Source organism: Peromyscus californicus, unplaced genomic scaffold (assembly GCF_007827085.1).
Source record: "Peromyscus californicus insignis strain IS unplaced genomic scaffold, ASM782708v3 Scaffold_2__1_contigs__length_46816999, whole genome shotgun sequence".
NCBI lineage: Eukaryota > Metazoa > Chordata > Mammalia > Rodentia > Cricetidae > Peromyscus > Peromyscus californicus.
The window spans coordinates 4,242,506-4,371,302 of NW_026294540.1; the positions used below are offsets into that span (position 1 = coordinate 4,242,506).

The 128,797-nt window shown below is 52.1% G+C and overlaps 2 protein-coding genes and 1 long non-coding RNA gene across 8 annotated transcripts; 1 reads left to right on the forward strand and 2 right to left on the reverse strand.

The window, feature by feature from the left end:
- The first annotated feature begins 2,600 nt into the window (after nucleotides 1–2,600).
- Acacb (acetyl-CoA carboxylase beta) lies at nucleotides 2,601–101,527 on the forward strand. Of its 6 annotated transcripts, none has more exons than XM_052755066.1 (53): nucleotides 2,601–4,168; nucleotides 21,559–21,691; nucleotides 25,764–25,902; nucleotides 26,850–26,959; nucleotides 27,116–27,197; nucleotides 27,985–28,083; nucleotides 30,627–30,736; nucleotides 30,855–30,965; nucleotides 33,928–34,137; nucleotides 34,376–34,546; nucleotides 38,619–38,780; nucleotides 41,485–41,648; nucleotides 43,300–43,450; nucleotides 43,530–43,633; nucleotides 44,683–44,764; nucleotides 46,072–46,217; nucleotides 47,722–47,872; nucleotides 50,439–50,573; nucleotides 53,182–53,328; nucleotides 54,220–54,408; nucleotides 55,163–55,225; nucleotides 56,206–56,306; nucleotides 57,106–57,194; nucleotides 57,295–57,419; nucleotides 60,842–60,955; nucleotides 61,085–61,198; nucleotides 61,728–61,817; nucleotides 64,725–64,843; nucleotides 65,069–65,206; nucleotides 65,460–65,559; nucleotides 65,648–65,755; nucleotides 68,803–68,859; nucleotides 69,085–69,126; nucleotides 70,675–70,890; nucleotides 71,955–72,110; nucleotides 72,723–72,926; nucleotides 73,744–73,899; nucleotides 76,338–76,460; nucleotides 76,684–76,953; nucleotides 79,109–79,206; nucleotides 80,240–80,360; nucleotides 81,541–81,651; nucleotides 82,782–82,925; nucleotides 83,666–83,786; nucleotides 84,915–85,011; nucleotides 86,731–86,827; nucleotides 87,656–87,791; nucleotides 88,574–88,751; nucleotides 89,191–89,303; nucleotides 90,590–90,744; nucleotides 91,308–91,478; nucleotides 91,603–91,739; nucleotides 97,986–101,527. In XM_052755066.1, exons 1-53 carry the CDS (start codon nucleotides 3,516–3,518, stop codon nucleotides 98,182–98,184), a joined length of 7,512 nt encoding a protein of 2,503 aa, XP_052611026.1. In that variant the 5' UTR covers nucleotides 2,601–3,515; the 3' UTR covers nucleotides 98,185–101,527. The 6 variants fall into 6 exon arrangements, with proteins under 6 accessions (XP_052611026.1, XP_052611027.1, XP_052611028.1 ...); XM_052755068.1 differs by lacking the exon at nucleotides 97,986–101,527 and adding an exon at nucleotides 92,307–92,856 and having other exon boundaries at nucleotides 2,603–4,168; XM_052755070.1 differs by lacking the exon at nucleotides 2,601–4,168 and adding an exon at nucleotides 10,831–11,110.
- Nucleotides 5,757–10,557, reverse strand: LOC128120850 (uncharacterized). The gene is made up of 3 exons (XR_008221962.1): nucleotides 10,425–10,557; nucleotides 8,893–8,971; nucleotides 5,757–7,915 (listed from the first exon to the last, which is right to left on the reverse strand). It is a non-coding gene; the product is annotated as an uncharacterized LOC128120850 (long non-coding RNA).
- An 81-nt stretch (nucleotides 101,528–101,608) lies between the features above and the next one.
- Foxn4 (forkhead box N4) lies at nucleotides 101,609–111,473 on the reverse strand. Its single transcript, XM_052755072.1, has 8 exons — nucleotides 111,244–111,473; nucleotides 109,373–109,497; nucleotides 109,155–109,274; nucleotides 108,788–108,915; nucleotides 108,191–108,287; nucleotides 106,935–107,142; nucleotides 104,682–105,074; nucleotides 101,609–103,812 (listed from the first exon to the last, which is right to left on the reverse strand). Exons 1-8 carry the CDS (start codon nucleotides 111,374–111,376, stop codon nucleotides 103,556–103,558), a joined length of 1,461 nt encoding a protein of 486 aa, XP_052611032.1. The 5' UTR covers nucleotides 111,377–111,473; the 3' UTR covers nucleotides 101,609–103,555.
- Nucleotides 111,474–128,797: the final 17,324 nt, after the last annotated feature.

Below are 128,797 nucleotides of genomic sequence, written 5' to 3' on the forward strand. Positions count from 1 at the left end.
CATGCATCACCACCGCCCAGCCCACCTGTTGTTTTTTGAGGCAGGGTCTCTCTGATATCTTCCATTGTGCTACCGCACCCGCATGTTTCTGAAAGACTCTCCGGGCTCCTCCCCCTCCCATCTCGATGCATGAGCGCTGGGATTACAGGCATGCCACCATGTCCAGCTTTTCATGTGGGCTCTGGGGATTGAACACAGATCTTCCGGCTTATATAGCAAGCATTTTTACTTGCTGAACCATCTCTCTGGTCCCATATTTTTTAGGATATTTCCTTCAGACAGTAATCATCTGCTCATCAGAGGGCGGGGCTGTGAGAGGAAGAGCTGAGGGTTGGAAATCAGGACATCCGAGTTCAGTCATCCCACACATGCCTGCTCAGCCCGCAGATATACTCTAGACCCCAGGGCCGGCTCTCTGTAGTTTTGTTGAGTGTCCATTCTAGTTGTGAACACCTGGGTCAGATGCCCTTGCCTTAGGTCAGGATGCAGTCCCTCCAGGACATGAGGACAGCAGTGACCATGAGCAGGAGGAAGAAGCTCGCCACAGCAGTAACACCGGGCGGTTTGTAGCCATCCTTGGCTCCTCAGCTGATTGTAGGAACCTCCACAGATACCAACCCTCCATGCAATGGTGTGTTTACCTGATGCCTTCACACAGCCCCCTGCATTCTCCAGTCTCTGGGTTACTTATAACCCCCATACGATGTAAATGTTACATAGAGCCGTTAGGCAGAACTGTGGAGAACAAAGACGCAAAAGTCAGTATGCAATACAGATCCAGTTTCTTACAAATGTTTTCAGGATGGTTGGTTAAATCTGCAGAGGAGTTTGTGGGTGCAGAGAGAGAACAATGTAGCTAAAGTCATTTACATAGCACACGTTATTTACATAGCATACGAGTCATTTACATAGCACACAAGTCATTTACATAGCACACAAGTCATTTACATAGCACACCAGTCATAGCACACCAGTCATTTACATAGCACACAAGTCATTTACATAGCACACAAGTCATTTACATAGCACACAAGTCATTTACATAGCACGGAAGTCACAGATCAGAGAAGTAATTTCAACAGCATTCAAGCCATTTACATAACACACAAGTAATTTACATAGCATAAGAGTCATCTACATAGCCGGGCGGTGGTGGCGCATGCCTTTAATCCCAGCACTCAGGAGGCAGAGGCAGGTGGATCTTTGTGAGTTCGAGGCCAGTCTGGTCTACAAAGCGAGTTCCAGGAAAGGCACAAAGCTACACAGAGAAACCCTGTCTTGAAAAACCAAAAAAAAAAAAAAAAGTCATCTACATAGCATACAAGTAATTACCAGATCACAGTGGTAATTATTTACATAGCACATAAGTCATTTACATAACACATAAGTAATTTACATATCATATGAGTAATTTACATAGCATACAAGTAATTTACATGGCATATAATCCACTCATGAAAAGAACAAATTAGCAAGGCTGGAGAGATGGCTCAGCAGTTAAGAGCACTTGCTGCTCTTGGAAAGAACCCAGATTCGGTTCCCAGCACCCATATGGTGGCTCGCAACTGACCTCCGAGGGCACCAGGTACACATACCGTGTACATACATACATGCAGGCAAAACACTCATCTACATAAAATAAATGCATCCTAAAACAAAAGAAAAAGAACAAGCCAGTGCTGTCAGTGTGTTCAGAATGCATGTCTTCACAGCCAGCATTAGAGCATCTTCCTTCCCCAAACACAGACGATGCACCTTTTCACTGTCATCCCCAACCCTCAGTAGCCACTAATCTTTCTGTCTGTATGGATTGGCCTAGTCTGGACATTTTGAAGAAGCAGAATTATAATCTGTGGTTTTTCATGATTGGTGTAAGGTTTTCAGATTCAGCCATGTTGCAGTGTGGATCACGGACGCTTCATTACTTTTCATGGCCAATTTAATGTTCCATTGTGTAGACGTACCACATTTTGTTTGTTCATCAGTTAAAAGATATTTGACTTGTTTTTGAAACAGGGTCTCAGTATGTATCCCTGGCTGGTCTGGAACTCAACAGAGATCCACCTGCCTCTGCCTCCTGAGTACTGGGATCATTTACACAGCACACGTTATTTACATAGCATACATAGTGTGTATGTAAATGACATAGCCACCATGCTGGGCCTTAAAGAATGTTTGAAGTGATTCCATGTGTTTGATGAAATAAATAATGCTTCTAGAACAAAGTCCTTTATGGCATATTACCTTCTTTAGTTCTTTCTCATGTGTGGCTTATGTTGAGCGTGTGTTGGTGTGTGATCTTAAAATATCTGAGACTCTAATTTATAAAGCACAGATATGCCCTTTTAAAAGATTTGTTTAATTTTTTTTTTAAAGATTTATTTATTATGTCTACAGTGTTCTGTCTGCACATATCCCTGCAAGCCAGAAGAGGGCACCAGATCTCATTACAGATGGTTGTGAGCCACCATGTGGTTGCTGGGAATTGAACTCAGGACCTTTGGAAGAACAAGCAGTGCTCTTAACCTCTGAGCCATCTCTCCAGCCCTTGTTTAATTTTTTTAAAGAAAGATTTGTTTTTTATTTTGTATTTCTTGAGACGATAATTATATCATTCCCCTTCTCTTTCCTCCCTCCAAACCCTTCCATAGACTCCTTCTTGCTGTCTTTCCAATTCATGGCCTTTTTATTATTGTTATTGTTGTTACATGCATACATGTATATGCATATATATCCCTAAATATGTAAGTACAACCTACTCAGACTATCTAATGTTACTTACATGCTTTCAGGGCTGAGCATTTGGTACTGGATAACCAATGGTGTGCTCTTTCCTGGGGAAGACTATTTCTGCTCTCAGCTTTCCTTAGTGGCCTGTAGTTCCTTGCAAAGGGTTGAGGCCTGGTGTCTCCCCCCTGACTGGTTTATTTGTATTCGTACGAATGTCTTGCCTGCAGGTATTATATGCCACGTGTGTGCCTGGTGCCCTCTGTGGTCAGAGGAAGGCATATGATCCCTTGAAACTGGAATTATAGAGAGTCGTGAGCTGCTGCATGGGTGTTGGGAATTGAACCTGGGTCCTCTGCAAGATCAGCCAGTGCTTTTAGTTTCTGCTGAGCCATCTCTCCAGCCCCAAGAATATATCTTTGAGGCCAAGGTTGAAAAGTCCAGGTTTAACGGGAATCTTCTTGTACCTCACCACTGGCAGGGGCAGACGGGAGCACTCCCCACTGCTGTGTTCTTTCTGATCGCCTCCCAGCACTGTTTAATTGGGGATCACACATGAACTTTGGGAGGACACCTTGGAGCCATAGCATATACCCACATCTAGGGGGTTAGCAGCATGCCCTGGGCCACAGAGCATGTTAGGAGCTGAGGTCAGAGGAGTACCTCATCTCTCTGCTTGGTGTTCCTCCAGTACAGGGACCCTAATACTCCTGCCCCACTCACTGCTGTGCGAGAGAAATCCGGTGGTCAGAACTGTAAACTCTCTCTTCTCTTGACAGGTTGTCTGAATGGTCTTGCTGCTCTTTCTAACCTGCCTGGTTTTCTCCTGCCTGACCTTTTCCTGGTTAAAAATCTGGCGGACGATGACAGACTCCAAGCCACTCACCAACAGTAAGGTGGAAGCAAGCCTCCTTTCAAGTGAGGAGTCCTCCCGGGCCTCAGACAGGTCAGAGGAGCCACTGCGGAAACATGGTGACCGCAGCTGTCCTTCGCAGACTCCTGACCGGGAGGAACCGGCCTCCCCCCGAGGTCCCAGAGATGCCAGTTGTCGGAGGAACTCCCTGCCACCCTCACATCAGAAGCCTCCGAGGAACTCACTGTCTTCAAACGACACCTGGCCCTCCCCAGAACTTCAAACCAACGGGACAGCGGCCCAAGGTCCAGAGGTCCCGGATACCAGCAGTCTGTCCTTCCCAGCCAGGCCTCCAGGACAGCGGGCCAAATCCCCCTCCAAAGAGGACAAGAAGCAGGCCCACATCAAGAGACAGCTGATGACCAACTTCATCCTGGGCTCCTTCGACGACAACTCCTCTGATGAGGACCCCAGTGCTGCCTCCTTCAGGGACTCTCCCCGGAAGAGCAGCAGGCCCAGCCTGGGCACCCTGTCCCTGGAGGCTGCACCAAACTCCAGCGACCCTGAGTCCCGCGCACCCACTATGAGGTAACGGACCTTCTCTTCACACTGGGAGTTGGGAGAGAACGTAGGGTGACATTTGCATCCTTGACGTGCAGTGGGATTGGCATCCTTCCCTAGCTCCTCCCTCTGTCTACCAACACCCAAGGGTCACTATGTGGAAGAGCAGAAGGAAAGGCCTGACTTCTTTGCTTCCTGTTCCCTCCTTTCAGAATCACTAATTGTGCTCCTGCTGTGTGCACCTGCTCTGTGTTATGCACCTGCTCTGTGCACCTGCTGCAGGCATCTGCTCTGTGCTGTGCACCTGCTGTGTACACCTGCTCTGCTCTGTGCACCTGCTCTGTGCACCTGCTGCAGGCATCTGCTCTGTGCTGTGCACCTGCTGTGTACACCTGCTCTGCTCTGTGCACCTGCTCTGTGCACCTGCTGCAGGCATCTGCTCTGTGCTGTGCACCTGCTGTGTACACCTGCTCTGCTCTGTGCACCTGCTCTGTGCACCTGCTGCAGGCATCTGCTCTGTGCTGTGCACCTGCTGTGTACACCTGCTCTGCTCTGTGCACCTGCTCTGTGCACCTGCTGCAGGCATCTGCTCTGTGCACAGGGCCCCAGGCCAGCAAAGTGGCTATCTGGAGCTCTCAGTCCAGCTGGGGAAGATGATCCTGTAGGTGACTAGTTACCAGCTAAAGAACCCCAGGTGAAGCTGGGTGGTGACACACACCTTTAATCCAGCACTCGGGAGGTAGAGGCAGCAGGGTGGATCTCTATGAGTTCAAGGCCAGCCTGGTCTACAAAGTGAGTTCCAGGACAGCCGAAGCTATACAGAGAAACCCTGTCTTGAAAAACAAAAAGAAGTCCATTGGTTCCGAGAAGTCCAAGAGCAGGAGCAGGCCCTGCCACCTACCCGGTGAGGGCCTTGCCTAGCACTGGGAGACAGGCCAGCTCAGGTCACACTTCCTCTTCTTTAAAGCCATTAATGCCATCATGGTGTGGGGGTCAGTCACATCCTCATGACCTCATCTGATCCTAACTCCCTAAGGTCCAGATATGAGTTCAGCAAATGAATCTGGAGCTTAAGTCCCCATCGTGAGAACTTTTGAGGGCCGGGGGATATACTCACACTGCAGCAGCTACTAGCTAGTCTCCCAAAATCTTGGGATACCCAGTTTCTGTAGAAGGAAACCCAGACTAGAGGTTTAGCTGATTATCTCGGCTTCTTTTTTTCCCCATTTCAAACCCAGCTAGCGAAGGCCTGGGTGTCTGCCCAGGGCTCTGCCCTTCTGTGAGAACCGTGGCAGAAATGACGTGTCTGTGGCCTTTTGTGGTTTCTGAACAAGCCCTTTGGCTCCAGCTCTGCTGCAGGCAGCCACTTCCCGGAAGGACTTCTTCCTGCCAGGCCGCAGTGGCAGGCGGAAGCCCCTCCTCTTCCTACTGCGTCCTCACCTTCCCAGAACCCTCCTCCTTTGGCTCCTTGCTCCTTCCACACTAAAGGCTCCTTTGTTCCCGCCAGGGCCGGCTGTCCCACAGTGGGGATTTGCACTCCTCTCTTCTTCTTTTGTTTTTTTGAGACAGGGATTCTCTCTGTAGCTCTGGCTGACCAGGAACTTGCTCTGCAGGCCTTGAACTCAGAGATCCACCTGCCTCTGCCTCCTGAGTTCTGGGATTACAGGCCTGTAAGGACCATGCCCAGCTTGGGACTTGCACTTTATATGGCAGACATGGGCTTTGAATTCTCTATCTTAGAATTCTCGGCGATATCCAGGAGGGACTGGCCTCCTCCTTTTCATCTTGTGATGAGTCCTGCTATCCGGCGCGCTCTGTCCCTGACCCACCTTTAAAGTCTCCAGCTCCTGGATTCTTTTCTGTCCTCTCTGTTTTGTTGCTTGCACAGCCTTAGTCATGCCTTTTATGTCTTCATCTGGTTTCTTGTGTGTCGCCTCTCTCCTGTGCTGGAAAGCAAGTCCCTGAGTACAGAGCCGGTCCTTCTTCACCGCCTCACCCGGCACTGGCTGAGAGTAGCCTTTGAGTATTTGCCAAATGCATGGACAAGATAAATCTGCATTCTGGGCCGGACGGTGGTGGTGCACACCTTTAATCCCAGTACTCAGGAGGCAGAGGCAGGCGAATCTCTGTGAGTTTGAGACCAGCCTGGTCTGTAGAGTGAGATCTAGGATATCCAGAACTACACAGAGAGACCCTGTCTCAAAACAAAACAAAAAAATCTGCGTTCTGGAGGCATGCAAAATACTTGGACAAATGTGGAAATCTATGAATGGATGGATGGATGGTTGGTGGATTGATGGATAGTTGGACAGATGAATGAATTGGATGGATGAGTAGATGGGTAGCTGGCTGGATGAATGGGTGGTTAGATGGATAGATGGATGGAAGATAGATTAGATATGTAGGTTAACAGCTGAATAGATGGATGGGTGGTGACTAGATAGATGAATGGGTGGATGGATGGATGGATGGATAGATGGATAGAGGGATGGATGAATAGGTTGATGGATATTGATGCTCTTTGTCCCTTTCCTGGACTTGGTCCTTGAGGGCTGAAATTCTCACATAACTCATAGAAACAGAGCCAGTAAGCACATCATGCTGTATGCCAAAACAGTTGCTCACAGTCTCTGAAAGGCAGGTCACAAACCCCGGATGCAGTGCGGCCCATCCTGTTGACTATGCACTTACAAACTTGGTGCACAGAGGGCCTGGGGTAAGAGACCGGGGTTCAAACCTGCCTCTGTTCTCCTAACAGGGACACACTGGTGTCGACTGCACGTGGTGGGGGTGGAGGGAGTGGGACAGGATGGGGTTCAGGGTCATGACATTGCAGTGCTGAGTATGAAGTTATGAAGGGAACTTTCTCATCAGTGGTGAATTGTGTATTACCTGCAGGCCTGCCCTTCCTGTTGCTGAAATATCAGTGTGATAACGTGGTGGGCACAACTTAGCCTTTCTAAAAAACACATTCCAAATCCCAAAGCACACTGGGCCCTGAGTTTCAAAGACAGGACTGTGTGCCGTGTGTCACGTGCTAGAACATGTCCTCAGCATAGGGCAGGCACAGCAAATGTTTGGATTTTATGCTGTACTTTGTGTGTGTGTGTGTGTGTGTGTGTGTGTTATATGTGTGATTGTGTGTGTAGTGTGTATGTTTTAGTGTGTGTGGTATGTATGTTAGTGTGTGTTGTGTAAGTGTGTGGTCAGGTGTGTAGTGTGTGTGTGTGGTTGTATGTGTAGTGTGCATGTATGGTTGTGTTGTATGTGCAATATGTGTGTGGTTGTGTGTGTGTGTGTGTGTGTGTGTGTGTGTGTGTGTGTGTGTGCCACAGAGTGTGTGTGGAGGTCAGAGAACAACTTTCTGGAGTCAGTTTTCCCTCTTCCTTGTGAGTCCTGAGGACTGAACTTGGGCTGTTCAAGGGTGACCTTGACCTTGACCACCTGATCGACCTCCCCCTCCCCCAGGTGCGGGGATCATAGGCCTGTGCCTCCATACACTGTTTACACAGTGCTGAGGATCGAGTCTGGGCTTCCTGTGTGCTGGGCAAACACTCGCAGCTGAGCTAGAGCATTACACCTTAGTTTTCCTTTGGTGAAAGCAAGTTATTTGATGGTTTTATAGATCAGAAAGTGCAGAGAAGAGACTCAGTCAAGGTCACATTGGAGGGGTAAGGACGGCCAAGTTTGTCAGCACACAGTGTTCCACGCCACAGCTAGCTTCTTGCCATCAGTCAATGTGCATGTGTCTTGTCGCTGACCAAGATTTTCCCTCTGCAATACCCAAAAGTTAAATTTAGCTGCTGATAGCCCAAGAGAAGGGCTTAAAAATGAGGTGGGAGCCGGGTGGTGGTGGCGCACGCCTTTAATCCCAGCACTCGGGAGGCAGAGCCAGGAGGATCTCTGTGAGTTCGAGGCCAGCCTGGGCTACCGAGTGAGTTCCAGGAAAGGCGCAAAGCTGCACAGAGAAACCCTGTCTCGAAAAATCCAAAAAAAAAAATAAATAAATAAAAATGAGGTGGGGCCACAGCTAGTTCATTCAAAAGAACAGCTGTTGGGGGAGGGGAGCGTCTCATGCCTATAATCCCAGCACTTGGGAGGTGAGGCAAGAAGGTCAGAGGTTCAAGGCCAGCCTCAGCTACTCGAGTCTTTTTATTTAGAGACAGGGTTTCTCTGTGTAGTTTTGGTGCCTGTCCTGGATCTCCCTCTGTAGACCAGGCTGGCCTTGAACTCACAGAGATCCACCTGGCTCTGCCTCCAGTGCTGGGATTAAAGGCGTGTGTCACCACCGCCTGGCTGAGACCCTGTTTTAGGGGGAAAAAGAAGCTAAAAGAAAAAAAAGGGAAAGAAAAGAAAAAGAGAAAGGCACACCCGCTGGTCTGTGTGCGGGCCGAGCAGTACGCCAGGGTGTGTAGTGTTCCTTCCTTCCTGTCTTATACAGGCAGAGGAAAATCAGCCAGGGTGCGGTGGTGCTGCCTGTAGTCTGGCCTCCTAGGATGGCTGAGGCCGGAGGATGGCCCAAACCCAAGGGTTTGTAGCCAACCTGGGCAGCAGAAGAAAAACCAAAATAGAACTTGACCCCGATGGTTTCTCAGACCTGCATGGTTCTGATGACCTTGTTGGTCTGGAGAAGTACAGCCCCGGCGATCAGCCGGGGTGCGATGCCTCTGGTTACTTCTCCACCTTAGGTCAGAGTTACGGGGCTCGGGAAGAGGACCACAGCTGTAACGTGCCAGTCCTACTAGCCATACCGAGAGTCCATGCTGTCAGTGTGTCCCTCGTCCCCGTGCTGAGATCAAACCCCTCTGCTGCACCATGACTTGCTCTCTCCTGTCAAAGAAAGAATTCAGACAAATCCACGTTAAGCTTGCTGCCGATATCCTCACGGTCTTCTGGCTGTGTGAACTGCTGTCCCCAGGTCTCGGGGGCCGGTTGCAGATGCCTTTCACACTGTTATCAGGGATGTTAGAAGAGCCACAGAACACTGCCGGAGTGTTGGGAGTTTGGAGTTAAAAACCTAGCTGACTGTCCGGAAGCTGCAGAGCCGGCAGGGAGGCTGTTTGGGGTGTCTTTGTTCCTTTATTTATTTATTTTTTATTTTTTGGTTTTTCGAGACAGGGTTTCTCTGTGTAGCTTTGCGCCTTTCCTGGAACTCGCTTTGGAGACCAGGCTGGCCTCGAACTCACAGAGATCCGCCTGCCTCTGCCTCCCGAGTGCTGGGATTAAAGGCGTGTGCCACCACCGCCCGGCTCTTTCTTCCTTTAAATTGAGTCAGTGAGAGGGGCTGGGGACTTCGGGGTACTGGTTTGAAACTTACAAAAAGAAAAACAAATCAACCCAATGTGGGCTTCTTTTCTTTTCCTTCCTTCCTTCCTTCTTTCCTTCCTTCCTTCCTGATTGATTGATTGATTGATTTATTATGTATAGTGTTCTGCCTGTCAGAAGAGGGCGCCAGATCTCATTTTAGATGGTTGTGAGCCACCACATGGTTACTGGGAATTGAACTCAGGACCTCTGGAAGAGCAGCCAGCGCTCTTAACCTCTGAGCCATCTCTCCAGCCCCTCTCCTCCTCCTCCTCGTCTTCCTCCTCCTCTTTTTCTTTTTTGAGATGAAGTTATAACCATGGAGGGGGGCTTCTAGAAAATCTAAATTGAGATTTTTGCTCACCCATTTTATTTTTCTTCAACTGTCTTAATTCAGGGCACACTGAACCTCTGACTCTGTATAACTGTGGCAAGGGTCCCTTCACAGGGCCGTTCACAGGTTCTCCTAGAAGGAGACCCTGGGCACAAAGCCCAGGACACAAGTGCCATCAGGTGTTACCACCAAGCTCCGCCCTCAGCCACCCTGGCCCAAGGTTCATTGCTGGGTTGTTACGCTGTGCTTCCCTTCTCTGGCCCACGCGTTCCTCATCTGTGAAGCCCAGGTGTGGTGGGGATGAGACAGGGAGCTCTCAGGCTTTCCCCTGTTCTGTTGATGCCTAATAGGGTCCCCGGTGGCTGTGAGATGGCTCTGAGGGTAAAAAACGCTTGCCACCAAGCCTGGTAACCCGAGTTCAGTCCCTAGGACCCACGTGCTGGAAGGCGACTCACACAGATTGTTTCCTGATCTCCACACTTGCTGAGGGGGGTCCACTCCCCGCCCATACATAAATAAATATAACTTTAAAAAAAAAAATCTTTAAAGCGAATGCTGGAACTCGCAGGGGCGGGGTTAGCAGGGCTGTAACGGGCACAGGGGCGACCGCCCTCTTCAGTTTCAGGATTTTCATCGGATCCCTACGGTGCATGTTCAATCTATAGGCTGCAGCGTAGAGGGTTGTGAAACCTCGGCCGCCACCTCTCTGGGGGCGCAGGGGAGGAAGAGGACAGACATCCTTGAGCTCTCCCGGTGGAGCTCAAGGTCAGGGGCAGGAGCAGGGACGGCCTGGGGAAAGGGAAGGCGGGGCCTGGGGAAAGGGGAGGCGGGGCCTGGGCGGGACAGGTCTCTGGGGGCGTGGCCTGGGCGTGGCCGGGAGCTGGATGGAGGTGAGGCCCTCGGGGGCGTGGCCTGGGCGTGGCTGGGTGGAGGCGAGGCCCTCGGGGGCGTGGCGTGGACGGGTCAGGGGCGTGGTCGGAGCGCCAGGGCATGGGCGGAGCCAAGCGGGAGGCGTGTGACCCTGGCAGGGCGTGGCCAGGCGGGGCTTTGCTCAGGCTTCCAAGAGTAGGGAGCAGTTCGGGATGGCCCGCGAGGCGCACTGTCCCGCTCGTTCCAGCAGTCGCGGGCTACGACCAGAGGCCCTCCGGGAGGACGCTTCGGCCTCCGGTGGCGACCTGGCGACCCTGCTGTGCCCTAGGAGCAGGGCTTGCTCCCAGGGATTAGGGGTTGCCAACTGCGCATCCCCGTGGGAGCCGGCTAGGATTGGCGGGTGGGCCGGGCACCATGAGCCCTGCCAAATGCAAGGTCTGTTTCCCTGAGCGCACAGGAAAGTAAGTAAGCCCGCGATTTTAATAACTGCTTTTGCAAACTCGTGCGCCCCTCCCAGGCCAGGTCCGCTGTCTGTACCGGAGCAACCTGGCTTCCCCCTCCTTCCTCCCAAAGAGATGCGAGTTTAGCTGGGACCGCTAGAGGATGGAGCCCGCCTCGCAAACTAGTGTGCTAGGTGAGCACTCAGTGATGTTGTTTGGAGAACGCTGCCCAGCACAAAAGTGCCTCGAGATTGATCCCTGGGTCGGCCCCCCCCCCCCCCCCGCCCCCGCGCGCCTTCGTCCCTTTGGCCTTGAGGAAGTGACATTTGTGGGAGGTAACACTGTTTGTATTTAAGGTCATTTTTCTGAGTATTCTGATTAGGCAGAGCTTCTAGCCCCACCTCCTCCACTGTGAATTTCCTTTCTCCCTTCATTTTTATTGTACGTTAAAACAGACACCAAAGGGATGCTGTGTTCGTTGCTGAGAATTCAGCCCTTTAGCCCGGAGTGTAGCACACATTTGTAATCCTGGCACTGCTGAGGCAGGAGGATGGAGTTTGAGGCCAGTTGGGGCTATATAAGGAAAACCAACACACATAAAACCCAAACAAATGTACAAACTTAGTAAATTATGGATAAACAAAAAGAAGAGTAAAGATATAATTCCACCGAGATCAACAGTAGGTAGTATACAAGTCTGTGCACATGGTTAATTTATAAAATGGAACCATACAGAATTTATTGTATTGTAACTCACTTTTAGTCTTTTCTTCAAGTGGGCTTAGCAATTTATGAGCTTATCTGTGTTTATCTGGCCTGAGAGCCATGGTTCTTATGTGTTCAAGCCTTTGAAAACAATAAGAGAACACCATTTACGTGAAAACTATGCAACATTAAAAGGCCAGCGTGCACAAATAAGGTTTTGTTGGCACACAGCTACACTCACTGGTTTCTGGAAAGCCTGTGGCACCACTTGTGGGCTTTGCTAGACGACCCGAGTGGCGGGACAGAGGCTGGATTAGAACACTTAAGTATCAACTAGCAGGGACTTGACTTGCCAACCTTTGCTTGTATGTACCACGCTTTTACTGGGTCCAGCGTGTTCCCGTAAATGGATGCACTTTAAAACGTGCCAGCCGTCACCATGTGCACGGAGAGTCAAGCTGTGTCTCCTCTTAGATGCAGCCCTGCCAGCCGCAGCCTGCAGCTGAGTCACTGTCTTCTTTGCTACTTTCTTGGGGTACATTAACCTGCTCCATCGGGATCCGCTGTGCACACCCCATGTGTAAAGCTTGCCTCTGCAAACAGGAAGGGGCATGGTTGTGTTTGGGAAGAACTCCCGGTCAGTCCAGTGGGTAGGCAAATGTCTGGTCAGGTCAGTCGCCTCCCCTTCTTTGTGGCTCTGCCTTCTGTCAATCATGTCTGAAAATACTGAGTTAAAAATTCTAGACATAGTTCATGTTTTAGGTTGTTGACTGCCCAGAGGAATGTGGTGGAATCTTGTGAAATCCCATCCGGGACACAAAGCATCCTTTTGTACAGTGTATCTGTTCAGTATATGCTACCCACACATTAGTTATTTTAGTGCTGCTCCTGGTTACCACATCAGCCATTATGTTACCATGCTTCTTCTGCTCAAGTAACCCTTACGACAATAGCCCCAAAGCAGGAGGGTAGAGATGCTGGAGATTTTATTACAGTACCTTGTTGCAATTAGTCTGTTTATTTAGAATTATTTATTCTGTTATTATTATCACTGTTATTTATTGTGAGTCTCCTTTGTTTTGTTTTGTTTTTCGAGACTGGGTTTCTCTGTGTAGCTTTGGAGCCTGTCCTGGAACTCGCTCTGTAGACCAGGCTGGCCTCAAACTCACAGAGATCCGCCTGCCTCTGCCTCCCAAGCTCAGATTAAAGGCCTGCACCACCATTTGGCAGGAGGGAAGTGCCTCCTTTGCCTTTTTATCTCTTTGCTTCCCTGTGGTGCTGGGATAGAACCCAGGGCCTCCGGCATGCTAGGCCAGGGCCCTGTCTCTGCTCCACAGTCCTGTTGTCCCCATTTTACACACAGGGAAACTGAGGCCTTGAGTGTGGTTTGAGCAAAGCAGGGACTCAACCCCAGGCTATTGCCCATAGGGTCCATTCCACGAGCCCTGAAGTTCTACCATGTTAAGAACTCAACTAAGAAAGCCTTTAGGAACCCCTGTGAGGTCCTGTAGCTGGCCATGTCTAAGCAAAGAGCCAAGAGAAGGACCCAGGACTGGGGTCCGTCACACCTTCCCAGGGCACAAGTGGTTCATGGAGCACTGGAGGTCACATCCCTCCACCTTCCTTGTCCTAATCTGTCTTCTCTGGAAAAAGCACCCACGTCGTTGAGTACACCTCACTCAGGCCACATAGTCTCCAGGGAATACATTCTTCCCTGGCCTGTAAAGGTGTCCACGTGAGAAGTGTAGTGGCTCGCTCCTGAAGCACATTTAGCGGTTTACTCTATTCCCCAAACAAGCTTGCTTCACATCAGCCCCAAAAGGTGAACTTGTAGGAACTTGGAACCTGTTGATGACAGTGTGGTAGCCCTGGGCGATGCACTGGTAAAAGATGGAGTTAGCAACCCCGTCCTGTGTGACCCCAAGCAGACTATTGAGCTTGAGTCGTACTTCTCTGTCACCAGAGTCCGTTCTAACAGCCTTGAGAGTTATCGAGGCCGCCTTGAGGGCTGGCCTGGTCCAGCATAGACATTCGTGTGGAGAACAGTAGGGGTTGGTTCAGTAGCATCAGGGACCTCACACTGTAGGTCTGGGCATCTGAAGCCAGGGCTCAGGCACGTATCCCAAATGCTGCCCAGGTTCCTTGGCCTGTGGAGGGATTGGAGTTCAGAGAATGAGATGTGGGTTAGAGTGGAGAAGGGTGGAATGGAATGGCATAGAACTGGGAGGGGGGGGGTAGAGAACTCTGCTTCAGTGTGGGGTCCTGCTGTTGGGTGTTTTTAACTCTTTGCTCTTTGGGGGGCCTGTCACCCAGCTCCCAAATTAATCACACACGGAGGCTTATTATTACTTATAAATGCCCGGCCTTAGCTTGGCTTATATGTAGCCAGCTTTTCCTAAATTATCCCATCTACCCTTTGTCTCTGGGCTTTTATTGTTCTCTATTTTTGTATATATTTTCTTTCCTTCTTATTCCCTGTCTGGCTTTGTGGCTGGTCCCCAGAGTCCTCATCTCCTTTTCTTGTTTCTTGATTTCTTTTTCTATTTATTTTCTCTGCCTGCTAGCCCCACCTATCCTTTCTCCTGCCTCACTATTGGCCGTTCAGCTCTTTCTCAGACCATCAGGTGTTTTAGACAGGCAAAGGAACACAGCTTCACAGAGTTGAACAAATGCAACATAAAAGAATGCAACACATCTTTGCATCATTAAGCAAATGTTCTACTGCATAAACGAATATAACACATCTTTAACTAAGATTCTACCACACGGCCCTCCCCCCTCTGGGTTGAGGTATGTGTTGTCATGGGGATTCTGTGCAGAACTGCCATTGCTTACATGAGAGCTCTAGCTATGGTCTGTCCACCGCTGCTTTTAGAATTTCACAGGAATTAGACAACTAGTTTCCCTGGGCCACCTACCTTCACCTCCTAGAGATAGGGTTCCTCTTAGGCCTCAGCACCCACTCCTTCCCTCTCCCTCCCTTCTTTTGATATTTTTGAGACATGATTTCACATAGCCCAGGCTGGCCTTGAACTCCCAAGGATACCTTAAACTCCTGCTCCCCCTGTATCTACTTTCTGAGAGTTGGGATTACAGGTGTGTGGTCAAGCATCAATACTAAAGCCTCCATGTCAGTCTAGCTCAGGGTTGGTGTGCTGTTTTCCTAAAAGACCAAAGAGTAACCACTTTTAGCTTTGTGACCATATAGCTTCTTACCATTTCTAGTGGCAGTAGCTACGCAGTTAAATGGGCCTGGCTGTGATTCAGTGAAGGACTCTGAAACAGGGTGTTTGTATAATTTGTTATATGTCACGACATAGAATTCTGTGGACATTTCCCACCAGCCACTTAAACCTGTTTAAGCCATTCATGGCAGATTGAGTTTGACTCAGGAACCATCTTTGCTCACCCTTGACCTGGTATCATTCCAGAAGGCATTGGGGAGGGTGTATGTCCTGAGAGATTCCCAAGGGTCGGGCTGGCAAGATGGCTCAGTAGTAAAGGCGCCGGCCACCAACCCTGACCTGAGTTTAATTCCTGGAATCTACGAAGTGAAAGGAGAGAACTGACTCCCAAATGCTGCCCTCTGACCTCTGCATACACACACTACTTCATGCAGCCCCCTCCAAATAAATTAATAAATGCATTTAATTAAAACTTTATTTTATTTCATAATTAATTTAATTTTACATATCAGCCACAGATTCCTATGTCCTCCCTCCTCCCGCCCTCCCCCCCAAACCACCCCCCCATTCCCACCTTCTCCTGGGGATTCAGCTCAACCTGGTAGATTCAGTCGAGGCAGGTCCAATTCCCTCTTCCCTTCACCCAGGCTGAGCAAAGTGTCCCAGCATAGGACCCAGGCTCCAAAAAGCCAGCTCATGCACTAAGGACAGGTCCCTAATTAAAACTTTTAAGGAGAAATCCCTAAAGGCCTATTTATCTGTAGCCTAGTTATCTCTAAGATTTGTTTTTATTTCTGTGTGTGTTTGTCTGTGTGTCTCTGTATATGCTTTGTGTGTGTGTGTGTGTGTGTGTGTGTGTGTGTGTGTGTGCCGTGTATGTCTGCGTCTGTATATGCCTTGTGTGTGTGTGAGTGTATGTGTGTACCCTCAGAGGCCAGAAGAGGGCGTCAGATCCTCAGAAACTGGAGTTACAGGTAGCTGTGAGGCACCTGATGTGGGTGCTGGGTTCTTTGAAGGAGCAGCAAGCTCTCTGCTCTGCTGAGCCATCTCTGTGGCTCCCAGGAGCCTAGTTTTAAGTTGTCTGTAAGAAAGTAAATTTAGCAGTTCCCCTGGCTCATGCCTCCTCCCCATGCTTCCATTACTGACAGCAGAAATGCTGGTAAAGACACAGCCTTCCCTCCTGCCATGTGGTGGTCTAGGTGCTGGTTCCGACCCGTCCTCTAGTGAAGACAAGAGAGGGTGAGGGATTTAAGTGTTGGAGAACACTGGGGCCCTGCACAGCCTTACCTGGGGGAGAGTTTACTTTATGGTGGCCCTGCTCATTCATTCCCAGACTCATTTGTTCTCTGGTTCTAGGATGGTGCCTACGGTCTAATGCATCATAGGCAAGAGTTCTACCGTTGAGTGGCATACCCACCTGCTTGGATGCTTTGTGTTTATTTAATTTATCTAAAAAGTTTTTGGAGAGAGGAAGTGTGTGTGTGTGTGTGTGTGTGTGTGTGTGTGTGTGTGCCACAGCACACCTGTGGTGGTCAGGACACCCTGCAGGAGTTGGTTCTCTCCTTCCATCTGTGGGTTGAAGGGTTCAGACTCAGGTTGGCAGGCTTGTGGCAAGTGCTTTTAACCTGCAGACCCACCTTGAATTAATTTGGTTGAGACAGAGACTTTCCATGTGGCCCAGGCTGGCATTGAATTCACAATCCTCCTGTCTCTGCCTCCCAGGTGCTGGGATTTCAGGTGTGCGTCGCCACTCCCTGCTTCAGATCTTCCGAATATTTCATTCTCTGAGAGGAGGCACACAACACCGGAGGGGTGTTGCAGGGACATGCGGGCAGTAGGCAGCTGATCCCTGAACAGAAAGTCACTCACTCAGGAGGATGGTTCTAGGCCAGTCAGGTTTCCCAGCTGGAGCTCTGATGGTGCTTGGGGCTGCCCTGTGCATTGTAGGGGGCTGAGCAACATCTCTGATTTCAACCTGTTAGGTACCACGCTCCCTGAGTCGTGACAACCAAGAAGGTATTGTCACATATCCCCCTGGGGAGCAGAAATGCTCTGCTCGACAGCTCCCATGCCCACACTCTTATTTCCAAGGTGATGCAGGATTTATCTTTGCACCCTAATCAATCTTTCCTGCCTCAATATTAAATTCTGAGGTTAGATAGGGTTGGATTACCCACCCAGCTCTGCTGCTGGTCAGCTGTGTGACTTGAGCCTCCCTGAACCTCTGTCTCCTTATTGAGAACAGACGTCAGCCTCTCATACACAGAGTGGTAAGAAGTCTTACCGCGAGAAGGTCCAGGCCATTGTACGCCCTTGACTACATTGATTTCCTCCCAGGACAGCACTGCCTGGCCTTGTACTCCAGCAGCTGGCTGGGCTGGCACCTCTGGTGTTGATTGCTACTCGAAGCCGTTTCCAAAGCCACCGTGGAACATTTCAGCCCTCACCCTTGTCCTTCTGTGTAAGGTCAGGGCTTAGCGTTGGGCCAGAGCACAGCACTTAGGAAGTTCTCCTTCAGTTGGCTCAAGTGCCAGGGGAAGGTCGTCTGTCTGGAGCCAGCATTGGTAGGCCTCCAGTATTGTCAAAAAAGAATCAAAATAACCCTGTGCCTGGAGATGGCGCCTGGAACAAGGCCACCCCTGCAGCCTTGCCTGTTTCCTTGATGGTATTCAGGGATGCTCACGGCCTGCCTGATGAAGGGATTCCGTCACCAGCCTAAAATCAAAGTGATGTCACAGATGGTTCTGGGCCTCAAATGGAGTTTTTCTTTATGTGGCGTTTCCATCGACTCACAGGAGCTGGAAGGTTTGTGTGTCTGTGGGAGGGGTCAGGCTTTCTGACGCAGGATGATGTCAGCCTGTCAGGGAAGGTCCAGGAGAATAGAGTTCAGATGGGGGCTTCATGGAGTGGGCTCAGTGAGTGCTTGCTGCTCCTGTTAGTTAAGGAGCAGGTGGACTGTGATTTTTCTGGTGTGGTTATTAATTCGGTGTGCACCACATGTCACACTGAGCCCTTTTCTTTCCCTCTGCTGATGATCTGGACAGCCTCTTTTTTTTTTTTTTTTTTTTTTTTTTGAAACAGGGTTTCTCTGTGTAGTTTTGGAGACTTTCCTGGAACTCACTCTGTAGCCCAGGCTGGCCTCGAACTCACAGAGATCCGCCTGCCTCTACCTCCCGAGTGCTGGGATTAAAGGCATGTGCCACCATCCCCTGGCTTTGGACAGCCTCTCTTAATCTTAGGTAAATGTGCAGCCCTACTGAATGAGGTGCGTGTTATTGTCCTCATGTCCCTGTGGGAAACCTGAGTGCTTCAAGGGACAGTGGAATGGCTATGGCTTTGGAAACAACAGATGTCATTCAGGAGAGGAGTGCTTGAAGCAGGAGCCACGACTGTCTTCACTGGGGTCAGCAGGCCATCGTGTGTCAAGGAACAGGATGCTCCAAGGAGAGGACATTTGGGTTGGGGACATGGCTCAGTCAGTATTGCAAGTTTGGGGACCTGGGTTTGATTCCCCCAAAGCCATTTAAAAATCAGTATCAAGGCTGGGAGGCAGAAGCGGGAGGATGTGTGGAATTTGCAGTCAGCCATTGCAGCCTAATTGGCGAGCTCCAGGTCAGTGGGAGACTGTCTCAGAGGAAGTGGACGGTGTTCTGGAGGATTGGCACCCAAGGCCCTCTACCGGCCTCCACATGCGTGTGCACACATACCCTGCACCCACAGGAGCACACATGAATACACATGCTCTATGAAAACCAAAAGAGAACATTCACGGACCCCCAAACAAACCCTGGGATGTTGAAAATGTAAGGGCCAAAATGAATAGTTTTGGTGCGGGGATGGTTAGGAGAGAAGAAGGCTGAGGACGTCGCCCAGAAGATAGAAGAAAATGAATCACCTCATGGGCTAGCTGCAGAACTTCAACAAAATATATAATGTGGTGGGCTAGCCTCTGAACTTCAACATCCAAACTTCAGAGTATAATAGGGAGGAATAAGACGTAAGGAGATAACTGGGCTGCGGTGGTGCACGCCTTTAATCCCAGCACTTGGGAAGCATAGCCAGGTGGATCTCTGTGAGTTCGAGGCCAGCCTGGTCTACAGAGTGAGTTCCAGGACAGGCTCCAAAACTACACAGAGAAACCCTGTCTCGAAAAACAAAAAACAAAAAATGAACAAACAAAAAAAAAAGAGGTAAGGAGATATTTGAAGATAGAGTCCAGTGTGTTAATTTTTGGTTTATAGAAGGTGGGCTTTGGGGGTCTCTCTCAGAGTCCTACCATAGCATGTGAGGCTCAGGTCCCATTCCTGGCACCGTGAAGAAACAAGACACCAGATAGAGAGGCCTGGCAAGTCCGCAGCCTGACTGACAGAAACAGAAGTGTTTGTGCACACCATGACACCATCAAATACAGGGGACAGAAGAACACGGAAGCTTCCAAATGTGGAAAAACAAGGCCACTGACCAAAGGTCAGAGATTAAAACCCACCAACCAAACAAAGAAACAAACAAACCAAACAGCAAGAAAAAACCACCCGGAGGCCCTGACACCACCACAGCCGAGGCTCCCCAGACTCCGGAGAAAGTTCTCCTTCCTACAGCTCAGCACAGATCAATGATGGGGTTGAGCCCAAGGGCAGAAGGAAAACAGTTGCCTGACATGCAAAGCAGCCGAACATTTACCCTCCCTTCCACAGCTTTCTTAGAAAGCTCCTTGAGAATTTCTTCCATGGGAACCATAGGGAACTGTAGACGGAAATGTCTCCTGTCCTGCCTTGCCCAGCAGCTGCTTATAAAATAATCGCTCAGAGGCTTATATTAATTATGAACTGTATGGCCTATGGCTTCAGCTTCTGGCTAGCTAGCTCTTTCATCATATATTAACCCATTCCTATTGATCTGTATGTTGCCACATGGCTGTGGTGTGACCGGTCTGCTGACATCTTGTTGCTCCTTTGGTGGCGGCGGCTCACGTCTCCCTCGACTCCACCCTTTTCCTCTCTGTATCTCTCTTGGATTTCCCACCTGGATGTAAGCTTTCTTGCCATAGGCCAACACAGCTTTATTTATTATCCAATGGGAGCCACACATGCTCACAGCATAAAAGAAAGACATCCCACAGCAGGAGACACCAGGGACAGCAGCAATGACCACAGCAGAGCATCCAACGTGTGGTCAGGACCCTGGTGGTGGTGATCAGGAAGCCAAGGGGACCTGGGAGTCGGGTGTGTGTGTGTGTGTCAGTGGGTCGATGATGTCATCATTGCGCACTGCTGTTAAACACACTGTCTTGTTGACCATGTGAAGCTATTAGTGGATACATGCCAGCAAAACAAGGGAGTGCTCCCAGAAAGAGGGAGCCCACTGGTCACCCCAAATTAGAATCTCACTCTGAGGAAAGGCAGAAGGAAGGACGGACATCCATGGTGCCAGTCGGGTGAACGAAGAGGCAAGCCTCCATGAGGGATGGCACTGAGGAGTTAGCCTCCTATCTGAGCATCTTTGAGGAGAGTGGGATGGACCAACAAGGAACACCAAGTGAAGGTTAAAAAAAAAACCTGCGCCAGGCGGTGGTGGTGCACACCTTTAATCCCAGCACTCCGGAGGCAGAGGTAGGTGGATCTCTGAGTTCGAGGCCAGTCTGGTCTACAGAGTGAGTTCCAGGATAGCCAGGGCTGCACAGAGAAACCCTGTCTGAAAAAAACGAGCAAAAACAACAACAAAAATCATCTGCTCCAGAAGAAAATAAAGAACAAATGACCGTGGTGTCTCCCTGCCCGCATCTATGAAACGAGCAGGCTGAACGAAGCATTGCTGTGCAGGAGACTGGAGAGGGGCCTGGACAGAGCAGCTGTGTGACGGCTAAGCCTCCTGTCTGGAGATGGGAAGGCCACAGGCGGCATCTCCGACGGACAGCTCAGGATAGTGTGTGTGTGTGTGTGTGTGTGTGTGTGTGTGTGTGTGTGTGTGTGTGCATATGCATATGCGCGCGCCAAATGATGCTGCTTCAGTCAGCAAACAGCCTCATATGTGATGATCAGTTGGTGGTGATCCTACCCCTGCTCTGTGGGGTGGCCCAGGCCTTGCAGGTCCCTGCTATTCATGAGGCTGATGCAGGAGGGTCTCAGTGCTGGGCTAGCGTGGGTTATATAGACACTGTTCCAAAAAAGAGATTGCAGACCTGTGATGTGGCTTTCCTAAGTCGGGTGAGCACGTGCTAGGTGTCCCCACAGTGTCAGCTAACTACACTTCACTCAGAAAGCATCTCTGCCACTCAGCAGCGGTGTCTGTATGTACAGGTGGTGTAGGACCTTGAAGATGTGCAACGCCAGAGTCACCAGCGATTTCCTTTCATGGGGTTACGGAGGAGTGAGGCAGGGGCCTCCGCGGTATTGTGATGTGCTTTATGTTTTAATTATATGTATTTGTTTAGTGTGTGTGTGTGTGTGTGTGTGTGTGCATCCTATACACACACACACACTCTCTCTGGACACTGGTTTTGCCCTCCTAGGCCCAGGCTCCAACCGTACCCTGGAGGCCCCAGGCTTCCTCTTTCATGGCTCCTGTCTTTCCCCTGCGCAGGCCCAGCATGTCTGGACTCCACCTGGTGAAGAGAGGCCGTGAACATAAAAAACTGGACCTGCACAGAGATTTCACCGTAGCGTCCCCAGCTGAGTTTGTCACCCGCTTTGGAGGCAATAGGGTCATCGAGAAGGTGAGTCCTGTGGGCTGCCGGGGTGGGGGGGGGTGGGGGGTGGGGGGTGGGGGGATGGGGGGTGGGGGGGTGGGGGGGGTGGGGGGGGTGGGGGGGGTGGGGGGTGGGGGGTGGGGGGTGGGGGGGGTGGGTAGGCTCCTTGCCTTGGTTGGAGGCTTCAGACTCTTCTTCACACTTCAGAGGGAGGGTAAGCCAACACTTGGGACACTTGCTTGAGTCTTGGGTACTTGACTTCGGGAACTTTTCATCCCTTCTCCCAAGCATGGGTGTATTACCCCATTCCTCAGAAGGGGAGACTGAGGCCCTGGGCTTGGTCAGGAGACGCCTGGGTGTTATATTGCGGGTGTGGGTTCACGTAAGTCCGTGGAATGAAGACCCAGAGGCACACACCTAAGGATGATTTTTAGCCTTTCCAGCTGCAGGGGTATCAGTCTCTCTGGACTGAGTCACTGTCCCTTAGCAAAGGGCCTTTTTATTGTTATCCAATTCACACCTTTTTTTAAAAGAGATTTATTTATTTATTATGTATACAGAGAAGGGTGCCAGATCTCATTACAGATGGTTGTGAGCCACCATGTGGTTGCTGGGAGTTGAACTCAGGACCTCTGGAAGAGCAGTTGGTGCTCTTAACCTCTGAGCCATCTCTGCAGCCCCCCCAATTTACACCTTAGCAAGTCAATTTCTGTATACCAAAACCTCTAATCTAAGCTCCCCAAAGAGACAGTGCCAAATGCAAATACTCCGTTAAGGGAATACTTCAGTTTTCCGGTTCTCCCCCAACCAAGTTTTGCATAGGCTTTGCACCTTTGGAAACTCTCAGACAAGATTCACACATTTCAAAGGGAAGGTACTGGAGACAAAAGGTAGCAGTCACAAAAGGCAGATTAGAGTTAGGTGCTAACACTCTGGAATCAAACCATCTGCAGCTCTGCAAGAGCTCTCTCTCTGCACCTGGGTGCTTTGGGGTGTGTGTGGCTGCTTCCTGGGCCGGTGGTAGGAAAAGCATAGACTCCTCGCCCGCACCCCCACCCCCTCTGAGATGAGCCTTCCTAGAGGACAAGAGACCATGCTCTATAGTGACATCATGGATGGGCTGCAGCAGAGTGAATGTTGCCATGTGTGATGTGTATCCATGACCCTAATTAGCCCTATCAGTTAAAACCAGGAGTCAGATACTGGGGTGATAACTTGAAAGATCAGAGAAGCAGAGCAGCAGCCACTAGAGGCTTCTTATCTCTATGAATCCTCAGACCCAATGGGGGCTGAGATTCTGTCTCCACCTGCCTTATATTCCTGTCTCCACCTCCTGATTGTGCTGGGATCCAAGGTGTGAGCCTCCCAAGTGCTGGGATCCAAGGTGTGAGCCTCCCAAGTTCTGGGATCCAAGGTGTGAGCCTCCCAAGTTCTGGGATCCAAGGTGTGAGCCTCCCAAGTTCTGGGATCCAAGGTGTGAGCCTCCCAAGTTCTGGGATCCAAGGTGTGAGCCTCCCAAGTACTGGGATCAAAGGTGTGAACCTCTCAAGTTCTGGGATCCAAGGTGTGAGCCTCCCAAGTACTGGGATCAAAAGTGTGAGCCTCCCAAGTGCTGGGATCAAAGGTGTGAGCCACCACCTGGCCTCTATGGTTAACTAGTGACTAGCTCTGCCCTCTGGTCTGCAGGCAAGCTTTATTTGTCAGAACACAAACAAAATGTCACATAACAGTGATGTTTCACCTGGTCCCTACTCCTCCTCCTCACAAAGCAGGTCCCTACCATATGGTTATTTCTGCGATGTCCATGACAAGCTATGATCCAGAGGTGGGACACTGGCTGTCCAAGGTTATAGCTTAGTAAGTGGAGCTGAGGTTCATCACTTTACAAATAAGGAGAGTGAGGTGCTGAGAGGAGAGATAGCTGAACCTAACTAGCTGGTTCCTCCATCTTGCTCCAAACACTCAGATCTAGAGTCTCTTGGGAAAGATCTAGAAATGGCATTTATTTTTTTTGAGACAGGGTTTTGTGTATCCCAGGTTGGCCTCAAACCCCAAGGATGAACTTGAACTTCTGATGATCCCACCTCCGCCTCCCAAGTGTGTGCCGAGATACCCAGTCTGTGCAGCACTGGCCATTGAACCCAGGCTCTGGGCATGCTCAGCAGCAGCCCTCTGCTCACTGATTTATACCCTCCATTCCTCACTTCTAGACACTGCATTTTGGACTCACTGGGAGACTTATTTTGCAGCCAGCCTCACTGTGGCTGGTGTTGCATTCTCAGAGCGTCAAAGCTAGCCTCGGGTAGCCTTCACCCAGAGCTCTTTCACTTTCAGACTTAGTAGCTGACAGCAGCCCTCAGTGCTGGAGTCTCATGGGAGTTGTCTGGGGATGAGAGCTAAAAGCTATGCCCCCCACGGGGCTCCCAGAGTGTGCCCTGTCCTACCACCCCCAGCCCTTCCCTCAGGACCGAGCCTTGCATTAGCAATGAGAAAGCCACAGCTCAGGTGTCCTCAGTCCTTCCTCGGTGATGTCCTCACAGGGTTAGCGGGCTGTGCAGCTGAGTCAGGAGCCTTGGCCAGTCACAGGTGTGAACTTACTGTAAGACAGATGCCATCACATCCCAAACCTCCGAGACGCTGGCCCTCAGCAGCATGGCTAGGACTGTATAGCGGTGGAAAAGAACACAGGATGGAATTGCTCCATGAGCCAGAGCTTGAGATCACAGACCCAATTGCTTTTTAAATTTTATATTATTTATTTATTTTGAGACAGGGTCTTATTATGTAGTCATGCTATCCATGACCTTGAAATTCTTCTCCTTCAGCTTCTAAACCATTGGGATTTTAGGCATATGACTGGATTCTGTCTTTTTTTTTTTTTTTTTTGAGACAGGGTCTCTCTGGGTTGCCCTATCTATCCTGGAACTCACTTTGTAGACCAAGCTGGCCTCAAACTCACAGAGGTCTGTCTACCTCTGCCTCCCGAGTGCTGGGATTAAAGGTGTGAATTATGCCTGGCTCAAGTGACTTACGTATTTTTATTTCATGTGTATGAGGGTTTAGTCTGCCTGCGTATGTGTATATGCACCATGTGTATGCAGTTTGCACAGAGACCAGAAGAGGGCAGTAGATCTCAAGGGACCTAGTTATATAAGAGCTGCCTCATGGGTGCTGAGAATTGAACCTGGGTCCTCTGAAAGAGCAGCCAGTGCCTTTAACCACTGAGACATCTCTCTAGGCCTGAGACATTCTAATTAATTAATTGTCCTTCTTTAGTGCTGGAGGATCAAACTTTGTTAGGTAAATGCTGTACCTCTGAGCTGTACCCTCAGCCCCATATATTATGTGTGTGTATGTATGGTTATTGTTAAAGGTTGTTTTTGTGGGACCATCATACACAGCTCTGCTTCCTCCCACATCACTCCCTCCCCTCCATCCCTGCCTTCAACTCTTCTTGTATCCCCCTCTCCCAAATTCATGACCTCTTCTTTAATTATTATTGTTTTACACACACACACACACACACACACACACACACGCATATAATTTATTTATTGAGACAGGATCTCATGATGTAGCCTTGACGAGCCTGGATCTTGCTCTGTAGACCAGGTTAGTCTTGAACTCACAGAGATCCTCCTGTCTCTGCCTTCTGAGTGCTGGGAGGATCATTTTTTAAAAACCAAATCTGAGCCTTACAGTTGGAGAGATCTGGATTTGAGCCCATGCTCCGACACTCTGGCCGTGTGACCCTGAGGAAGTATCTTAGCTCCTCTGAGTTTTAGTGTCTTTTTAGTCTCCAGATAGGGCAATGGTAAAACTCCCTTCCAAGGGCGGTTGTGAGGGTGAAATGAAACAGAGCAGGTGAGACACTCGTCACTGCAGCCTGGCGTGTACTGAGCACCCAGAGACGTCAGCGGGAATGACAGCAGGCCACCCAGGGCACCCTTGCCATCCCAGTCCGTCCTCCTGCCTACCCACCCGCTCCCTCCGTCCTCCCTGTGTGTGAGCACCAGCTGTGTGGGACCGTGTCGGGTGCTCTGGGTTCCCTGTGCAGGTGCCACTAAAGGTCCTGGCTCTTCCCTGGTGTCCCCGTCAGGTCCTCATCGCCAACAACGGCATCGCTGCGGTCAAGTGTATGCGCTCCATCCGCCGCTGGGCCTATGAGATGTTCCGTAACGAACGTGCCATCCGCTTTGTGGTCATGGTGACCCCTGAGGACCTTAAGGCCAATGCAGGTACCTGAACCCCAGGCCGTGGCCATCTCTGTCTGCCCTCCCCTCCGCCACCCTGCTCAGGCAGGTCCATCCTGGGCCCCAGAGCTGTAGGATCTCCTTCACTAGCTCATGGATGTTTTTGCTTTTGTTTTTGTTCTTTTTTGTTTTGATTTTGTTTTTGTTTTTGAGACAGCGTTTCTCTGTGTAGCCCTGGCTGTCCTGGAACTCGCTCTGTAGACCAGGCTGGCCTCGAACTCAGAGATCCTCCTGCCTCTGCCTCCTGAGTGCTGGGATTAAAGGTGTGCGTCACCACCACCCTGCTATGTTTATGCACTTTTATACACGATAGGAAAAAAAAAACTGTAGGTCTTGAGTACTTGCTTGGCGTTCATGAAGCCCTAGGCATGGTGTATATTCCTGCCATTCCAGTGCTTGGGAGGTGGAGGTGGGAAGCTCAGACGTTCAAAGTTCATTCTCAGCCTTATAGAGTTTGAGGCTAGCCTGGGCTACAAGAGACCCAGTCTTCAAACAAACAAATACCGTATTTAATGGCAGAGTGTTAAGACAAACCTTTAGTAGAAAGAACGCCCATCCTGACCTTTTCCCTTTAACTCTACTGCACAGCTATTGGAATAGAACTAAAATTCTTGGTTTTCTTCCCTTTTTTTTGTTTGTTTGTTTACTTGTTTGTTTTGAGACAGGGTTTCTCTGTGTAGTTTTGGTGCCTGCCCTGGATCTCGCTCTGTAGACCAGGCTGGCCTCAAACTCAGAGATCCGCCTGGCTCTGTCTCCCGAGTGCTGGGATTAAAAGCGTGCGCCACCACCGCCTGGCTGATTTTCTTCCGTTTTTTGTCCACATCATCCATGGTCGCCATGGGCTCTTCATGGGAAGAATGTGTCACACCTCGCTGTTCTGTGTATGACCTGTCTGTCCCCGGTTCTCCCCTCTCTCTCCGGTTTAACTGCAGAGTACATCAAAATGGCGGATCAGTACGTTCCCGTCCCAGGGGGGCCCAATAACAACAACTACGCCAACGTGGAGCTGATTGTAGACATTGCTAAGCGAATCCCTGTGCAGGTGATGGTTGGCAGCTCTCAAAGGTGGCCACAGGGGGTGGGGACGGTGATGCCCCTTGCTACAGTTCGTGATGGCCTGGTGGGACACAGCTGAGCGTTGGGTGCCGTGGCAGGCAGGGTCTTGCAGGATCTCTGTTCACCCTCTCTGTGTTTGCAGGCCGTGTGGGCTGGCTGGGGCCATGCGTCGGAAAACCCCAAACTTCCAGAGCTGCTGTGCAAGCATGAGATTGCTTTCCTAGGTAGCGTGTGCCCTCTGTCCGATGCGTGGGGGTTGGGTGGTGCCAGATCAGGGTCTCTGTCCCCGACTGTTCTTCACAGTGGAGATCGGTTGGCTTCCTTATGAAGGGCAGGGGTGGGAGGCCGTGAGTGAGTGGACCAGGCTATGGCAGCAGGACCCACTGCCTTGGTTATTGCAATGGGGTGATGCTGTGGCCAGCAATGCCCTCTGCTGGTGTTTCTGTTGGTGTTAAGGTACCAGCCAAGCTGGCCCAGGGCTCACATTTCTGAGAGGGCCATATCTCTGGGCTGCTTTTTTCAGGACCAAAGCCCCTTACTTTTTGTTAGATAAGATGATACTTTGTTTGATGGCATCTGTGGGTCTCAGGATTTTTGTTTGTGGATGTGTTGGTCATCTCTGTATGCACACAGGCAGTCCCTCTGTCCTCAGGACCCCCACAGACACCAATGCCCCTTCTATGAAAAGGCACGATCGTTACACACGCTATGTGTTGAGTTATCTCCAGGCTCCTTATAACCTGGTTCAGAGACCATGCTGGGTTCTATAATATTAATTAGGTAATCAAGACAAGGAAAAAAGTCTGTGCAAATTCAGTACAGATGCAATTAAAAATCTTTCCTGTCTGTGGTCATTGTATACTCCATGCTGGATTTGGAGTGGAGCAGAGCTGAGTGTCCCATCAAAGATAAAGAACTCGGTGAGGGATGCTGGCTGCACAAGACCGAGAGCTCACCAGCTCTGCCTCTCCGCGGCTGACCCTATTCTGCTGTCCTTTCCTGACCCTGCAGGTCCCCCCAGTGAGGCCATGTGGGCCCTGGGAGATAAGATCGCCTCCACCATCGTAGCCCAGACGTTGCAGATCCCAACCCTGCCCTGGAGCGGAAGCGGTAAGGGAGCCAGACCTGAAAAATTTTAGACCAGATAAGAATGTGACTTCACTGTAGCGGACTTAGAAAATGTGAGAGGTGTGAAAATGGGACACGCTTGTGGTGTCTCATGTCTGTAATCCCAGCACTGGGGAGGCTGGGGCTGCACACAGTTCAGGCCAGTCTGGGCTACAGTGTGAGGCCCTGGTTCAAAAACACCACCACACACACACACACACACACACACACCAACACACACACACCCCAACACACACCCCAACACACACACACACCCCCAACACACACCCCAACACACACACCAACACACACACACACACACCAACACACACACATCCCAACACACACACACCCCAACACACACCCCAACACACACACACACACACACACACCCCAACACACACACCAACACATACACACCCCAACACACACCCCAACACACACACACACCAACACACACCCCCCAACACACACCCCAACACATACACACCCCAACACACACACCAACACACACACACATACACACACACACCAACACACACACATACCAACACACATGTACACACACCAACGCACATGCACACACACACCAACACACACACTAGCACACATACATACACACACACAAGAAAAGGAAAACGAAGGCCGAGCCCTTCATGATCCAGGGTTGAGCACTAACTGGGTCTCTCTCAGCTGCTTTCTTTAAAAACCAGATGTGAGCTGCAGAGGTGGTTCAGCAAGTTTAAGCACTTGCTGCCCGAGCCTGACACCCCTGAGCTAGATCCCCAGAACCCCCAGAAAGCAGCACGTGATGGTGCACACTATAACCTCGGCAGGCCTGTGTGGAGTGGGAAATGGAGACAGAACCGTCTGGAAGCTCGAGGGCCAGCTAGCCTGGGGTGCACAGTGGCAGGAACAGTGGGAGAGGCCCTCCCTTGGGAAGGCGGGAAGAGAGAAACTTGACCTTTACAGGCAGTCTGTGGCATGTACCATATACACACCCACACTCACATTACATACAGACGCACAGACACAGACTTGCACACACACACATTCGCTTAGACACACACGGACACACACATATTCACACACAAACAGACAAAGCCATGCACACACTTCATATACGTAGAGACACACACAGACACAGACAGACATGCATACACACACAGATGCACACATACATCACATACATACAGACCCACAAACATGCGCACGCACACACAGTCACACACAGACAGGTACACACATTCACACAAACGAATAGTAAACAAAATTAAAAGCTAAAAAGATGTTAAATTGACTACTTTGTAATTTCTTTTGCAATCATGGCCATCTTTCTGTCCCAGTAAATAGACTTCCTGCCATTTAAGATGCCCGTGTGCTGTCACTTTTCTGTCTGTGGTCCTGGGACTGGAACCCATGGCCTTGCACACGTGACACACTCTGCTCCCAAGCTTCTCCCTGACTCTTTTGTGTTGGTTTTGAGATGATCTCTGGGTCTCTCAGGTTGTCCTAGAACTCATCATCATCCTCCTGCTTCAGCCTCCGAGTAGCTGGGGCCACAGGCGTGTGCCCCACACCTGGAGCCTGTGCCGGACTTTGTCGAGTGGGGCACACGCCTGTGCTGTGATTTACTGCAGATTTACAGCTTAGGCCATTTCTTCATTTGTTCTGCAATTTAAAAAATAGTCAAAGGAGAAGGGGGCTTTCACAGTCCTACAGCTAAATATATGTGATTTTAATCATCTTTGGGTAAAAGCCCCAAAGTAGAACTTCTAGGGCAGATTAAAAAAAAAAAAAAAGGAAAAACGTGTCAAGGTTTTCCTATTTCGTTCGACTTTTTTTCCCTCTAAAGACTGAAAATGTTCCAGTTTGGGAAATGTATTTGTTTACTCTTTGCCTGGTTTTGGATAGCAGTGATCCCTGAGAAAAAGAGTGATTCCCTAGGGTAGAGAGGGGGCGCTTTCTAGATTCCGGTTCATATTGCTCCGTGTGTTTCTTTTTAAAGATCTTAAAAATTATTATTTGTCTCTGTGTGTGTGTATGTGTGTATGTGTGTGTGTATGTGTATGTCTATGTACGCATGTGTGTATACATGTGTGTGGTGTGTGTGTGTATGGTGTGTGTGTATGTGTATGTCTATGTACACATGTGTGTATACATGTGTGTGGTGTGTGTGTGTATGGTGTGTGTGTATGTGTATGTCTATGTACGCATGTGTGTATACATGTGTGTGGTGTGTGTGTGTGTGTATGCATGTGGTGTGTGTATGTGTGCACCATGTGTGTGCGGTGCCTTCGGAGGCCAGAAGAGGCTGTCAGACCCTTTGGAGCTGGAGTTAGCGGCTGCTGTGGGCTGCCTGACTCGGGTGCTGGGAAGAGATCTTCTGGAAGAGCAGCGAGTGCTGCTGACCGCTGAACGCTCTCCATCCCTTGTATATGTTCCTTAAGCTTTGATTCCCATTCAGGATCCTGAAACGCGTAGGTGTGGCTGCTGGGCTGTGCTCCTGCGGTCCTCAGGAGAACACAACTCTTTGTCCCCCTCAGGTCTCACCGTGGAGTGGACGGAGGACAGCAGGCAGCAGGGTAAATGCATCAGCGTCCCAGAAGACGTCTATGAACGAGGCTGCGTGAAAGATGTGGAGGAAGGCTTGGAGGTAGCTGCCGAGTGCGCAGGGCCAGCGTGGTGACCGCGGGCCAGCGTGACACAGCCTTCCCTACACCCTGGTGTTGGACTTGTCCCATTTAAAGGGCCTGTTTGTCTTCTTCCCTCAGGCGGCAGAGAAAGTTGGGTTTCCACTGATGATCAAAGCCTCCGAAGGCGGCGGAGGAAAAGGCATCCGCAAGGCTGAGAGTGCGGAGGACTTCCCGATGCTCTTCAGACAAGTGCGTGCTCTCCCCTGCGCCCTTCCCTGCCTCTGCCTCAGTCCAGTCATTAGCAATACCCTCCTAAGTGGGGACAGCATGTGCAGGAGCTGGGTCTACAGAGCTGGTTTTTGTTGTTGGTTATTTAAGTGTTGTGTGTGAGTGTGAGCCTGTGAGTGTCAGGTTGAGGGAGTGTCAGAGTTGTCTGTCCTCCACATGTTCGTGACAGGTGCTCATATCGTTTTTGCTGCTGCACACGATAGGCTAGTTGGCCCGTGAGTTTCCAGAGGTGCCCCTGTCCCACCTCCTGTCTCTGTAGGTAGAAAGCTCACAGATACACACACTGCTATGTATTCGGGTTCTGGGGATTTGAACTCAGTTCTCCATACTACTGAGACATCCCCCCAGGGTACTCCCCTCCCACTTTCTCTCTCTCTCTGAGTGGTAGCGGTGCTGGGGTGGGAACCCAAGGGCTCACACTTCTAAACAAGCTCTCTCAGTGTGGCCACTGAGCCACACACCCACTTTGTGTGGTCCCTTGAAGCAAATGTTCACATCATGGCTCACAGAGGCCCGTGGCTCCTGCTGGCCTTTGCAGCATCCCTTCAGATGGGCGGAGGCTTGCCTTAGAGGGTCTCCGAAATGGTCACCTGTTTGCTTAGGGTATTTTGTAAATCTTACGGTTTGGGGTTTATGTTTTTAAGCGTCTGGATGTTCGGTTTCCGTGTGGGCGTGGCTCCTGTGTTTGTAGCTAGCCTCCTCCCTCTGTTAACCCCGCCTTTCATCACAGTGCGTTCAAGACTTATACTACCAGGCTGCAGGCATGTAGCAAAGTGTGTGTGTGTGTGTGTGTGTGTGTGTGTGTGTGTGTGTGTGTGTTGGCTTTTCTTTTTTTTTTTGTTTTTTGGTTTTTCGAGACAGGGTTTCTCTGTGTAGCTTTGCGCCTCTCCTGGAACTCACTTGGTAGCCTAGGCTGGCCTCGAACTCACAGAGATCCGCCTGGCTCTGCCTCCCAAGTGCTGGGATTAAAGGCGTGCGCCACCACCGCCCGGCTGTGTTGGCTTTTCTAGACAGAGTTTCTCTGTGTGGCGCTGGCTGTCCTGGAACTCGCTCTGTAGACCAGGCTGGCCTCGAACTCACAGAGATCTGCCTGCCTCTGCCTCCCGAGTGCTCGGGTTAAAGGCGTGTGCCACCATGCCTGGCAACAACACCCCTCTTGCTGGCAGAGTACCAGAGTGATTCAAGACACCACATGGGCATGTGGTGTGTGTGGCATGTGTGGCATGTGTGGTGTGTGTGTGTGTGTGGCATGTATGGTGTGTGTGGCATGTGTGTGTGTCTTCTGGTCTCTCTTACAAAGCCACCAGGATTCAACCAGAGGCTCTAGCCTGATGACCTTACACACTTCTGATCACCTCCAAAAGGCCTGACCCCCAGACGCCACAGTTGTATTAAATTTCCTTCCTACCCTTTTATTTCCTCACGTGGGGATTAAGCTCCAACGTTAGCCCTGGAGGGAAAACCACATTCTGACATATCAGTGACATAGAGTGTCACTCATGGTGGGGCATTTGCCTAGCAAGCACAAAACTCCTGGCTCCACCCCAGCCCTACCCACTCACCTACCAGCCCACACATTCCCACACTCACCCACCCACACCCACCTACACTCATACACACATACTCACCTACACTTACCACTCACACACACACACATACTCATACATACTCACACTCACCTACACCACCCACATTTGCCCACCCACACTCACACACACCCCATGATGTGGTATCACACACACCATGCCATGGTATTTGATGTACCTTGCTTTTTTTTTCCGTTCTGAATTATTTCTTCAATAGAGACCTTTGAAGAGCCAGCATGATGGTGCACACCTTTAACCAGGAGGCAGAGGCAGGTGCATCTCTGTGAATGCAGGACTAGCCTGGTCTACATAGTGAGTCTAAGGCTAGTTAGAGCTACAGTGAGACTCTGTCTCAGACAACAACAAAAGCCCTCTGGAGAAAGACTCAGTTAAGCCCGTACACTTCTCATGCCCTGACAAATATACTTTGAGAACCTGCTAGAAAGGGTTTCTTGTGGTCCTGCTCTCAGAGTGTGAGTGCCGTATCCTGATATCGGATTCACTGCCATGTTGTGTCTGCTGGGTAAGCAGCCTTAGGAAGAGCTTCTAGAAACTTTGAGCATCAGAGGGGATGGTTCCCATCTGCTCTTCCATCACCCAGGTTCCCCAGCCCAGAGGTGGATGTGGGGGTGTTTTGTCTAAAGAAATATTCTATATGTTATTGCATGTGCAGGGGAAAGGTAGCTTGCAACCCCACTCCTACCCCTCTGTGGATCGCTATTCGACAGATAAAGTTGCGTGTGTTTAAACTGTTCCGCGTGGTGTTCCGTCCTTCATATATTTGCTGGGGTGATTCTCAAAGATCCAGCACCTCACATGCTTATGTGTGCTTGGGAAGCATGCTTGAGACTCCTTTGAGCAGATTTCAAGTGCACAATACATTAATTATTACACCATGCCGTGTGCTACACCCCCAGAAAACTAAACTCAGGGAGTGGATTTTCATTGTTGTTTGTCTTGTGTTTTGCTGCGTAGCTGAGGCTAGTCTTGAATTCCCCATGTAGTTCAGGCTGGCCCTAAACTTTTGACAGCCTTCCTGCTTCAGCCTCTTGGGTCCTGAGGTTACAGGTACAGACCACCACGTTCCACTTCGTGTGACACCCTTAGTGTAGGATTGTTGGGGAAATGGTACCCTTTTAACAGCATTTGACTTAAAAACAATGAGAAAGGATAGCATGTGTCTGTTGGAGGAAAAAAGAAAGTGAGGAATGCGTAGTGGCTGGGAGGATCCCCTACCCATATCATTGCTATTCTTTAGTGTTTCCTTCTGAGAACTTGCAGAAGCTTCCAGAGCTGGAGTATCCCGGGATCAGCCATCACCTGTGCTTCCCCGACAGGTGCAGAGTGAGATCCCGGGCTCGCCTATCTTTCTCATGAAGCTGGCCCAGAATGCGAGGCACCTGGAGGTCCAGGTCCTGGCAGATCAGTATGGAAACGCCGTCTCGCTGTTTGGACGCGACTGCTCCATCCAGAGGCGGCACCAGAAGATTATCGAGGAGGCGCCAGCCACCATTGCCGCTCCAGCTGTGTTTGAGTTCATGGAACAGGTGCCTTTGCCAGACCTGGGCTTGGGGCAGCTCAGAAGAAACGGGTTATAGCGATGGTAGCTGCAAGGTGTGGATGTGGCAGGGAGCCCATCCCGGGGATCTCAGCATCGCACAGATGTGTTCATCACTGGTCAGGACTCCCAAGGGGCAGCTCCCCAGAGTGCACTTGGGGAGGGAATGGTGGCTGCCACTCACCCAAGAGCTGCTGGAAGCCCTTGGCTTCTGTCTGTCTCTGCAGTGTGCTGTCCTCCTGGCCAAGACCGTGGGTTACGTGAGTGCTGGGACGGTGGAATACCTCTACAGCCAGGACGGCAGCTTCCATTTCTTGGAGCTGAACCCACGCTTGCAAGTGGAGCATCCGTGCACTGAAATGATCGCAGATGTCAATCTGCCCGCCGCACAGTTGCAGGTGAGGAGGACCTGGGCGGATGGCTACTCGCCCACCTCTGCTTTTTACATAAAAGGAGGAAGATTTTCTTTTTCACTTGGCCTAGAGTCACACTGTTTCGTAGGGAGAATGATCCACCGGTCATGCTTTGGGCTTTGAAGGTTTTTTTTTTTTTTTTTAAGATTTATTTATTATGTATGCAGGGTTCTGTCTGCATGTACGCCTGCCTACACGCCAGAAGAGGGCGCCAGATCTCATTACAGATGGCTGTGAGCCACCATGTGGTTGCTGGGAGTTGAATTTAGGACCTCTGGAAGAGCAGCCAGTGCTCTTAACCGCCAAGCCATCTCTCCAATCCCTGAAGGGGTTTATTAAGTGTACAGCAAATGGGAGAGGGATAAAGCAGCGAGGAGCAGGGTGGTGGAAGGGGGTTAGATCAGTCACATGGGCCATCAGGCAGAACACACTGAGGAAGCCTGGGACCCAAACAATCTGCTGGAGCATTTGGCTAGGAGGGTCCTGGGCAGAACATCTCCTCCCAGCCGAGGCAGTTGGGAACAGTGTTAACACCAGTGTGAGCAGCAGCCCAGGCCTTTCTGTGTCACAGTGTGAGCAGCAGCCCAGGCCTTTCTGTGTCACAGTGTGAGCAGCAGCCCGGGCCTTTCTTCTGTGTCACAGTGTGAGCAGCAGCCCAGGCCTTTCTGTGTCACAGTGTGAACAGCAGCCCGGGCCTTTCTGTGTCACAGTGTGAGCAGCAGCTGAGGCCTTTCTGTGTCACAGTGTGAACAGCAGCCCGGGCCTTTCTGTGTCACAGTGTGAGCAGCAGCCCGGGCCTTTCTTCTGTGTCACAGTGTGAACAGCAGCCCGGGCCTTTCTGTGTCACAGTGTGAGCAGCAGCCCAGGCCTTTCTGTGTCACAGTGTGAGCAGCAGCCCAGGCCTTTCTTCTGTGTCACAGTGTGAGCAGCAGCCCAGGCCTTTCTTCTGTGTCACAGTGTGAGCAGCAGCCCAGGCCTTTCTGTGTCACAGTGTGAGCAGCAGCCCAGGCCTTTCTGTGTCACACTGTGAGCAGCAGCCCAGGCCTTTCTGTGTCACAGTGTGAGCAGCAGCCCAGGCCTTTCTGTGTCACAGTGTGAGCAGCAGCCCAGGCCTTTCTTCTGTGTCACAGTGTGAGCAGCAGCCCAGGCCTTTCTTCTGTGTCACAGTGTGAGCAGCAGCCCAGGCCTTTCTGTGTCACAGTGTGAGCAGCAGCCCAGGCCTTTCTGTGTCACAGTGTGAGCAGCAACTGATGCTCCTGCTTTGGGAAGGTGGCTGGCAATGACCGACCTCCCGACTGTGCTCAAAGACACTGATTTGCTTCCACTCTTTACTTTCCTCCTGTTCTCAAGGACATGGTGACCTCACTCTTGGATGTGGTGGTGACCTCACTCTTGGATGTGGTGGTGACCTCACTCTTGGATGTGGTGGTGACCTCACTCTTGGATGTGGTGGTGACCTCACTCTTGGATGTGGTGGTGACCTCACTCTTGGATGTGGTGGTGACCTCACTCTTGGATGTGGTGGTGACCTCACTCTTGGATGTGGTGGTGACCTCACTCTTGGATGTGGTGACCTCACTCTTGGATGTGGTGACCTCACTCTTGGATGTGGTGGTGACCTCACTCTTGGATGTGGTGGTGACCTCACTCTTGGATGTGGTGGTGATCTCACTCTTGGATGTGGTGACCTCACTCTTGGATGTGGTGACCTCACTCAAGCTGTTCTGTTTTCTATTCCCTTTTCACAGGGCCGGCTTTTCCCGGACAAGGGTTTGAGAAGACATTCTTTTTTTTTTTTTTTTTTTTTTTTGGTTTTTCGAGACAGGGTTTCTCTGTGTAGCTTTGCGCCTTTCCTGGAACTCACTTGGTAGTCCAGGCTGGCCTCGAACTCACAGAGATCCGCCTGGCTCTGCCTCCCGAGTGCTGGGATTAAAGGCGTGCGCCACCACCGCCCGGCTGAGAAGACATTCTTAGGATAGCATTAGGGGTGGTGACTGTCCCTCCAGAGCTGGCCTCTCAGTTAGCTTTAACAGCACATGGCAATTCATTGATGTAATGTATATTACACAAATTTTGAGAGCATGTGACCCACAGCTAAGGACTCCTTTGTTAATGAGAGTTCTTACATTTTTGGTTTTTTTTAATTTTTTTTATTTTTTTTTCCAGAGCTGAGGACCGAACCCAGGGCCTTGCACTTGCTAGGCAAGCGCTCTACCACTGAGCTAAATCCCCAACCCCTCTTACATTTTTAAAATCAATGCCTCTTCCCTCTGTTCTCCCCTCCTTCCCTGTTTATACATTGTTGTTTTTTGAAAGATTTTTTTTAAAAAAGCATTATTTATTTTTATTTGTGTGTATTTTCATGAGTTTATGTGCACCAACCACATGTGTACAGGTGCTCTTGGAGGCCTGAGGTCATCAGATCCTCTGGAGCTGGAGTTAGAAGCATCATGAGTCTCCTGATGTGGGTGCTGGGCATTTAGACAAAAAGGGGGAAATGTTGTAGAATATTATTTTAAGATGTGTTACATTTGTTTGTGCTATGGAACATTTGTTTAATCAGGGAAGGACTTCGTGATCACAGGGGCCATGATGGGGCCTTGAGATAGAAGAGTACAGTATGAGGGGACCTTGTGGGGGTATGGGGAAGAGGGAGGGGTAGGGGGAGGAAGAGAGAGAGAGGGGGAGGGAGGGGAGGAGGGGGAGAGAGACAGAGAGAGAGCCTTCCCTTGAAGAGATACCTTGTCTGCAGCCATGACACCTTGAATCTCCAAAGCTAAGCGTGTCTGGGCCTGGTTAGTGCAGAGTTTGTCCTGGCCTAGCCTACATGCCAAGGAGCCAGGTACTGGATAGGAACGTAAATTTATCACGAGGCTTTGGGGAGGGGCCGCAAGGCCCCAAAACAGCATAGTTTCTTACCTGAGTTGGAGGTGTGTGGCCTGACTTCTGAGAGACCGAGAGGCAGAGAGGGTTATGAAGCCACAGGATGGACTGAACCTTTGTGACCAGTCTCCCAATACTGCTGTATAAAGGCACAAGGTGTCTGGAACAATGTCACAATGTACTTGTTGCCCATGGGAAATACAGCATCGGGACAGTGTTTAATCGATACACTATCTATATTAAACGTTTCTAATTGTTCCAATAGTTCCTTTTTTTTTTTTTTTTTTTTTTTTTTTGACAGGGTTTCTCTGTGTAGTTTTGGTGCCTTTAGACCAGGCTGGCCTCGAACTCACAGAGATCCACCTGCCTCTGCCTCCTGAGTGCTGCTGGGATTAAAGGCCTGCACCACTGTGCCCAGCCCAATATGATGGCAGTTTTTATTTTGTTTTTACAAATGCTGACCAACTCAGATGTACATTCCCTTTCAGTGTTGTGTGTCCTCTTAAGTCTGGAACATTCCCTGGTCTTTTCCTTTTCATTCTTTTTGAGGGGTGCTGGTCATGGAACCCAGGGCCTCATGTGACCTTGGTGATTTTTTTGGAAGACATTGATTGATTTTTATGTGTGTGAATGCGAGCATGCCATGTCATGCCATGTCAGAGGATGTTTTATAGGCTCTCTCCTTCCACCAGGTGGGGTCTGGTATTGAACTCAGGTCGTTAGACTTGGCAGCAGTCACCTTTATCTGCTGAGCCGTCTCACCCGCCCGACATCAGTGCTGTTGAGCATTCAGGCTGAATGTCCCTCAGTTTGCATTTGCTTGATTATTTCTTCCTGGTTTGATTCACACTAGAATTTTTTTTTTTGTTTCGAGACAGGGTTTCTCTGTGTAGCTTTGCACCTTTCCTGGATCTCCCTCTGTAGACCAGGCTGGCCTCGAACTCACAGAGATCTGCCTGCCTCTGCCTCCCGAGTGCTGGGATTAAAGGCGTGTGCCGCCGCCGCCGCCGCCGCCGCCGCCGCCGCCGCCGCCGCCGCCGCCGCCGCCGCTTCTGTAGCTCCAAGAGGCTAGCCTCTGACTTAAGCACAGATTTGCTCCTGGAGTGATGTTGCCCTCCAGGTTTCAGGGTGGGATCCTAGCAGACTGACCTGTGGGATGGGTTTCTCCTTTTAGATCGCCATGGGCGTGCCCCTGCACCGGCTGAAGGACATACGACTTCTGTATGGCGAATCCCCCTGGGGAGTGACCCCCATTTCTTTTGAGACCCCTCTGAGCCCGCCCATTGCCCGAGGTCACGTCATTGCGGCCAGGATCACCAGTGAAAACCCGGATGAGGCAAGTGAGGGGCCCCTGTGTTTCCATTAACCGTAGACTCCCAGGGAAGAAGGGTGGGCCCCTGATCTTTGCCCTGGAGAGGGGGAGGGAGGGCACCAGCACCCAGGCTTCTCAGTATACACAAGAAGCTGAGTGTGGGAGCTACGTGTCATGGCTTTGGGTTTCAGGAAAGCCCTCACTCACATGACCTCACGGTGCGGGTATATATATTACGGCCTGCTGGGGTCAACAAAGCCCATTCCCGACTCTCCATCTCTCCATGCAGTTTTCATCTTTGGCGTGTGCAGCCAGATCTGGAGCCAAAGTTCTTGGATGTCTGGCTCTGTGTGCTTTTTGCTGTGGTCTAGTCTTTAGGGAGCCTGTGGGAGGTCCCCCTGGGGCTTGTTCTTACTGGGGTCTTGAAAGCGAATTGGCTGGCATAATTGCTTACACATCTTCTGGCTGCTCATTCTTCTGGGACTCACCAGTCTGCTCTGGTTTCATTGTTGTGTTTTACTTTATTTTTTATTTTTATTTATTAATTTTTTTGAGACAGGGTTTCTCTGTATAGACTTGGCTATTCTGTAGACCAGGCTGACCTCAAATTCACAAGAGATCTGTCTGCCTCTGCCTCCCAAGTGCTGGGATTAAAGGTGTGCACCACCACTGCCTGGCCCTTATTTTATTTTTTAATGAAAGATTTTTTGTTTATGTTTTATGACAGGGTTTTTCTATAACAGCCCTGGCTGTCCTGGATCTCACTCTGTAGCCCAAGCTGGCCTCAAACTCACAGAGATCTGCCTGATTTTGCTTCCTGAGTGCTGGGATTAAAGGCATGCACCACCATGCCCAGCGTCAAAGATATTTTTAATTGGGCACACTAGTGGGTTATCATTTGATGTTTCTATTCATGTCAATATACATCAGTGTTCAATGTTTAAATCATACTGTGTCTGAGGAACCTGGGGTGAGCCCCCATTTTTCTTGTTTGGATCTCTGTCTACAAACACCAGATGTGGTAGACAGCCGGGTGGGATGTTAGCCACACCCCCAGTACCACATCTTCACTTTTTTAAAAAGAAACTTTTTAATACTTATTTATTGTTTGTATGCATGGGAACCACAGTGAGCATGTGGAGGTCAGGGTGACTTGTGAAAGTCAGTTCTTTCCGTCTACCTGTGGAGTCTGGGCTTCGAACTCAAGTCATTATGCTTTGCCCTAACCTTCTTTACCCACTGAGCCATCTAGCAGGCCTTTCTTTTTACCTTCACATTTCTTTTCTGTTTCTTTTGTCTCTGCTTCCTGAGTGCTGGTCTTAAAGGCATGTACTCCCGTACCCAGCTCACTCAAAATTAAAAAACAATTATGTGTTTTTATTTATTGTGTATGAGTGTTTTTGCCTGAACGCATGTCTGTGCCCCATGTATGTGCCTGGTACCCGAGGAGGCCAGAAGAGGGCATCGCATCCCCTGAACTGGAGTCACACATGCTTACGAGCAGCCACGTTGGCACTGGGAACTGAATCCGGGTTCCCTGCAGGAGCAGCCAGAGCTTCTCACCACTGAGCTGCCTCTCCAGCCCCTTACCTAAACTGGGGTCATTGAAAATGTCCAGTGTCCCCAAGCTGAGTGGACCTCCTCCCAGGGCGGCTCTCACCGTGTTCAGCCTGTTCACACCGAGACATCCCAACCCCGACTCTTTGTCATTGCTCTTTTACATTTTCTTAAAAGATGTTTTGAGGAAGGTTTTCATGTAACCCAGGCTGGTGTCTAGTTCACTATGTAGCCAAGGTGATCTTGAACTCTTGATCTTCCTGTGATCTTCCTGTGCCACCTCCCACGTGTACCATTATGCCTGGCTCTTTTGCAGTCGTGTGTGTGTGTGTGTGTGTGTGTGTGTGTGTGTGTGTGTGTGGGTGTGTGTGTGTGTGTGTGTGCGCACATGCATGTGGAGGTCAGAGGACATCCTCTAGCATCATTCCTCAGGGGCCACTCACCTTTTTTTTTTTTTTTAATCAATCTATCTATCTATCTATCTATCTATCTATCTATCTATCTATCTATCTATCTATCTATCTATCTATCTATTTTGTCTTCAAGACAGAGTTTCTCCGTGTAGTTTTGGTGCCTGTCCTGAATCTCGCTTTGTAGACCAGGCTGGGCTCGAACTCACACAGATCCGCTTGGCTCTGCCTCCTGAGTGCTGGGATTAAAGGTGTACGCCACCACCACCCAGCCACCTTGTTTTTTTAAGACAGGGTCTCTCACTGGCTGGGAGCTCACAAGTTTGCTAAAGGCTAGGCTGAGCTGGCCAGTGAGCCCCAGGCATCTGCCTGTCTCTGCCCCACCAGTGCGGAGATCACGTGTGCATGATGCTTTTTTAATGTGAGTTGTGGGGATCAAACCCAGGCCCTCTTGCTTGCAAAGCCAGTGCTATTATGGAGTGGGTTATCTCCCTAACCAGGTGCTCGCCTGGACAGATTCACAGACACGCCCACAGATAGACACGCCCACAGACAAGTTCACAGATAGCCACGCCCACAGTTGTGGGTGTTGATTGTTGATGCCCCGCCCACAGATAGACACGCCCACAGCCATTGCCGGAGTTGTCTGTCTGTTGATGACCCTGAACTTTCGCTTGTGGTAGGCTTTCCCAGAACCAAATCACCACGAAGACACAATGTACTTGGAGTAACGCCTTCTTTTCTGTCTGTCTGGGCTCCAGGGTTTTAAGCCAAGCTCGGGGACAGTCCAGGAGCTGAACTTCCGCAGCAACAAGAACGTGTGGGGTTACTTCAGCGTGGCGGCTGCTGGAGGCTTGCACGAGTTCGCGGATTCGCAGTTCGGGCACTGCTTCTCCTGGGGCGAGAACCGTGAAGAGGCCATTTCGTCAGTATTTCCTGCTTGCTTCTCTTCCCTCTCTGCCTCTGTCTCCCCTTCCCTTCCTCCCTCCCTCTCTCCATCCCCGTCTCCCTCTTTTAAGAAACACTCAGAAATACTTGTATACAGGTCTGATCACCCGAGTTTGACCCTAGACCTCACAAGGCAGCTGATGTTCGAGAACAACGTCTCTTTGTTGGAGACTTGTGGATGGCAGAGAACTCACCAGGGCCACTGGGTCTTGAGCACGCAAGAGGTCTAGCCTCAAGGAGACACAAAGCTATTGAAAGGTGTCTCAGGGTGCCGAGGACTAGGCTCTGAGGAGGGCAGAGGCACCTTAGCATGTCAACCTCATAACTAATTCCATGTCCACACTGAGACTCGTTTCTTCTGGGGGTGTCCTGCTGCTCCCTGGTCCACCTCAAGCCCGTGACAGTGGCCTCTGTTCCCTGCCTAGTCAAATCCCGCCACAGTAGTTTCTTCAGACTGAGAAACTCATGTTAACCGAGGACTCCCCTGCTGCTCCTCTTTAAATCTTCCTGCCTTGACGTGGGCCCGGGAAGGTAAAACCCAGTTTGTGTTATAATTAAACATTCCCATGCAGGTAGTCACCCTCCAGAGTGACAAGAGCCCAGAGACATCAGGGACTGTTTCATTCAATAAAACATTAGACTCGGGGGCTGGAGAGATGGCTCAGTGGTTAAGAGCACTGGCTGTTCTTCCACAGGGCCTGGGTTCAGTTCCCGGCACCCACATGGCAGCTCACGGCTGTCCAGTTCCACGGTACCTGACAGCCTCACCAACATGCAGGCAAAACACCAATGCACATTAAAAAAATAAATAAAAAGCATTAGGCTGGCCTAATTGTTTAACCATGAATTAATTCAGTTCAGTTTGACAGCTGTGATGGTGGCACTCCTCCGTCAGCTTAGACTAATTCATTTTAATCACGTTCTGTGGCGAATTGAGGACTTTGGAGAGTATGGAGGGAGATTTGCGGCAAACCGGACTTAATTAACGGGAGGAGGTGGGCCCAGCGCGCTCCAGGTGAAAGCCCCCAGGCGAGTCTCGAACTGTGGTGCTGACTGCAGCAGACTCGGGAGGGAACTCCAGCCTTCGCAGCCGCCAGAGTCTGGGGGATGGGGGGGCGCGTGCCTCTGAGTCTGGGATTGGCTCTCTAGGAATCTGCTCACCCTAGTGCCTGTCCCAGAAACGTCCACTGCAGTCCCACAGCCTTGCAGCTTGCCAAGCTGCTGAGCCAGGGGCAGCAGACACCCCTGGGCAGAGCAGCCAGGAAACAGGCAGAAGTGGCTCTTCTGAGGACAGGAGATTAGGCCAAGGGGAGCCAGAGCCAGAGAGACACGCTCCTCTTTACATATCCAGACAATCGGTGATTAGACACTGGGAACTGCTTTACATGGAGCAAACCTCAAGTACTGCGGGCAGCAGGGTTACCCCCCCCCCCCCATTTTTCAGATGAGGTAACTGAGGCCCAGGTAGGTAAGTTACTCATGTGCGATCACCCAGCCAGTCCATGTGGAGCTGAGACTGAGCTTGGTCATCCCATCCAGAAGCTCTCAGGTGCCCCGAGAAACACATCATGGACATCCACAGCAAACATGGGGTGTGTGGAAACCAATCACGTCTCTTTCCCCTCCAGCAACATGGTGGTGGCTTTAAAGGAACTGTCCATTCGGGGTGACTTCCGGACCACTGTGGAATACCTCGTGAACCTTCTGGAGACCGAGAACTTCCAGAACAACGACATCGACACAGGGTGGCTGGACCACCTCATTGCTGAGCGGGTACAGGTAGGAAGCCGCGTTGCCTCCCCGGGGGTGGCTGAGATCCATGCTTCCGGCAGGTACCGAGACCTGGAGTCTTTCCTAGGCAGAGAAGCCGGACATCATGCTCGGGGTGGTGTGTGGGGCCTTGAACGTGGCAGATGCGATGTTCAGAACTTGCATGACGGATTTCTTGCACTCCTTGGAAAGGTAGGGCGGGCAGTTCTCTTGTTCCCTCCTGTGGTGTGTGGGCAGCGTGGAGGGCAGGGTGGGCTTTTTGTGGTGTTTGGAAATAGACTCATTAAGTAGCTCATGCTGGCATCCGAATTGGATCCTCCTGCCTCAGCCTCCCGGGCGCTGGGATTATACTTGTGTGCCACCATGCCAGGTGGGATGTGCTTTGAGGCTGCCTCTCCTTTGGGCTTGCCTTCGACATTCTGTATTGCCTGGAAGAGGCTGGGGCTGAGCCAGAGAGGTTTGTGGGTATGGAGGGTCCGTAGGGTGCAGTGAGGCCCGCAGGGCAACTTCTGCCTGGATCGTCGTTTGGGAGGACCGTCCTGTGTATTGCAGGGTGGCGGCAGAATCCGTGACTCCTGCCTACTACAGGCCAAGGCGGGCCCGTGCCCTGTGTGGCCCAGCAATAAGAACCAAGTGCCCTCTCTTGAGAAGAGCCATGACAAACGAACGGTGTACCCACAAAAAGTGTCAAAGAAAAAACAGTAGTGATTGCTCACTGCCTTTGAGTGACAGCATAATCACAGCCCACGTGCTAGAGGGTGGCAGACCCCCCCCCTCCACTTTCCCCCATTTATATTTTTGTGAGACAGTTTGGTGTGTATCCCAGGCTGACTTATCCTCCTGCCTTACCCTCCCCAGTGCCAGGTTAATAGACACATGCCACCACACCTGACTTCCATGTGGGACTTTCTCCTAGGAGAAGCCGTCATTAAGGTTTTGAAGTCATTTAAAAATGTCCCGTTCTTCAGTGGGTGCCAGTTCCGCTCTGGGATCTGTGTCCCACACCTTTAATCAGTCTCAGCTCGGTCTGGTTTGCTGGTGCCTATGAAGGGCTAAAAGCCAGCCCACTGACCGCTTGATGATGCTGGGGGTGGAGCCCAGTGTTGGGGGTGGAGCCCAGCCCTGCCATGAGTTCCGCTCCAGCCTTCTGGGGGGCCATGGCGGATGTCGCTGAACCCAAGGTGCGCTGTAGGGACCTCTGCTCCTCCCTGGACTGACGTCATATCCATCTTCTCCATCAGGGGTCAGGTCCTCCCGGCTGATTCTCTGCTGAACATTGTGGATGTTGAGTTGATTTATGGAGGCGTCAAGTACATCCTCAAGGTAAAGGCGCAGTCTCTGCGCGTCTCAGAAGTTCCTACCATTTTGAGCCTGACTTCTGTGAACCTGGAGTGGAGTCTTCATGTGGGGGTCTGAGCAGCGTGTCCCTCAGGGCTGTCTGTGGTTCGTGACTTTGAATTCTAAACACTCTGAGTTTAGGAGAGGAGAGCTGAGTGGTACCCAAAGAATGCTGAAACATATTTCTCACTATCTTTTATCACACACTTGTCTGTGTGTGACGTAACACCTGTGTGTATGTTGTGAAGGTATGATGGATAAGGGCCGGATTTGGGTTGATATTTCATTGCAATAGAAGTGAAGAGCCTGGGCCAGAGCCCAGTGTACACGCCTCCCTCCAGTGTCCCGGATCTCCTAAGCTATAGACCATATTCAGGAGTCTCTCTCCATTCCGGTTTTCATAGCAGAATGCATAGACCAGCGGGCTCGTAAACCACAGGAGACATTACTCCTATTTCTGAGGCCAGGACATCCAGGGTCAAGGCACGGGCCAATTCAGTATCTTCTGAGGGCCCGTTTCCTGGTTTCTAGAGGGGATCCTCTTTCGCTGTGTGTCTTCCTGTGGTGGAAGAGGGCAAGGGGGCTCTTTGGAGTTCCTTTAATAACTTTTAAATTGAATTTGTTTGTTCATTCATGTGTGTGTACATATGTATGTATGTACAGTGTGTGTGTGTGTATGAGAGTACAAGTGTGTGTGTATGTGCATATGTGTGTGTATGTGCATATGTGTGTGCATATGTATGTGTGTGTATGTGTGTGTGTGCATGTGCATATGTGTGTGTGTGTGCATGTGCATATGTGTGTGTGTGTCAAAGATAGCTTTCGGGAGTTGATTCTCTTCCCACCAGGTGGATCCCAGGGATCAAACTCAGCTTGTCAGGCTTGATGGCAGCTGCCATGACCTGCGTCATCTCCCGGCCCTGGGTCCCTTTTCTAAGGGTGCTAAGAAGGCTCCGCCCTCGTGACATGTGTACTTGAACCAGAGGCCCCACTTCCTACTAAGATCTCCTCTGAGGCTTGGTTTTGGCGTAGGAATGTGGGAGGCACATACAACTTAGGGCACTAGGTCCCTGACGAAGCCTCCATGGTCGCCTCAGCAGAGCACAAGCCCCAGTCCCCACCGGCCATAGTGACGCTTGGAAACTGAAATCCCGAGGAAACCCGGCTCAGCCCGGGATGGCTCCACAGGGCCTGTGTCTGCAGCCTGAAGCCATCTGTCCACAGCCAGGGCAGGAGTAGACTGCTAGCTCATGCTCACCGTAGGAGCCATGGGGGTTCTGATGTCCCCACAGGTGGCCCGGCAGTCCCTGACTGTGTTCGTTCTCATCATGAATGACTGCCACATCGAGATTGATGCCCACCGGCTGAACGATGGGGGGCTGCTCCTGTCCTACAATGGCAGCAGTTACACAACGTACATGAAGGAAGAAGTGGACAGGTGCGTGAGTACCGGGGCGCGGGCAGCGTGGGGGATGTGCAGCTTTCTCTGTAGGAGCTGAAAGGCAAAGCTGGCCTCTGCAGGCCTGAGGTTCTAGCTCAAGCCCGTTTGGGTTCATTCCGGGGCATTCGGAGAGAGTCCCCATCCTGGCTGGAGCTCCATGCACCTGGCAGGTGTTTGAGAGTAGGGATTCCCAGGCAGTTACCATTTCCAGTTACCAGAGGATGCAGGGCCAAACAGGACGTGACAACCTGCTCCATGGTCGGCAGGGTAAGTGAGGAGGTGCCAGCTGCCCTGGGTCTGAGCTACAGGGCCCACAGCCCTGGAGGATGAGCACAGGCTAGATACCCCATCCAACGGCTGGCCACTGAGCTACTGTGGGTGGTGTGCTAGGCTGGGGGTGAGGATGTAATCACTCCTGGGCTTCTAGCCTGTGGCAGAAGATGACACACTGGACAGACAGTGGCAGGAAGTGGCTAGCTTTGTGTCCTGAAGGGTCCTGGAAGCTCCAGGCATGGTGCGTTGCCCTGGGGGTCCAGATACTTCCAGCTCCCTTGTGCCTGACCATGCTGAGGTCACAGTGGCAGGGGAGGCCACTCAGACCCTGGCCAAAGAGATCAAAGTGTGGGGTGTGTAACATGTGTTAGAGTCCAGTCCTGGGAGTTGGGTAAGGGGGACTCCTTTCTCAGTCCCCAATATTTTAGAAGAAGGTAGCTTAGAATCGTACCTCAGCACCGCTTACTCTGCCTTCTGACTGTGTCCTGTCTGCTAAGAGTATTCAAGGTTCTTGTAAGCTCTGCCCAAAACCTGTCTTCCCCAGTTCAGTTGAAGGAAGGAGTTAGAATTAGTTAAGAGTTACTGAGCTGGGCGGTGGTGGCGCACACCTTTAATCCCAGCACTCGGGAGGCAGAGCCAGGCGGATCTCTGTGAGTTCGAGGCCTGCCTGGTCTACAGAGCGAGATCCAGGACAAGAACCAAAACTACACAGAGAAACCCTGTCTCGAAAAACAAAACAAAACAAACAAACAAACAAACAAACAAAATAGAGTTATTGAATAGTATTAATTGATTGATTTCCCTGTGCCAGGCTCTGGGGGGATTATGTCAGTAATAGAAATTAGTTTTTAGCCACAAGAAATAAAGGCCTGGTGCTGGAGAGAAGGCTTAGCAGTTAAGAGCACTGGCTGCTCTTCCAGAGGACCCGGGTTCAATCCATCACCCACATGGCAGCTCACAATTGTCTATGTAACTCCAGTTCCATGGAATCTAACACCCTCATACAGAAACACATGCGGGCAAGATATCAGTACACATAAAATAAAAATAAATCTTAATTTTTTTTCTAAATCTAAAAAAAAAAGAAAGAAAGAAAAAGAAATAAAGGCTCTAATGCCTCGCAGAGGGTGATGGAATGCCTGCCCTAGGAAAGGGAAATTACCCCGAAGTCTGGCTCTCTTGCTGGGCCTCATCCGTTTCCCACATCCCACTCTCCCCGGCCGCCTAGTTACCGGATCACTATTGGCAATAAGACGTGCGTGTTTGAGAAGGAGAATGACCCCACGGTCCTGAGAGCCCCCTCGGCTGGGAAGCTGACACAGTACACGGTGGAGGATGGAGACCACGTGGAAGCTGGGAGTAGCTACGCTGAGATGGAGGTGAGGGAGAGACAGCCCTGGGGCTGTGGGGCTGTGGCCCAGAAACCCCGCCCCTCGGTCATCAGGCCCCTAAACCCCGCCCCTCAGTCATCAGGCCCCGAAACCCCACCTCTCGGCCATCAGGCTCCCTAAACCCCGCCCCTAAGCCATCAGGCCCCGAAACCCCGCCCCTCGGTCACCAGGTTCCCCAAAACCCCGCCCCTCGGCCATCAGGCCCCTAAACTCCGCCCCTTGGCCATCAGGCTCCCTAAACCCCGCCCCTCAGTCATCAGGCCCCGAAACCCCGCCCCTCAGTCATCAGGCCCCCTAAGCCCCACCCCTTGGCCATCAGGCCCTGAAACCCCGCCCCTCGGCCATCAGGCCCCCGAAACCCCGCCCCTCGGCCATCAGGCCCCGAAACCCCGCCCCTCGGCCATCAGGCCCCCGAAACCCCGCCCCTCGGCCATCAGGCCTTGCCTCTGCCCTTGGCCTGGGAGGTTCAGCCTAAACCTGGGATATTCAAAGAATGTTTTTTGTTTTTTTGTTTTTTTTTGGTTTTTCGAGACAGGGTTTCTCTGTAGTTTTGCGCCTTTCCTGGAACTCTCTTTGGAGACCAGGCTGGCCTCGAACTCACAGAGATCCGCCTGCCTCTGCCTCCCGAGTGCTGGGATTAAAAGAATGTTTTAAAAGACAACTCCGATCGCACATGATCCTGGAAGGAGTAAGAACTGCTTAGTAATGGTGGTGACAGTGATTAAAACCACAAGCCAGAACTGACTGAGCACTGACGTCCCGTCCAGGGGTGTTGATCTGTGCACCTTCACTTTTGGTATTTATTTATTTTTACGGTGCCGAGGCTGGACCCTAAGCCCTAAAGCATACTAGGCAAGCGTTTTACTTTTATAACCTCAGTAAGTTCATGAAGTGGGCACACATGTGATTCCCGTGGTATGCATGAACAGATCAGCCTCAGGAAGGAGGGCTAAGGATGTTATTGCCTGAGGGCACACAGAGCCAAGCTGCAAGCCTGCCCTCCACTCTCTGCTGTGAGAACAGTGGGTGGCCCTTCAGGAGAACCGCCCTCCTGCACAGGCTGGACTCTCCACCTCAGTTACTCTCTGTGAGGGAGGGGACTTGCTCCCAGTTTACAGATGGAGACACCAAGGCTCAGAGACAGGAAGGCGGTTTTTGGAATCCACAGAGATGATGGAGGAGGTGAAACACTGAGCAGGAAGCAGCGTGGTGCCGTGGCCCACAGTTGGTGCCATGGCCTACAGTTGGTGTCATGGCCCACAGTTGGTGCCATGGCCACAGTGGGTGCCGTGGCCCTCAGTGGATTTCGTGGCCACGGTGGGTGCCGTGGCCACAGTGGGTTCCGTGGCCCTCAGTGGATTTCGTGGCCACAGTGGGTGCCGTGGTCACAGTGGGTGCCGTGGCCACAGATCTCAGGTCTTAGGCGTCTTCAGACACTGGGTTAGGCAAGTGAGTTACAGGGTGGATTTCAAGCGGGTGCTTCATTTTACAGCTCCCTCCCCCCTTCCCCAGAGGGCGCCATCAACCTTGGGCATGATGTTAAATGTTTGTTTTAGACAGCTGGCGGGGGTGGGGGGGTGGGGGGGTGGGGGGTGGGAAACCGAGAGCCCCGTGTTGTTCAGCAGTGGGATGCGTTCTGGGAAATGTGTCCTCGGACAACCTCTTTGCCACGTGGACATTGTAGAGTGTTTTTGCACAAACCTGGAAGGTGTCATTTAGTCACTTGAGGCGTTGATGTGACTTCTAGCGTGAGGTGCAAGAGGCTGCCGCCACCAACGGTGTCCCAGTGTTGTGTGAGTGCTGCGCTTTACCAGACAGGTAGCGGGACAGCCCATTCACACTCGCGTCACCACAAACAGTTTGGGCCTGACTGTAGTGTCATTAGGTGATCAGTCACTGGGCCAGCGTCCTCAGAGTCTTGTGGCACGCCATCATCTGTCACTGGCCGCCAGCGTCATTGCGATGTGCTTGAGTTTATACTCACCGCTGGAGGAATAGGATTCAACAGTTTCTGGTAGAGAGGGCCTCCTTTGAAAACAGTCAGAAGGGGACTGGAGGTGCAGCTCCGTGGCAGAGTGTTTGTCCAGCGTGCATGAAGCCCTCGGTTCCACCCCAGCACCACGAATCAAAAAAGGAGCAGCAGTTTCTGTGTCTGTGAAATGGGCGGCACATACACCCGCCTCCCTGGCTGGCCTTGTAGATGGAGATGGTTCTTGGATGGCACCCATGCCTGGTGCACAGCCCCGCCCCTGGTGCTCAGCCCGGACCCTGGTACCCAGGCCCGCCCCTGGTGCCCAGCCCCGACCCTGGTACCCAGGCCCGCCCCTGGTGCTCAGCCCCGCCCCTGGTGCCCAGCCCCGACCCTGGTACCCAGGCCCGCCGCTGGTGCTCAGCCCCGCCCCTGGTGCGCAGTCTGGAAGAGATGACAGGTTTCTCGTCTTGTGCTTGAGTGATACCCAGAGATTTGCTGTCACCTGCTCCACAGTCCCTAGTTTGGAGTGACTCTGGGTGCCAGCACCAGGGAACTCGGACCTGTTCTTCTTTCTGCACACAGGTGATGAAGATGATCATGGCCCTGACCGTGCAGGAGAGTGGCCGGGTGAGGTACATCAAGCGTCCAGGGGCCGTGCTGGAGGCCGGCTGCGTGGTGGCGAGGCTCGAACTCGATGACCCTTCCAAAGTGCACGCGGTATGTAACACGTGGTCCCCGCTGCTCTGGCTGGCCCAGAGGCTCCCTCTGTGTCACCCCGTTCAGAGGGAGCAGACGGGAGTCTCTCTGTTCCTGGGCCTGTCCAGGTCGTCTGTAGGCACACTCAGCCCTGGTGATAGTGCAACATGGAACCCCCCCTCCCCCCCGCAGCCACCCCTGTCTTCTCCAATCCTTTCACAGCCCTCCAATCCTGCCTGGAGCAAAGCCCAGGTTCTTCCCAGGACCCAAGGGCAGAGCTGCTCCCGGTGACCTTCACGGCTTTCCTTCTGTCCCTCTCTGCAGCTTCATGAGTGACACACGCCTCCTGCCTGGAGCCTGTTCCCTCTGGCTGGGAGGACCTGCCTCAGCTCGCTCTCACCCTTACAAGAGTGTGCTCATTTCTCACCCCAGCCCATGAAGCTGGCTTGTTTTTTTTTTTTCTTTCTTTCTTTTTTTTTTTTTTTTTTTTGAGACAGGGTTTCTCTGTGTAGCTTTGCGCCTCTCCTGGAACTCACAGAGATCCGCCTGGCTCTGCCTCCCGAGTGCTGGAATTAAAGGCGTGCGCCACCACCGCCCGGCTGTTTTTTTTTTTCTTTCAGTGCTGGGGGTGAACCCAAAGTCTTGGTCATGCTTGGCAAGTACTTCAGCATTGAGCTGCATCCCCAGCCCTTGGCTTTAAAAAATTAATTTATTAATTATTGCTGTTATTATTATTATTAGTTGTTGTTGTGTGTGTGTGTGCCATTGAGTGTGAGTAGAGGTCAAAGGACAACTTTGGGGAATTGGTTTTCTCCTACTGTGGTTCGGACTTGTATTTACCTGCTGAGCTATCTCACCACACACACACACACACACACACACACACACACACACACACACACACACACACACACACACACACATATGGTCCAGCTGTGTAGCCCAGGCTGGCCTTGGCTCACTATGTAACCCAGTCTGGGTTTGAATTCAAGGCCCTTCTGTCTCCACATCCCACGTTGTAGGTGTGTACCATCATGCCTGGCTCTGTGAACTATCTGGGACCACCTTTAAATTATTATTATTTTGTTCAGTTAATATGTGCTATATAAGCCAGATATTGTCTTTCATACAGCTTTAGATTTGCAGGATTACAGATCCTCTAAAGGGTTTTCATATTCCATGCACCCAGTTCCCCTATTATTAATTTGACTATATTTATTACTAATTATTACTCATGTCATTTCTATTCTGATCATAAGATCCGCTAGTCACAATGAACCACTACTGATGTGTTTAACATACATACTTTACTCAGATTCTAAGATTGTGTGAATATATATAACTTACTGTCTTTTCCTCTCTCTCTCTCCCCCCTCTGTGTGTGTGTGTGTGTGTGTGTGTGTGTGTGTGTGTGTGTGTGTGTGTCCCCACATGCTGGGGAGACAACACAGGGCTTCTTGTATGCCTGGCATCATCTACCATTCAGCTCCCCGCCCCAGTCCTGCCTTTGCCATTTTGAAATTGGCCAGAGTGTTAAGCATTGGTTGAGCAATCATCCCCTCTGCGCAGAACACTTACTTTCTTACAAAACTAAAACCCTGCTCATTACATGCCAACTTTCTACTCCCTCCTCGCCCAGCCCCTGGCAGCCACTAGTCTGCACTGTTCCCTGCGACCTGACTGCTCCAGGGTTTCTTGGATGGCAGGGATCATACAGTACTTGCCAGTTTGTTGATAGCTGATTTCATTTAGCATATAGCTCAGTGGTAGAGTGTGTGCGTAACATGTCCAAGGCCCTAGGTTCAAGTCCCAGGGCCACAGAAACAAACAAACAAACAAACAAATAAGTAAATGAGTAAATAAATTATAAAATATTGGGGCTGGAGAGATCACTCAGTGATTAATAACATTTGCTGCTCTTGCAGAGGACCTGGGTTTTGATTCCCAGCACCCATGTTGGGCAGCTCACAACTAATGCCTCTGGCCTCCATGGGCACCTGCATGCATGTCCACAATCCCCCCAACTCCCCAAATAGACACAACTAAAATAAATCTTATATTCAAAATAAATTTTAAAAAATTGGTGAATCGCATCAATTAAGTCAGGCATGGTGGCTCAGACCTGCAATCCCAGCACTCAGGAGGCTGAGGCATGAGAAATGTGAGTTGGAGGCTGGTCGGTGCTGTGTAATGAGACCCTGCCTCAAGACAGAGCAGGGCAGGGACCTACATAGAAAACCAAAAAAGAGAATAGGGGGGTAATCTTTATCAAAAGGAAAATCAGAATAAAAGTAGAGCCGCCTCTAAAATTGTTCGGAGTGTAAGTTGCCAAATTTGTGGCATTTGCAAAGGGGATGATTTGAAAAGCCTGGGCCCAGGCTTGAAGTTAGTAATGTTGGATTCCGAGGATGGCACATTTCTTGTTTTTTCTCAGGCTTCAGCAGAGTAGGTTAGTGGGCTTTGGGGTCAGTCTTCTGCCCTGGTCTGTCTGTGACCGGTCCTGTTTCTCAGAGACTCCATGTTCTGTCTGTGACCAGTCCTCGTGTCTCACAGGTTCCCTGGTCTGTCCGTGTCCTCATGTCTCACAAACTCCCTGTTCTGTCTGTGACCGGTCCTCCTGTCTCTCCAGGCACAGCCATTCACAGGAGAGCTCCCTGCCCAGCAGACCCTGCCCATCCTCGGGGAGAAGCTGCACCAGGTGTTCCACAGTGTCTTAGAAAATCTGACCAATGTCATGAGTGGCTACTGCCTGCCTGAGCCGATCTTCAGCGTAAAGGTAAGAGAGCCTGTAAGAGCTGGGTGGTGATGGCGCATGCCTTTAATCCCAGCACTCGGGAGGCAGAGCCAGGCAGATCTCAGGGAGGCCAGCCTGGTCTACAGAGCGAGATCCAGGATAGGCACCAAAACAACACAGAGAAACCCTGTCTTGAAAAACCAAAAAGAAAAAAATAATAAAAGCCTGTAAGACCCTGGTATGCACAGGGTCTTTGCCAAGCCAGGAGGGTTTCTTACCCGCTGAGTAGCTTTGGGTGACTTAAATGACCTCTCTGTTTTCATTTCAATTGTGAGTGGGGGAATAACCATTCTACCAGCTTGCTGTGGCTGTCTCTGGAAAAAAAAAAAAAAAAAAAAAAAAAGATAAAGAGGGAGAAGAGATTGCTCAGTGGCCCAGGGATTGAGAGCATGTGCTGCTCTTCCAGAGGACCCAAGTCCGGTGGGTTCCCAGCACCCACGTGGGGCAGCTCCAGGGGATCAAATGCCCTCTTCTGACCTCTTAGGGTACTAGTGTTCACTTCCACACTCCACACGCAGACTCAAACACAGTCACATAATTTTAAAGTAATAAAAATAAACTGAAAAAGAATATGCGTAAGGAAAGATCCTTGGACTCTACGTGGCGCTAATCAAGCGCCCCACAGACATTAGCTTGTCACGTGATCTTCTTTGTTTTCCCACGCCATGCTGGTGGTCTGTTACCCAGAGAGGGACATAGGGGCCTCTCTATGACTTGAGCAGCTCCACTCCAGGCTGCCCCAGAGGCTGCTGGGCCTAGATCTTCTGCACTGGAAGGTGTAGCCTGAGTGGGTTGAGTTGGGAGGGCGCCCGTGGCGGATAGAGATGCCCACACATATGTGACGTGGTGGCTGATGTCCTTGTCCCTCTGCAGCTGAAGGAGTGGGTCCAGAAGCTCATGATGACGCTCCGGCACCCAACCCTACCTCTCCTGGAGCTGCAGGAGATCATGACCAGTGTGGCAGGCCGCATCCCGGCCCCTGTGGAGAAGGCGGTCCGCAGGGTGATGGCCCAGTATGCCAGCAACATCACTTCCGTGTTGTGCCAGTTCCCCAGCCAACAGGTGTGTGCCCCAGCCGGCTCCGGCCAGCCACACCTATGCTCACTCCCTTATCCGACCTCTCCTAAGCTGGGCCAGCACCAAGTGTTGTTGGCCCGTGGTTCCTTCTAGCTTTTACTGTAGAACTCCAGCATTTCTTCCCAAGGGTCAGGCATTTTGATGTACACCCCAGTCCCCAGGCCTCACTCCAACAGCTCAGGTTCAGGGGGAAAGTCACAAGTGCAAACAGAACTAACTGCCTTAGCCCAGGCTGGCTCAAATCATTAGCTATAGAACCTTGTTCCTGGGTCACAGGTTTTAGCTGTGGGCCTCATGTGTCTTGGGAATGGAAACCATCAGTATATATATATGTCCCATTGGTATAAAAGTGTTCATTCTAGGCCGGGCGGTGGTGGTGCACGCCTTTAATCCCAGCACTCGGGAGGCAGAGGCAGGCGGATCTCTGAGTTCGAGGCCAGCCTGGACTACAGAGTGAGTTCCAGGAAAGGCGCAGCACTACACAGAGAAACCCTGTCTCGAAAAACCAAAAAAAAAAAAAAAAAAAGAAAAAAAAAGTGTTCATTCTCTCTGGCCTGCATAGCTTGCTTTTCCACTGTGGAGTTTGGGAAGGTCGTTTTCCCGTCAGCCTTCACCATTCCTCCCGGCTGCCCTTACCCATCATCCCCCACACACCTTTGTGGATTGAGAAGCTAAGTCAGGCCCTTCCCAGAGGTCAACAAACGCTAAAGGTTGAAACTGTGTGTTTTGTTTCTTGCAGTGCTGGGCCTCAGGCATGCTGGGCAAGCACTCCACCACTGAGCTACATCCCGAGCTCCTGAAGGTTGGAATGTTGTTCAGCCATGTCAGGAGTGGCGTTGGGATTCATGCTCCCACACGGATAAGCCTTATGCTAAGGGAAAGGAGCCGGGTCAAAAGACCACAGTGTCCGCAACAGGCGATCAGTGTAGAAAGGAAGTCGATTAGTGGCTGCCAGGGGAGGGTTGGGGGGAGGGGAGGAAAGTATAGCGGCACCTTGAGTGACTGGCTTCCCGCTGAGCGCATACCTCACAGCTGGAGGAGGATTGATACAAAAATATCAATCACAAAAGGCAGATTAAAGCTAGGTGCTAACACTCCTGGAATCAGACCACCTGCCTCTGCAGGAATTCCCCCCCCCACATCCCCCACTAGAACTAATGAGGCCTCACGGAGAGAAGGATGCATTTGGGACTTTCCCCCGAATTTTCTCGTTAATGCAAGCTTTAGTTTTAGTTTTCATTAAAAATCCCTTTATTGGGGGGCCTGTGAGATGGCTCAGCAGGTAGAGACTCTTGCCAAGTAAGCACAGAGATCTCAGTGGGATCCTCAGAACACACATAAGGGTAGAAGGAGACAACCAGTTTCACAGTTATCCCCTGACCTCCGCATGCACCATGGTGCATACATCCCCCACATACATCGTATACACACACCACAGTAATTTTAAAAGGAAACATGCCAATCACATGAACTTTAATATGAAGATGGAACCCTTCCTGTTCCTGCGCCCACACTTTTGCTGGACATTCCTTCCTCCTCTGAGTCCTGTCAGAGGGGGAGGGAGGCAACATTTTGTCCACTCATATCTTTGTGTGATTGTCGTCATTCTGAGCTCCTGGGTCCCCAGAGAGACACTGAAGGGGTGAACAGGGCTGTTATGAAGAGGCCAGGTGGCTTGGGTCTTTGAGTACAAGCAGTCTGGGGCCTCCCTGGGAGCCTGTGGTGGGTCCCTCATGATCACGTGGCTGGCAGTGTCCTGACCTGTGCTGTGTTCTTATCTAGATAGCCACCATCCTGGACTGCCATGCCGCCACCTTGCAGCGTAAGGCGGACCGTGAGGTCTTCTTCATGAACACGCAAAGTATCGTGCAGCTGGTCCAGAGGCAAGTGATTCCTGGGCCCTCCAGGGTCGTGAGCAGATGTGTGGAGCCCTGGCTTCCACTCCCAGCATAGGGAGGGAGGGGTGAAAAGGAAATCCATCCCCCATGTTTAGAAATATTATAGGAGAGTCAAAATGTAGAGGGATACCGCATTGAATGGTGTTTCAAAAAGGAAGGGAAATTTACAATAAGTATTTCGGCAAACATCTTCAAGTTCAACTTTTGAAAACATCTTTATGTGTTACATGGGTCATTGGAAATTTTTGTTTTGTGTTTAAAATCTGCTGAAATCGGCTTTCCTCTTTTAGTAGCTCAACTCTTTAAGGTTTCCCTTCTTTCTGGGCTTGTCTAGAGGCTTAGTCCTGGGGGCCGGCCCAGTCTGGACTCCGGTTTGATGAACAAGTCATAGATAGCTCCACTGACCTGCACAGCTGGCACTAAGAACCCACTCTATGTTCTGCTAGGCCTGGGGAGTTGGAGTGTGCCCCCCCTCCTCCCCACTCCCCCTCCTCCCTCCTTTCCCCCTCCTCCTCTTGCAATGCTGATTGTGCCAGGGCTTTGCACACATGGCTGGGGAAGCACTCTGCCCCTGAGCTACATCCCAGCTCTTGGTTTTCCGAGACGGGGTCTCTCTGTATAGTGCCACCCTCAAACTAGAAGTCCTTGTAGGAAGGTGCTCTTGCAGGCATGGGCCACCGTACCCGTGCTCCCCTTCTGAAAGCCATAATAGCTCTAGCTGAGACATCTAGGTGTCCAGGAGGTGGTGGGCACGGTGACCGTGGCTGCTTTCGGTTCCCCCCAGGTACCGCAGCGGGACCCGCGGCTACATGAAGGCTGTGGTGCTGGACCTCCTGCGGCGGTATCTGAGCGTGGAGCATCATTTTCAGCAAGGCAAGAGATGCCACCCACCCCTGGGGCCAGCCACAGGTTCTGGGCAGGGCAAGGGGGGAGTGCCAGCCTCACCCTCCTGGGTCTCTCGTCTCCCCCACAGCCCACTATGACAAGTGTGTGATCAACTTGAGGGAGCAGTTCAAGCCGGACATGAGCCAGGTGCTGGACTGCATCTTCTCACATGCACAGGTGGCCAAGAAGAACCAGCTGGTGATCATGCTGATAGTAAGATGAGGACCAGCGCCCCAGGCGGGGGCGGGGCGGGGCGGGACGGGGCGGGACGGGGGCGGTGTTTTCTCCCTCTCCCTCCTTCTCTTCCTCCTCTTCCTCCTCTTCCTCCTCCTTCTCTCCCTCCTCCTCTCTCTCCTCTTCTTTCCCCTGTTCTCAGTTCTGGCATGGAACCCGGGTCCTAGTCCTGCTAGGTAAAGTGCTCTGCCACGAAGCCACATCCCTAGAACAGTCCCCAACTATTTTCTAGAAAGGGCCGGAAGCAAAAGCGTAGACTGGCAGGTGGTTTAGTCTCTGACCTAACTGATTGACGTTGCCACTGTTTATGGTGTGACTTTATTTGTAACAACAGGCAGTGACACAGAGCACCTGCTCTGTACCAGACCCTCTTGGTGGCTTTGAACAAATATTAATTAGTTTTAAAGATCATATGCTAAATTCATTTGGTTATTATTGTTGTTGTTAATTTTGACGTTAGGGCTCCCTATGTGGCTCAGGCTGGTCTTGAACTCCTGGCTAAAGAGATTCTTCTACTTAACATTCCCAAGCAGTTGGGACTAGAGAAGTGCATCACCATATGCCATTATGACTAAGTTCTCTCCAACGCCAAGGGATGTGGATTGTTGTCACCGTCCTTTGGCAGACCGCAGAGAGGTAATTAGCAGTCTTTCACAACTGAAGACTTTCCCTGTGATAATTTGCTTTTTAAAGGAAAAGCAACCATACCAATATGGTAAAGTCCAGGCCTGGCGGTGGTGGTGCACACCTTTAATCCCAGCACTTGGGAGGCAGAGGCAGGCGAATCTTTGTGAGTTCGAGGCCAGCCTGGGATACAGCCTGAGTTCCAGGAAAGGCACAAAGCTACGCAGAGAAATCCTGTCTTGGAAAAACCAAAAACAAACAAACAAACAAACAAACAAACAAACAAATATGATAAAGTCCAGCAGTGAGGGGCTCAAGGTTGACACAAGAGCCTTCAGCACAGGGTCTCATTACTTGTACAGTTTTGAAGTTTTTCATAATTCATTTTGGGGTCGGGGGTTCCTCAAAGGACTGTAATATGTAGCTAGGACTGGAAACTTATGCCCAAAGAGATTCCGTTTGATCTGTGGGCTCAGGTCAGAGCTGGGTGTGGTGGTGGGCACTCTGAATTAAACTCCCTGTGAGTTTGAGGCCAGCCTGGTCTACATAGTGAGATCTAGGCCAGCCAGGGCTATTTGGTGAGTGAGAACTGTGTCTAGATAGATAGATAGATAGATAGATAGATAGATAGATAGATAGATAGATAGATGATAGATATAGATAGATATAGATAGATGATGGATGGATAGATAGATAGATAGATAGATAGATAGATAGATAGATAGACAGACAGATAGATGATGGATAGATAGATGATAGATAGATGATAGATAGATAGATAGACAGACAGATAGGCAGGCAGGCGGGCAGGCAGACAGGTCTGGTCTGTGGGTTATCCTGATGCTGCTGGCTCCTGTATGCATGTTGACTCTCCTGGGCATGAGTTCCCTACGTGCCTCAGAATCCAGCCTGGAGAGACCAGTGGGATGGCCCCTCCATGTTACAGTGACGGCACAATGAGATCCACGGTTCCTTCCAGCTTTTGATTCTTTTCGTTAGAAAATAAAGACTTTTCAGACCTAATGCAGTTTGGTGCTCAGGGAGCTGGATTAGTGACTTGGCCGACAGAGGCCACTTAAGAAGGAAAGGGTCACTGTGGCTCTCCTGAGCATACAGCACATCATGACGAGAAGTCTTGGCAGACACAAATGAATGTCGGCGCTCAGCTCACTTTCTTCTTTACGTTCAGTCCAAGGCTGCAGCAGGAAATGGTGCTGCCCACATTCAGGATGGGGTTCCCCCCCCAGTTAACCTCATGTAGATACTTCTTCACACACGGGCTCAGAGCTTTGTCTCCTAGTGGAGTCTAGATCCTGTCAGGATGGCAATATAGATCAACTTAAGTGTCGCCGTCACTTGCATCGGGGACTTCCCGATGGAGCGATGACCCCCCTCCCCCCGAATGAACTTCCGTTCCTGGTCTTGGTTCTCAGTGTTGTTCAGCGGTCATAGGATGTTAGTGACGAGGAAAACAGAACAGAGTGCTGTCATCAAAATTGTAGGGTCCCGGTTGCTTCTTAGACGTGAACAAGAAAGGAAAGGGTGTTTTGAGCTGTTGTGTGTGGAAGGCTGTGACCTGGTGTTTCAGTGCTCACATGTGCGCATGCATGCTTGAAGGCAGGAAGAGAGGCCGGAAGAGGGGCATCAGATCCCTTGGAACTGGAGTTACAGCTTATTGATGTGGATGCCAGGAACGCAACTCAGGTCCTCTGCAAGAACATTGAACGACCTTTACCACTGAGCCAGCTCTCCAGCCCGTACAAAGTACTCTTTGAATGCTGGACCTCTTAGAAAGCCTAGCTGCTGGACAGCGTCCGAGCTCTGTGCTCTCCTTGCAGGAAGGGGACAGCTGTCTGATCCTATTAGGACTTGAGAGGGAGACAGTGACAGGCTGTTCTTGGGGTTACAAGAGCAGCGAGCGCTTGTTTTGACCGGGACAAGGCATGCATATAGGTGAGAGGTGACTCAGCCCACTCTGTAGGTAGCAAGGTGTCTTAGAGGACAGTGTGGGCTGATGCGGGTGGTGGAGGCCAGTGGCTCAGCAAACCTGCTTCCTCCCACCCCAGCTCTGTCTCCAGTGGCTGTGTAGGGAGCCCCTCCTCTGAGCTGTCCTCCAAGCCCCTCTCAGAGTGAAGACACAAGGGGGAACACGGGGGGCCATGTGCACACAGCACAGCCTGCCGCAGACTAGCTCCTCGCTTGGCAGAAGGGATGCGCGCCTGGCCAGGGAGGTGGTTCAGTGGATAAACCTTGTTGTACATGTGTGAGGACCAGAGTTTGGACTCCCAGCAGCCACAGAAAAAGCCAGCAGATGTGGTGGCCCACTTGTGATCCCAGTGGAGACAGAGATAAGGGATCCCAAAGGCAAGCTTCCTAGGGGACCAGCCAATCAGTGAGTTCTGAATTCCAAGTTCAGGAGAGACCCTGACTCAGAAAATACAGTGGAGAGTAGTGGAAGGAGACATATGAGGTGGTCTGGTCTTCTTCCCACATACGTGTGTGCACATGTGCGTGCTCACCAACACACACTTACCACCCTCCTGCCCCCCCCCCCCACATGGTAAAGGGTTCTGCTGTGTTGCCTTTCCCATCAGATGTGAGGGTACATGAGTCAGCGAACGAACGTGTGAGTGAATGAGTGACGTATACCCGTGTTCAAAGCTGGCTGGATGTATCCAGAGAGTTGAGGTTAGACCCCCACCCGCGACCGGCCAAGTGCTGGCCGGATCCCCTTGGGTAAAGCAAAGCCAACCTGGGTTCTGTCGTTGTCCCTGAAGGACGAGCTCTGCGGCCCAGACCCTGCCCTGTCAGACGAGCTGACCTCCATCCTCAACGAGCTGACGCAGCTGAGCAGGGCCGAGCACTGCAAAGTGGCCCTCAGAGCCAGGCAGGTGGGTCTCAAAGCGTGTTGCCGTGTGTGTGTGTGTGTGTGTGTGTGTGTGTGTGTGTGTGTGTGTGTCCGTCCCTCTCACCTCCCAGCTTCTCTCCTCTCCGTCCTCTCTCCTCTCTCTTCCTTACAGGTCCTGATCGCCTCCCACCTCCCCTCCTATGAGCTGCGGCACAACCAGGTGGAATCCATCTTCCTGTCTGCCATCGACATGTACGGCCACCAGTTCTGCCCAGAAAACCTCAAGGTGAGTCTCTGGGACCGTGGGTTTTCCTTACCCTCAAGGACCCCCCCCCCCCCGTTCAGTGACATAAAGTTCAGGGTGGCTAGGATGGTCCCAGGGGACATCTGCACGCTCTGGGAGTTGCAGGCGTGGAAACCTGTTCACGGGCTGCACGGGGCAACAGGCTTGAGGCGTTCCTGACCAGTACAGGGTTTGAATTAAGGTGTTCTAGAACATTCCAGGAGGCATGGGCCCTTTGCGTGGGGGTCGGGGTGAGACACTTGGCCTCCTCTTCCCAGGCTCTTGCCTGGGCCCTGGCTTACTGTAAACTTCTAGGCACCCATCGGCATTTGCCCTGGGCACAGTCACCCCCCACCCTTGCACTGTCCCATCTCCCAAGGCTGTGTGCAAAGGAGTCAGTCCCCTGCGTTGGAAGACACTGACTGCAGTAGTGATTGAGACACAGCCCACTTGTGCCTCCTGCCCTCGCCCAGCTCCTGGGTCAGACCCGCTCATGTTCTGTTTGCTTTTTGGCCCCTTCTGTTTCCCGTAGAAATTAATACTTTCGGAAACAACTATATTCGACGTCCTGCCAACCTTCTTCTACCACGATAACAAGGTCGTCTGTATGGCGTCGCTGGAGGTACGCAGGAGCAGGCCGTCCAGAGTGTTTGCTGCCCGCCCGCCTGCACGGCCCGACCCTGAGCTGTGGCCCGACCCTGAGCTGTGGCCCGACCCTGAGCGGCACACCTTGCAAACGTGACTTTTTCTCTCCAGGGAAGGGGGTTACTATTCTCCTCTCACAGAGAAATAAACTGAGCTCAGAGCAGTGAGGTGACTTTCTCAAGGCCACATAGCCAGAGACAGCGTCAGGATTCACACTTTATCTGTCTGCTTGCAAAGTCCATGCCAGGAATACTGCCGTGCCCTGTGGCATCCCAGGCTCCTCCAGACAGGGCACAGCTCGATGCCACACCCCAGTGCCAAGCCAGAGGCACCTTGTCCAGACTTCTTACTCATGAGTATTCGGCATCTCGGAAAGACTTTGCTGCCTGGGGCAGGGAAGGGCTTCTCTGGTGGTGGAGCATCCGCTGGGCTCCCTGACCAGAGGTGTTCAGGTCCTCCCAGGAATGCCGCTTGCTTCTACCTCTGCAAATAGGAGGCTCGACTCCTGTCCTCAGACCCTTCCTTAACGCTGGACTGAGTCCGGTGACTGATAGTTTTATCTCACTCTTGACCCTCAAACTTGAAGTCTCCGCTCCCCATGAGCCCCCTACCTTTTCCTGCATCTTTTAGATTCCATGGATCACACCCCTGCACACACACACACACACACATACACATACACACATACACACACACACACACACACACACACACACACACACACCCCATGCCAGGTCTGCCATGGAGACTGATTTGTGCCTTTGAGCACGTGGCAGCCGCAGGGGACCCTGGGCTGGCAGTTGTCACTTTATAAGGAGTTCTTCTGAGGCCCCACTCTCAAGGCCAGCACACCCCATCAGACATGATTCTGACAAGTGTTAATTCCTACTTGTGTCTGTGAGGGCTTTTTCTAGGATATACCATTTAAAAACTTTTACTTAGTTAAATTAAAATTGTGTGTGCGTGTGTGAGAGAGAGTTTAAGAGTGTGCAGGTACCATGGGGACACTCATGGAGGTTAAAGGTCACCTGCTCAGGTGTGGTTCTCCCTTTCCACCTTGTCTTTTTTTAAGTAGATTTTTTTTTTTTTTTTTTTTCGAGACAGGGTTTCTCTGTGTAGCTTTGCGCCTTTCCTGGAACTCACTTGGTAGCCCAGGCTGGCCTCGAACTCACAGAGATCCACCTGGCTCTGCCTCCCGAGTGCTGGGATTAAAGACGTGCGCCACCACCACCCGGCTAAAGTAGATTTTTTAAAAATTTATTTATTCACTATGTATACAGTGGTCTGCCTGCATGCATGCCTGCAGGCCAGAAGAGGGCACCAGATCTCATTACAGATGGTTGTGAGCCACCATGTGGGTACTGGGAATTGAACTCAGGTCCTCTGGAAGAAAAGCCAGTGCTCTTAACCTCTGAGCCATTTCTCCAGCCCCCGCCTTGTCTTTTTGAGGCAGGGTCTCTCACTTCTGCCGCCAGGCTGTGTACTAGACTCTGAGCTTCTTCTGGCTGGGTCTCCTGTCTCTGCCTCCTTTCTCACTGTAGGGATGCTGGGGTGACAGATGTGGGCCACCACGTCTGGCTTTTTACACGGTGTCTGGAAGTCAAATTCAAGGGGTCGGGCCTGCACGGCATTTGTTTTTACCCAGTGAGCTGCCTCTGTGGCTCCAGGATGTACTTCCATATGTTCCGGTTCTGTACCAGGCACGTTGACTGAACGTGATTCAGCTTTTCCCTCGTGACTCAGGAGCACTGGGAATGTACAGTCTAGGTTCCGTCTCTTGACAGGACAGAGTTGTTTTGTTTTTAATCCCTAAATGGGTTGGGGTTCCCCAAGCACACTCCAGTTCAGTGATTTACAAGGGCACACAGGGACTCAGGCTATCATGGTCACAAGTATCGTGTGGCACACAGAATGGAAGGCAGACAGGAAGGGCGATGCTGATGGGACCAGGGCGGGTCTCCCGAGGTCTCCTCGGAGGGGGATCACAGAGAGTGATGACTTGTGTGCAGTGTAATACACCTGGGAGGCTCACGAGACACCAGGTGGTTTTAGCATCCGGGTTTTTTAATGGGGACTGGGCTCCGTCACCCTCTGCCTGGTGTGTGGTAACGTCAGAACTGTGAGGCTAAAAGCACGTGTCCGTTATGGAGCATCAAGGTGTTTAGGCCCCAGGAACTTTATTGAAGAAAAGTGGGAATCTGCCCTAAATCCGAGCTCCCGCAGCAGCCTCCCACGGACAGCACGGAGGCCCGCCGCCATGCTACCCACGGCTCTCTGATTCCCACCATTAGGTTGCAAAGGTCTAGGACTGCGTGGGCCAGTATGGCCGCCACTCAGTTGTGTTAGTGAGCGCTTGAAGTGTGGCTTGTCCGCGTTGAGCCTGTGTGCTGTATAAATTACACACCACTCCAGAGACTTAGTGTGCAAGAAAGGATGTAAGACACCCCAATACTTTATTACATTGATTGCATGTTGATATGAAAATTTCGGGGGTGTCTGGGGAAAGAAAATAAAGATTTTTTTTTCCTAAGTGGCTACTAGGAATTTAAAATTATGTGGCTCGTATTACATTTCTGTTGTTAGAGAGGTGTTGACAGGCTGTAGCCCATGGGCCGACTATGCCACTACTTACTTCTTTAAATAAAGTTTTATTAGAACACAGACAGACACTCACTTTTTCATGACGGCTTCCATGCCACAACAGCAGAATCTAGGACTGCGGCAGAAACGATGTCTCCCAAAGGCTGAAACGTTTGCTGTTAGTCTCTTGAGAAATCCCCCATCATGCAGCTTAGAGAGCCCGCAGAGGTCCTGTGCACACAGCCCTTCCCCGCTCAGAACCCGCTGGTCTCTGTGAATGCCCACTGTCCTTCTGCCCTGGCAGGTGTATGTGCGGAGAGGCTACATCGCCTACGAGTTGAACAGCCTACAGCACCGGGAGCTCCCAGATGGCACCTGCGTGGTGGAGTTCCAGTTCATGCTGCCATCCTCCCACCCCAACCGGTATGGAGTGGTTTCTCCTCGTCTACTCCTTATCCCCAGGAGTCTGATGCGACCCCTCAGCACCTGCCCCTGACTGCAGTCTCCCCTTGTAGTCCCCATTTCAGACCCCACCTAGGGAAGGCTCTTATCCTGCTCCGGCTTCCCAAAGCGTCCCACACAAGAAGAGCTCTGGGCCCGAGCCGGCGGCGGCAGCTGCCTCAGCCTCTGTCTCTTGTCACCCTGCAGGATGGCCATGCCCATCAGCATCTCCAACCCCGACCTGCTCAGGCACAGTACAGAACTCTTCATGGACAGTGGCTTCTCCCCACTGTGCCAGCGCATGGGGGCCATGGTCGCCTTCAGGAGATTTGAAGAGTTCACCAGGTATGGTGGAGGAGCTGCATGGCCTTCCCTGACCCCCAGCCATTCATTCATGAACACTTGGGGCTCCCAGAGACCCAGGCACAGCAGTTAAGAATTACAGACCCCTTAGGGAGTGATGGGAAAGATTGGTCTGTGGTCCTAAGGGGCGTGGCAAGATAGGAGCCCAAGTTCTGGCATGCAGCTGTACCGCAAGGACCGACCACATCCTTCTGAGGCAGGAGTCCCTCAGCTCTCCTCTGTCCCACACCCCCAGGAACTTTGATGAAGTTATCTCCTGCTTTGCCAACGTGCCGACAGACACCCCCCTCTTCAGTAAGGCCCGCACCTCCCTGTACTCTGAGGACGATGGCAAGGTAAGCCCAGTGGATAGTGTGCGGCAGTGGGGAGGGGCGGGCTGTGGCCCCGCCCTCTGGCCCCCAGCCCTCGGTTTTTCTCTTACAGAGCCTTCGAGAGGAGCCCATCCACATCCTGAATGTGGCCATCCAGTGTGCCGACCACCTGGAGGACGAGGCGCTGGTGCCGATTTTCCGTACCTTTGTGCAGTCCAAGGTATTCCCAGAGGACAGGCTGTCGTCCCCTGCTCTGTGTTGCTATCACAAAATACCTGAGGCTGGGAAGAAAGTAAAAAGGTTATGGGGGGGCGAGAGAGAAGGCTCAGCAGTTAAGAGCTCTTATTCTTACAGAGGACTCAGGTTCGATTCCCCGCACCCACATGACAGCTCACAACCGTCCATAGCCCTGTGGTACACAGATATACACAGGAGCATAACACTCATGTACGTGAAATAAATCAAATCCTTTTTTTTTTCTTTAAAGCTTGTGTAACCCACAGTTCTGGAGGCTATACCAGCAACTGTGTCTGGTTCTCACCACAGCCCCGCTGCCTCACATGCAAGAGCAGGAGGGGGCGGCACTTGCTCTTGGTATAACCACCCCCTCACTGAACTGACCCTTCCTGTGAGACCATTGACCCCCTCCAAGGGTGTTGTCTCCAGGACCCAGTGACATCACTTAGAGGCGACACCTCCTCATGCCTTTCACACTGCAAGGGACTAAGCCTGTCAGTGTCCGTGATACCAGAGGAACAGGTTTCCACGGTAACCATGGAGGTGACAGGTTCCTTCAGGAGGAGGGCTGGGCATGGTGGGGGGGTGCTGAGCCCCCGAGGTGGGCTGGGGGAGTTTCGGAGGCACAGACCGCTCTAACTCTGCTAGTCCTTGTAACCAGTGCCCTGTGCAGAGGTAGCTGAATGTATGGACCTCAGCGTCTTCAGCGGTGATGCAGGAAGAGAGCCTCTCTCTCTCTCTCCCAGGATGATTTAGTGATTAAGTGACCAAGGTTACACACACTTGCCTAGTTAGAAGCAGAGATAAGAAATCGTTTGAGGGAAATGGGAACTTTTGGTGTGGTCACAGGTATGTGCAAGCCTGTGGCGGCTATCCCTTGCAGATGTCCTCAGGCAGGGCCGGCCGCTGTGTCTGCTCAAGACTTAGAGCTACAGACAGGGGTGAGCAGAGTGGTGGGTAGGGCACTGCCAGGCGGGCGGGAGTTCATCACTGTGTGACCTCAGGCCGGTTACTCCCCTCTGAGCCTCGGTTTCTTTATCTGTGAAATGAGATGCCGAGATTCCGCCAGCCAGACTGTCTGAACATCAGTCCTCGACCCTCCTGACTTGGTCTAACCTCATGTCAGGAGTTCCAGCTGTTGACCTTCCATCTGTCTGTCCGTATACATGTGTCCTTACTACACTGTCCCTGTAGGAAGGACCTCTCCCCTCCACTGGGCTAGGCGCCCTTCAGGGGACGCTTCTTGGTGCTTTCAGAGAAAGAATGCCAGGTGCTGAGTTCCGTTAACCGGGGACGTTGTTTTTGTGGACGTGTTTAGCCTTTATCTCTTTCATCAGCTGTTAAGGTTGTTCACTGAAGGAAACATTTCAAATGCAGACACATCTGAGCAGGTTTATTTATTTATTTGCCATTATTTATGTGTTTGTGGAGGTCAGAGGACAACGTGTGTGAGTTGTTTCTCTTCTTCCACCATGTGAGCCCTGGGGATCAAACCTACATTGTCAGGTTTGGATGCAAGTGCCTTTACCTGCTGAGCTCCGAAAGCAGGTTTAAAACAAACCCACAGCCCCCTCCACCAGGCAGGGTGAGAGGATCTTATCTCCACTCCTCCACTAATCTCTTCCTGACCCAGGTGACAGTGCTCCTGGGCTTTCAGCTGATGCCCCACTATGTGAAGGGACCTCTGAACTGGGGGCTACTTTGCCTGACCCCTGGCCACATCAAATGCAGCTCAGCAGTTCTTGGGGTTCTTATCTAGGGAGGGTGGTAAGGAGAGGTGGGAGGCTCATCTCTGCAAGGATGGGCAGTAAGGAATCCCACAGTGTATCATGGGTTCAGTATGGAGAGGAGCCACTCCAGGGGGCTTGGCATGATAGCAGAGCGATTATGTGTTAGGTTTGATGCACTGGAGAGATACAGGCTAGAAGGGTCTGTGCCTAGCGAGGTGGGCGTGTGTACATTTTTATTATTGAGACTTTTTGCATTAAGCATGTCTGTACACATTCTCATATATTCATTTCAACTCATGCTCCCACATCCACGTGCATTCACTCATGTGCTCTCACATCCACGTGCATTCAGAGGGAGTTAGATCCCCTAGAACTGTAGTTAAAGGTGGTTGTGGGTGGCCCTGTGGGTGCTGGAAATTGAACCTGGGTCCTCTGGAAGAGCAGCCAGTGCTCTTAGCTGCCAAGAGTCCTGGGATTAAAGGCATGTGCCCCCGCTGCCCAGCCTGTATATTGTCTTACTTGCTCCATTTGGGGAGCAGCTGGGAGCAATTCTGTACTTCTTTTATATAATGTTTATTTATTTATATAATTATTATATAATTATTTTATATAATGTTTGTTTAATTAGATCTAAAGAACTATATATCGTGTGTAGATATAGCTTGAAGAATTTTCGCTCTGCTGGTCAGCAATCAGAGCAGAAGTGGATGCTCCTGGTTTCCCAGAAGACAGTGTGGCTGTGTCCTGACGGAGTTCCATCTGCTCTTGGATTTTCCGTACATAGGTCGCAGTCCACATTCTTGCACACATCTCCTAACTTGTAGTGCATACAGCATTTTGCTTCGTTAAGCTATAGGTCACCTAGTGTATAACACAACCTTTGAAAGTGTATAATTCAGACTGAGGATGTAGCTCAATGGTAGAGCTCTTGTCTGGCAAACTACAGGTGCTAGGTTCAAATCCCATTACTACAAAAAAGAAAAAAAAATCACAAAATGTACAATTTGATGGTTTTTAAGAATGCTCACCGAGTTGCATGGCCTTGGTACTACTGTCAGCTTTAGAGGACAGCCTCTCTGAAAATCAGAACCCAAAGCCCTCTCAGAGCCTTCTTCCCAGTCCAGGCTGACCATTGCTGTAGACTTGCTCATTCTGAGTGTTCCCTGCTAGGCGGTCTTTTGACTGGCTCTTTGCATTTAGTATGCTTGTGGGGTTCATCCACATAGCAGCATGCATCAGGACTCCAGGCCTTTACTGACCAAATAATATTCCACTGTATCTGTGATTTTTTTTAATGCAGAAACACATCCTTGTGGATTATGGACTCCGAAGAATCACATTCCTTATTGCCCAAGAGGTTAGTCCCAAACCTCAGTTCATTGTCTTCTCTGTTTTCCAAATCCAGGTATTTGATATTTAATCTCTAGGGTGAGGGTAGAAGCAATTAGTTTCTAGAAAAATCTTTCCGGATGACTCATTCTGGAAGTAGACTGAATCGTCTTTAATAATCACAAAATAGGCAGAGGAGGGGTTCAGAGTCTTGCTTGACTTAACCGCCTCTTACACGGATTTCTTTTTGCAGAGAGAATTCCCCAAGTTCTTCACATTCAGAGCGAGAGACGAGGTATGAGTGAAATGTTGACACTGTCCCCCATGGGCATCCTTCACACCCCAGCCCTGCAGGCATGCTCAGAGCCTGAGGTGTGGACCCTCACATTTCCCTGGATCTACACCGCCAGCAGGAGCTGCGTCTCCTGCAGTGAGCTCTGACACAGGACTCCCACTCACTTGACAAGATTTGAGTTTGGTGCTGTTCCCAGCTGCCTGCTTTATATATAAATATTGGAGCACAGCTACAACCGTTTGATTAGATATCACCCGTGGTTGTCACACTGTCACCAAGTCTGTTACGGTTCATCACCCTAAGACATGTGGTACCCGGGCCTTTTGGAGTCCTATCTAGAGCAGGTGGTGTCACTCCCGGCACAGATTCAAGAGCCCAGCAAAACTCAGCATTTTGCGTTTTGATTGATTCAGGCTCTGCTTCACTCAGTTAAACAGCATCCTTTTGTGGGGGATGTAGGGGAGTGTAGCTAAAGTTTTCCTGCCTGGCCCACGGTCAGGGCAAATCTCTCTCACCTGCCAGTCCCACAGCCGCTCAAACCCGACCAAGTAAACACAGAGACTTATATTGGTTACAAACTGTATGGCCGTACCAGGCTTCTTGCTAACTGTTCTTACAGCTTAAATTAATCCATTTCCATTAATCTATACCTTGCCACATGGCTCGTGGCTTACCGGCATCTTCACATGCTGTTTCTCATCGTGGCGGCTAGCAGTGTCTCTCTGACTCAGCGTTCCACTTCCCAGCTTCATTCTCCTCCTTGTCCTGCCTATTCTTCCTGCCTGGCCACTGGCCAATCAGTGATTTATTTATTGACCAATCAGCAACACACTTGACATACAGACCATCCCACAGGAGGGGAGACTTCTCAGTTTCTCTCTAGTTCAGTTTCCAAAACTGCCAGTTGATTTTTTTGGGAGACTTATTTCTATAAAGAAGTCTGTGTTCAGAAGTTTCTTTCTTTCTTTCTTTTTTTTTTTAATTTTTTTATTTATTTATAGAGTGCACATATCCCTGCAGGTCAGAAGAGGGTTCCAGATCTCATTACAGATGTTTGTGAGCCACCATATGGTTGCTGGGAATTGAACTCAGGACCTTTGGAAGAGCAAGCAGTGCTCTTAACCTCTGAGCCATCTCTCCAGCCCCCTTTGTTTGGTTTTTCAAGACAGGGTTTCTCTGTGTAGCTTTGTGCCTTTCCTGGCACTCGCTTTGTAGCCCAGGCTGGCCTCGAACTCACAGAGATCTGCCTGCCTCTGCCTCCCGAGTGCTGGGACTAAAGGCGTGCACCACCACCGCCCGGCCCGTGTTCAGAAGTTGAAGACAGATAGCAGCCAGGCTCTGGAATGTCCTGGGGACAAGCAGGGTGCACCCAGGAGTCGGTCTTAGAATGCTTGTGACCTCTAAATCTTTTGAGCCTCGGAGGTTGCTCATGATGAGGTTTTACAGTGAATGGGTCATTTCTGAGTACCAGGGGTGGGCAGCATGGAGCCTGTTCAGGCGTGTCCTCGCAGAGTCAAATGAACTGTCCTCTCTCTGGCCGGCCTACAGTTTGCAGAGGACCGGATTTATCGCCACTTGGAGCCCGCCCTGGCTTTCCAGCTGGAGCTGAGCCGGATGCGGAACTTTGACTTGACCGCTGTGCCCTGTGCCAACCACAAGATGCACCTTTACCTGGGTGCCGCCAAAGTGAGGGAAGGTCTGGAGGTGACCGACCACAGGTTCTTCATCCGCGCCATCATCCGGCACTCGGACCTGATCACCAAGGTAAGGTGGCATGGGGTGGCTCCACCCGGCTCTGAGCTCCTTCCTCGTGCTCTGGCCTCCTCTTCCCCAAGTCCGCACCTGGGCTGCTTGCTGGGGATCGGGAGGTGTGCTCAGCTTCTAGGGCCCTGCTTGCTGGGGATCAGGAGGTGTGCTCAGCACATAGGCCCTGCTTGCTGGGGATTGGGAGGTGTGCTCAGCTTCTAGGGCCCTGCTTGCTGGGGATCAGAAAGTGTTCTCAGCACATAGGCCCTGCCATCAGAGACACCCCAGCCAGGGGCACTTCAGTCAGATTCTTGTGTTTTGTGATGTTTTCTGTGTGAGAAGAGAGCTGAAGGGATGGGAAGATACCGGTGTGTTCAGGGAATTTCTTGTTTGCAGATTGACCACGGGTGATCACATTGTGAAAATTCAAATACCGTTACAAATCATTTTAAAGTCAGGTGAAGGGGAGGGGAGATGGATGGTTCAATAGATAAAGCACTCGCCATGGCAGCCTGGGGAACGGGGTTCAGAGCCCAGAGCTCTGATGTTTCAGGGTGTTTTACTTGTGGACCATGCTCTATGTGAACAAAGACCCGTTCATGATGCCTTCCATTTCTTTACACGCCCATGGACACACTGTGCAGGTGTGTGTGTGTGTGTGGGTGATTTTAAAAAATCAAATCTGCCACTGATGGATTTTAAAAAACAATTTTAAAAATTATATTTACACATATATTTATTGGGGGCGGGAGTATCGCGGCACGTGTGTGGAGGTCAGAGGACAGCTTGAGGGAGTCAGTTCTCTCCTTCTACTGTGTGGGTTCTAGAGATCAGACCCAGGTCATCAGGGCTCGGCGGCAAGCACCTTTGTCTGCTGAGCTGTCTCCCAAGCATTCCCTGATGCCACAGCCCCGGATGTCAGAGCATCAGGGAGCAGAAGACAACAGGCTGACTAGGACACGCAGCCTCAGTTTCTTCTTGCCCTCTGCATCCGCCCAGACGCACCAGCAGGTGGGGAACGTGGGCTTCCTACCAGCCAGGCGCAGGCCCCGTGCCTGAGGCTGGCCTCACTCCTTTGGCAGGAAGCCTCCTTCGAGTACCTGCAGAACGAGGGTGAGCGACTACTCCTGGAAGCCATGGATGAGCTGGAGGTGGCGTTCAACAACACCAGCGTGCGCACCGACTGCAACCACATCTTCCTCAACTTCGTGCCTACTGTCATCATGGACCCGCTCAAGGTTGGTACGCTGGGGCTCTCCCGGGCTCTAGGTGCATTTTCCCATGGTTCTGCATGCCACACTGCTTTGGGGTTGTGTCTCCTGGCCCTCCAGCCCTGAGGTTCTGGATGAAGAGAATAAACCGCCCGTCAGCCCAGATAGGATCGGACATGTTCAGCTGGAAGGCCTGGCATAGCTTATGTCCTCTCCAGGCTCCGCCGGGCAGGATGAGAGCCTGAGGTCTGAGGCTGGGGCATCGTGTGCAGGCCGGTTCTGCAGTAGGTAGACCTTGGCGGTGCTGATTCAGGGACCAGAGAAGACTTCAGTATCTATAGGGCTCACAGAACCCGTGAGGACCCATGCTGACGCCCTGGCCTGACGAGTTCACACAGTCCAGAAGAAAGCTTGTGCATGGGCCTGAGAGACACATAAAGATGGGGTGACACATGAAGATGAGTTTCATTAATCGTCACCCCATCACCGGGGCATGTAGCTCAGTGGTAGAGCATCTGCCTGGAATACACCAGGCCCTGGATTCCAGCCTCATCGGTTGTTAGCAGTTAATAGTTGGGGGCCAGGCTCCACTGCCTTGGCGTGCGGGGTAGGCTCTGACGGCGCTGCGTTTCTCGGCAGATTGAGGAGTCGGTGCGGGACATGGTCATGCGCTACGGCAGCCGGCTGTGGAAGCTCCGCGTGCTGCAGGCGGAGGTCAAGATCAACATCCGCCAGACGACCACGGGCAGCGCTATCCCCATCCGCCTGTTCATCACCAACGAGTCCGGCTACTACCTGGACATCAGCGTCTACAAAGAAGTGACCGACTCCAGATCCGGAAATGTAAGGGTGGGCCGCCACAGTGTCTCGAGTCTCAGTAGGTGCTGCTGCCTGGACGTCAAGACGTGGGTTGAAGCCACCGTGGTGGCCCTTGCCTCGCCTTGTCTCGGGTCATGGCAGCCTCTAATAAATAGCTTCAGGGTGTGATAGGCATGGTCATTCCCTGTCTCTTTACCCTCCCAGGCAGGGCCATGCAGGGCCATGCAGCCCCACGGCAGAGTCCATCCCGTGGCCATGCTGCAGGTGGGAAGTGGAGTGTGTGGCAGTTACCATGCAGAACTCACGCTGGTCCACTGGGAGAGACATGTTTCCCCCAACCACCTTACAGAAAAAGAGTTTTGTAAATCAACCCAAAACTATTTTACATGTGCACACTTTTTATTTTGAAATGATGAGACTCAAAACTCTCAAGTTGCAAAAATAGGACAGAACAAAGTCTTGGACGGGGTGTACCCCTCACTCAGATTCTCTCAAAAACACATTTCAGTTGACTATAGTACGCTACCCAGACTATACCGTGACACAGGTGTAACCCTAATAGTGTGATTTCCCATGGCTCTTCTCTGTATATACCTTGGGGGTGGGACTTGCTGCCATCTTCATACTGGAGCTCTGTCCCCTGTCTCCCACGGGTCCTGCTCTGGTTGCCACATGGCAAAGGGCGTAAGCTCTGCACCGCGGATCTGCCTCTCTATTGAGCTTTTGCTGAGGGCTCAGGTTGGGGTGGGACTCAAACCCAGGACCTCTGGGAGAACAGCCAGTGCTCTTAACCTCCAAGCCGCCTCTCCAGCCCCTCTGCTTTTTCTTTCTTTCCGTCCAGATCATGTTTCACTCCTTCGGCAACAAACAAGGAAGCCTGCACGGGATGCTGATCAACACGCCGTACGTCACCAAGGACCTGCTCCAGGCCAAGCGGTTCCAGGCGCAGTCCCTGGGGACCACCTACGTGTACGACTTCCCGGAGATGTTCAGGCAGGCAAGTCCTGGGGCTCAGGTGTGCACCCCCCTCGAGGGGCCCTGTCCCCGCTTCACCAGAAGCGGTCCCTTGTCCTAAGTCATTCCCTCTGGGTGGGGTCTTCCTGGAGAAACGTGGATTTTACTGCAGGAATGACTTCATGGTCCTTTCCCCCGAAATAAACCTAATTTTATCCTGTTGATAAGTGACGCACTGCAGAGCTTGAGGAAACAAAGGGAACTGGGAGGGAAGAAAAGAGAGAAAGGTAACTCATAGTCTATGACCTGTGACACAGTGCTCAACATTTTAATGTTTGCTTCTGGTTTATGTTGTTCGCATGTGTGTGTGTATGTGTTGGTGTGGGTGCACATGCGTGTGTGTGTGTGTGTGTGTGTGTGTGTGTGTGTGTGTGTGTGTGTGTGTGTGTAGGGGCCCGAGGTCAACGTCTGGCATCTTCTTTATTTGTTCTCATCCCCATATTTTGAGGCAGGGTCTCTCAGTGAACCTGGAGGTTGCCGATCTGGCCAGCGAGGCCCCAGGTCCCTCCTCTCTGCATCTCCCCAGCAGGTTTTTTACGTGGCCGGGGGTTGATCCCTGGTCCTCGCGCTTGTGAGGACCCCGCTTTACTGACTAAGCCGGCACCTCCTGGCCCTGCTTCTGATCTGTTTGCTCATTTATAAGTTAGCTGCTGCCTGCCAGGCCCCCTTCTGAGGCTAGGCAGACCGTGGAGAGGAGGAGGGGCAAGTGTATGGGTGCATATGTGCATATACATATATAATGTACATTTTTTTTTTTTTTTTTTTTGGTTTTTCAAGACAGGGTTTCTCTGTGTAGCTTTGCGCCTTTCCTGGAACTCACTCTGTAGCCCAGGCTGGCCTCGAACTCACAGAGATCCTCCTGGCTCTGCCTCCTGAGTGCTGGGATTAAAGGCGTGCGCCACCACTGCCCGGCTGTACATTTTGTTTTAAAGTAATGGTTTCACAGTAGTCAAGAAGTCATAAAAATAGTACCAAAAAAAAAAAAAAAACCCAACAAAAAACACTGAACTCAACATTCCCATGAGGCATTTCCCCAGTGACAACAGCGTTCCTGTGCTCGGGGCCCCAGTGATGCCTTCTGGTTGGTCACGTGTTACCAAGACAGGAGATTGATCCTGGTGCAGTCGACACTGGCTTCGAGGACTCGTTACCCTATTCTCTGACAGGCTGGGGAGCCGGGTGCAATGGCCCCTGCCTGTGTTCTCAGCTATGTGGGAGGCTGAGGCAGGGGCATCACTTGAGCGTGGGAGGTGAAGGTGGGCCTGGATATCATAGTGACTCTCTGTCTTGGAAGGAAGGGAGGGAAATAATGTTTGGTTAGGTTTTCCTGAGGGATAAGGGCAATATAATATCTGCGATTCTCTAGCCAGCTCCAGGGGTCAGCTCCTCTGGCACACATAGGCACATAATTGGAAAAAAAACAGGAGTTCTTTATTCATTATTTATGTGCAAGTATACATCCTGAGTTTATTTGTACCGTGTTACCTGTGTTAAGGGGCCCACTGAAGCCAGAGGGTGTTGGATCCCCCTGAAACTGGAATTATGGGTAGTTGTGAGCTGCCTAATGTGGGTCCGGGGTCCTCTGGAGGAGCAGTAAAGCCCTCTTTACCACTGAGCTATCTGGGGTTGGGGATTTAGATCAGTGGTAGAGTGCTTGCCTAGCAAGTGCAAGGCCCTGGGTTTGGTCCTCAGCTCCGGGGAAAAAAAACAAAACAAAACAAAACAAAACAAAAAAACCACTGAGCTATCTATCCAGTACCAAGTTGAATCAATACTTTGAAAAATATGACCTGGCTGGGCAAGGCTCAGTGGTTCTTGTCATGCAGGCCTGAGGACCCGAGCTCAGACCCCAGCACCTACTTCAAAAAACCAGGCATGGTGCTGGATACATGTAATCCCGAGCACTTGGAGGCAGAGGCAGGGGAATCCCTGGGACTTCCTGGCAGTCAGTCTAGACAGTCAGTGAGCCCTGGGTTCAGTGAGAGACACTGTCTCAAAAGAAGAGGTCGAGGCCGGGCGGTGGTGGCGCACGCCTTTAATCCCAGCACTCGGGAGGCAGAGCCAGGCGGATCTCTGTGAGTTCGAGGCCAGCCTGGACTACCAAGCGAGTCCCAGGACAGGCGCAAAGCTACACAGAGAAACCCTGTCTCGAAAAACCAAAAAAAAAAAAAAAAAAAAAAAAAAAGAATATCTTATCCCTCATTATTATTATTATTATTATTATTTATTATTATTATTATTGTGTGGAGTATGCTTGTGTATGTGTGTGAGTGTGTGTGAATATGTGTGTGTTCTTTAAATAGTTCACGATTTAAAGACAGGGTGAGAACAGGACAGTTTACCCAGTTTTCTCACATGTCATCTCCAGCTGGGGAGGGCAGCGCTTCCTTCCCCATGACTCCAAGCTTTTCCTTACCCCAGGCTCTCTTTAAACTGTGGGGCTCCCCAGACAAGTACCCCAAAGATATTCTGACATACACAGAGCTGGTGCTGGACTCCCAGGACCAGCTGGTGGAGATGAACAGGCTTCCTGGTGGGAATGAGGTAAGAGGTGGGTGTGAGGAGGAGGTGGGTGTGAGATGGGAGGTGGGTGTGAGGAGGAGGTGGGTGTGAGGAGGAGGTGGGCGGGAGGTGGGAGGTGGGAGGTGGGTGTGAGGAGGAGGTGGGTGTGAGGAGGAGGTGGGTGTGAGGTGGGTCAGCTTGCTTTGGCTGTCACCCTACCTGGAAGAAACAAAGTCACTTTCCTCAGCACCCGTCTCTTCCCCAGGTGGGCATGGTGGCCTTCAAAATGAGGTTTAAGACCCCGGAGTATCCAGAAGGGCGGGACGTCGTCGTCATCAGCAATGACATCACCTTCCAAATCGGCTCTTTCGGCATACAGGAGGACTTCCTGTATCTGCGGGCATCCGAGATGGCCCGGGCAGAGGGCATTCCCCAAATCTTCCTGGCAGCTAACAGTGGGGCCCGTATGGGCCTGGCTGAGGAGATCAAACAGCTATTCCAAGTGGCTTGGGTGGACCCGGAAGATCCCCACAAAGTACGTCATGAAGTGAGGGTGGTAGCGTGATGGCGTTTTGGACGGAGCACCCCAGTCCAAAAGCCCCACCTCTGAAATGCTTCCCGACCCAAAGCTTAAGTATCAGCATGATGCCCCAACTGGAAAGTCCCACCTGACCTCATTCACTGAGTTTCAGTCAGAAAGCACAGGCCTGAAGATGCTGGGTGTGAGGTGTCTGTGCAACATGGATGAATGTTGTGTTCAGACCTGGTGCCCACGCCCAGGACATCTCATTATGATATGCAAATAATGCCAGTCTGAAAAAAATTTCAAACTCTGAACTGCTTCTGGCCCCATGCATTTCAGGTGAGAGACACTTCCTGCCTTGTATCGCGTGGCTCCTGCAAAGACTGTGGGAAGGGATCTCTGTGTGCAATGCACAGATGCACAGTGACATTAGTAGCCCACCACGTGTTGTGCCGTTCCCATGTACTGACCTGTCCTCCTGGCACTCAGGAGGCTCAGGCAGAAGGAGAGAGAGAGAATTCAGGATCAGCCTGGCCTCTGTGGTGAGACCTTGTCTCAAGAAAGGAAAAAGAACCTAAATAAATGCTTTGGGGCGTAGTGATTATCAGAAATGGCCAAAAGCACCCCCTAGAGGCACGATAATGAGAAACTTGTAGACATGTAGGTGACATGTGCCGGGTTCTAAATCCATGTGTACCCAGAATGCCAAGTGAATAATGCCCCGCATGCGTGTGTGTGTGTGTGTGTGTGTGTGTGTGTACATGCATGTAGAGGTCACAGGACAATCTCAGGTCACAGGACAATCTTACCTTCTTTTAGAGACAGGTTCTCTCATTGGCTTGCAATCTGCCAAGTCTTCTGGGCGAGCTGGCAAGTGAGCTTCCAGGGAACTGCCGGTCCACACCGCCCGTCTCCCGTTGCTGGAGCTGTAGACACACACCACTAACGGAACATGTTCCCCAGACAGTGACACTGTCTCCCTAAAGGAGACGAAAACCACTCTGGGAGTCAGAAATTTTTTTTTTTTTTCGTTTTTCGAGACAGGGTTTCTCTGTGTAGCTTTGCGCCTTTCCTGGGACTCGCTTGGTAGCCCAGGCTGGCCTCGAACTCACAGAGATCCACCTGGCTCTGCCTCCCGAGTGCTGGGATTAAAGGCGTGCGCCACCACCGCCCGGCCCAGAAATTATTTTTCTATTCCTTTTTACTACATCTTTAGCCCAAACATCTAAAATTCAAAACGCTCTGTAATCTGAGACCTTTTCAGTCACTAACCTCATTGCTAAAGTAGCAAATTCTCTCCATACCTCAGCTCATGGGATGGGTCACAGCGAAAACACACCAAATCCTGACAGTATGTTACAGGGTTACCCTTAGCCCATAGGTGCCTACAGAACATGGGTCCCACCCCTAAGATGTCGCATTAGGTAGAAGCAGATATTCCAAAGCTCAGACGTATTTTTACATCTGAAGCACTTTCGGGTCCCTGCCATTTGGACTGTTCAACCTGTACACTTGGACACACATGGGCACACACGAGTGTGCACTGTAGCTAGAGTTTTCCTGCCTGGCCCACAGTCAGGACAAATCTCTCTCACCCGCCAGTCCCACAGCCGCTCAGACCCAACCAAGTAAACACAGAGACTTATATTGGTTACAAACTGTATGGCCGTGGCAGGCTTCTTGCTAACTGTTCTTATAGCTTAAATTAATCCATTTCCATTAATCTATACCTTGCCACATGGCTCGTGGCTTACCGGCATCTTCACATGCGGCTTGTCATCATGGCAGCTGGCAGTGTCTCTCTGACTCAGCCTTCCACTTCCCAGCTCTATTCTCCTCCTTGTCCCGCCTACACTTCCTGCCTGGCCACTGGCCAATCAGTGATTTATTTATTGACCAATCAGAGCAACACATTTGCCATACAGAACATCCCACAGCAGTACACACATTTCCTACATAACCAGGCAGGGCATGAGGCTGTGTGTGCGTGAGGAAGAGCCAGGAGCTCAAAGTAGCCCCGTGGTTTGCAGGTGTTGAGCCTGAGGTGTGCAGCTGTGCAGTGATATCAACGGCCAGCCACCCTGGATGGTATTGACACCTTGAAACATCTGGTGGCTGGCGAGTCCACGGAACTGGATTCACAGACTCACTGGAGTGTGTTTTTAAGGGATTTAGGTACCTGTACCTGACGCCCCAAGACTACACCCAGATCAGCGCCCAGAACTCCGTGCACTGCAAGCATATTGAGGATGGAGGTGAATCCAGGTAAATGCAACACTGACCGCCAAGACCTAGTGTAACCGCAACTCATCCCGGCTGCCTGTGAGGACCCTTCTCTAGGCTCGTGGGTGGTGGACCCCGAGCTTCCATGTGGGTGCTAATGACTTAACCATTTGGGACAACCTCTAGGTAACTCATCCTGGTCATCCCCAAATGATTCACCCCTCCCTGCCTCTGTCCCTCTCTCCCTCCCCTCCCCTCCCCCCTCCCCCCTTCCCTTTTTCTCTGCTGAGCCTTGTACATCGTAGGCAGGTGCTCTACCATTGAGTCATGCCTTGAATGCTTCACCCTTTTCTCAGAACAGCAGCTCATGCAGGGAAAAGTAGACGTAAGTTTTCATGATGTCTCAGGGGACACAAGTTCACATTTTATGACCCAGTTATCCAAAAACGTTCCGTCGTCTGGGGGTCTGTTCTTTGAGAATGCCAGAGGTTTGTCTTTCCCAGGGCAGTTAAACAAGTGGAATAAAACAAGCCAGCAGACTCTAGGTGACTTTCTGGGGTGTGAATGATATGAGAAACATTTCTTTTTAATTCCATAGTGAAATAAGTTTGGGAAATATTCAGTTAAATGTGCGCATCAGGACATCTTCCTACAGGCCTGCGGAGACCCCCCTAACACATTAACACTGGTCAGTTTCTATCAAGATCTGACCAGCGTGTCTCATGCTTTGGGGGTCATGAGTCATGGCTGATTGGTCGTGAATTAAGTGTCTTTCCCTCATGGTCCCTGGTGTCCCCACAGACCAAAGGCTAAGCTAGTTTTCTGTGGGATGTGGGGTAAGGTGGCACCCCACTAAGAGCCTCTGTTTGAGGGAGGGACAGCTGTTATCTACGGCAACCTTGATCTTTTAGAAGCTTAGTGCCCCTGGGTCCTAAACCCTGTCTTCACTCTGACTGATCTGCGTCCCAGTGTTCATCCTTGCTCATCCCTCCTGCCCCAGACCTGTGGGAAACATGTCCTCCTGTCTTTGTTTTTGGAGAGGAGCCTTGACTTCAGTCGTGTTTGGTCCTTACAGATACGTCATCTTGGATGTCATAGGGAACAGTGACAGCCTGGGCGTGGAGAACCTGAGGGGCTCGGGCATGATCGCAGGAGAGGCCTCCCTGGCTTATGAAAAAATTGTCACCATCAGCATGGTGCGTTCCCTCCTGGTCTCTTCCTTTCCTTGCTTTTTGTGTGTTCCTCTGTGTGTGTGTGTGTGTGTGTGTGTGTGTGTGTGTGTGTGTGCATGTGTATGTGTGCATGTGTGCTTCTGTGTGTGTGTGTGCATGTGTATGTGCATGTGTGCTTCTGTGTGTGTGCTTGTGCACGTGTGTGTGTGCTTCTGTGTGTGTGTGTGTGTGTGTGTGTGGTGAGTGCACATCCATGTAGAGTCCAGGGGTCAACATCAGGCATCTTCAGTTGCTTTCACATTTTGGGGGGACAGCGAGTCTCTTTGAGTCTGGAGCTTGCCAATCTGGCTATGGCTGGCCAGCAAGCCGCACCAGGGATCCTCTTGTTTCTGCTCTCCCAGCACTGAGATTGCGGGCGCACACTGCCACGCCCGAGTTTTCACGGGTGCGAGGCATCTGGACTCAAGTCCTTGGGGTAGTTTGGCAAGCACTTTCCTGACTGAGCCGTCTGCCCAGGCCCAGTGGTGTTGACTCTGCACAGATTTTCCTCAGGGGTCACCAGTTCTTACACATCCCCGAGGCCACGGCACAGGAGCTCGGCACTAGCAGTGGCCAAAATGTGTGCCATTGGCCTTCCCGATGCTCTCCTTGACTGACTCCCTTCCTGTCAGATAAAAATCACACTGTTTACTTTGGGATACTCAGCGCATGAAGAGAAAGGGTTAATTTGGACTCAGGGTTTCCGAGGGACCGCTTGATCTCTTGGCCTTGGTGCTTTGAGCCTCTTGTGGGAATGTGTGGCAGAGCATGGTTGCTGGGCTAGGGCCAGGCAGCCAGGGACAGAGGGAGCAGCCAGGGTCTCATGGTTCTCCTCATGGCAAGTGACAGGCCTCCACTCTCCTAGGCACCCCCACAGGGCCCACCTCTTAGCGTTTCCAACACCTTTGATTGGGCCCCTGAGGAGGTTTAAGGTGCAGATAATAGCAGAAGCCAAGCTCGAGCAGGTGCTGGGAGAAACTAGGCTCAGCCAGCTGTGGTGCACACCTGTAATCCCAATAGCTGGGAGGCAGAGGCAGGAGGATCATCTTTTGAGAGTTCTAGGCTGGCCGTGGCTATACAGTGAGACACCCTTCTGTGTGTGTATGTGTGTGTGGGGGGGTGAGCCCACCAGCGTCTGGAGTTCAGACGGGTCTTGTCTCCACAGGTGACCTGCCGTGCCCTAGGAATCGGGGCCTACTTGGTGAGGCTTGGGCAGCGGGTGATCCAAGTGGAAAACTCCCACATCATCCTCACTGGAGCCAGCGCCCTCAACAAGGTGCTGTAGACAGGACCTGGGGAGGGGTGGTGTGGGGACCAGGTCAGACATCTCATGGCCCTGCTGTCTTAGCCATGACAGTATTCTGTTGCTGTGAAGAGACAACATGACCATGGCAACTCTTATGAGAGAAAACGTTTAATTGGGGGCTGGCTTACAGTTCAGATGTTTAGTCCATTATCCTCATGGTGGCATGCAGGCAAATATGGCAGGTGCTGGAGAGGGAGCTGAGAGTTCTACACCTGGATCAGCAGGCAGCAGGGAGAGAGACACTGGGCCTGGCTTAAGCATTTGAAACTTCAAAGCATCCCCTCCAACACCCCCCCCCCCCCACAGTGACACACTTCCTCCAACAAGGCTATACCTACTCCAACAAGGTCACTTCTCCTAATGCCACTCCCTCTGAGTCTATGGGGGGCATTTTCATTCCACATGAATGAAAATTCCCTGCACCAGCTATTGTGGATTCCCAGGGTAAACCAGTTTCCTCCCTGAAGCAAGTCCTTTGGTTTTTAGTTTGAAGTTTTCCCATCCCCTTCTGAGCGCCACCCCGCACCGGAACTAACTCTCCAGCTTACATTAAAAATAAAAAAGAGGCGCCATATTTTGCAGGAAACTGAGAAAGGCCCCACTCATGATTTTGCAACTTCTATGATTTGGGGGAACTTTTGCATTTTAATTTGCCTGTAGTTAAGTCCCCATGAGCATGAAAACAAATAGCCTGCTTATTTTAGTTTACTGCAGGATTTCTCACACAGCTCTGGAGTCTCCGTGTTTAATGTCCACTCAGAGCCCACTGAGGAGTTCCACGTGTGGCTCTTGCACCAACAGCACCTGGGTGGCCCCCAGGCCACACTGCAGACCTGCTGAAGCAGGAACCCATTAGATGTCCAGTTCCCAGGGACATTGGTGGTTCCCAAATTGGGTTGCATATGACATTTCCTAGAAATCTTAAGGACACAGGGAGCACCAGTGCCCGGTGCTCCCCCTGAAGACCCTGAAGGGATTGGTTTGGGCAGAGCCCCTGGGTGGCAGGTGTTTTGGAAGCTCCCAGGTCATTCTGACAGGCAGCCAGAGCAGAGGACCCAGCAAGACGGAGTGGCCTTGCTAACTGTGCTGTGTCACCTCAGGTCCTGGGAAGAGAGGTCTACACGTCCAACAACCAGCTGGGGGGTGTGCAGATTATGCACACTAATGGGGTCTCCCACGTCACTGTGCCGGACGACTTCGAGGGGGTCTGTACCATTCTGGAATGGCTGTCGTATATACCGAAGGTGCGCTATTCCCTGGCAGGCAGCCTGCAGCCTGGGAGCCTGTGGGGTTCCGTTCATGGTGGCAGGGAGGGTGGGGAAGAGGAAGTACCACAGAGTCCCATCTCTCTCCCTGATACCCAGCCCTGTCCTTTGCTTTTGGGGAGGGAGGCTCTGAGGTGTCCTAAGGATGTAGGGACACTATCTGCGATCCTTTAGAAAAGGGTGACGTTGGATCACAGTGGGCCTCATACCTCATGGTCAACCTGGATCCATTCCTGACTTTTTCTTCAGTAGCCCCGTCATCCTGGGCCAGCCTCCCAGTCCTTCTGAGCCTTCATTTCCTCCTGTGTGAAGTTGTTAATGAGGGGGACTGAGCCCTCTGCAGATCCTCCCCAAGGCTACCCTGGACTGGACTGCTTAGCTGTCAGTAGTCCTCATGGGACTGCTCTAACCAGATCTTGACTAGGCAGATGTTTGCGCCTCAGTTCCTTCATCGCCTAGCTGGAGAATGCTGGTCCTGTGTGGCTCCCAGAGTCTATTTGAGCTCCAAAGGCACTCAGGTCTCTTAAAAGGTCTCAGAAGCATGTAGACAGGAGATGCCTGTCATTTTACAGCTGGCGTAGTGGCTTGGAAGCCCCGGCGAGGGCATCGCTGCACAGCTAGACGTGTGCACAGTCAGAGGGGAAAGCCCTCGGAGGTGTGGGAGTCCTCGCTGACGCGCCCCAGGGACTGAGTGGGACGGCTCTGGCCTTCTTTTCTAGGACAATCGCAGCCCAGTTCCCATCATCACTCCTACTGACCCCATCGACAGGGAAATTGAATTCGTCCCATCCAAAGTTCCCTATGACCCCAGGTGGCTGCTTGCAGGGAGGCCTCATCCAAGTAAGTCCTAAAATGTTTTTTTTGGGGGGAGGGGACCCAAGATTTGGGGTTCTTTTCTGGGTCTACTGAAGAGGGCCGCTTTGGTGGAAGCTTCTGTCCCCGTTTCCCAGGGAGGGTGCATGTGAACTCAAAAGGGGAGATGGAGACTGGGCTTTGCTTTTCCTGAGCTGCAGAACAACAAGGGTTGGAAACAGCTCTGGTTTCTGGAGCCAAGGGTTAGGGTTCAGCACAGGCCAGGGCCTTCCTCCCGCCTCTTTCCCTCTGGCTAGACCATCACAAAAGAGGCTGGCTTCTCTCTCTCTCTCTTCTCTCTCTCTCTCGCTCTCTCGCTCTCGCTCTCGCTCTCGCTCTCGCTCTCTCTCTCTCTCTCTCTCTCTCTCTCTCTCTCTCACACACACACACACACACACACACACACACACTCACACGCACACACTCACATGCACACGCACGCACACATGTTGTTTTCTCCTTCTCTGAGGAACGCCTTTGTCTCCTGGAGGTATGTGTACTTTGTTCTGAGAACCGCCCACATGGGAACGCTGGCTAAGCTGGCCCATCACCCTGGCCCACGGCTAGACTTTCCTGTGCAGTTGGCTTCAGCGGTGCAGTGCAGGAGGCGAGGGCCTCTCAGCAGCAGGAGGATCCCTCCCAGTGGCGTCTTCGTTTTAGAGGCCTTGCCCTCCAGCTGTAGCTCCATTGGAAGAAGGCGGTCCGTTTCTCGCCCACTGTGTGCTCTCTCCTGCAGAGCCAGCCCTGAGCCCCCAGGCAGGGGCTGAAGTAGGAGGGTTTTATTCCCTGGCATCTGGCCTCTGTCTGCGTTCTTTGAGTCACCTGCTGCCAGGCCTTTCCCCTCCTGTCAGAGTGGCAGTCATTTGCACTGCCCCCCTCCAGTTCTCCCCCCCCCATCAGTGGCTACAGTGCCACGGTCACGGTGTGTCTCTCTGGGACATGGGTGGCCTGTTTCCTCTCAGGGATACTGAGCGGTAGCCAGTGGGCCAGAATAAGGTTCTTCAGTAGAAAGGGTATAGGACCGTAAGGTCAAAGCTGGCCGCAGCAGTGTGCCTCACCAGGCAGACCCTGGGCCTCCCCAGCCCTCAGCCAGGACTTCTACCCGTCTGTCCACAGCTCTGAAGGGCTCCTGGCAGAGCGGCTTCTTCGACCACGGCAGTTTCATGGAAATCATGGCACCCTGGGCTCAGACCGTGGTGACTGGACGAGCAAGGTAATGCCAAGTGGGGGGTGAAGGTGGGCTGCACACACCTTCACACACCTGCCCACACCTGCACACACCCGCACACACCTGCCCACTAGACACGGGACTCCCCAGCACTAGGCTGGGGCTGCCAGGGCCTTTTCTCCTTGGTTCCTAGATTTTTCTGAATGCAAAAGGCGAATTTAGGGAGCAGGGAGATGGCTAGGGAGGCTTGCGGTGTAAGCATGAGGTCCCGAGTTCAGATCCTTAGCAACCCACGTGAAAAGCCGGGTGCATTAGTGCAGGGAATCCCAGCCCTTGGGGTACAGAGTCAGCCCGGCAGCTCGCTGGTGAACTCCAGGTTATGACAGACCTTGAATCAGAAACTGAGGTGGAGAATGATTGAGGAGGTAACCTGACGGTGAACTCTACATGCAGGTACACACACACACACACACACACACACACACACACACACGCACGCACGCACGCATGCACGCACGCACAGAGATAGAGATAGAATTAAACCTTTAAAAATTGTGTGTGTGGTGGCGCACGCCTTTAATCCCAGCACTCGGGAGGCAGAGCCAGGCGGATCTCTGTGAGTTCGAGGCCAGCCTGGGCTACAGAGTGAGTTCCAGGAAAGGCACAAAGCTACACAGAGAAACCCTGTCTCGGAAAACCAAAAACAAAAACAAAATTGTGTGTCATTGGCCTTTAGTTATATTCCTCCTATTTATTTTCCAAACCCTTTTTATAGAATCCTGGAATGAACCCCCCACCACGGAGCTCTCCCTGTGGAGACGGCCCCACCCCACTCCTCTGGTAGAGTGATTGCAGGGATAAAGGACAGCGGTGTGGTGGTGGCTTTGGTTGTTGATAGATCAGAATGACAGGCAGCGATGTCATGGTCTTGTCTGAGCCAGGCTCTAAGGCACTTGATGTTGCTCCCCGGTTGTGAGTCCTGGGGATGGAACCTAGGGCGCCCTGCATGCCAGACAAAAGATGTACCACGAGCTACATCCCAGCTCTTTGCTTTTTATTTCAAGTCAGTATCTTGTTGTGTAGCCCAGGCTGGTCTTGAACTCTTGAACTTTCTGCCTTGGCTTCCTAGGTAGCTGGGTTATAGGCCTATGCCAGTAATCCTGACTTGTTTCAGCCTTTTCCCTGAGTGTCTTAGTTCAGCACCCAAGCTACCCTGGTGTGTAGCTGCTGGCCGCATGTGATGACTTTTTTGTTTGCTTTTTTGTTTTGTTTTGTTTTTCGAGACAGGGTTTCTCTGTGTTGTTTTGGTGCCTGTCCTGGATCTTGCTCTGTAGATCAGGTTGGCCTCGAACTCACAGAGATCTGCCTGGCTCTGCCTCCCGAGTGCTGTGATTAAAGGTGTGTGCCACCACCGCCCTGCTCACATGTGATGATTTAAGTCATAATTTAGCACTGGGATGTGATTAGGTTGCAGAGCACCTGCCTGGCATATGCTGTGTCCCGAGTTCCATCCTAGTCTCTCAGAGGATAAATACGAAGCTGAAGTGAGGGGAAGATGCTGGGAACTGTGTCACAGTCCACATCTTAGACTTCTTAGCTGCATAGCCCGAGGCACAAACAGCTCCCATCCCGCCCTGACTGTTCTCAACCTAGCAGGGCACCTGTGCACCTGGAAATGCCCACAGCAGACTGGGTAGATGCTGGGGCCCTGAGATCTGCTTATGGGGCATCCCAGTGCTGAGCTCCTGTGCACTCACCTTACAGGTTGGGGGGCATCCCCGTGGGGGTGATTGCTGTGGAGACTCGGACCATGGAGGTGGCTGTCCCTGCTGACCCTGCCAACCTGGATTCTGAGGCCAAGGTGAGGGGCCAGGAGCCATGACCACTGTGACCACTGCTGGATCCAGGCCAGAGAAGCTTCCGTGTTCCAGAAAGCCAGGGAGCAGAAGCCTCAAGCAGGGATCGGCCTGGGAGCTCGGCCTGTCACCCACCACATCTTCATGGGACACATAATATTCCATTCTGGGCTTCTTGCCTGGGATGGTAAAGGTCCTATGTGGACCCCACCCCCGCTTCCACTCTGCCCCTGCTGCTGGGAGCTGCAGTGAGGCCTCAGCTAGTGTGGTGCCAGGCTGTGCAAGAGAATGGGGGACCTGTTGAGGGCCTAAGGATATGGACTTTTGTTCCTGGGGAGCCCTGGCTCTGGAACATGTATATGGGAACACATCCTAGTAAGGGTTACTAGTGTGATAAAACACCAAGACCAAAGAAACCTGGGGAGGAAAGGGTTTATTTGTTTACACATCCATGCTACTGTTCATCATCAAAGGAAGTCAGGACAGGAACTCATGCAGGGCAGGAACCTGGAGGCAGGAGCTGATGCAGAGGCCATGGAGGGGTGCTGCTTACTGGCTTGCTCCCTATGGCTTGCTCAGCCTGCTTTCTTATAGAACCCAGGACCACCAGCCCAGGGGTGGCCCCACCCACCATGGGCTGGGCCCTCCCCCATCAGTCACTAATTAAGTAAATGCCTTACAGCTGGATCTTACGGAGGCATTTTCTCAATGGAGGCTCCCTTTTCTCCAGGGACTCTAGCGTGTGTCAAGTTGACACAGAACGGTGGGGACCAGGCTGTGGTCGCCGGCCCTATTGTCCCTATGTCACTGACCTAAGTGACTCTGTGTCACAGATCATCCAGCAGGCGGGCCAGGTGTGGTTCCCGGACTCCGCCTACAAGACCGCCCAGGTCATCAAGGACTTCAACCAGGAGCACCTGCCCCTCATGATCTTCGCCAACTGGAGAGGCTTCTCCGGCGGCATGAAGGGTAAGTTCAGCCCCTGTGTCACTCCGATGTGCCACTCCAGTCCTGTCTCTCAGCAGCCCTGGGAGGATGCAGGTCAAGTAACCACCTGGTTTATAGATGAGGAACTGAGCGTGGGAGGCGGGTGACGTCCTGGGGTCATGGGAAGGGCAAGGCAGGGAGGTCTGCTCTGCAAGCTCCATGGTGACCTGGGCAGTTGCCTTCCTGGGTGGTAAGATGAGGAAGGCGTATGCCCATCCACCTTCCTCAGAGCTGGCCTTATAATTGCACAATCCCTCCAAGTCACCCAGAATGTCCAGAGGGATAATGGTTCCGGCTGGCTGTTGAGGAAGGAGCTGAGGTGGGAGAGAGGCACATGTAGGTCTTTGCTAGCTGGGTGACTTGTCTGAGTCCCTGAACCCCTTGTTTGTGAATGGGGAGGGCTGCGGTGAGGGTCCCATGCTCTGGTTCCACACATGTCACTGATGACAGCCTTGTAATGTCACCACCGAGGGTACCTGGGGACTGGGAGGGATTTCCTGGTGAGGCAGAGCAGGGACCTGTGTATACCGGACACGTGGGTGTGCTGGGGCCTCTCACTCGGAGCTGGAAGGGACTCAGAAAGCGGCAGTCCCTGTGTTTACCTTCGCAGATGAGGACACACCCATGCAGGAAAGCAACCTGCCCAAGGTCCCATGGCCACTGAGGGAGGGAGCCAGCCCCAGCCCAGCCCCAGCTCTCTGAGTCTTTGTGGCTTTGAGTCTGTCACTGGGGCCCAAGTCTCCTAAGCAGGCCTCACTTTGTAGACATGTATGAGCAAATTCTGAAGTTTGGCGCCTACATCGTGGATGGCCTCCGGCAGTACAAGCAACCCATCCTCATCTACATCCCACCCTGTGCCGAGCTCCGTGGGGGTTCATGGGTGGTCCTCGACTCCACCATCAACCCCCTGTGCATAGAGATGTACGCAGACAAAGAGAGCAGGTGGGTGTGTCACTCGGGACATTCTCCGCAGAGCTAGTTAGGTCCCCAGAGGACACTGTACGGAGAAGGGCAAGAAGCCGGGCGTGGCAGTGTGCACCTGTAACCTGGGCCCTGAGGGTTGTGGGCGGAGATAGGGAGCCTCTGGGGCTCACCAACCAGTCCATCTAGCCAAATCAGTGAGCTCCAGGTTCTCTGAGAGACCTCGTCTCAAAAAGTACTGTGGAAGGTACCAGAGGAAGACAGCTGACGTGACCTATGACCTTCACCGGCACGCACACACAAATACATATACACCACACACACACAGTCATAATACATGCAAAGAAATAAGCAAATATTTTTTAAAAAGGAGCCAGAGGCAGGATAGCAGGGAGGACTGAGGTGTCTGTCCTCAGCCTCCCCGCCCACCCCCTCAACCTCTTTCCTATTCCCTGTTCAGGGCGGGTGTTCTGGAGCCGGAGGGCACTGTGGAGATTAAGTTCCGGAAGAAAGATCTGGTGAAGACCATGAGAAGGATAGACCCAGTGTGCAAGAAGCTCTTGGGACAGCTGGGTAAGTGGGTCACACAGGTGCCACCTCCAGGTCGCCAAAGGCATCAATTCTAGTGTATTAAGGATAAAATGAGACCCAAAAGCCAGCCCGCACTGGTAATCAGCTCCTTCTATGGGACACCGGAAGTGGTCGGACAGGAACTATCTCAGATGGCAGATATTTTGGAGAGTTGCGGTTTGGATGTCCACAGTGAGACGTCTCAGCAAAGGGGCCAGATATAAACATGAAATGAATTTTCAGAGCTGCTGTGTTCAGACCACAGCCCCATCTCTGGGGCCAGGGTGGCACATTCCGCTGTGGCCTCCTATCCACACCCAGAAGTTCAAGCTTAGGAACATTTTAGCTGAGGGACGTTCATCCTGTGATCTCATAGTTAGTTCACCGTCCCACACACATAAACAACATTTGGGTTCCACAGGAAACACCAGAACTTGGGTAATGACCATGTCCCTTTAGAGGTCCTTGTGTCCTCCAAATGCCCCCGATCAGAGATAAACAATTTTTACCGATTTTGTTCCCTTCACTCCTGATCTTTGATGCCACACTCCCCGATGTTGATGTGGTGGTGATGTCTGTAACTGTGCGGACCACACGTTTGTGACGGTGTGGTTCCTTTGGGTCCGCCTCTGTGATATGGGTCTGTACTTCATGACTCCGGGTTTGTGTGGAATTGGCGTTATGTCTGGAAATGCCTCTTATGAGAGTTCTTTCCTTTTTATTACATTTATTTTGCGTGTGTTTGTGTATGTGTGCACGCGCCACGGCACATGTGTGGAGCTCAAAGGACAATTTGCCGGAATTGGTTCCTTCCTTCTACCACGTGGGTCCTGGGGATGAAACTCAGGTCGTCAGCTTGGCACCAAGCACCTTTCTCCACTGAACCCCCTCGCTGGCCCCCTTATTAGGATTCTAACTCTGGATTTCCTTACTATATGGTGTTGTCTTCTTTACTTACCACTTCCCCTGGCAGAACTGTGTTGGTTTGTGCGTTTCCAGAACCTGCCTCGTGTTTCTGTTGCCAAGGTGTTAGCATATCCGCACTGTATTTATTATATGTCTGCAGACAGCAGCTGAAGCCTGGGGCAGGGCCGGGGCTTCCTCCAGGGGCTGTCGTGGGGCTGTGGGCGCATTTCCTAGGCTGCAGGACAACTTGATTTAGGAGCAGCATTGATATCGCAGACCAGACGACCACAGGACAAGGCCTCTTGTTTGGTTTTGTGGCTTAACCCAACCCCACGTGGCCATCCCTCACAGCCCCTCAAGTCCTGATGTCTGCTCACCTGCAGGGACAGCCCAGCTCCCTGACAAGGACCGCAAGGAGCTGGAGGTCCAGCTGAAGGCCCGAGAGGACCTGCTGTTCCCCATCTACCACCAGGTGGCAGTTCAATTCGCCGACCTGCACGACACACCGGGCCACATGCTGGAGAAGGGAGTCATCTCTGTAAGTCCCCCAAGGCCACCTGGGCCCCAGACACAGAGGAATGCATAGGGGTTTGGGATGGAGCCCAGCTGGGGCTTAGAGGGTTTTCAGGGCCTTCAGTCAGAGTGTGTCAACAGGAGCCCACAGCCTCTAACCCCCAGGAGTCCCAGGCTTTGGAAATGTGAGTAACTTGAGTGTGTTCTCATGGCTGTTAGTTTGTGCCTTTGGTAAGACCTGAAGCCTTGTTTATGCTAACATTGGCCCACGACTTGCTCCTAAGAGGACATCCTTGTCCACTGGCCCATGCCCATAGCTGGCCATTTTTCTTTTGGGAACCAGCCTGAGTTGGAGTTTTGTGTCAGCAAAGGTAAATGTAGACACCAGTTTGGTTCAGAGGACCTGCCAGGCACTGTGGGGTCCTGCAGAGCCCTTTGTCTCCCTAGATAGGAGCTCGGCCCCCTACGCAGGATATCCCTGCTTGTAGGAGGAAGGGGGCGTAAGCCAGGTAGCCAGCCCGGGGTATGGTCTTGGCCATTTCCGGCTCCCTCCCTCCTCTGTGGGTGCTCAGCTGTACCTGTCCGCAGGACGTGCTGGAGTGGAAGACCGCACGCACCTTCCTCTACTGGAGGCTGCGCCGGCTGCTGCTGGAGGCCCAGGTGAAGCAAGAGATTCTTCAGGCCAGCCCCGAGCTGAGCCATGAGCACACACAGTCCATGCTGCGACGTTGGTTTGTGGAGACCGAGGGCCCCGTCAAGGTGGGCCTGGGCAGGGAGAGGGAAGCTGTAGCATGCAGGCACTGGGGGTATAAGGATGGCCAGCTCTGTCCCTCAGCAGCATTCCCATCTGAGGTAGACTGTACCCATTGACACACCCCCCCAGGCCTACCTGTGGGACAGCAACCAGGTGGTGGTCCAGTGGCTGGAACAGCACTTGTCAGCCAGGGATGGCCTGCGCTCCACCATCCGGGAGAACATCAGTTACCTGAAGCGGGACTCTGTCCTCAAGACCATCCAAAGGTGAGTGGTATGCCTGTGGCCAGCCTCTGGCTCATTGGCCTGTCACAGTGCCAGAGTCAGGCCCCGTCTCGTGGGTGGGGTGACAACCCAGGGTGTTCATCCCCCAGCAACAGAGCTGTGGTCTGTGACTTTCTTGTGTCACAGCTAGTACCTTGTTGATTGGAAGGACCCCCATCACAAACCCCGGGGCTGAGGATACCGGTTCCCTCCCTGTCAGTCTTTCCGTAGTATCCAAGGATCATAGGATATCTGGGACCCTATTTTGGGTGTGAAGCTGGGACTTGGGTGTGTCACAGCTCGGGTCATATCACACGCACAACCAGTGACTGGAAAGGGCTAGGTCACCCTGAGGCATTTTGTTCCCTACGTCAGAATCCCTCCTACAGGACTGTCTCCCCCCGACCTGTCTCCCTCATCCCCCTACCCTTCTCTGAGCACAGCAGGAGGAAATCAGAATGCTGGGCTCTGGCCCACCCAACAGACACATGTCTAGACCGGGACACTGTCCCCTAGACACCACTGAACCAAGTGGCGGGAGTGACCGCCTGTCTCTTCCCTTCCCTGTAGTCTGGTTCAGGAAAACCCAGAGGTGACCATGGACTGTGTGGTCTACCTGAGCCAGCACCTCAGCCCGGCTGAGCGAATACAGGTAGCTCAGCTACTGTCGACCACGGAGACCCCGGCCTCCCCCTGAGCAACTCTGGCCATTCCCAGGACCCTGGACCACGGGAATGGCCGTGCGGCAGGCCTTTGCAGGACCCCGGGGCTTGTTTTGGGAAAATTCACAAAGCGATCTCGAGCACTCTGCGAATGCCGTTCATGACCAGCGTCTTCCTGGACAGAAGGCCCCTGCGCCCCTGCCAGGCGGTCATAGCCTCCCCTCATCTGGGGACTCCAGGGTTCAGTGGATAACTCTGCTGCATCTCTGAGGTGAACTGAACCGGGCACCCCGAGTTCCTCGTGTTTTGCCTGGAATGGGGATCCAGTGTCGGCTCCCTGTCTGATCTCAACACACTTGCACATTGGTTTACATTCAGCAGCAGCGTCCTTCAGCAGAGTAAACAGGCCAAAGAAAACACACCAGACGAGACCCAAGAAAGGGTCTTTTTTTTTTTTTTTTTTTTTAAAGATTTATTTATTATGTATACAATGTTCTGTTTGCATGTATCCCTGCAGTCCAGAAGAGGGCACCAGATCCCATTACAGATGGTTGTGAGCCACCATGTGGTTGCTGGGAATTGAACTCAGGACCTCTGGAAGAGCAGGCAGTGTGCTTAGCCTCTGAGCCATCTCTCCAGCCCCCAAGAAAGGGTCTTATCAGACACTTAGGCAGCCAAACAGGGGCAAAAATCATCTTTTTTGTTCAATTAAGAGAATAAAACGACATTTTGTTCTCCAAGTGGCCCTGGTGAGACAGGAAGACCGTCCTGTGGACAAGCTGTCTCCAAAGGTAAAGGGACAAATGAATAGGATGCTTGGCATCCAGCAGAGCTGGAGGAGTCTTACTGCCTCAGCCCCCAGGGCTCTGTAAGCCTTTTCTTCCCTAGCAGAGCAAGGATTGGACCCCACATGATGCCTCCTGCACATTGGCCATCCATACGGTACCAAGTACCCTCCTGCCTGAGCGCAGGGAAGCTGTCCCTAAACACAGTGCCCCTAACCAATAAATACACTTCCTCACCTTGTGCCTTGATGCCACGGCAGGAGCCAACGGCTCTGGACCGGTGACCTGGGACTGTGCCGCAAGCACTCTGCATTTGCTCATGAAGACTTTTCCAGGACCTGCAGGCCCAGCAGCGTCAGGGTCTGAATGAGATATTCTGTGCCAGGGACAGGCTGGAGAAGTTGCCTGCCACCTGCTGTCCTTCTGGGCAGTGTCTGAAGACATTATCACTCCAGGCTGAGGCCAGAGTCACCCAGGGAACCGTCTGCAAGCCAGGAAGGATACTTGAGGTGCCCCGGATTAAAACAGGTCTAGCCATCAGCCAGTGACAGCCCTAGCAGCTGAGGGGGGCTGGGAGGAGTGGAGAAACGTGGCCTGTTGCTGCCATTTTGGGGGATGAAGGGTTCTTCTGAGCAAGGTCCTCTGGGTGTCGAGGGGAAAAGCCCAGACTGTGACTAGCCGCTGCCCTGACCATCAGCGTAAGCCGAAGAGGCTGCCAGGAGATCTGCAAAATAAACTATTTTTTGAAGGAAGTCCTTTGGTCTTGACTTATTTTGGGGACCAGAAAAGCCTGACAGGTAGAGGGGATAGAAGGTCCCCCCCCCCCACCGCCCCCGTTCTCAAAATCTCCCTTTTTCAAACATCAGAGAGCTTTGTGCATACGCTGCACTGCTTGGGAGGGAGGGAGGGATGGAGGCCAGGGCAGCTTACACTCTGGTTTCCATTCCTTCCCATCAGATGAGGGCGGCATGGCAAAGCTCAGGTCCACACACTCACCCACGGTCACACAGGACAGACTGGGGGGAGCCCTGCTCCTTCCTCCTGTGACACCCGGCTGCGATGGGGAAAATTCCCACTGAACTACACCTGGTCTGGCTCCAGGAGAGTTGGCACCCAGCCTTAATCCACCTTTTGCTTCTCTTGTGCTCTGTGAATCTTGTCTGAGAGATTCCAAAGGGTACAAAGCCTATGCAAAACTTGGTTCCTGAAAAGTCCTGCACACTGTGATATTCCTTAGTCAAGAATTTGCACTTGGCATTGTCCCTTTGGAAGTGGACTAACAGGATGTTTTGGGGATATGGAAATCACCTTGCTGAAAGTGGAAATTTGGAGAATAAAAATGCCCTTGGCTGAGGGAGGGTGGCTCAGTCCCGGAGAGGCTGAGTCCCCCAGCGACTAGAAAGGCTTGGACGTCCTTAAAGCGCACTGTATCTTCTTCCCACTGACCCGCCTGAACCCACGCCTGTCCAACAACAGGGATGTGACGTATCCAGGCATCTGAACTACACTTGGGAACTGGCTGTCCCTGAACAGCCCCACCCTGAGCAGGAACCCGGCCCCTCTCTCACAACAGCTTATCCACTCATAGGGACTGCGCATTCTTGACTCTCAAACAGCAAGTATTACTTTGAATCCGGTCCAGCATCTTTCCCAGGGGTGGGTCAAACAGAGTTCTCCAGCCCCGCTGGGTAGAGAGAACCTGTCACATAAAGGGAAGCACCACGGATAAAGAGGGTGGGACCCAGACCTGTTGGTAATTTTTGGATGCCTGAATCCAGGGGGCCTATGGGGAACCTGTTCATGTTTTTGTTTTTTGTTTTAAAAAATGTTCTCCCTAGTTTGAAGAGGAGCAGCTGTGGTGGTATTGTGTTCCCCCAAAATATTGTGCACCCTAATAAACTTATCTGGGGTCAGAGAACAGAACAACCACCAGATACAGAGGCCAGAAAATGGTGGCGCACACACCTTTAATCCTAGCATTCCAGAGGCAGAGATCCCCTGGATCTGTGAGATCAAAGCCACCCTGGAAACAGCCAGGCATGGTGACTCACGCCTTTAATCCCAGGAAGTGATGACAGGAAGCAGAAAGGTATATAAGGCATGAAAACCAGGAACTAGAAGCATTTGGCTAGTTAAGCTTTTAGGCTTTTGTGCAGCAGTTCAGCTGAGATTCATTCTGGATGAGGACTCAGAGGCTTCCAGTCTGAGGAAACAGAATCAGCTGAGGAATTGGCGAGGCGAGGAAGCTGTGGCTTGTTCTACTTTTCTGATCTTCCAGCGTCCACCCCAATACCTGGCTCCGGGTTTGTTTTTATTAAGAAGACCTCTTAAGATTCATGCTACAAGCAGCAGCCTCTTCCTCAGATAGCCTAGAGGCAGCAGTTAATGTTTCCATCATGCCGTTCTGTGTCACCAGATACCCAGGAAGGGAAAGAAGCCGACAGAAGGCTCTGGAAGGCTGAGGGGGGCTAGGCAGCTTGCAGCTGGATTCCAGACACACACCTAGTTGTTGTTGTTATTATGATTTGGCCTGTGGACAGTCCGCTGCAAGCTCCATGGTCCCGGACAAGGCCAATGCTTCCACTTAGGGGGGACTCAGTCACTACCCCCAGGGAAAGGGAGAAAGGACCAACTACCTCTGTGTGGACAGAGGCCTTGTAGCCCAGTTCAGGACCTTACAAGATGGCCATTGGCTGATGCCAGGCCTGGTCTTGTCCTGTGTAGCTCATGGATAAGCCTGTGAGATGGAGGTGTGTGGGAGACCAGCTCCCACATTTATTTTTACCTCAGGGACTCTTGAGGAATGAGGGATAAGAGACTTAGGTAGAAATAAAGGAGAGAAACAGAGAGAAATGCAGGATAGACTCGAGAGGGCCCGGATCCTTATCCACCGCCCCGACGGTCTCGCCCCTAGGGCTTTTAAAGAAATGCCAAGGGGTGGAGCAAAAGACCTCCTCCCCCAGCACAGTCAAGTGCAGACCATCCCAGACACCTGGTGCTCGGGCCGTGGTCCAATCATCCTCTTTATGCAGACCTGCTGGATAAAGCCTAAATGGGCTCCAACAATTAGGAGGCCATTCATCCTCATTCTCTCAATAAAACCCAGGCTCAGGGGTTTGGGGATTTAGCACAGTAGTAGAGCACCAAGGCCCTGGGTTCAGTTCTTAGATCCAAAAAAAAGGGAAAAAAACAAAATATAAAACAGACAGACAAAAAAATCAGGCTCAGAGCCACCAGGCTCCTTCAGGTTCACACAGGGTGGTCTGGATAAAATACACACCATACACTTTACTGTGCTAGCCTTTCCTTTTCCAACGTTGTCCAGGCTAGCCTTGAACTAGCCTGGAGTGGCCTCCCTCCTACCTGGGACTCATCTTAACCAGTTTCCAGTATGTAGTGGGGCTGAGGACATTCACGCTGAGAAGCAACCTCCAGCACTCCTTCAAAGAGACTTTATTTATTCTCTGAGAATTTCATGTATACATAAAACATGTTTTGATCAAACCCACGCCCATTCTCTCTCCCCCAGCTCCTATCAGAGCCACCCCCACATCTCCCTCTCAGCTTCATGTTCTCTCTCCCTCCCCACCTCTCCCCCCTCCTCTTTAACCCAATGTGTCCACTTAGTTCCATCCACATGTACCTGGATGTGGGGCCATCCTGGAAATGTGGCAGCCTCCCAGAGTCCACATCCCAGAAACAAGTCCTGATTCTCCCTCCCCTAACAGCCATCATTTGCCAATAGTTCCCTCCTCTAGGGTTGGGCGTTGAGCTCCCATCCCTTCAGAATGTTGACTGGCTTGATCTTGTTCAGACCTGGTGGTGTGGCTTTGCTGTGGGATGACGGTCTTTCTGTATGCTGTGCATCTATGTTGCTCCCATTGGTTAATAAATAAAGCTGCTTTGGCCTATGGTAAGGCAGAATTAAGAGTCAGGTGGGAAATCCAAGCAGAGAGAGAGGGAGAAGAAAGGCAGAGTTGGGCAGATGCCCTCCAGCTGCCCGAGGAACAAGATATCTGCCGGCAGACCAGTAACACCACGGCCATGTGGCAAAATATAGATTAATTGAAATGGGTTATGTTAAGAGGTCAGAGCTAGCTAGCAATAAGCCTGAGCCATAGACCAAACAGTTTGTAATTAATATTAAGCCTCTGTGTGTTTATTTGGGACTGAGCGGCTGTGGGACACAGGAAAATTTCCGGCTACAGGGCTCCACATGTGTCACGTGTCTATCATGATGGGAAAGATTTGTTTGCCACAATCCTCTATTACTCGGTAGATCTTACAGTTTCCACACCCCCAACACACACACACACACACACACACACACACACACACACACACACACACACACCACACAATGATCCTTGAGGTGAGGGGCTGTGACAGATGTCTTATAGCTGAGCATGCCACAGTCACTTACTCTTTGCACTTTGACAATCTGAATCTGTTGGCTACTGCCCACTGCAAAAAGAAGCGTCTCCGGTGAGGGTGGGCAGCTGTACTCATCATGGATGTAAAGGTCACTATTTCGAGGGCAGTTTGATGCTATGTCCATTTAGCAAGATGATAGAAGTAGGTTCTCCCCTGGGGCCTATCAGCTTCCCGTGGTACTTGACCCAGTTAACAGTTCCGGGCATGACTTCAGCCTTGAGGAGCATGCCTTAAATCTGATTAGAAAGGCGTTGGTTACTTCCATAACAGCCCCGCCACTGTTGTGCCGTTGGGGGTATCTTGCCAGGCTGGTTGTGGCTCACAGGGGTCAAAGATGAGTGATACTGTTGCTTCGTTTTCTTCCCCAGCACTGACCAAACTAGCCAGGGAGGAGGACACTGCCAGGTCAGTACCAGCTTGATTCCTCCATGTGACGTCTTCAACAATAAGATCTGTCACCGGGTCCTAGTGGGCAACCAGGAGCAAAGCAGCTGCCTGTGCTACCTGGTTGGGGGCGTCTCCGGGACATCACAAGCCCGTAAGTCAGAGGAGGTAACCCAAACCTGATCCTTGTTAGCACTTTTTGATCTTGCAGCAGCCCCTCCCCACCATATTTTCTATCGCTATGGATTTGGGAACCTCATCACTGAACTCATACTGGTTTATTTCACTTAACACAATGTCCTCAAGGTCCCTCCATATTATGACATGCACCGTAATTTCCTTTTTTAAAGGCTGAACAATATTCCATCACGAAGCCAGGAAACATTAGTTTACACAGTCCCGTAGGGAGGCTGCAGGTTGCTCCTGCCTCGTGGCTCTTGTGGATAATGGTGAGGAGAGCAGAGCAGGTCCCTTCCGATCCTGGATCTCCCATTCCATTCCTTCCGATCTGTATCCCGAAGTGGCGTTGCTGCCAGCTCCTGTGGTGGTTCTCTGTTATCTTTTAGAGGAATCTCTCCAGGGTTTTCGGTACCCAGCAGAGTTGCAGGGTTCCACCGTCACATCCTTGCCAGGTCCACACATGTTTTCCGAGAGAGTCTCTTTTTTTTTTTTCTTTAGTCACGTGGTTCATTTATAACCATCCAGAGAGGCGGAAAGTGATTTAAACTCAAAAGTCGCTGGAGGCTGGAGAGGTGGCCCAGCAGTTGAGAGCACTGACTGACCTTTGGAAGGAACCAGGTTTGATGGCCAGCACCCATCTGGTGGCTCACAACTGTATATAATTCTAGTTTCGGGAGACCCGACAGCCTCTTCCGCTCTCTGCAGCTACGACACACATGTGGTACACATACATACAGGCAAAATACCAAGACATACACTTTTTAAAAATTTGCTTTTAAATAGCTGGACCTTTTAACCAGCAGTGTCTGTCACTTGACACTGTGACCACAATGTCTGACAGAAACGGCAGAAAAGACTTGTTTTGGCTTGTAATTTCAGCCCATCATAGCCAGCAAGGTAGAGCAGTGGGAAGTGTGGCCAAGGATGTCCACTTTTCCCTGGAGCAGGAACCAGGAACTTTCCATGTCCCGACACTTAGGACCTTCTGCCAGCCAGGCCCCAACTCCTAACGGTTTCACGATCTCCCATCATAGTGACAGCAGCTGGGAGACAAGTATTCAAGACACGAGAGACACTCCAGGCTCACACAGAGCAGAAGCCAACAGCCTGGGTCAGGGCCCTGATGCTCAGAGCTTTGCCTCACCTCCCTGATGCTCAGAGCTTTGCCTCACCTCCCTGACTACCCTATCATCTCCCACACTTCTCTCCCATCTCTCTCAATTCCAATTCAATATTGCTACTCCCAAGGCAGACCCAGTCTGGTGGAGACAGACCTTCCCAGAGGCAGCCAGGCTCACCCTCAGCTTGGAGGAGACTGGGGCATGTCAGTCCATCTTTCTTGGCTTACCCTGAGGCGGAGCTTGGGAACGCTCTGGGTTCTGCTGCCCTTGGATCTGCCTTGGTGTGTCAACAATGCCCCCCAGTGACTTCTTGTGCTCTTTGCCTCGGATCCACATTCCTTTCCTTAGATTTGTTCTTAAATTTAGCAGGGTGCTTGCTAAAAACTCATGTTAGCCAAGCATAAGGGTGCATACCTACCATCTCAGCACTGGAGAGCCTGAGGCAGGAGGATCATAAGTTCTAGAATGGCCTAGCCTACATAGCAAGCCCCTTTGCCAAGCAAAACATAAATTGCCCCTGGTCTATTGCTCTATTCTGATTATACCTTTTTTTTTTAGATTTATTTATTTTTATGTGCATTTATGTTTTTGTCTGTATGTATATCTGTGTGAAGGTGTCGGATCTTCTGCAACTGTTACAGACAGCTGTGGATGCTGGGAATCAAAGCCCGGTTCTCTAGGAAGAGCAGCAAGTGCTCTTAACTGCTGAACTATGTCTCCAGCCCTGAGAGTTGGATCTTACCCAGAATGCTAAGGGCCCGGGAGTTACTCGTCATTGGCAAGTGCCCAGGTGTACTGGTTAATTGTTTTTCTTCAATTTGACGCAGGCTACCTCCCTCAACCGAGAGAACACCCCCATCCAAATGGCTCATAAACAAGTCTGAGGAGCATTTTCTTGATTAGTGATTGATGTGGGAGAGCTCCGCCTACTGGATGGTCATGTGATCCTGCATAGGCGGTCCTGGGTTCTATAAGAAAGCAGGCCGAGCAAGCCATGGGAGCAAACCAGTAAGCAGCACCCCTCTGTGGCCTCTGCATCGGCTCCCGCCTCCAGGTTCCTGCCCTGACTTCCCTCAGTGAAGGAGTGACCTGTAAGTCTAGCCCTTTTCTCCTTGAGATGCTCTTGCCCGTGGTCTTCATCACAGCGATACCAGGCTTCCATGTTTACTCAGAGAAGCAGGCCAGCTCCAGAAGGTGGGAGCATCAAGGTAGAGGCCACTGAGGATGCCTGTGAGGGCTGAACACCCCCTAAGGGCATGTTAAGCAGGGAAAACAGTCCCCAGAACTAAGCCGATGGTTCCCATCTCCTGGTATTGCCGGTCCCTGGGCACACTGCTGGCTGAGCAGAGGGCTATGCCAAGGGATAGGTGAGCACAGCTCAGGGTACAAGGTGCCCGAAGGGTATGACGGGCGGGAAGCCACTGAGTTGTTGTATGTCGTGATGGCTGCTCATTTGGTCTCTGTCTTGTCCTTGAACTAAAAGGCTTGGAGATCGGAGGCCTGGTATCACACCACAGGACGGTCTGAAGAAGTCTTTCTGGTCCCACCAGCCCACTCCCAATGGTTAGCAGGTCTCTAGTCCTTCTCTGAAGACCCTGGAGTCAGTCCCGGGAGAGGTTTGAGCCTCTTTAAACCAGTGGATAAATGGGACCTGGTGCCGCTCACTGGTGTACCTCTGTCCTCTTACGTAGCTTCTCCAGCCCCAGTTTATTCCGGTAACATTGTAGCATTGGTTTTCTATAGCTCAATAACGTAGTAGTTTAAAGTGGCAAGTTAATCCCCTTATTGGAGACCAGAAGTCCAGGGGTCTCACTGGGCTCACCGGGACAGCAGGACCATCAACGAGTCACAGGAGTGGTTGGGGACACAGTGTCTCTGTTGGTGGAGCCTGTGTCTCAGGGCGTGGTTGAAAAGCTAGAGTGGGGTCCCAGGTACTGGTTATTTGGGCCTGTCCAAGCTGCCGTTTCTTCACCAGCAAAGTCGGGCACTAGTTTCTAAGCCACGGCCCCCCCAAGGGCTGCATGAGCTCATGGTAGTGACCATCCCTGGCCTGGCATGTCTTGGGTGATGAAAAGGCCGGAGTCAGGCTGGGCGGTGGTGGCCAGCACGTTAATCCCAGCACTCGAGAGGCAGGGACAGGAGGATCTCAGTGAGTTCGATCGAGGTCAGCCTGGTCTACAAAGCGAGTTCCCGGACAGCCAGGACTGTTACACAGAGAAACCCTGTCTCAATAAAACAAACAAACAAACCAAAAAAAAAAAAAAAAAAGAAAGAAAGAAAAGGTGGGAGTCTTCCCCCACACTGTCCCCAGGTGGAGCAGCCACACTCAAGCCTAAAGCTGGCCCGGGAAGACTCAGCACCCCCAAATACTCTCTGAGCCGCCGCTTCGGGAGTGGTTGCCAATTGTCTGCAACTCATTCCCAAGACGCTACCTGCCAAGTGTGCATTCTGAGGGACAGTAAATGCCAGCCATGTGAATTTCATTGACGACCCCACCCCTTTCGGCTCAGATGCAGTGGGAACGTGGTGTCAGAGGGCCAGGTTCCTGTGCTGTGTACCTGTGTGTGTGTGTGTGTGTGTGTCTGTCTGTCTGTCCCTGCCGTCTATACTGAGCCACGCTGCTGCTGTTCGGCCTTTATTGACAGTAGACGGTTACTCGGTACTATACCTACAGAGTCTTGGCACTGCCTGGATGCAGGGTTTTAACACTTTTTTTTTTGGTTTTTCGAGACAGGGTTTCTCTGTGTAGCTTTGTGCCTTTCCTGGAACTCACTTGGTAGCCCAGGCTGGCCTCGAACTCACAGAGATCCGCCTGGCTCTGCCTCCCGAGTGCTGGGATTAAAGGCGTGTGCTACCACCGCCTGGCGGGTTTTAACACTTAAACACCATGACTTATCAAGAGTCCTGGCACACAGCAGCTGAGCAAGCCTGGTCAGATGGGCTGGGCTGCGTGGTCTAGAGACAGGGATGGACCCACGGAGGTAGGGGAAGGCCTGAAAGATGGCCCTTGAGGACAAGGGCTCGCATTGCCCTTCCAGACAGCTGGCCCACATGCTGGTTCTTCGGAACATTTGGCCCTAGGGTGTGAACTCCCAGACGTGGGGTCAGACAAACATCAAGACAAAGAGACCTGCCTGCTTGCAGAACCCTCACTTGGAAAAACCAGTCGTGGAACAAGGAGCGCAATATAAGAGTAGATACAGGCAAGACAGGGCAGCCAACATTCCACGCTGTACTGCTGCGCAGGGTGAAGGGGCTCAGGGCTAGAGGTTCTCGTCTTGTCACGAGCATCCCAAACCTGGCACAGACAGGTCTCTGCCTTTTCTTCCTCTTCTCAGCCCCACAGTTTGGGATCCCTTCCAAACTCACTGCTACGGCACCTCCCCTCCTGGGTGTCCCCAGGAGTAGATGTGAGCCATGATTAAACACCGGGGGAAAAGATCTGACCTAGTAGGAAAATGGCCAGGTGCTTCCCAGTAGCAAAAGTGCTTGCTCATTCTCTGAATGGCAGGGCTACCTGGGTCTGCCGGGGTCTGCAAGGGTCTGCAAGGGTCTGCAAGGGTCTGCAAGGGTCTGCAAGGGTCTGCCGGGGTCTGCAAGGGTCTACCGGGGGCTGCCGGGGTTTGCCGGGGGCTGCCGGGGGCTGCCGGGGTCTGCCTGAGCAGGCTGGAGATGTAACTTGGGGTCACTAGGGAGTCGGGATTGCTGAGTGGTGGGGAGTCTGCCCAGTCTCATTCCAGGGACCTCAGCTGGGGTCACAATAAAAAATAAATAAATTTATACATGGTCCCAGTGGTCAGCACAGGAAACTCCAGGAGTGGTGGGCAGGAACCCATGGCAGAGGTCAACTGTCTCACCTCCAAGGCAGATCCAAGACTGACCAAGCCCTTCTCTAGTCTCGGGCCACTCTCTGAGGCACAGGCAGAGGTTGCTTTCCTGGGAGAACATGCATGCTTAGAGCTTTCTCTCCTGTGTCTCTTTGACACACTGCTGTGTCCCCAGGTGGGCCGCTGACCACCCAGTGCCTGCCGGGAGCCAGACCTCAACATGGCCATGCCCCTTTCTCAGGCCCTGAAGGAGAAGGGGAGGTGGGGTGCTTGACATCCCCCCCATGCTTCTGACTTGGGTGCCCCAGAAGTGTCTGGTGGTGGCATGGAGGGAGCAAGAAGAACTAAGCATTGGGACTTCCTCGTCCACCAGCAGCTGGAGACACTGTCAGGGCTACGGTGCTTTCCTCCAGACCGGCGGGCGGCTTAAAGCAGAGCTATGGGCTTATTCCCTGGAGTACCCAGGTACTGAGCAGAGGTGGCCATCGCTGGGGCCACGCTGTCTGGGGTTGAGTATGCAGCATAGAGACCTGTCACCTGCACATCAGGGAAGGTCTGGTCGCCGCTGCCAGAGACAGGGGTCAGGCTTGGGGCCCCCAGGTCACAGCCCAGTGGGGAGTCTCCGAAGGCCCCCAGCGTCTCCAGGCTGAAGCTGTCCTCCTTCATCTCTTCCCAAAGGTTACCTTGCAAAGACAAAAGCACTGGGGTGAGCTGGCTAAGGGCCGAATAGCCCTGAGTTCAAATCCCCTCTTTAGGGAACGAGGGCAAAGATCGTGTGTGATGTCCGAGGCCTTGTGTTGTTAGGAAGAGCGGAGAGGAAGCAGAGTTCTAATCCTGGTCTTCCTCCCACAGCGTAAGATGGAGATGCTCCAAACACCCACCTCTCAGGTGAGGCCAGGGATAATGAATGGAAAGTATTTGGTTCTCACTGGGCAGCACCACCAACATCAAAGCCCGGAGAACAACACTGTTTCCCCTTCCAGGGAGAGAGGAGCAGGGACATGGCATGTGCCTTTGGGCTGTGACAGACCTATTGACTGGCTCTCCCGTCACCTGGTCCTGCTCCCTGCTGAGGGGCAGGACACAGGGCTGGAACACAGCAGGCACATGCGTCGTCCCACCCTTGACCTACTGAAGGGGGGCACTGTGCCACAGTGTGACCCCACCCCCACCCCCCCAACCTAGCGTGCATAGCTTTGAGCAACTGCTGAAGAAAAGTTTGAGATAGTAGGCTTAAATCCTAGATCTGCCCAGTGAGTAGCCAGGGGACCTAGGCTGGTGACTCGACTTCTCTTTGCTTCAGTGTCCTTATCAGCGGAATGAGGACATGGGGTGGCAGGGCCTTGGGGCCGTGGCAGGTGACGCCTAGGAAGTGCTTAGTTGGTATACAGCAGGTGCTTATTAAGTGTTTAGTAGGTGGGGTGGTTGTTATAGTGATGATGCTAAGGCGGGGGTTGCAGGCAGAGTGCTGCTGGGCTCCCATCTCCGCCCCTAACCCCGTCCAACCCCCCTCCCCCCCCCCCCCCCCCCCCCCCCGTGTCTTACACCTCACCCTGTAGAGCGAAGTCCATGATGCTGGGGTCCAGGGCATCCACCTCCGGGTTCATGTCGGTGCTGATGTTGAGGAAGTCCCCAGGGGGCCTCCCCATGGCTGGCTGGGGGAGAGGCCCTGGGCTGAGATGGGGTAGGGCATGAAGGGGTGGGGTCTGGGCTGGTGCCGGGGAGTCTGGGTCCAGGTGTGTCTGGGGCTGGACCTGGTGGTGCAGGGGGATTGATTGCAGGGACAGGGTCATCGGTGGCTTTGGCGGGAGTTGGGAGGTGACCAGGCAGCTGTGGGCCACGGCCACTGTGGTGGCGTGAGTCAGCACGGGGGCCTCAGGCTCCCCTGGTTTGCCAGGACGCCGGCAGCTTTCCGGCCGGTCTGAGATGAGCTTGTCCAACTCCTCTGCAGACAAGTAGGAAATGTCACTCAGAAGTCCCTGCGGTCACCAGGCCCTAAGTCCCTATGTACCACCCATGAGAATGTAGTAACCGTCTTCGACTGTCTCCTCTTCTATGAGATGGCATGATACATTCTGCACAGGGTTGCTATGGAGATGTGATGCCATCCAAAGCCATTAAAAGGCCTTCAAGGAACGGGAGTTGCCATGAACTCCTAATAGTGAACTCCCCCCAGATAGGAACTTACAGCACAGACCTGTGGTCCTAAGACTTTAACTGAACTCTCACCAGCCCTTCAAGAGGGAGCTGAGGCAGGGACGAAGGTCCCGTGAGGCAGCCAGGTCATTAATGCTTATGGAGACTCTCTGTATAGAAACAACACTGAAAACCACTGCTGAGGGCTAAGACCTGGATCCCCTTCTGCGAGAATGGATAGAAGCAAAGCACAGACATCACTCTTTTCCAAAAAGTGTGCGTGTAGTCGGGCGACGGTGGCGCACACCTTTAATTCCAGCACTCAGGAGGCAGAGCCAGGCAGATCTCTGTGAGTTCAAGGCCAGCCTCGTCTACAGTGTGAGATCCAGGACAGGCACCAAAACTACACAGAGAAACCCTGTCTCGAAAAAAAAGTATGCATGTATGTGCACCATAGAGTTCATGTCAAGACCAGAATACAGTCTCAGGTGTGGGTCCTTGCCTTCCGGCTTTCTTTTTTTTTTTTTTTAAAGATTTATTTATTTATTAGATATACAGCATGTATGACTGCAGACCAGAAGAGGGCAGCAGATCTCATTACAGATGGTTGTGAGCCACCATGTGGTTGCTGGGAATTGAACTCAGGACCTCTGGAAGAGCAGTCAGTGCTCTTAACCTCTGAGCCATCTCTCCAGCCCCGCCTTCCAGCTTTCTTGAGACAAGGTCTCCCAAGGTCAGCTCACACCCTTTTCTACCACCCCATCTTGCCAAAGGATCGCTAGGATTACGGATGTGCACTACCATGTCCGCTTTACCTGGGTTCTGGGGATCCGAACTCAGGTCCTCGCACTGCAGTTATGTGCTTTTCCCACTCAGCCACCTCCCCAGCCCCGGGAATGACTCCTGTCTGCCTTTGTCTCCTTGGGTGCAGCACAATGCTGACACTGGACCATAAGGGGCCTAAGATCTAGCTGGGCCCCTTTAGAGATGAGAATCTAGAAGGCCAGACGACCGGCCTAGCATCTCACAGCAAGTTGAGACCGAGGCCCAGGAGCCCTGGGATGAGTGCTGTGCTGGGCCTCTGGTAGTTCCTGCCAAAACCTTACCCCCTCTCACTCAGTGGAGCACCGCTGCCCTACTCGGTCACTTGAACCTGGAGTCACCACTTTGGCTAGACTGTCTGGCCAGTGAGCGCCAGGGATCCTCCCCTCTCTGCCTCCCCAGGACAGGGCTCACAGACACATGCTGCCATGGTCAGCTCTTACATAAGATACTCATTCTCTCTGTCTCTCTCTGTCTCTGTCTCTTTCTCTCTGCCACATGTGTGTGCCACAGCAGAGGCCAGAAAAAAAAAAACCAGATGCCCTGTATCTGGAGCTACAGACAGTTGTGAGCGGGCCAGCATGGATACTAAACCAAACTTCCATCCTCCGTAAGACCGGGCAGTGCTCTTAGCCACCCGGCCATCTCTCCAGCCCTCTGGTTATTTCCAACACCCAGTCTGATACCATCCTAGAGCCGTGGAGTGAGAGACACAGGGATAGCAGATTCGACGGCGTTTCACACTTCTCACAAGGCCCCTGCACTTGCCGGCTTCTAGACAGGGGCAGGGAGCCCCGGGAGGCTAGGGAGGTGGCGGGTGCATGTGAACGGTGGATCGGGGGCTCACCCGGGTTGGCCATGCTGCGGCGGATGGCCGCGAGGTCCTTCCTCTTCCACTTATACATCTCCTCCTCCATCTTGTCGATGCGCGCCAGGTTCAGGGCCCACAGGCAGCCCTTGCGGGAGGAGCCGCTGGATTTGGTTTCCACCTTCTCGAAGCACTTGTTGAGTGACAGGTTGTGCCTTACTGAATTCTTCCAGCCGTCGGGCGCCGTCTGTGGGGACACATGGAGACCCGGTAGACTCCTCAGGTGATCCCCCTCCTCCCCTAGCAATTCTTTACGTGTCTGGATACATTCAAACTCATGCCTCTCAGGGCAGGACATAGGGAATTCCATCTACAATACCAGCTGTGGCGATGACAGAGAAGACTGGGGGCTGAGGCATGCAAGAGGCCCTGCCCTGGGAGCTGCGGACCTGGAGTTGGACCACAGCCCAGGGCTTCAGCAATGCCCCTTCTTCCTCTCCCACTGGGTAGGGATTAGGGGAGACTGATGCTGGGGACTATGTAGCTGCCCAGTAAATTCAATGCAAATAAATCACTTTCAAAGGCTCACCGCTTTGTTGCTAGGCAACCGGACACTGGGACCCAGCTCACCCAACCCATGTGGTCCAGCATTTCTCCTCGGGATACTGTCCAGGCCCAAGATCCTGTGATCTGGGACCCCTAGCTGCCTGTTGTTCTTTGGGGTTTGAAGTTTACAGGGTGGCTATTGGCCAACCGTGCTCCAGCGATGGACAGTTCTTCCTAAGTCCTTTTGAACCCGCCAGCGAAGGCTCTTGCTGAAAGTGCTTGGCATCCCGCTGTCTTGCTGAGTTTGTGCTGAATAACTAGGCTGGGCCCTCTGTTCTCGACACCAAGGCGCATGGCGAGCTCCGCTTCATCCATCAGAACCCAGTTCAAAAGCCCTGTTCTCTCTTTCTCTCTCTCTCTCTCTCTCTCTCTGGTTTTTCGAGACAGGGTTTCTCTGTGTAGCTTTGCACCTTTCCTGGAACTTGCTTGGTAGCCCAGGCTGGCCTCGAGCTCACAGAGATCCGCCTGCCTCTGCCTCCCAAGTGCTGGGATTAAAGGGGTGCGCCACCACTGCCCGGCGCCCCGTTCTCTTTGTAACTTGCACCCATCCTTCCTATAGGGCATGACAAAACTGGGGACCTAAGAGTGGGGGCTCAGTGTAGTGTAGAAGAAGCCCTGGATCCTAGCAGGCCGGGGGAGAGAGAGGCAAGGGGCTCCAGCACTCCCCCACCCCGCCTCAGAGCCCTCACCTTGAAGTAAGGGAAATGCTCCTTCATGAAGCTGTAGATCTCGCTCACAGGCAGGCTGCCAGTCTTGCTGCTCTTCAAGGCCATGGCGATCAGACAGCTGGGACCAGAGGTGGGGCCACACACAGGCCTCAGGTGACAGCCTAAGGCCCCCTCTGCTGGCACCAGCCCCTCTACACTCCCAGTGTTAGCTCTTCCCGCACTTTCCCTGGGCCCGGGCCTGTCCCTTCCCTACCCTTCTCCCAGCCCAGCCACTGTGTGAGCTGAGAAATCACTCTTGCCCTTTGACCCCACTCCCATGGGCTTTTAGACTTCATCCAAGATGCTCCCTCCCCGACCCCACCCCCCAAAGCCCAAGGCACACACCCCCATTTCTGCAACTGACTTTTTAATCAGAAGAAACAGGCTCACAGGGGCCAAGCCATCCAGCCCGTGAGGATGGAGAACCAGTCTGATGCAGGGTCAGCTGACCGCATGCCAGTCCCTCCCAAGAGTGGGTCCCACCTGGGGGATCCCTGGGGAGCCAGGTCACCTTTCCTATCTGCCTAAGGTGCCCCGGTGGCAGCCCCTGTGCCCTCCTTCTGGGTCGTCAGACCTCACCTGTAGGAGTAGATGGGTTTGGGGTAGTGTTTGGGGTGCAGCTCCTGAGATGGATGTGCGGTCATGTGGGCTTGTGGGTAGGAAGGCCGTGCTGCAAATGGGGAGCCATAGAGGCCTGCAGGAGGGCACTTCACAGGAAGGGGCAGGGCCAGGCAGCAGAGAGAGAATGGAGGTGAGACAGAGCAGAGGTGACTCACAAACCCCAGCCCAGTTTCTAACTGCAGGGATTTCAACACAGGAGATGCTCCGGTGTCCCCAGCAAGGCATGAACAGTGCCAATGGCACAGGCATGGAGGAGATCTTATGCGTGGGAGCCTGGGGTACAAGCAAGTGAATTCAGGATAGTCTGTCTCTGAGCCTGTGGTACCTGCTGGGACCCTGGAGGCAGAGGGAACTGGAGTGGGGTCGGAGGTGAGTACAGCTGTGGTATTTCCTGTGGGCCCGAGGATGACTGGCTTCCTATAGGGAACTGGTTCATCTGCTCAGCCTGGAGAGGACGAGACAGAAGGTCAGGGAGGGACAGTCACGCACGCACACACATGCACGCACGCACACCGTCTTTCCCAGCCATGTAGTGGCACTTACGCTGGCTCTGTGGCTGCCTATGGGGCCCAAGCCCAGCATGCCTCTGGGGGCCATGGCAGCTTGGCCCCGGAGCAGGGGACGTGGGGTTGCACCCACACTCAGGTCGGCTGCCCCAGCCAAGGCACCTGTAGGAGGAAGGTACAGAGAAAGCCGTTTGCTGGAAATGGTGGCCACAGTGGGGGATGGGGGCCACCCTCCACCCCAGGACCAGGCACACAGCAAGCGCTTCCAAATCACTTTTCTGGAATATGGTGGTTAGCGGTGGGGTTCCTATAACCTGTGTCACCTGGCCAGCCTCAGTGTCCCCATTTCTACTGACCCCTTACCTATTTACAAAGTTGTGACTGTTAAATGAGATGCTGCCTACCAAGCGCTTAGCACATGATTGGGCACGTGATAAAATTCCAATTAATGTGAGCCAATAATGACAATAATGAGAGACTGCCTTGGCTCCTGTCCTTTATGGGCTAAAACACCAATTTATTGTTCATTTCCTCAAAGGCTTAATGGCTCCTTGAGAGCTCTAGATTTAGATACAAGAGTATCCTCCTCTTCCTTCCTGAGCTCTGCTAGACTGCCAAAGATTAGTCCAAGAATAACAGATGTGCATCTGCTTCCAGTGCTGGGTCTGTGACAGACATTACTAATCCATCACAGAGTCTCATTGCACCACCTCTAATCAAGTAAAAGTGACCTGTAAGAGGCTGCTAGGCCCTGACTTATTTTACCATGTACCAAACCCTGACAGCTTTAAAATGCCTCCTGTATGGACCACTGGCAATACCCTACAGATGAGGAATCTGATTGGAGGAGCAGGAACATCCCAGTGCTGCATAGCTGTCTTACAGGGCTCTAGATTTAGAGTTAGAAAACTGACCACCTAACTGACCTAGTTTGTCAATAAAGTTTTTTTTGGCACATGTCTATTTGTTTACATACAGTCTGTGGCTGGGTTTTCACCATCAACATCAGTACTGAATAGCTTCGACTTTTAGACTTTTTAATTCATAAAGTATATAACAATCTATTCCCAGCAAAGGTACAGCAGAGAGCGCCTGTAATTCCAGCACTTAGGAGGCTGAGGCAGGAGGATCTGGAGTTCATTGCCAGCCTGGGATATTTAGGGAGACACTGTCTCAAAAGTAAATATTTCAGCTGGGCGGTGGTGGCGCACGCCTTTAATCCCAGCACTTGGGAAGCAGAGGCAGGCGGATCTCTGTGAGTTCGAGGCCAGCCTGGTCTACAAAGTGAGATCCAGGAAAGGCGTAAAGCTACACAGAGAAACCTGTCTCGAAACTCCCCCTGCCCCCAAAAAAGTATTTCCTGGTCCTTCTTGGAAGACAAGCATTAGCTGCCGCTTGCTGTGCACAGTACTCAAGAAAAATTTGCCCACAGAGCCATCCTGCCAGACACTGATGTCCACTTCCGCACTGTTCTTACATGGCAGTGGCTTTTCTGCTGTTCTCCATCACCGCTGCCTTTAGTTCACTTGATTTGATTACAATTCTCTGTCATTTACAGAGTACCTCCTAGGTGCCAAGATTCTCTCAGAATCTTCTAGAACAGAGGGCAGTACACTTGTTTCCTAAAGGGCCAGACAGCAAAGGCTTTAGGCCTTCAGAAAATCTAAACCCCACTTTAGCACTTGCAAGGACGGGCCTCGGCTTGCATTTGGCCCCTCACAAGTTTGCTAAAGTGTGAGACATCCCATTGTCATATCACTAAGGAAGTGTGGACTTGCTCCCAGAAAGAGGGGATTCTCCCCATTTTACAGATATGGACAGAGAGATCAGAGAGACAGAGGGACCTCTCTAGGGCCACTCAGCAGGCTAGTGGCAGGGCCAGGGGTTCCCTCCTCCCCTTGAGCCTACCTGGGTGTGGATGCAGAACACTGGGGCCACCCAGGTCTATCCGCCCGCTTGCCATCTGCTGCAGCCGAGGCACGTCCACGGCTGTGAGCCATGACAGCGACTGAAGGTCCCCGGGGAGGTCATCGTCACCCATGGGAGGCAGGAGCCTGTTCCAAAAACCAAAACCTCAAAATCCAGACTTATTGAGTACCTCCATCCTGCCACAGTGGAAAACTCCACACCTTGGATCATTTGAGGGGTCACCTTCCGAATGTGGATACAATGAAAACAGTGCATATAAATCCCTTCCTGCTGGCCATGTGAGACATACAGGACACCGGTGAATTCCATCTTTTGTCTCAGGTCCTTCTGCAAAGATGGCTCCGCAAACCGCCAAATTGAAATTTAAAACACTTCCGGTCCCAAACACTTGAAATAAGGTATGTGCCTATGTAAAAGGAGTTTTACATATGGTAAACTGAGGTTCAGCACAATGAATCCCTTGGCCAAGGTCAAGTGTTGTGACTCAGGAAGCTCCTGGAGCACCATGAGGCCTACAATCATTAACAGGCTGACAAAGACATGCATGGAGTACACGTATCTACAGAAAACTGTGCCGGGCAGGATGACTCTGGTATCCCTGAAGTCCCATGTGCCACATGGCCAACAGCTTTGTGGTGGCATCTTGTGTGTGCTGTGCTGGGATGCCCATAGCACACCCCAGCCCGATCTCCTCAGTACCGAGAGCTGTCTGCTCTGTGGCCAAGAGACCACAACCTACATCCTGCCCTCGAGTTCAAACCAATGTGAGACGGACCTTGGGAAGAGTGGAGTGAGGAGGGGACTCGTGCCCTAGAACCACAGCCTCGAGGTTCCTCCCGCATCTGTTGGGGGGTGCCTATGTGGCCCACTGGCCAGTCATTCCTTTCCTGACAATCCTGTCACCTCCAAGCTCACCCTCTCTCTTCCCATCTCTGCCCCCTTGTGCTCTATAGCCACAGTTAGTGTTGCCATGACCACCACTGCTCAGTTGTCACAGGCCTGGGCCGGCAGCCCATGAAGCCGCAATCAGGTGACCCCCGGCTACCTTGGCCATTGGTTGCCTTGTAGGAAAACAGGGCCTGGAAATCATTTGAAAACTGGCTGGTCCGTGTCAGTGGCAACAGTTGGCCCGGCTGCTGTCCCCTGGTGGCCCATTGTGCCACAAACGACTGTTGCCCCTGCGGCACGTGGCCCCCATTGTTCCGAGTCTCAATGCTATTGTTTCTGTGGTTTCCCGACCGCCACCCCTTTGATTGGCTCATAACTCATCTATCTGACTGACAGTCCTGGCCCTGGCCTGAGCCATGCCATCTGTCCCCTAGGCCCCCAGAGACTATGGTGTAAAGGGGAGGGGCTGACCCCACTCTCTTGTCCTCACCCCAGAGCCAGCCAGCCTCCCAGGGAAGCCTGTGAGAGCCCCACGCCTTCCCGATCACCCATGCCACTCTGCTTAGGACTAGGGGGAGGGAGAGGCATGTCCTGGCTGTCAGATTTCATAAGGCAGAAACTCTGTAAGGCTCCAGGACACCAACCTGGTCTCGAACCTGCCAGGGGTGAATCCAAGAAGCAGCGTGCCCAGTGGCAGAGCCTCAAGCTTGGAATTCTCATCCTGGTTTCCCTTAAGTCACCTGCTTAACCTCTCTGTGCCTCGGCTTTTCATCTGTAAACCACAGACAACTGTCCTTGTCACGGGGACGTCATGAGCGTCCAGCCTGTGAAACACTGAACAGCACCTGGTTCCCAACACATGCACTGTGACCATTTCTTTTTCGGCCGTTAGTACCAATATTCGCATCGCAATTAAGAATAGCCGGGTTCTGAGACAGCAAACACACAGCCCGACCGATGCCGCTCACCACTTCCACTCACGGGGACACCCTTGAAGTCCGGCCCTGTGCTGTCCCCATTTTACATATGGAGAAACTGAGTTTCCTTGGAGTGAAGACTCCTGGAAACGAGTCTCACAGGTGCTTCACCTGAGCGGAGTAGGTATGGGGCGGGGTAGTGCTGTCCTGGTGGTGGCCTCATTTCCCTGCATTCTTTTGTCCCTCCAGTTTCTCCCGTGGCCACCACAGTGTGCCCAACTGCCAACAGCTCGGCACAGCCAAACACAGCCTGGGCCCTCACTTCGCTGTTTGCTGAGGGACCCGCCCTTCCCTTTCCTACTTTCCCGAGTCCATCCTAACTGCCTTCTGGGTATCTCACCTAGGATGTCCCTCACAGGTCCCCTGATTGTGCTCTAAAATGGCCCAGGGAAGCACGTGTCACAGGGAGACACACTATGGTCCCAGTCTCAACCAGGACAGGGCAGGGTCATTAGGGCTCCTGGCTCTTCTTGGAGGATTCTTCTGTCTGTGGGCAGCCACGTCGCCCATGACTCAGCTCTGCGGTGCTCCCCACTGCTCCTCTGTAGCTTACTGTTCGTTCTCTGCTTACTCCTCCCGGGGCTCACTCAGGACCTGGACCCTCTGAGCATCCAGTGCGGCCTTTACGTACCCACATGGCTGGTTGAAAGAGGCTGAGAGCCCAGGTCCCTGACTCCAAGAAAGACGTGGGAGTGTCAGTTGGGTCTGGGCCTGCTGGGGCTGCCCTCTGTCCCCATGAGTTCCTTGTCTCTCTGAGCACCAGGAGGGCTACAGAGAGCAGAACAGCTTACTTTACAGGTGGGGAAACTGAGGCTAGCACAGTAAAAGCCTCTTTGCATGCAACTGAGGTGACAAGGACTTAAATCTGGTCTCTGCTGCACTTGTCATTTTCACCAAATGAGACAGTCTGCCGTCACCTTTTGGTACAAGCTGGGCCCTGTTCTCCATTCTTGGGGGTTTGCTATTTGTTTTAGGGGTCTGTGACACCCCTGTTGCCTCAGGCATGCGAAAGGCCATCCGCTCCTTCCTTCTCCCCACCCCTAGCCAGGATGTCTGTCTCCGTGTGCCAGCCCTGCTCAGCCCAGCCAACCCTGCTGAGCTCCCTCAAATGGAGCACTGTGGGAGGAGTCCACTAGCTCCAAACCCTGTCCCCTCCTCTCTTCATCACACAGGGACCAGGGACAGATGCATGGGAGGACAAAGGAGAATGGGCTGCCCTCACTGTCCAGTCGAGGAGCACATCAGTGTACCATTCCTCACAGCTGCACAGGGCCCTCCAAATTTCCTCGCCAACCCCCGTAGAAGGCCCCCCTGCCCAGCCTCGCTTCCTCCCAGGGCTTCAAGGAGTATAAACTGTGGGTCCAGGACGTCACTATAGGAAAGACTCCTGATTTGGGGAACTACTCTGGCTTCCTGCCACCAGCCCTCAGGAGAACGCTTAATCCCTAGCCTTGGTTTCCCCGAACTGTAAAGTAGGTGCGGATGAGAATAAGGGCACCTCAGACCCACAGAGCTGGTCTGTAAGGGTGGCGGAGAGGCGGTTTGGGAGTCTCTCCTGCCATCGTGAGAGGGCATTCGCAACGCACTGAGAGGAGTCAGAGAGCAAGCATCTGTGGCGGCTCAGAGTAACTCTTCCCTCTCCCGGATGAAGACGGGGCATGTGAAAAGGGAGAAGACAGTGAAAGCCTGGCCTTGCAAGCCTGTCCACTGTCTCTCCTGTTTCTCAGTGAGGAGAAACCCTGGGGTCACCTTGACCCTGATGCCCACATGCCTGCCAACTCCAGGGGGAAAACGTCACCCCAAACCAGTTCTTCCTACCCACACACCTCCGTCACTCTCCTCTCTGTGAGTCTCTGTCCCTGTGACTGACAGGCTCTGGGATGAAGTCCTGGCCTCACCCTTCCTGTTGGGTGAAGTCATGCGCTTCTGAACCTTTCTAAGCCTCAGTTTGCACATCTGCATAATGGGGATGACAGCCTTAGAGGCAAAGCGTCCTTCCTTTCTTCCCCCCAGCCCTCTGATGGGGCAGCCAGGGCTCTACATCCCACTGACCCATCTCATTCCCATATGATCACCATCCCCCACCTGACTACCCATGCACCTGCTGCCAGCTGGCCGTCACTACACCCTGGGGATGGGACTGGGGATGGGGATGGCACCTGCAGTGCTCAGCCCGTGTTCCCTCTTACATTTGGGGGACTCCCCCTTATCTTGTCCTGTGGGGTTGTGTCACCCTCTGGCTGGCTGACTGACCTCACTCTGACCCAGGGGCAGTGTGTGATGGGCCCCGAGGCTGCAGGGACACTGTGAGTCACTGGGTAGGGCGGATGTCACTGCCCCGGCCTCCAAGGTCTCCGCTGTGTTGCTGTGGTTTCTGTGGGGGCCCCTATGACTTTTGTTTGCTCACAGGGTGTGTGGCCCGACCTCCCTGCCAGGCACCCATTTCCCTTACCCCCGAAGTCAGTCTACAAACCTCTGTTCTCTTGAGCCCTGCTAGAGTCCCCAGCTAAGGCAGGCAACACCCAGGTTTCTGGGGACCCTGAGGGTCTAGAGGGGTGAAAAGGTGACAGGAGCCGAGCCTCCTACTGGGTGCAAGTGACCCCGGGAGCCCCCACTACTGAAGCAAGGGACTTTGTCTCCTCTACAGGAAGAGCCGCAGAGCCTAGGACAGGTCTCTGCACACAGTAGGCACTCAACGTAAATGCAGCCCACCTTCCAGATGCTCAGCTCCTACTCCCTTGGGGCCAGACCCAGGTATCCCCCATGGCAACAGCTCACCTTGATATTACAGCCTCACCCCCACCCTCCTGGGCTGTGGCTGGTGAGAAACTGTTACATCTGCACAAACGGTTCTCCTCTCCAGTCTCCAGGATTAAGCTTCTGAGGGTCAGGTTTACCCAGCTACCATATCTTTTTGTGACAGCCTTCAGAACAGTTGACAGAAAGAAAATTAAATGCCACTTAGCATGCTCAAAGATTCCCTGGAAGACAAGAGTGGGTACTATGGTATCATGTGATTTGGGCGGGGGGAGGGCCTAGTGTTCCCGTGTGTGTGTGTGTGTGTGTGTGTGTGTGTGTGTGTGTGTGTGTGTGTGTATACATACACATGTGTATGTGTTTGGGAGGGTAGCATGATTGGACCTCAGCAAGGCTACTTCTCTTCCTTGTTCACACAGCAGCTGGGCTGCTATTCAATACACGACCTTGAGGATGGAGTGTGTAAAGATGTTGAGATAGATGTTAATGCCCCCTGCAAGTCCACCCAGGGGGTTCCGGCTAGTGGGTGGTGCCTCCCCTTATGAGGTTCAAGGGTCCACACCCACACACAGCGGGGGTGGGGGTGGGGCTCTTGCACAGTTGACCATCGCTATGAAGTATTTTGTCTGCTCACTCATCCAGTCAACACTGAACTAGCCACTCTCTGTGCTTTGAAGAAAACCACTGTGTGTGTGGGGGTGGGGTGGGGGGGGTGGGGGGGGTGGGAGGGAGCACTTCCCATCTCCGGATCGCTTCCTTTTTTAGGGCAGACCCTGACATTTTGGGAAGTCAGTGATCAGGGCAAGGACTCTCCATGGAGCACCATGAGTGGGTGTGGGCCTGAGAACACACCAGCGCGTCTTCCTTGCTCATCCCCCACTCAGCGGAGGGAAGGTGCTGGGTCTGACCTCTGACCTCTCTGAACTAAGTTCCAAAGGTGGAGGCATCTGTTCAGGGTTTTTTCCCTCCATCCTCTCCACGAATATGAGCCTGTGGACAAGCGCTGCTGTCTGGCCCTAGTTTTCTCGTCTGTAGTTGGAGACGAAGCCAGGGTCGTCGCTGTAAGGCTACCAGGAGGAGCGCACTTGCTGGGACTGAGAAAGCACTTAGCACCTAGTACCCAATAGGTACTTAAGAACTCTATTCCTCAGCATTCTGGGAGTGGACTTCCCTCCCACCCTCGGAGCTAAGAAGAAACCCACTCGAGCTAGCGAGGCTCGAGGCCGCTCAGGGACGGAGCTGCACTCTGGCTGCTCTGGGGTCAGCTACCAACTCGGAAGAGAGATTAGTGAGGGACTGGCTGGCTGTCTAGACCTCCGCCACTGACCCCTGACAGCTGCCCCAGAACTGGGCCGTTGGCTGCAGCCAGCCACGCCCTCCCCTCCCGGAATGTGGGCATTGAAAGTTAACTAACGGCCAAATCAGCCCCAGGGGGACGGAGCACCAGGCAGCTGCTTGTGGCCTGCATGGGGGGGGGGGCAGAGGTGTCTGGATTCACAGCCTGGGAGATCCAATCCACAGAGCAGTCCCTGGAGACATAGGAGCCCACATGAGAAGCCCATAAACTTCTCCTGGGCTATTATTTAGGGAGAAAAATGGGAGTTGTTGGAAGAAGCAAAGGCTCCCTGCGCAGAGTAATTAGAAAATTTCCCTGCCAGGAGCAAGCACTGTCCCAGACTGGCTCACTGCCTTGCTGGCCTGCAGCAGGCACAACACCCCCTCCTCCCCCGACAGCAGCCTGCTGATTGGTTCTCAGAGGTTCCATTTTGCAGAGGACCAGAGAGGGCAGTAACTTGTCTGGGGGACGGGGTGTCACATGGTGGGTAGGTAATATGTTCTTTCCTAGTGGCGTATGGGGGGTTTAGGAGCACAGTGCTCATTTCACCCTGGCCGATCCCTCGAGTCATTTCTCACCAGATTGGCACAGGAGCGCTGCCCTCACCGGATGGTTTGGGGACAGCTGGTCACCACTGATGCTGTGACTCTGCTGCCGAAGAGGTGACAGCCTGAGGCCAGGGGCCCTCAGCCGTTGCGGTGAAGGTTAAGGTGTTCTGCCATTTAGGTACACTAGCTGTCCTGGGGGGCGAGGGAATGGATGACTGCAGGTGGGAAGGGCGTGCCGGGCTGGGTCCAGGAACCTCTGGATCAGAGCTACAGTCCCCACTTGCCAGCTGGTCAGTGAGTGCGCTACACCCGCCATCCCCCACCATGGGAGTTCTGTCTGTCTGTCTTCCCCTGGATTTAGAGCTGGGCAGTGCACAGTGCTGCAGACAGTTTCTGGGTTGCGCTGGCCTGGACGTGAAGCCCGAGCCTCATAGGAGCCTCCATTAGGCGGCACGGGTGCATCCCAGGGATTCAGGGATTCCATCTCCACACTGCCTGCGGGCCCTCTGTGGTTCTGACGCCCACACATTCCAACATGGCCAGGTTGGAAACAGCAATAACACAACTAATTAAGCAGCCTGAACTCTGCAAGCTTTGCCGCTAATCCTTGTGGCAGCCTAATTATGTTCATTTAAATTAAAAAAAATTATTATTATTTGTGGGAGCATTCATAGCCCAGCACGCATGTGGAGGTCAGAGGACAACTCTCTCCTTCCACCTTTTCCATGGGTTCTGTGGCTCAAACTTGGTTCACTAGCTTGCACCACAGGCACCTTTATCGACGGAGCCATCCCTCTGACACCCCAGTCCTGCTCACTTTAAAGCCAGGAATCTGAAGACAGGGGACCCGTCCGTCTGTGGGAACTGGCATGTGTCTGACTGACAGTCTTTGTCCCTCCTGCTCTCTTCCCTGACCCTTCTGCGACTCTAGGGAGCTGGAATCGGAACCCATGCCTTTGAGCTCTTACATCCAGCCCTGGGGAGAACGGACCCTCTCGAGGTCTTCCCCCTTGGAGAGCAACGGTAGAGCTGTCCGGTTATGTATCGGGCCTGCTGGGTGTCTTGTTAATTTTACAATAGTCTCTATTGTCCATTGTCTCAAGCCAATGAGGGCTCAAAGGTGATGTGCCCAGGATCATCATACCATGGGCAAGTGGCTGAGCCAGAGAGGGCTGGCTGGTTGCCACAGCAACCCCGTGCTGCAGGTGCCGTCTGTTACCATTTGACAGATGAAGAAACTGAGGTTTAGAAAGTGCCAGAGAAGCCGGGTTTACTCAAGCCAGAGATGCTCGCACAGCCCCCACTCATGATTATTTACCTCTACTAGCAAGAAGGAAGTCCAGGGGGTCCTAGGCTGTGTGATGCTGGCCTCAGTTCTCTCCCCTGAGTGGTGGGCTCAGCAGAGGCTGGGAATGATGGGTACAGGAACTGCCTTTGCACCTGGGCCAGGTGATGCACACACACACACACACACACACACACACACACACACACACACACACACAGAGCCGTTTGAATCCTTGGCCTCCTTTGTGTCCAGAAGCAACCTTCTAATTGGAGGCTGCTTGGTGCCTCAGCAGTGGTCCCCCGGAGCCAGACAGCCCCTGGGTAAACAGGGTTGATCTGAGGTGACAGCCTGCCTTCCCAGGGTAGCCCCCAGGCTGGCCTCACTGCTCCACCAAGGCATGGGGTTGGCTTTAGGGCCCTGGGAACCAGGTCAGGCTACCCCATCTCAAGGAGGAGAGGCAGAGCACTCCTGGCCATTCCTCCTCCTCCCTCCCTCCCAAAGGCCGTGCGCACTTGACTGAGTTCCCCTCTGGGCCTTGGTTCTCTCACCTGTGAAGAAGGTTTTGGGTTTTTTGTTTGTTTGTTTTGTTTTTGGCTGAACTTCCAACGCCTTTCCCACGAAGAGGCAAGGCCCGTCATGCTCCCCCACCCTCACCTGGACTTTGATTCTGTTCCGAAAGCCGCTTTACTTGGGCCCCACTTTCCATCTAGTTGGCCCATAGAGCTCCAAAGAGATGGAGCGGTCATCTAATTCAACAGCATCATTCATTTACATGAGGAGAAAACAAGGCCCGGCGGCGGGGGGCAATGGGCTGGCTAAAGGTCACACACACACACAGCACCGCAGGGCTAAGAACCCATGAGTCCCGACCTACAACCTCCCAACACCCACGGAGGGTGGAAACCAGTTTTTTCCAGAACGCTTTTTTTTTGGGGGGGGGGGCATTTCTTCGAGCCCCTGCTGGGGTCACCAGGCTGCCCACAGTCGAACCCAGGAGAGACTCTCCCTTAGAGGGGACAGGCAAGAGCAGAGAGAGCCACTCTGAAGTTGAGACGTTCTCCCATCCAGGCTGCAGGCGCCTCAGCCATCACACCGACAGGGCCCCTCACCTGTATTCCTGCGGAGATCGGTGGTGACTGAGCCCGGAACTTCTGATCATTCCTGACATTTTGGGTGGGATGTCACTTTCTATCATCTCCTTAGAGGGAGAAAAAAAAAAAAGATACAACAAAGTTCCCGTTAGCACCAGTGTGGGCAGGGCAGAGACCCACAGTTTCCCACAGTCGGAAGCGACTCACAAAGTCACAATCCCGGGAAAATCCTACAGGAATTTAAGAGCCAAGTGAGGAGAATGGGTGAAATTCCAAGTTCTTTCAAATTCAAGGGGGAGGAGGAGGGGGACGTGGACAGGGGAGGAGGAGGGAGAGCTCCTAAATGGAAACGTAGAGCTTTGGAAAGCCCTGGCAAAATCGAAGAACACCCAAGAACTCCGTTTGCTTCCAAGCCCCGTTCTCCACTGCTATTCAGCTATGATCAGCTTGAAAATGAGATCATCAGGAAAGTGGGACTTGTTGGATCCGGGGAACCATCCGCGGGGCTCCCGCCTTGGAGGAGACTCCAGGCGCGGGTGCTGGGAAACCAGTCCACGCACCACGCCATCCACCCGGCCACCCACAAACACGGCATTCAATGAGATTCCCGGGGCGTCCCTTAGTCCTCCAAGCCAGGCCTGAAGCAGGCGTGGGAAGCTTCCAGCCCCGCTAGGGCTCCGGTGGGTCGGATGGGGTGCGCAGCACGGGCTGCGCTGTGGTACCTGGAGCGGGTCCTGGGAGCGCTGGGGGCGGCGCTGCGGCAGGGGGGTCTCCCTTGCGCTCGCCCCTCGCTGTCCACAATTTGGCCACCGTCGCAGCTCAAACCGTTTTTAAATTTCCCTCTCTGGAGCTGTCCAGCTCTGAGCATGCGCGGTAGAGTGCCGGGGGGTGGGGTTGGGGGGCTTTTTTTCTTTCCCCTCCTTTTCCCCAGGGGTCACTTACAGGGCAGGGTCAAGGGGATCTCAGCGGGCGGGTCCCAGTAGCTCAGCCTCGTGCGCCCTGGGGCTCCCGGGCCTAGGGTGGGGAGGTTACGGGGTGGGGTGGGGGGGAGCGACACCCCTCTTCCAACTTTGCGAGCATGCGTGCGGATGATGGGCAGGGCTGAGATGCAGATGCTGCGGACAGGGGACCTGGCGGGCGGAGGAGGAGAGAGAGGTGCACGCACTGTACTGGTCCCCCACTTCCCCCAACCACCAGCCCCGGGAATGTTCCGGGGCCACCTGTGGCTCCGAGAAAGTTGAGCCCGTGCCACGCAGGGGACCGCGACAGGGCCCGGGACCGCGCAGGCCGTTGGGGACAGTGGCCCGCCGGGGCTCCCGCGTTGCTCTGGACTCCGCCCCGCTCCCGCCGCGGGAAAGGTGGCGCGCAGCGCAGGAGGCCCCGGGACAGGGCTCCCGCAACTCCACACCTCTCTGGAACATCGCTCGGGTGGTCAAAGGCTACGGGGCCCCCTCCACCTGGGGATGCCTCCCACCCTGTGCCCCCCCTTGCGTGGGCTCGGCTGGCACTGCTGCCCACAGGACAGCCACACCCTGCGCCCCCCCCCCCCACATCCCACAGCCAGCCCTGACAGTCCCCATGTTGGGTGTGCACTGTGACCCAGGAGCTGTTAAGTTCCGACAGAATCCGGGCTTCTAGGGCTGGGTGTCAGGGTTTCGGTCCCATCTTGTTCATGTCCCCGCCCCTTGACACCCCGGTGGTGGTTATGTCCTCGACACCTGGCCTCGGCTTTCTTGTGGCACCTGGGCGCCCTCGGTTCCTCCTTCTCTGTCCAGAGTAAATACGTTGGCTTGGGCTTTCGTTTACTGGGGAGAAACGTAGTTTCCAGATGTTGATCGAGGCTGTGGTTGGGAAACTTCTCACTTTTCCTCTCTCTCCGACTGACCTATGTTTAAAATCTGGACTTGGGCTGGTTACAAGGGCGGATGAAAGAGTTCACGTGGTCTGTGTTGCTTTGAACGTCCCCAGATGGCCCACGACTAATTCACCTGTTTGGCTGTATGCACCCCAAGCATTTGTGGGTGTCTTAACTTCCCTTTGGGGTAGCCCTGCTTTCCAGTAAGATGGGATATGGCTCCGTAGAGGAGTTGGGAAAGAAGTTCTGTGTTCTGAGGGCTGGTGTGGTCATTAACAATGAAACCTGAAAATTGCCATGGCAAAGAAGGCCAGGGGTGGAGAGGGAGGGAGAGAGGGAGGAGAGGGAGGAGGAGGAGGAAGAGAAGAGAGAGGAGGAGGGAGGGAGAGAATACTGTCTTTGAAAACTCTGGCTTGTCTGTTTAAGTTTTGGCTGGGAGCTGTCACATTTTTAACTAAAGAATAGAAATTTTGAGTTCTTTGCTTGGGGATCCGTTGGTAAAAATAATGACACCCAGACATCACTGCTAGAATGATTTAGAAACCCTTTTATTAAACTAATGTATTTCCGCCCTTTATGGCATCTCTCTGCTCTCAGTCACCTGGTGACGTTGGAACCTTGGAGGGATGAACTGGGGACAATTATTCTTTAACAAGTGTCAGGGGAGATTCTACAATCAAGGGGAGTTCAGGCACCTGGACTGGGGGCACCCGTCTTGAGCCTTTCTTAGTTAAATGAAAAAGGACGTGGTTCACCTGACCCCACAGCTTCCTGCCTCAGACTGGGTCTGATTTTGCTGCACATTTAAGATTCCCAGAGAGGGAAGTCTTGGAGCAGGGAGGAGCAGGGTAGGTGGGTTTTGTTGGTCCTAATCTGGGGCTGTGTATCTTATGTTTGGATGGTCAGTTCTGAGCAGGCTTAGGGTGCTGTGGTTGGGAGAAAGTATGTGTCCCTGCGGGGGGCTGTTGACTGTTGTTGTCTGAGCTGGTCATAGCCAGTTCAGTGGGAGCTGGGAACCTTCATTCATCCTCAGAAACGGGGTTGGACAGCGCTCTCACGGAGCAGCTGAAGATGCTTAACTCCCCGGCAAGGTCAAAGCAGGTTTTCTTCGGTTGAGAGGCTCAGGTTCATTACAGGTCATGAGCCGTTCCCCTTTCTCCATAAATCTTGCCTTTCCCCTTGCTAACCATTCTGAGCTGCAGCATCAGGACCAATTCTCTCTCTTCCCACCCAAGGAGCCGCCCAAGCTGTTCAGCCAAGTGATCTGCAGGGCGTGTCTGTGAGGGGAATGACTAAGATCTTTCTTCACCCAGAACTGCCCAGGGTCACAGCCCCTAACTCTGTCATACACTGGGCGGGCCCGTGAGAGCCACGGGTATATTTTTCCCCGGCTTTGTCAACTGCTAGAAACAAAAACTACTTAGGCGACCAGAGAAGTTTCTCAATGGAAACAAACTATTCAGTATCCTCTTCAGCAGGCGATCGTGACAGTGGTTTTTGAATCTGATTTCTTAAGGTTCAGTAGCCCAGGAAGACCACTGCCAAATGTCGGAAAACAGCCCTTGAATACTGAAGCATGGACTTTTTCTGGGGGAGACGGTGGAGGACAGGAGGACGCTGATCTCTCTTGCTTCCCCTGTGTGTCAGTGTCCCCTTGGGGCATGGCTGTGGAGGGTCTGCTGCTAACTTCAGTTACTTATTTCATCTTTATGAAATCCTGTTGTCTCCACCTAGACCCAGTTCAGGGGCTGTCCTGTTTCCATCTCATGGAAGGGCAGAGGTCATTTATGAAATCAGTCCTGTTAAGGAATGTGGGGCACACGGCAGGCACTTCTGTTTGATTTTGAAGAATTTCCCTTCCTTGTCAGATTAGAATAACCTCATGGGTTGTTATCATCAATATGTCCCAGGATTCTCATATGGCCTTTTTTTCCCCTTTGGGGTGTATTTCTTTTGAGATTTTGTTTCTTTATGATCTAAAGAACAGAATAAAGGAGGGGGAGGTTTCTCTGGGACTTGAAAAAAATGTTAAGAGCCAGAGTTGAGTGAGGAGTCTTTTGGTCGTGTAAAAACTCTTGGGCTTATGGAACCCCTGGGCTGTGTATCTGCCTGGCCTGGGCTGTGATGCAGCAACCAAGGGATTCACAGGCTGGAAACGCGTCTGATCAGACCTTCTCTGATAGACTGCGGCAGGTCCTTGAAGTTCAGCGCCAAGTACATGCACACTGGCAGCAGATTCCCCTTATAAAGAGGAGTTCAGAGCAAATGCTTTGGAACAAACTTCATATTGTAATTCCAACGAATATGGTCTTGGTTGTGATAACAACCAGGGCACTGAGCAGTTAGCCTATTTGGCTTAACCTTAAAAGAGCAAAATAAATTAACGTCAAAACTATAGTGGGTGCCTACAATCAAAACAGCTTCATCTTGGCTCTCTCTTGGTGGCTATTACTAAATGCATGTCTCCATTATAGACTGCTAAGTGGCAATCATTAGGTCCTGAGAACTTCTGAGACACCTTCCAAATCTCTACAGACAGGATGGGTTGTGTGGCATAATCTCAGTTGGAAGCGCTTTGGGGGAGTGAATAGCATGTCTGGGCATCTCCTGCCGAGCGGAGATGGCCTTCCTTTCTCAGCCTTTCCTAAAAGAGTGACAGCCCTCAGCTTGCAGGACGGAAGCTGAACGGGGCACCCGATACTTCATGGGCTCTCAGTGTTGAGGGAGGAATTTCTGGGTGGTTTTGCAGCGTGAGCCTCCCAGGCAAAGGCAACCATCCAAGTCTTTGTTTTGAGAAGGATCTCAACTTTTTTTCCTTTTTCCTTTTTTTTTTTTTTTTTTAAAAATTTATTTATTATGTATACAGTACTCTGCCTGCATGTATGCCTGCAGGCCAGAAGAGGGCACCAGATCTCATTACGGATGGTTGTGAGCCACCATGTGGTTGCTGGGAATTGAACTCAGGACCTCTGGAAGAATCAGTCAGTGCTCTTAACCGCTGAGCCATCTCTCCAGCCCCCTTTTTCCTTTTTTTAATGCACAATTTTAAACACAGTGACACAGCGATTTCTTTTCTTTTTTTCTTTTTCTTTCCTTTTTTTTTTTTTTTTTTTTTAGGATTTATTTATGTGTTCTGTCTGCATGTGTGCCTGCAGGCCAGAAGAGGGCGCCAGATCTCATTACAGATGGTTGTGAGCCACCATGTGGTTGCTGGAAATTGGACTCAGGACCTCTGGAAGAGCAGTCAGGGCTCTTAACCTCTGAGCCATCTCTCCAGTCCGGATCTCAATTTTCTCAACCAATAAAATTGGGTTTTCACTGAAGTGGCCAGGAAGCTGTACCACAGCGTTGACACCAGGAGGGCTAGCTCTTTCAGGGTGATGCCATCACAGTTCTGTGCTGAGAGGTGTCTGGGTTTCTGCCTTCAGATCTCACCAGGAAACACATTTGGCTGTCAACAGTGGGGACAACTGTCTTGTCTCTGAATTCCGTAAAGGATTTCATTTAGCCGCTTGGTGTATCTCTTATGGTGTGATTTTTCTACCAGGAGGGACTTACTGCTTCTGCCTCAAGACTCGTGCACTGGGCACGGCTTGCACACAACTCACACACATGGCCTCTGAATCTATGAGACAAAAGTGTGACCATCACTAGATTCATATTCCATTCTCTCTCTCTCTCTCTCTCTCTCTCTCTCTGTCTCTCTGTCTCTCGTTTATTTTCTATCGGTTTTCATCAGAGCAATGAATCATAACTTCTTTTTCAACAATTTGAATGAGATGCCAGCATTAAAAACACTTCAAGTTGGGGGTGCCAGCTTTGCTTGGAGAACCTGAAAACTCTATCCTAGGAGGCCCATGATGCTTTAACACAGCCGCCAGCTGGGACTGTGTACAGCTGTTCCCCCAACTCCAATTAGAGGGGCAATAACATGCCCGGCCACTCCTTATCGCCCAAACCCCAAGTCCTAGGTCTTCCCATGCGTTCGCACGTGGCTCTTTCCAGCCATTAGTAGGCTTCTTATACCAAAGAAAAGAGTAAATGTGTGTGTGTGCACACTTGTATTCCCACTGTCACACCAAAGCCTGTGAAAAGTTCACTGGATGCGAATTAAAGCTCTTTAAAATTCCTTTAACATGCCGGGAGGTGGTGGCACATGCCTTTAATCCCAGCACTCGGGAGGCAGAGGCAGGTGGATCTCTGTGAGTTCCAGGTCAGCCTGGGCTACAGAGCGAGTTCCAGGACAGGCATCAAAACTACAGTGAGAAACCCTGTCTACAAACAAACAAAACACACACACACACACACACACACACACACACACACACACACACACACAATTTGTTTAACATTCATTTGCTTTATTTGTATGTGGTGGGAGTGTGATGTGTGGGGGGAGGTCAGAGGACATCTTGTAGGACCCCGTTCTCTTCTTCCATCATGTAGGTCTTAGTAATAAACTCACAGCACCAGGCTTGGCAGTGTGGTGCCCTTACCCACGGAGTTATCTTACCAGCCCTAAGTGCACCCCGTTCCGCCCCTTGCTCAGGCTCTGTCTCTCTGTGTGTGTCTCTCTCTCATCTTATCCTGCCCCATGGTGTCCCAGGTACTCTGTGCCCTTGCCTGGGTCTTCCTGAGAAGACCACAAGGCAGTATATTTGTACCCATCCGAGAAAGAGTGAGGGGGCTCTGGTTTGAATCTCTGCGGATTTTGCTATGTCACATCTTTCTCGTTGACAGTCTTTAGGGATGGTGAAGGGGTGCTATGTCACCCGCCTCCCTCCTGCCTCTCTGCACGAGGTGGCTTCTGGCACACAGGAAAACATCTGCCTCGTTCTTATGGTGCCTGGCTCAGGCCCAGGCAGCTCAGCTGGGGACGGTGCACAGGGGAGCCACTGCTCCCTGCCCCTCTCTGTAGAGGGAGCATGTGTCACCCATCAGCCAGGGTGTAGCTTTCAGAAGTGGACTTGAGAAGACTGGGTATGCAAACTACTTCACAATGTACCATGTGACTGCCTTGAACCCACCATAGACAGTTGAGGAAAATAACATTTTTCAAGTATGGGCCACTAAAATAGAAAGTGGGGACCAAAGAAAGTACCCGGAAATAGCCTCGGCTGGCATTCTTGATCTGCTTATATCTGAAATACATAGATCAGCGGTTCTCAACCCATGAGTCATGACCCCCTTTGGGAGTCGAATATCAGATAATCCTGCATATCAGACATTGACAACTCATAACAGTAGCAAAATTAGTTATGAAGTAGCAACAAAAATAATTTTATGGTTGGGGGTCGCCACAACATAAGGGTCGCCACAACATGTATTAAAGGGTCGCAGCATCAGGAAGGCTGAGAAACTCTGACATAGGTAATGCTGTAACCCCTGGGCCAGTAGAGACAGGCGTGTCTTATAAAAAGAAATCTGTCTTTCTGCCAGGAGCCGGATCTCTAATATCACTGACTGATTTGGGGGGCTCCTCCTTTGTCCATGAAGGTCCTTTAATAGTTCACTGCTCAACAGACCATCTGAATAGGTACTTTCACTGTGAGTAGTGTGATCCCTCAAATGCCACACAACCTTTAGCAGGGTTTGAAGAACCGTGTAGAACTCTTTCTCAAGCTTTATAGCTCTTTCTTGGTCTGACAGTGCTCCCCTGTAACAAAGAGTCCCCTCTGAAAGTGCTCCCCTGTAACAAAGAGTTCCCTCTGAAAGTGCTCCCCTGTAACAAAGTCCCCTCCCTAACAACCTGTTCCCAAGGTCCTAGGCTGGCTGTCTCCATCCTTTTGCATGTGTTTCCAAAGTGAAGGTAAACAGCAGCATGGGAACTGTTTGGATGTAGCACTTGGCAGCCTCCTCCTTGTTGCAAAGTGGCAGTCCCCGGGGCTGTTTGTTTTAGAAGTGGTAATGTCTCATTGTAACAAATTATACTTAAAAATCATTTAGTGTGAAATTGCAGATTAATCCCACAGGGACCGGGTCTTAACAATCCCCCAGCCCTTTGGAGCATACAGATGGTGAATCTGGAGTTTACAATGGGAACAATCGCTGATTACATGCACGGGTGTAACGGACTAAAAGACCTCCCCATCTCAGGCTGGGGAATGCGGTGAAGGTCCTAGTGCCTGACCTGTTCGGGACACTCCAGTCCCGAAGAATGTCAGCTTCATCTCCAACTAGTGCACCTACGCTTCTCCAGCCATTCTGTGTGCTCTGAAATCTCTCAAGTGAGTGTGTGGAAAGCGTTCTGTTCTCTGGGTGTGCTCAGCTGTAACTCTTCAGAGTGCATCAGAATGTTTAAGCAGTGTCGTGGAGAAGCCTGTCGTGAGAATGTGGTAGATAAGTCTGCTGAGAGCCCCTGGTGCACTCTGTAGATGGAGGTGGGGCTCTCGTTGCTCAGAAATTAATCCGTGTCTGACCTAAAGAAGACTCTTGAGGACGATGACCTGATTTTGAGACTGTCAACCAGCTGAGCCCCCCAGCTGAAAAGTCCTGATGTTGCCAATGGGTGTGGCGCGCTTGGACACAGTCTTGATTGACTATAGGTCATCTTATAGTCAGCTGGAATTTCAATAAATTACAGCGGGTGGGGTTCAATCCCCACCACCCATCTGTAACTCTAGTCCCAGGAGAATTGACGCTCTCTTCTGACCTCAGGCACGACACCCACAGGGCTCAGACATATGTGCAGGAAAAACATCCATACGCATAAAATAATTCACTGAAATGCCTGAAGTGGGACCAGGAAGCCGGATGCTCATCCTTGTGAAGGACTAAGAGGGTGCCCTGCCTA

Bases quoted from the DNA above. Each gene is read 5' to 3' on its own strand.
- Foxn4 (XM_052755072.1), bottom strand. From the start codon at position 111,376: ATGGGTGACGATGACCTCCCCGGGGACCTTCAGTCGCTGTCATGGCTC. The intron at 108,288-108,787 runs GTGAGGTCTGAC...CTCTGGTCCCAG, and splicing joins AAACCCATCTACTCCTACAG to CTGTCTGATCGCCATGGCCT. The intron at 105,075-106,934 runs GTGAGCCCCCGA...ACTTGTCTGCAG, and splicing joins CCGCAGCATGGCCAACCCGG to AGGAGTTGGACAAGCTCATC.
- Acacb (XM_052755066.1), top strand. From the start codon at position 3,516: ATGGTCTTGCTGCTCTTTCTAACCTGCCTGGTTTTCTCCTGCCTGACC. The intron at 43,634-44,682 runs GTAGGGCGGGCA...CTTCTCCATCAG, and splicing joins TTCTTGCACTCCTTGGAAAG to GGGTCAGGTCCTCCCGGCTG. The intron at 72,927-73,743 runs GTAAGGGTGGGC...CTTTCCGTCCAG, and splicing joins CCGACTCCAGATCCGGAAAT to ATCATGTTTCACTCCTTCGG.